The sequence below is a fragment of the Pygocentrus nattereri genome, chromosome 6, assembly GCF_015220715.1.
Source record: "Pygocentrus nattereri isolate fPygNat1 chromosome 6, fPygNat1.pri, whole genome shotgun sequence".
NCBI classification, from domain to species: domain Eukaryota; kingdom Metazoa; phylum Chordata; class Actinopteri; order Characiformes; family Serrasalmidae; genus Pygocentrus; species Pygocentrus nattereri.
The window spans coordinates 22740530-22884708 of NC_051216.1; the positions used below are offsets into that span (position 1 = coordinate 22740530).

Sequence of the window (144179 nt, forward strand, 5' to 3'; positions counted from 1 at the left end):
CCATGCTGTGATAGGCTAATCTGTGAAGCAGACAGATGAGTGAATGTGTGCTGGGTCCCTACAGCAGTGTTGCTCTGTGAGCTACCTTATGAACTAGGCTGTGTGATACTAATGAGTTAACTATCAAAAATGAGTTAACTATAATTGTTTATCATGCTAATTGCTTTGACTACATCATAGCTTTCTTTATACAGTGCTGTCTGGCTAGCCTTTTAATCATTAGACTCATGTAGTGTGTCTTAAATAATACCTTCACTGGCCTGTCTACATAAAGTTTTATATAGACATTAAACTGTTTGTAGTAAAATAAATCTTCCCTGAACAAAAGTAATGCATTTTATTTACATGATTCAAACACATATTTTACTCATGAATCGCCAGTATATTACAGCAACAGTTTTGTCTTTGTTTAATAAAATTTTACATCAACATGATGGATAGGTTTAGTTATGTACAGAGAAAAGACTATGCATCACATTTAGTCATTTTAATACAGTAGCACTTTTTTAGTTTTTTTTTTTTTTCTGTGCAGTGCACCACCCCAGTAAAGAAGTTTGTTTCAACTGCACATCACATTTTAACAGTTCCAGCTATGCCCTTGCATCAGACTGCTGTCCTCAGTAGTCTGAGAATGGAAAGGCATTTTATCTTTTAATCCATAATCTCTGATTTCAGAAGTTCAACAACTAAAAACATTATTAGTAATCAGGGAAGTGTAGTTCTTAAATGTACAAGTACAAATGGTTATGTAAAAAAAACTGAATATACACATGTAACAAGTACATATTTGCTGGGAAGAAGTAAATATGGGTATGTAATAAATAGAATACAATCATTTCAAAATGTACATCTTGCTTGTGAAAAGTCTAGTGGAAATCATTGCTTAAATAAAACAGTAAAAGTAATGACTTCTTATTAGTGCCATGAAAAGTTGCATTTTGATATTTTTGTGTCAATTCTTTCTTTTAATCAATAACAGCATTATTCACGTTTACTTTAAATTTCAAATATCAAAAAAACATGGCCATCTTGGTTGATACAGTTTCCAAACATTAATATTTTGTAGTGTCATGACAACAGTGCTGTCATCACCGAACTTTACCTATTCTAAGGCTTGTGCCTTATGGTGATACAACACACAACCAACACTGCAGCACTCCACTATAAAGCACGCCTTCTGAACTAAGACAGCTGAGACGTACAAAGATGAGAAAACGCAGTAACCTTAAAAAACCTAAACACAATCACTGTACACAAACGTGTAGTGCCAGAGTGGGTGTAGAAAATGCTTATGGTCCTTGTATGTCTTACCTTTTGACGACTCAATGCACTGAAATGACGTTAGACGATTTCTTTGACCAGGGGTGGAGCTATGAAAAGGAGGCAGAGCTTGGTGAAGATCTTGATGATTTTGACTGGTCGAAATACAATGACAGCACTCACAGAAAACAAATCAGACTTACTCACCTTTAAAAAATCTCCATAATAAATATGCTTCCCCATTTGATTGGATAGGTCAGTGATCAGTAGCTCCGCCTCTGGTTAAGTGCTGCAGCTTTTAATGATGCTGCTCAGGCGATCATTCAGCGCTCTTTGTGTCTGTCATACCGTATGTGGGTCTGTATTTGTGCCTCATCTTGTAACTTCTCTTGTACTTTTCTGTTCATGATAACAATCTGTAACGGCGCTCTTCCCAGTGCTAATTGTTTAAAGGTTCTTCTCTCAGACATTTACCACAAAGTCTTTATGCTTTAACAGGAGACCTGTCAGACCCTCACATGCTGTGAGTGAAATTGTATTTGAATCCCAGTAAATCTTTCCATAGTAAAAGTCCCTCTGTTCTGGAGCGAGCCATGCTTCACGGCAGAATCAATATCTGTGGAAGTGGCTGTGCTTGTTTTGTTGATGAGTCTCATTTTACTAATTTGACAGCAGTGAAGATGAAAATGTGTAAAATAATCAGTAGTAGGAGTGAGGACACCACGGCTCATTTGCAGTGGATATAAATAGGCTGATTTATTTTATTTTATTTTTTATTGGCTGATCATTTTGCATGCGTGTGTGAGAGAGAGCAGAAAACAGACAATGTCTGTGAGAGACAGACTCTGGCACCAGTCCAAGCCGCCCTCGCCAATATCACCATCAGCATTTGATTAAAGGAGTCATGCACAAAACGGGCTGTCAGTATTTATCAGGAGCCTAATGCAGCAGGCAGTCCCAGGAGTGCAGAACACATCAGCACATCAGGCCTTCAGGGACTGGAGCCAGGACTATATATCATCAGCCTACAGCCAGAACAGTGAGGAGACTAAGCTACAGGCATACAGCGCTGTGACCACACGAGGGCGCTGGAGAGACAGTGGAGAAACACGAGTAAGAAAAGCTATAACGGTGTGTGATGGGCCATTTTACATTTTCCAGACCCGTGTTAAGCCTAAACCTTGATTAAACGGAATTTTAATGACAAATTATCATTGACACAGCAGTTTAGTCCAAGACTAGGCTTCAGCCATGTCAGGGAAACCAGCCATTTATGTTCAAAAGTAGCCACTCTGCCTAGTTTGTGAATACATTTGTGAGCAGGTGTCTACAAACTTTTAGACTTTTGTATTTATAGAGGTGCGTTTAGTGAGTCTGGGGCCCTGGGCAAGACACAGTAATGAGGCCCCTGAATGCACATTTTCATTATTTCATAACATTTCTGTGGGTTTGTGTGCCCAGAACAGTCATAAGTCATTTCAACATGACCATATTCTAACCTCTCTTCATCCCTTAGAATTAAACAATTTGGTGACAATTTCTTTGTATTTTTTATTTCCTTTTTTTAATTTCCAGTTTTATTCTTCTTTGACTTTCCCATTTATCCTGTATATTGTATCTAATGAGAAATACCTGCTGATAGGTGGTTTCTGACTTTTGAGCAGTAGTGTGTCATGAAAGAAGGGAGAAGCAGTCCAGTTCATGAATTCATAATAGGAAAAAAGGAATGGATTGATGAGAAAAATGCTAAAAAGGGTTTGAACAATAAACAATGTATGCATATGCCAAGACACCACCACCAGAACCCATTGACTGAGCTGTAGAACAGAGCACCAAAAAAGCAAAATTTGAAAAAACATCTGGCCTTTCCATTTTTTTTATGTGCATTGCTTTATAATGTGCATGCCTATGGTATGCTGAGTGAATAAGTGCATGTGTGTGCGTGCGTGTGTGTGTGTGTGTATGTGCGCGTGCAGCGTAGATTCAGACAGCAGGTACTTAGTCTGCTACCCATTTCACAGAGAAAGAGAGAGAAAGAGAAAGGGGGGCGGGGGGGGGAGATGGCAGAGGTAAGCTTTTTATTCCCAAAGTCTAGTCTAGGTTTAATAATGCTTGTAATTGAAATTGATGCAGAAATGGAGGCTCTGCTTAGGCTGGGCAGCTAATGTGAATTAAGTGTGACTTCTTTTGGCTGTGTGTCAGAGACTTCATAAAGCACTAACTGAACACACTCAGTCATTTTAAATGGAACTCTCCAAGGTACCACAAAGCCTGAATAGCTAAATGCATACAATGCAACTCTATAACAATAACATAACAAAAGCCTATGTCATTGTGAGGCTGTATTGTTCCACAATACAGAAACCTTTAATTTAAGAAACGTTTTTCATATTTTTTCTGTGTCTGTTAGGCTGTTGCACAGAATAATGCCCTTTATATAATAGCAGACAGGAAACAGTCTGGCCCAGTCTCGTCTGGGTGGTCAGTGGACTGTGTCTGTGCCTCAGCGCAGAGTAATAGTGGTATTAAAGGCTAGAACAGATTCTACTGTTCACACTGCCTCTCTTTGTTTTCATTATCTTTCAATTACCTCCCCAGGCCTGAGACACCTGCCTCCCAATTAACTCCATAATTATGCATCAATTTAATTAAGCTCAACAATGTTATCACCACTAATGCTTTAGATGTTACCTATAACTACCCACTTGCTTAATGGGTAAAACAGCAAACAACATTTATATCTTACAGCAATCCTACACATGTTCAGGGTAGACCACTATGAAAATTAATCCACGAATGTAAACACATTTTTCCAAAATTTGCCTAATTAAATGGTTAAAATGTAAACAAAAATGCTTTGTTCAAGAGAAACAGTGTCAGAACTGTTCACAGTAGTGGCAAAAGGAACCAGACGTTCAAGTGTTTAATTCTCCTTTACATACTCAAAAAACATTTAAACATTGACATTATCACAAATGAGAGGCTGAACAGACTAAAGAGAGAACAGAAGATTCATATATAATTACAAAACTCTTCAGTGGTCAAACACTGTGTTATCTCACATCTTCCCTTTCGTAAAGCATAGACTTAACAATACGCTAAAATTTTAATCCAGAGAATTTAATATATACACTGCATATGCAGGTACATTAAATTAATCAGTTCAAAAATATTAGAAATGTTGAAACTTTGCTAACACGCATAGACACACATACTTTCTTCTCCTGTATTAAAAATAAAATGCATTCAGCCAGGGCAGGGCCTGAAATTGGCTTCCCATGAGCTCTTACGGTGAGTCTGAAAGAGAGCAAGGTCTGATGACTTTTATGATAAATATCTTTAAAAGAGTGAATAATGAATGCAGCTTCGTCTCACTGAGGGGGCTGAGAAAGCTCGGCGCCGCGATGATCACCCTGTAAAACTCCCTCTCTGGGCTATTAATTTGAGAAATGGGGAATGACAGTGGAGATAGAGGCGGCCGAGGCTGGATTTGAGAAAAGATCAGGGTTTTTTAGAATAGGAAATAGTCTTGGGGCAAAAGGAAAGCTACTGTCATTCAAAGCACATGGATGTAGAGAAAGATCTGCCCCAAATTGGCTATTTTAGAGCAGCTAATGGATCATTTTGTGTTTGGTGAGATTGATTCAGTTGGACTTGTGAGCATCAAAGACCACAGCTGCATTCCAGCATCACATCACTTCATGGCTGGCCTCACAGATAATCTGCGTTAAATGTGCTGTAACGTAGAAAATCTATGGTCCATGATGTCTAATGATTGATGCTGAAATGGTTATTGCTCTTTGTCTGTGCAAATGAGTGATTTCCATTCAGATACTCTTTGATTTCTGTTCCTCATGGTTGGCCAAATCCATCATGGGGCTGTGACCTCATGAGACCTCTGTGCGCCTCTCCAAAGAAAATGTAAATGATAAATAGTAACATGCACTCAGTGCCTTACAATAGAGACATGTACACTATTGTGCTCTTAAAAAGGTGCCAGAAGGGGTTCTTTGGGGTGAAACCTAAATAACCTTTTAGCAGATGGTTCTTGTAAATGAGCTGCATTATGAGTATGAGTGAATAATTTCCACATAAAGTAAACATTCTATATGAACCATATGTCCAAGCCAAGAACCTGTGAGGAACTTTTTGTTTTTAAGAGTGTATTTCACTGCCACTTCATGAGCTATGAAATATCACTGGTGCTTTTAATGGCTGTAATTTACTATATTATAAGTTATATATTTGAAGAATGCAGCAGAATTAAGTTACAGTGCAGCAGCTACAAAGCCAGATGCTGAACAGAATCTCAGTAACATCATCTACTGTTATTATTCATACATGGGTGAGAGGTAATGTCCCAGATTCATTCAAAGGATAAAGCAGTAGTCTAGAGGGAATAAACCACACCTGCACAAAGACCCATATTATCTCATCACTCAATGCCAATAAAACAGAGGAGACGGGTAGACTGAAAGCTGAGTGTTTTATTCGTAGTATTTATATGACAGCAGTCCTACACAAGTTCACTTGATGTCACTGTAGATTAAATTGCCTGTATTATCTGACAGACCATTCTCATATATGGGGCTGTATTTTCACAACATTTTATGCTGTCCATAAATACATAATCTCTGTCACTGCTTACACTATGTAGGCATGTCTGAACACCCTTTTTTGTTGAGAATCCAGGACTAGATTCCCATCACAGACCAAGCCCAGTCTCAGATTACAATAATTACAATTAGAATTTAGTCCAAAAACCATGCTGAAAGAAGTGCTGCTTTGAATATACATGATTCAAATGTGTCCATCGAATTGAAACATATCAGTTCACATTAATTAAATATCTTAAATCAACATCATTTCTGTCTTTTGGCAAGAACTGTGTTGATGTAACACATTTTGTTTATGTGTAACCCACTGATATGTTTGAGTCATGAATTCAAAGCACTTTTTTCAGTGTACTGTTTTTCTGTGACTTGAAAAAGCCGTTCTTAGGTTGCTAAAACATCAATAAAAATCCTCGCTGAATATTAATAAAATATACTACACTCATATTTTAAGAGAGTCTTTTGTGCTTTTCTTACCAAGTACCAGCAATAAAAGCTAGAACTTAGCCACCTCTTTTCACTGGACTTCTTTTAACTTGACTAGAACTACACGATTACTTCTAACATTCATTGTGTATGTATAATAATAGTGACAATCACAGCTACACCACACTGATTGCACTGCAGTTATATTGAATGTGCTCATTGATATCTTATATCTCATTGATACGTTACACATTGATCACTTAATCTAAGCCATTGTGTAGTACAGATTAAAGTGACGGATAAATAAACACCACTTCGTTCCATGTCTTTGGTCAATGAATACATTGAAATCTCTAACACATTGGTTAAAACACTCGTAATCGCAATATCCTCTCAAAATACAAATAAGGATCCCTTACAAATGGAGGAAACGACATCTTTCACACAATTAATCTCTTTGTATAAATAAAATCTTAATAAATATTTCTATGTACCTGGTAATCACTATTTCAACATTTCTTACTGTAAAACTATGTAATATGTTTGTCACAAAGGACATATAACAATAATATACACAATCTACATAAAGGTTCTAAAAACACAGCAATTGAATACAGTTCCTGTTATGATAATGATGAATGCATTATTCCCCATTCATTTATAACACAGGAGAACAGCTAAGATATGCGCCTTTGTAATAACACTGACAACACTGAGAACCAACAGTTAATTGATTTTGATAAACCACATAGTATTATTAAAATATATACTAGTGCAGAAGACTCTGTAGTCATATCTAGTTAAATGTTATTACGAGTGAAAGATCTTGTACATAACAGATAGACACATTAAGAGAGTAGAATGATGATATCTTCTCCTGCAGTCGCTGTACTCCCAGAACACAAGACCTCATAGTGCTTCACCCTCACTAGCAGCTCCACCATGGTACATTTATCGTCCATTTGGAAAACTTAAAAATTTTACCCCTACCCTACCTCTACCTGCTGCATCTGTAGTGAATGGTCAATTACCATTGAGAAACACTTCTGATAACATTCTGTTCACAGCTATTGTCCATAGTAATTGAATGTATACTACAGATACTATAGCTTGAAAAAAACAGAAGTGTTCCTTTAATGTATACAGTAGAATGTTGTATTGGTATCAACTCTTATTTTCCAATTAGTGCTGTAGTTTGTCAGTTCTAAGGGGTGTTATGAAGAATATCATGCCTCACTTGAGTCCATGGTGGACCAGTAGCCTAATCAGAATGAAGGTGAAATTGTATGAGTGCTGCTAGAACGTTTGCTAACACTATGTTGAATTGTTTAAGATTCCTCAGGGGCATCTATCCAGGCATGTGGACACTGACCACTGCTTCAGAGACAGCTGGTGTCTGTGTGCTCTTTATAAATCCTGGCCCAGTCGTTCGATCTCATCGATCAGGAAGTCGATGTCTGACCTGGTGGCAGCTGGATTTGAAATGACCATCCTGAAGAAGTTGACTTTGTCACCTTGAGGCTGGTAGCCCACCATTGTCGTCCCACACTCCATCATCATGGCTTTGATTTTGGGGGCCACCTGAAAGTGGGGGAAAAATCATTCCTCTGCAATCACAACACACTAGGCAATCATTTACTCACATGGTTTTCTTGACTTCAAGGCCATGCTATTTTTCTGCATTGATGCATGAGCTTGTGTTAAAAAATCATTCAAACTAAATCATTGGTCCCTTTGCTATAAAGGCAGTCTATTGAAGCTGGCGGTACTTTACCTTATGGAGCCTCTGTCTCTTCTCCTCCCTGTCTGGCATGTCACGCAGGCTTGGAGGAATGTACCAGAAGCACACATTAGTGTGCTGAGGCTGCGAGAGGGAAAAGGAACAATATAAACAATGATCAGACACATCCCATTGTTATGAAAGCTGTACAGTAGTTGGTTATATTGTTAATATGAGAGACTCCTACTTAGAAAGAAAACTATAACTCCTACTATAGAACAGATGCATAATTGTCTGAACCTGTTTCAGAGGGGAATGGTAATGAAGATGAGATCACAGACCTGCCCCTGGAAAACCATCTCATAGCCTTCTCTGTTCTTGATCTTATTATAGAGATACTCTGAAAGCTCCAAACACCGGTCTATATGCTTCTCGAATCCACTGGTACCCTGTGGAGGACATTCGGCTTCAACAAATCTTATTAAATGTTTAAAAGTTATTATGATGATGATGATGCTTATTATAATTACTGTCACTGTTCTAATAATAATAATAATTATTATTATTGTTATATTCCAGTGCAAATATTTGGTATTAATATGATGTTCACTCCATTTGAAAAAAAAGTTTCAGCTAAGATTTTCATTCATTCATTAATTCATTTGTTCATTCATTTGTTCATTTGTTCATTTGTGTGCAGCACCTTTGCCTTCCACATGAGCCAGAATTTGAAGATATCCACATGCCGGCCGCACTGTATGGCCTTGTCTCCAGTATCATAGGTGACATCATACTGTTTATCAGGCTGGAAAAGGTAGCCAGCGCACATAGAATTGCAGCCCTGCAGAAGACCCTGTACACACACACACACACACACACACACGCAGACATACACACATACACATACACAATGAAACCATCAGAGTGCCAGATACTCACATATGTCAGTGCAGGCAGAGAGAGAGAGAGAGAGAGAGAGAGAGAGAAAGAGACCAGGATGGGGAGAATCGTTAATGATACGCTTCAGTGAGCACATACCCTCTATCCGCCTTTTCTTTTACCCTTTTGTTCTTTTCATCTCTCTTTCACTTCGCTACTCAGACACTTTCTTATACATATACAGTCTTTTAAGTGCTCTTTCTCTGTTTCTCTTTCTTTCTTTCTTTCTCTTTCTCTCTCTCTCTCTCTCTCTCTCTCTCTCTCTCTCTTTACATTGTCTTTGACTCACCTTTTCTCGAACCAGAATGGCAGAGCACTGTAGTGGAACGCCCATCATCTTGTGAGGATTCCATGTGACAGAGTTTGCCCTACAGAAATAACACTGCAGAATGAGAAGAGCCTCAGAAATGTTTGTGAATGTGTGTGTGTGTGTGTGTGTGTGTGTGTGTGTGTGTGTGTGTGTGTGTGTGTGTGTGTGTGTGTAATATATAAAGATAAAATGTACCTCTCAACGCCGTTCAGCTTGTGTCTGTGCTTTCTAGACATCAACAGACCACCTCCCCATGCTCCCTGCAGACATACAAAACCATTTTTTTAAATACGATCTTCTTATTGAGTAAAACCTATTAAAAACCTTCTTATTAACACTTACAAACATCAGTGGGCACTTACATCCACATGGAGCCACATGTTGTATTTTTCACAGATGTCTGCAATCTCGTTGATGGGGTCAAAAGCTCCATAAACTGTGGAGCCAGCTGTAGCATTCACAAACAGTGGAACACACCCCTGAAAAAGAATAGAGATGGATGAGCTGTCAGTCTGGATGGATTATAACCACTGACTAAAGCAGATAAAGGAAATAAAACCAAGAACCAGACTACCTGAATCACTTAGATTTAGCATGTCATGTAGAGACTATATGGTATTTTAACTACACATATTACAAGACATATTACATTCATCCTTTGATATTATTTTTATTTAACTAGATCACAAGATTGAAACCCTATACTGGATACCAAAAGGCTTCTTAATATAGTTACATATTAGTTATCAACTAAACATGCAATGTCAGATGTGATGACAATAGTTTTGTAGCAATAAGTTAGACCACACATGACATGCAGTGTTTAAAGTTTGGTGTCATTGTTTAGATATAATAAAAAATAATTTACATGAGCTACAAAGCTGTAAAGGCCTTGAGTTGGACGTCTTTTCTAAGAAAAGACTCACCTTCTGTTTGGCATCAATCACCTTGGCCTCCAGATCAGCAGGGATGACTCTACCTCTGATAAAGGAGACGGACATGTAACACAGACACCCTCACACATACACACACACACAGCCACACACACACACACACCAGGCGCTTACAGAAGTTCACAACACAGACAGAGAATTGCCTTACCTCTCATCTGTTTTCAGCAGAATCAGGTTTTCTGTCCCAAAGCCAAGAACTGCACTGGCTTTCTTTATGGAGTAGTGACTCTGTTAAAGGATGATGAAAAAAACTATGTGGAAGACATTCTTCACAGTAAAGAACAGATACAGAAAAATGTATTACTGTGCTAAAGTCAGAGAAACTCATTTCTTTCACTTAATTAACAGTCAAAATGGCTATTTATTTTTAGATCTTTCTGAAGAGATGAAATATATGATTTTGTAATATAAGAGGGGGAAAAAAGCATGCAAGACCCTGTGGGCCACCAGAACTATCACAATCAGATCAACAATACTAATGTTTCTGTCCAGCTTCCACTATGAGAAGATAACCTAACACCATGGATCTAAAAAGGTGTATAGCTGTCAAGAAGCCCTTACTGAGATAAGGAACTAGGGACTACAAAAAAAAAAGACAGGAGGAAGCTGCCGGCATTCTCAGAACAATGGACTCACCAGAGTCCAGACCTCCACATCACTACATTTTTTGGGATTACTTTGATCGTGTAAAGCAAAAAAATTCCACCAAATTCTAAGACTGAACTTTGCAAGTATGTAAAAATATCCCTGCAGATATTTTAGCAGAACTGACAGCAAGTCTCCTGAAATGATTGGAAACTGTAATGCAGAGTGAACACTGTGAAAACTTTTGAGGCTTCCATGTAATTTTTGACTAAATGTGTTCTGACTTTTTTTCCTGGCTTACTTTTGCACAGTACTGTAAATATAAAAAATATGAAGAGCAGCAATTTTCATTGTATTATATAGTAGCAAAAAACAATTATGCCTTAGCTTCTGGCCCTCTGATAGCAAGATTTGAATATATGAACAGTCAAATGCAAAACAAAATATTTATTTAACTAGCAGAAATAACCTTAATCTTCACTTTCAGTGAGACTGAGCATACATACATGCTCAGAAGTGAACAGCACCAGTCTGGGAGCTGCTGTCATGCCTTTGGTCTTCACCTCTGGGTAGTGCTTATACCGAGCTACCATCACACTGTACATGTTGGAGATTGCTCCTCCTGTGAGTGAAATGACAGGTATGAACACAATTGGCAACTTTAGGATCACACTACAGCAATTCCTGAGCTTTATAAAATATTGCATGATGACAGTGTTTACATTTACATTAGTATTTACATTCTTATACATTATGCTGCATGCAAAATCACTTAGCTCTTGGAGAGCTTGACTAACGTGTTATTCAACTGACCCACAGAGCTCTCTGAATTATTTTTGCCTTCATCTTCCCACATACACTATCTTTTCATTAGTGTTTGAGCTCACCTGGGGAGAATATGCCATCACCTTCTCCATTTGGCCAGCCTACGATCTCCCTCATCTTCTTTAGAGTCAGCTGTTCCATCAACACAAACACTGGAGCGATTTCATACGTGAACCTGTGGAAAAAGCAACAAATGCAATACATGCACACATACTTACTGCATATAAATGACCAACAAACAAAAACACTCATCATCAGCTGTCATCATCCAAATATAACATAATAATAATATATTGATATATGGTCGCACCTTCTTGAATGTAACCCATAATTAATCATATAAACATATTCTGACACAAAGTTCCCAGAGGAGGCATCTCCAGCACAGTTATGATGATCATTGACCAAAAGAAGTAATTAGGAACAATCAGAGGCTAATTAGTGAACGTGAATGGAAAGTGTCTGTTCAGACTTGGCTAATTGGCTTATTAATATAAATAGTCATGTGAAAGGAGATCATAGACCACATCCAAGTACGCAACCAGGCTTCAGATCATTTACTCATGTGTATACATGTCTTTATCCTATTATTTATTCTAGCAAACACCACTAGAGGATATACAGCAGGGTGTAAAAGATCACATCAAATTCTTTTTTTATTATTATTTGAACAAACAATAGAAAGTTTTAGAATTTTGAAAAAAAAAAGTTGTTACAAGTGACATGAAGAAGAAATGTCTTCATTTTGCATGTCTTGGTCACTGTTCCAATGTAAGCACATTTGTAATATGACCATGGTCAGTTTTTTAAGCTTATCTCTTCCATTGAAGCTCATATTCAGACGACTCTCAAGTGGTTTTGATCTTTTCATCAGTAGCTTTTTTACAAACACGTGTCATGTCAGCTTGAGTGTATGCTATCTTTAAAGCAAATGGAGGACACACCAAATACTACAAATATTAATATAAAAGTATTTTGTATTAAATTAGAAAAGAATATAAAATAAAATAATTTTCACTAGTGGTCACAGACTTTGAACCCCACTGTATTATTACCAAAAATAAAACAGTTTTCTATAACCTTTCTCCTCATTTTATTGCAGACTTAGTTCTCTGATACAACTGACAAGTCATTATGGACCTTATGAACTTTGTATGGTTGTCTACTCTTTAAATCACTAAAAGAAACAGAGGGCAGTCATTGTACCACAGCAGTAAATAGTGAAATAAATCAGCTGTGTATCTTTTATTGACCTTTAGATAGTTTGGGCACATGCCATAAAAAGACATAATAGAATGTCTGACCTTCAGAGGTCACTTGAACTGATATATTCACACCTTGCTGTTTGGGGTTTTTTTTTTTTGGATATAAAGTTTGCTGAAGATGGAAAGTATCATGGATTATTTTGATGAATCATTGTGTAGGACACCAGCATCCATGGCTTAACTTGTTTACATTGAAAAGACTGAAAATACTGCTTGGTGAATAGGAAAAGAGGTGGAAAGATTAATAAACACTCTAGTTTCTGATTGATAAGAACAGGCTTACTGTGATAGATAGATAGATAGATAGATAGATAGATAGATAGATAGATAGATAGATAGATAGATAGATAGATAGATAGATAGATAGATAGATAGATAGATAGATAGATAGATAGACAGACAGACAGACAGACAGACAGATAGATAGATAGATAGATAGATAGATAGATAGATAGATAGATAGATAGATAGATAGATAGATAGATAGATAGATAGATAGATAGATAGATACTTTATTGACCCCTAAGTGAATTTAGCAGCCAGTAGCAGTAACACAACACAGGACAGTAATAGTAATAAGGGTGTAAACAATATAACAGGAAGAATAAATATAAAAAGAACCTATCTACAGGCAGATATACAAACAGAAAGATACAACAACCTGGAATAATATCTATAACCTGAGATGAAAGACGTAGTGCAATAATAACTGTACAAGGAGGCACAGGTAACAGCATATAATGACCATATTAAATAAATAAATATGTGCAGATATTGGTACCAAAATAAAATGTCTAGTGTGGAGTTTACAGATGTGCCTGATGCCCAATAAGGTGTGCAAAATGTGCATTATGTGCAGCAAGGTGTGGTGTTTCTTTAAAATCTCAAGCTACTTCTAAAAACAATCATCTGATCAGCATAATGACTGACTCCGTATGTAAGTGCACACTGACTGAAACTGACGCCATATGTGAGAACATAAGGATGTAAATTAGCCTTGACCAATGAAGTGAAGCCTTGCGTCAGTAATTGTCCTGTCTGCAGGCTGTGTATCAAACCTCTGGGACATTTCACAGGCTACTTTAGAGACACAGTTGTTTTTATTTGTTACTATGGCAAAGGTTCCACTGTGTCAAAGGTGAATGCTGATGATGAATTGATTATAATAAAGATTGCACCCAGAGATCTGAATGAAGAAATGTTGTGATGGGTATGTTAAACAGAGTAACAAATGAAGCTGCTTCTTGACAATGTGACAAATAGGCTTTTTAAGCTATTGTTTGGGTGTTTCTTCTAGATAATGTTCCAATTACACCTTCTGCACTCCGTCAGGATGACAAATAAACCTGCAGGAATAAACGAAAATTAGAACTCACATATTAGTGTTTGCAGTGGAGGTGAGCCACTCGCCAGCCAAGCCAATGATGTCTAGCCCAGTTGATAGCTGGTTAAAAAACCTGGGGTGACCTGAAGAGAAAACAATATCCACAACAAAGCACATGAGCTTAATTGTTTCGGATTTCCAAGTGGAACTGAAAATATACTAGCGTAGTAAACTATAAGCTATGTGTATTTATGTTGCCCCTAAATTCTACAGGCTCCCCACTCTGATTGCTACATACATTGTATGTCCCAAAGTATCCAGACACTGCTTCTAATCAATGATTCAGCTACTTTAAGGTGCACCCATTGCACCTTAAATTCAATTTGCACAGCTTGTATGATCTGCACTCTTAAAAAAGATGGTTCTTCAAGGGTTCAAGGGTTCTTTAATGAAGAGAATGGGCCTCGTTCACTAATATCTTTCTAAGGTTTTAGGAAAAGTCATAAGAAACCATTTACATTAGATTCATGATGTGCTTTTAAACACATTTGTGCTCTTGAGTGTGTGTAGATTCTGTTCTCACCTAAGAATAAATCCCAAATAATAAAACATTGGTGAATGTCAGAATCTTTGTGAAAAATGCATTTTTTTAAAGAAATGTCTTCTTAGAAATGGCTGGTGATTGAGGCCTCCACATAGAAACATGAACACTCAAAGAACAATTTGCATGCTTAAATAGTTCTTTGCATGGTGAGATAGTACTTCAGACTGATGGAGAATATGCTGTATATGGTTCTATATAGAACTTTTTGGAATATTCCAAATGCCAACCTTGTAACAGTAGAAAATTTGATGCTATATAGAACCATATACAATGCATTCTCCAGCACCCATTTATCATGCAAAGAACCATTTAAGTATGTAAAAAGTTCTTGCTATACATAGTTGTGTCAGTTCTGTACAGAACCATTGTCTTTATTAAAGAACCCTTGAAGAACCATCTTTTTTAAAACTGTATGTGTAAACATTACCAATACGATGGTACATTCTAGAGCACCTATACATGAGCCTAAGGTGCCCATGCTCAGTTTCAAGCATCAGCTACAGGGCTAAAAAATGCAATTAAATCCTGACATGCTTCAAATTCTAATGTAAAGTCTTCCCCAAAATATTAGGACACATACTGTAATTTATATATTAGTTTCACCACAGTGACTGGATAATTGTTATCATAGTTAGTAATCGAATAACAGCTGTAGAGTTTAAAAGGTTACAAATGACAGCACAAATCAGTCACCAAACATTTGAATCTACATAATAAAATATCAGTCTCTCCATTTCTCTCACCTGTCCTGACACCATATTTCAGTGTGTCTCTACAGTCAACCAGGATCTGCTCCAGGCTCTCCGGCTGATCAGAAAGCTCCAAGTTGAAGCCCTCCATGCCCTCCAGCAGCTGGTGTGGATGGTGGAAGTCCAGCACTTTGGTGGATCTGTCAAATGTCTTGCGGACGTAGTTAGTGAGGATGTCCACCACCTCCAGCAGGAACTGAATAGTAGGCTCTTCACCATTCTTGGCAGGCAGTAAATCTTGAAGATTTGTGACACATAGGCCATATTTATTCAGAGCTGTTTAAATACTTAAGCACTCTTAATATCAGCCAAAGCTGCAGCTGACATGCTTTGAAACTGTAAACAACAGTGCAAATTCAGTGAACCAAAGTTAAGTAAATACATCCTATGCCAAATGATAGAATGAATAGATAATTAATAAAATATTCTGCTATTTAGACAATTGATAAAGCTCAGTATTACTCATGCTCCTGGGAACAAGGGCATGTGATTCACAGGAAACATAATATTTAAAAACACTGGGGTCTTAACTTAAAAATTATTGGTGAGTTTCCAGGCTGCCTTGATATCTTAGGACATCTTAGGTTATTTTAACTTTAAATAATAAGATGACATGGTATAAAATACAGATACTTCTATTTCTTTTACAGTGAGTTCTATTAATAAATATGGACTGAGATAAGACATTTATAATTAGGACATCACATCATGAAACCCCACCATTTAAATGACAATTTAATTAATATTTTAACTAAATATATTTTTGCTTCTACTACTACTGCAACCACTAATAATAATAATAATAATAATAATAATAATAATAATAACAACAACAAACATTTTCCTGGTTTGAACTGTATAAAAATGGTGATTGTAAACTTAAAAACCAACGTGCAAAATAAAACTGAAAATAAAGACTAAAAAAACATTAACAAATAATAATGTCGTTGTCTTTGTTGTGTAAATGAACTCTGGAGGTAAAGGCAGCGGAGTGGCTCACCCCTGGCGTACAGGTTGGAGAAGTCCGTCTCTGTGTGTCTGAAGCGCGACCCCCGCTCGTTGTCTCGGGTTAACAGGTTCTTCGGGGAGGGCTGCTCTGTAAAAGGGCCCACAATCCGACCCTTCTCGTCCACATTATTATTCTTCTGTAAAAATCCTGGATTGTTAGGAGAAGGAGAAGAAGACTGAAACTTGCTTCTTGCATGTCCAAACATCGCACATTTAACTGGTTCAGTTCCACAGTGTGCGCGCGCTTGTGTCCCGCGCTCTTTAAATCAAGAGGGGGTCCTTCGCTGTGTGAGAGGTCTTGGGACGGGTTGTCCCCGAGGAAGAACTGCCAAAATCCAGCCCGGGAGAAACAAACAGCGGCGTTTAGTGCGCGTTATTTTTCCCACCCGTATTCAGGCAGACCTCGCCTCCTCCGCTGTGATTGGCTGGAAGTGTCCTGTCTGCAGCGCCAGGATTGGCTAATAGGTCATACACCCCAGAAGTCCGCCTATCAACCAGTCCTGGCCAATCACATTAAGACAGGCGGGGCCTGTACGAAAACGGGTGGAGGAAAAATCACTGGCACTTCACAGCGATTGTAACGGCTCACAGGAGGAGTCGAGGCTGCATTTCTCCTTAAAACAGCGATTTTATTTCCGAAAACTAAAACACAGGCTTACGCTCCGCAGTCCGTTTCTGCTGGAAAGCGGTTTGATTTACGGGTTGATGCGCAGCTCCTTTAACGGAAGGATGAATTAAAGGCAATGCAAAAGGTTGAGTTACACTGGACTCGGAGCCGGAGCAGAAATCAGCACTGAGAGAGAAACCACTGCAGTGAAACTGTAGAGCGCAGTGAGTCTGCAAAGAAAACAAGTCCGCCTTGATTATTAACGATTTAACGATCACTCGTTTCATTTTATTCGCTATTCATTTATTCTCTATTCCTAGCCAAGCATAGCCAGAGTTAGAGCTAGAATTAGTTCAGACTTGCTGTGAAAAAAATCCATATTTTAAAAAAGAGTGTGCGCATATTTTTAAGTATTGAGCCATAAAGCTCCCGAGTGTAGTAAACATTTATCTTTTGTTGTTAATGCGTTCGTCGGTCAAACTGAAATAAAGCAGAGGGTCTCAGAGAGACTCTCGCACCGGATTTATCTGAAAGGGAATTGTCGGGCCATTTTCCCCCAACACTCACTGAAAGCCTTATCAGGTGAAGTGCAGAGCACTCTCTCACACACGGGCCGCGCTATCTCTTCCACACATACGGACACTCAACACATTTCTGTTGTTCATTCATCCTCCCGAGGGACGGCGGACTTATCGCCGCTAGACTAATGAAGGACTGCAGATTCCTCTGATCTATAACCCCAAGAGAGCGGCAGGTATAAACCAAACCACAGCTCCCCACACAGCCTGTTCAAACACACAGATTTAGAGAAACTGTGATCACTTAAAAACGAGCGACACCTTCACTTCAGTATGAACCACTAGGACACACATTAGCGTAGGACATTCACCGCTACATTTGTGATTTATGTTACTGGTAGAAATATAGTTATGGATTTAAAATACGCTTCATTATAAATTTAGACAAATTTACTGTTCAGAATCCTCCTTTAGCAGGTGGGGGCGCTACAGGATCACCCCCATCATCTAAACCCCTTCTATTAACCTGGACACATGCCATCTACTATATTTATTACGACAATAAAATGACACTGAACTTCTCAATCGTTTAAATGGTGAAAATATGTATAGCTCTAAAAACTACAGCTCATTTCAACTTGTGTATTTTTTTCACAGACAATTATATATATATAAAGTGAATATGTGAATAAAAGCTAAAAGTTGAATGTGAATATAAAAAGCTTTAGATTTAAAGAGCATGTGGACCCGAGAAATTTAAATATTTCAGATATACACATTATTAAGGGGTTTATCTAGATGTAAAACTGCAAAAGTAATTTGTGCATATTTTCTTTCAATATAAATCACTAGAAATATTTAAATAACAATACAGACCCAAATAAAAGGTACATTTGGGAATATTGAGCAGCTACCATCATCACACCACGCTGCCCTCTCAGAGCCGATGACGAACGCAGATTTCTATTTTATTGTCTCTCTGCATCTGTTTTTCTGTTTCCGCGCTAACCTGGTGTGTCACGTTTCGATTGTCGCGCTGCTCCTGATTTATTTTTGTTCTTCTAAACAATAAACAGTGATAAAAAAAACTCACCACAGATCTTCATGCCAAGTTTTCTCGTACATCCGTGAGCGACTCCACTCCAGTCATAGCCTTCAAAAGCAAATGAACAAACTCATGAGACCCAAATGTATTTTGTCTGTCTGTCTCTCTCTGTCTCTCTCTGTCTCTCTGTCTCTCTCTCTCTCTCTCTCTCTCTCTCTCTCTCCTTCTCTCTCTCGGCTTTAAACACAGTCTAGTCAAGAGCAGGACTAGGTACTTTTTTCTCAACCAATTTGCAATTAAATGAAACACTAAGTATTAGGAAGGGTGGAGGTGGAGGCGAATGTAAGAGCAGGTGAAATTACCCCCCCCTCCCTCCTCCTCCTTCCCTCTATACACACTCTGCACTTTGGCACACACTCGCACCGTTTACCAGCAGCAGAATTATCTCAGCGGCCGGACCCCACACTCACACTGCTCTCCACCAAATCACCTCCATTTCACCAAACAACACTCAGGGAATGTAAATCAGCCCTGACTCTGCTCCTCCTCTTCAGACCGACACAAAGCAGCACCATTTCACCTCATTCAGTCTTTCGTGGTATAAAAAAAAAAGAAAGAAAAATGGACCGGGTCAAAATCCAGCTGTCAGCCTGCTTAGCTTGACTGATTACATTACATAAAAATAAATTTTTACAAAGGCAGTTAAGCCCTGGAACATAGCACGAAGATATACTCTTAGAACTGTCTGCAGAGCGAAAATAATAGAGTTTATAACCTTTTTTCACAAATACATGTATGCATATTTTATTTCATAACAGAAATAAAAAGCAATTTTCTCATTTTTTTGCATCAGGGTTTTGGCCAGTAAACGTGGTCTTCTGCGAAGACGGTTTTTCAAAAAAATAACAAAAGACTGGACAGCTGCAAAAACACTAAGAGCTGTGATGAAACAAAGAGAGAAGTGGCTTTTTCTGAAGCGGTTAAACGTCTGTGATGGACTAGGCAGCTCAGGGCATTTTGTGAGGAGGTTCCCTCTGCCTGCTCCCTTCTCTGGGGCTGAAAAGCTATTAAACCCCCACAGCCTCAGAGCAATGTGCTGGAGCCAAAAGGCAGCCATTAGGACCTATTTAATATCTCTACAATTAGAGCTCCTCTTCACTTCATTACACAGCGCTGCAGACACACGCCCTTCTTCTCTTTCACTCAGAGGTAAGGAGGAGAAAAGGGCAATCTGGTAGACTAATAGGCAGAGACGAACCATGATGAATTTAAATATAGTACCGATAACAACAACAACAACAACAATAATAATAGTAATAATAATAATAATAACAATAATAATAATAATAGCCTAGTCTAGTGTATTATATGTGACTAATAATAATAATCTAATAACTACATGCTTGTACGCACATTAACAAAAATATCAGTAATTATTTCTGTGTATCAGTAAGTTTTCTGGGTAAAGTGTAATTAAAACATGACATGTTGAAATCGATAAAGACTGATTGGAGCTGCTGTGGCCGTCTGTCTTCTTTAATTGTCCACCAGTCCATGTTTTCAAAGGGCAGCTCGCAGAGTGACAGCCGCGCCGCTCTGGCTGGCTGGTGCGGGAGGTCTGCCGCGCGTGCACTGCAGCGGTGATTTGTTGGAGGTGAGACGAAGCGAAAAGCACCGTTTTACCCCCCACCCTCCCACCCCCAACCCCTACCCCCTCCCCCTCGCCCCCTCGCCCCCTCCAAATATCCCTAGCCCTCTAGCCCCACCTCTCTCCACCCCCGCCCCTTCTAATCCCCCCTCCCTCTCCACCCCCCACCCAGTAGACAAGATTAACGACGCTGGCCACAAAGCAAATAGCCGGAGTGAAATAGCGTTTTATCGGTGATGGACCTACTTGAGGAAGGTGGTCGTAAATTAGCCGTGTTGGGGTCCGGCTCGCCGGCGGAGGAGGAAGGTGCCCACGCCGCCATCACTCTAAAGACACACTGCCGGGGTCCCGTGTATGAGGAGCGCTGTCACTTCAGCCCGAACACAGCTCTTATTTTAACCAGCAGGATGAAAAGTCACATTCGCTGAAAGAGAGACGAGAGAGAGAGAGAGAGAAAGTTTAGCATCGAGTCTGCACTAAATATAGAGCACCACCGTTCTCCGCTCAAAACGCTAGAGGCACATTTACAAAGCTACATTATAAAGAAGCGGACAAAGCCTGAATAGTGCTTATAACGCACTACACATGCATACATACATATACATACATACGCAGACACACGTGTGCATACGCACAAATACACACACACACACACACACACACACACACACACACACACACATATATATATATCCATGCAGGTACAGCCAGGCTCCAGGACGGATGAAGTGACTGAATCTGTCACTGAGTCACAAATCTATTTTTACCACCTTACGCAAAAATGCGCCTCTTTATGACGAACTGGGTTTTATTTTCAGCAAAGAAAGCTCTAAACAATGCATATCGTCTTTTTATCATAGTCCTATAATCCCACCCTGCAGCGAGTATGTGATGGCATTTAAAAGTTTATTTTATGGGTGAGGAACGGAAGAAAGAGAAGCGCCAAGGCCGTTTTGCTACAGCTTAGTGGCGCAGCAAATCTTCAAGGCATCCCAGATATGACTGATTAAGTCCATTACGCACAGGTTATCAGCAATAAATAAAAGCGCGCGTAGCACAGACAGTCCTCAGGTGTGAACAGAGAAACGGATTAATATAAATAGTGAATATTCATGTCAGTAAAAAAAAAACGAATGGAAAACCAGCTTTCGATAAATGGTACAAAGTCAGAAAAACTGAAAATGAACCTGAGACTGGTTTGCCAAGTAAAATAGAAACAAACCAGCAAAGGCGTCTCTGGAGTGTCGCTTCAGAGCAGACATTGTTTTAAGGCACCTGTTAGAGCAAAGCTGAATGTGGTATTTGACAAATCAGGAGTAAAATGGTCCAAAGTTACCTTGCAGATGAGATCCAGCGGGTGAGCCACAGCAGAGACTGTCCAAAAAATCGCGAGGCAGCTCCAAATCTCGGTGCTGCGCCTTCACTCCAAAGCTAAGAGGCGCAAATACGGGCGGACTAAATCCCATCCACGGCGACCTTTGGCGAGCCACTGTTTGATGTGCTGATGTTCAGCGCGCGGACCGAGCGCGTGTTCATTAGCCGGTCACGGTGCTGGTGCTGCGTGCTCCTGTAGCGCATGTCGCGCTGCCCAAACGACGGAGTGGCTTTGTTTGCTGAAAGCTCATCTCACGGCTGCATGTCCGGGAGCGCAGATACACTTTTGGGGGGACGCGCCCGCAGCACTTTGCGTCTCGAATGAGAATCCGAGTCACGAACAAAGACTTCGGAAGTTTGACCCAATAGCAACACATTACGCTGAGGCACTTTGCGCGCGGAGGGAGAGGGAGGGGTTGGGAACAGTTCTGACCTTCATAATGCGAAGGACAACAGTGCATATAAGCTAACGAAAGATGATGGTCTATTACCGCTGATATATTGCTGTGTGAACAAATGAGAGTGTGGCTTAGTTTTAATATTAATCACAGACGGCCATCATACACTGCATAGTTCGTCTTGTTTAATGAGGGACAACATTGTCTTAAGGGAAACGACAGGCGTCTTTTAAGTCATTTACAGGCTTATATCCTGGATAAGAGCACACGTGAGAAATGTAGAAATGAATGCTTTAGAAGAAAAAGTCCACACGATGGCAGCAAGCAGTCGGTTTAATGAGCTCCAACTCACCTAGTGGTCTTTATTAACGCCATTTACGCTCGGTGGTAAAGCGCATTAGAGAACTGTCAGTGGCTGCTTTCTCATCTGAAACAGTATAATGCGAACATGAACAGTTCAGTGTCACACTGGAACATTTCGAATGAACTGGAATTGTCGACTGTGCAGAAAAAGGAAGGAATTACAAAATGATTGCTGCCTCAATACGCGCCTTCAGGTAGCCGCCTCATAAATGATATGAAATGTAGGCTAAATGGTGGGCACGCACTCTGGATTTGCCTGAATTTTGTGTACCTCCAGATCCATTTAGTTCCCTGTAGAGGGGCATTTCAGCACCTGGACAGCTCCTTCAGACACCCCTCAAATGCCAAAGAGCCTCTTTAGTACTCTTCAGGTGTATGGTCCCTGACTGACCTTACTGTCCTCTACTTCACTCACCCAAACATGGAATGCTGATGCAGTGACATGACAGGTAATTATTGGTGATTAGACACTCGATTAAAGGACGAGTATATCACCGACGTATTTCAAATGAATTAAGATGAATGCAGATTACGTATATATACATTTTTTAAAAATCAACATTTAATTAATTAACCATCATGTGTGAAAAAATCCCCGCGACCCTGAGGGAGAAGCGGCTTAGAAAATGTGTGTGTGTGTGCGTGTGTGTGTGTGTGTGCGTGTGTGTGAAAACATTTTCACGTTCTCACGAAAATAAATGACAGCACTTTTAACACCGTCGGACAAACTGAGAGATATCCAGGCGCCCTGCTCACGGTAGGAGTTCACGTTTGTGTAGTGGGTGGTTTCGTCATCGACACAGAGAACAAGTACAAAGAAGAGCATATTTTTGAACCCACAGATCCACAAACAACCGCTAGATGGCGGTGCAATACAGCAGCCTGTTGGAAAAGTCACATCTCCAAATTTACACAGGCGAGCTGTATCACAGCTGACATTGCTAGTGAGACATATGACCTTGCTTCTAGGGCTATGATTTCGTACACGGTGTACATTATAGGTGTTGTAATAACTTGCTGGTGATAGAATGACATTAAACCGATCTATCTACGTATCAATGTAAAACATTTCTGTGAGCATTCAGCCAGAAGATCATTAGTCAGGTCAGGTACTGATACTGGATGATTAGTTCTGGATCACTAACACCACTTCAGCTCATCCCAGGAGAATTCAGGGGTGCTCCATCACTCCCGTGAACGTATCTCCAGTGCTAGTCATCACTTGGCATGGGCCATGGTGATCTTAGGCTCATTGGCAACGCTTTACAATTGAGATTATACAAGTTGTGTGTGTACAACTGAACACTTGTGTCAGCAATGGCTGCACCTTAAAGTACCCGACTTAGAAGGGCATACTTTTGGGGTTGGAAAACCTCTGTTTATGTACGAAAAGTAAGTTGAGGAAAAGGACATTTCACATGAAGTCCTTCATTAGTAATACAATATAGTGCATTTCAAGCAGAATATTAATTTTAAGGGGTTCCAAAGTTTAAAGTATGTAGATGACTTTTTAGTTTCTGCTTGTTTTGGGGATTTACCATCAGTGTTGTTTCCAGTGAGTAAAATACTTTGTCTGTGATTTGACTTAATGAAGAACATTCCAAGCCTTGGCTCTGAAAAAGCACTTCAAAGTGAAATGCCATCCACTTTTTGAGGCATTGGTTGGATATGAAGTATTAAACTGGAATTCCATCATTTTTTAAACTTTTGATATGTAAATAAGTTATTCTGAGAGGTTTGATGTGAAATACATTGTAGAAAAACTTATCACCTTGAATGTCTTTACAGTGGTGGTGATAGAAACCATGGGTTGTGATGTCTAAAACTCACATATAGCTTTTTTATTTGCTATCCAAAACCACCAGTGAACATACACGTGTCTTCTGGTGTTTATATGTAAGGTTGGTAATTGTAAAATTGTGATCAATTTGAATATTGTCTTGGGGACTATTTTGCATTACATTGCCCTGCATGTATCTCTCTGCCTTGAATGTATTTAAGAAAATATGAGGCCAAAAACCTTTGTAAAATAGTCTCAGAACTATGTGTGTGAGAACATTTGGAGGCATTAAACTCTTTACAGTTTGTAACTTTAAGAATAAGTAAACATATTTTAAGTGATAATGCCCATATCATCCTTGATTCAGGGCCAACATAACATGCCAGTAACAAGATCTGACATCAGTACTTACTGGAGAAGTTGTTGATGAAACATAATCACCCATAACGAGTATAAAGCCCGAAACGTCTGGAATGGAGGCTGTTCTGGCACTGAGATCCAGAGCAATTATTCATCCTAGTACCAGATATCTTAAACACTGATGTGCAGCAAGACAGTTTGCAGAGAGCAGCTTGTCCAGGAGAATAAGAGCTATATACATACGTTTGACACTTCCAGTCAAAAGTTTGGAGACTTACGAAAGAGTACTCATACTTATGAAAGAGTTCTCCATATTTTTTTTTACTATTTTCCACATTTACAACAATAGTGAAGACAGCAAAACCAACCAAGAAACAAAACCTGGAATAATGCAGAGAGCAAAAAGTGTTAGATTATCAAACTATCTATTCTTTTAGGTTAGGTATTTTAGAGCATTAAACTCAGATGTCTGGTTCCTATCACATTTACTGTAAACAGTTCAGATTTCGTATGTTTCTCTAAAAAAAATCACATCAAACCACTTTAAATATATGTGTTTAAAATCTTCACAATTGGACTATTCAGGAATTTAGAATGTTTTGTTTCAACAAGCTGTATCCTACAGTTTATAGAGTATAGTATTTTAACGGTATTGTTTCACACACGTATGTCCTGGACGAAGTTATAAACCATCTAATACGCCACTTTCTTACACAATTTACTACAATTTACCTCAATAATTTTCTGTAGTGTTATCCAATCTGACGAGATTTCTCACTGTGAAAGTCAGAGCATGGCCATTTAAACGTGATCATTAGCAAAATGAAGATTATGTCCTGGTGACACACTGTGGAGCGAGTAGGCCTGTGACTAATCTAATAAAATGATGGTTTAAAAAAAAGAAAAAGAAAGCTGAAAAAAGTTTTGGATCATTTCATAACATAATTCAAAAGAAATTCATGTGGGTTCCATTCATGCTGCATATGCATCGATATCCCAAAGCAGTTTGGATAAAGACCTGTAAAAAAACATGAAAGAGATGGAAAAAACATCAAAGATACAGAAGGATGCAACACAATAAAAAGAGCAAATGTGTCAGTCTGATTCACTGCACACAGACACAGCACTCTCTAGTTTGTATATCCAAACTCTTGCTTGTGCCACAGATTACACATGAAAAGACGATAAGGCTGTGGGATCAGCACATGCTGAAAGCATAAACGCACACTGCCTTCAGGAGTAAGACCATGGAGAACTGATCTACATAGGAAAAGAAGATAAGTCCTTTACTCGGATGTGTATCTTGTAGCTGGGATGGGTCACTATTAGCTGTATGTCTGAAATGAAATGTAAAGATAGCAGTTGGACATAAAATCACCCCTTTGGCAAACATTAACCTAGTCAATAATTCAGCTTTGGTGGGATGTGCAGGGTAACTCTCATATGAATGTGTCAATCTTGAACTGACCAACTGCATTGATGCTGGTGATCTGATATTACACTGTGGGGGTTTGGAGGAAGAAGATTTGTGATTAGAAGAGCTAGGGAATGCATAGATTTGGTAATTAAGTATTAATAAATAATCACATGAAAGTTTGGGAAATTATTTGAGAGTTGCCGAGTCTCCGGAGGGGGTTTGATGAAGAGGATGATGATGATCAGTGAGGAAGAGTTGATCTTGATCTTTGACTTGGGACAAAGTCTTCTCTAAAATGGAACTAAATCATAGACAATGCCAGCTGTGCAATTCAACAGAACACATAAAACAAGTTTCGAACCAAATTAAGTAGCAGCAGGAATTTCTCAGCATATGCATATCTTAAAGACTGGAGGATTAGCCCACACAGTACTAAATAATTCATAATAATAACAAAACTCAGAATCAGACAGATTCCTCAAGCACCAAGCTGGTACACCAAGGTTACGTTAGTCATAGAACTGATGTTAACTTGTTATTAGAACTGACAAAATGTCTTCTTTTGGATGATTGTTCACAGAACTACAGAGGTATAGACCTGTACAGGACTGCCTTAGTGGCATGAATTGTCACTTACCATGGGGGGCGCTCTTGCAAGACAAATTACTCTATTACTACAATAAAGGCTGCAGTGTTTTCCTCAAATTGACACCAAAGAACCACTTTCACATAAATTTGAACACACATTTTGGCCACATCTTTAAAAGCTGTAAGTCACTCAGGTGATATAAATTTCACAGAATGCTACTTTATACAGTAATCTTTACCTTATTGCCAGCGATGTGTTACCACACAGTGGTGCTTTTATATTCACTTACTAGAAAAATCATTTCAGTGGTCCTGAACCAACCTGCAAACTGACATGAGTTCAGCCTTGAAGTAGCATAGAAAGTTCTCATTATACACTGACTATGTCAAGCAGAAGTTACTGACTGACACCTTTTATTTTCAAAATTCAAGGATCATAAAAGTGAACTCACTTGTTTATTCGTTACACAGCATGGTTGTGCTGGAGACACAGCCTGTTTGTTTATTTAATAAACATCTGCATCTAAATGTGAGAAATAATTGATCAACTGAATATAAGTGTAAATACAAATCTAAGTGGAAATCTTTTCTTCGTCTTGCACCCTCTGCATCATAGAGGCTCCAGCAGTGCTATATTTTAAGAAGGATGTATCAGTACATCTAAAGGAGCCGGAATGGTTCCTGGCATGGAAGTGTGGCTCTAGGGAAAAAAAGTTAGCTCCTATACAAAATTCATGTTATGTGAAGGTATTTCAAACTTTATAAAGATCCTTCACACTATTAAAAGTGCAAATCTGTGTATTGGTCCTGAATACTGAAGTGTGAAGAATATAGAATTATCATCCTACAAGTTAATGGTACATAGCATTGTGTATTTGTGATGAAGTATTGCAGCGCACAAGAGAACCTAAGTGAGTACATCTGTATAAAGCAAACATGCCATCTTTTTGATACCGATATGTTTTCATATCTGACAGTTCTTAGTGCTCTGCGACTGTACTTATGTTCATATCAATATATGATAGATTTACAAATATTTAACATTTAAAGTATAAGCATTTTATGTAATGTTCCCCAAGTCATTTTGTCATATTTTGCTTATTATTCAAGTTCCACTAATGACTAAATAGAATTTACATTAACATTCTGATACTATTTATAAACAAGGTCAAGTGTTCAAAATATTGACCTAATGGGTCAAATTTTAAACATCATGAAATATATTTCAGTCCCGTAAGTGCATTTTATGTTAAAAGGTTTCAGCAGTTAAATTACTTTTAACAATGTCAGTTATTCATTTAATCTACTTACACAATGCTTTAAAGCTTTGCTGTAAACTTGTCCAAAGTTCTACTGTCAGCAGTCAGGCAGCCACATCATAAAACAACAACCACATTAGAGACAGTAAAATCATAAATACCTAAACGCTAACTTGCGTGACATCCTAACAAACAAGGTTGCCTCAGTTTGACATCTACGCTTTTCAAAACAGTTTCCCCCATTGGTAGAAATAGGGGTTCTGTACAGGTGTATTTTTCGTTCTTCAAGGTACAAACAATGTATCCTCAAAGGTACAACAATGGTTTTAAGGTCCAATTGTGTTCCCTGAATGAAAAGTTTTCCCTCATTGAAAAGTACGTATTTGTACTTTTCATAATGTTTTAAAACAGAACAGTGAAATAAAAAGCCTGGAGACGAGACGGGGTGTGGAGTCAATACAACTTAGAAAACATGATTTCAATAGATTATAGTACAATTATGCTCCCTGACTAAAGGTACTGAGATGTACCTTTGAGGTTACCACCCCAGTGACAGTTCCACACCTTTTTTTCTGAGTTTATAGACGTAAGCGTAAACTATCCAAGCCAGTAAAGATTTCATTTATTTTTTCTCACTTTGTGTGAAATCCTACTCACCACCTGATTGGAAAACACCTACTACTCAACTTTTAAGTGGATGAACAAGTAATACTCTTTATTTTTCACACAGCAATTTATTTAACAGTTTGTTCTCAATAGCATGCTAAAACACCCCACAAGGAGCGAAAACTGACACTTTCCTTCAACAAAAGCTATTAAATATATATTTACAACAATGCGAGATCTTCCACCGAAGACAAAGATCTTAACACAAGTTCAAAACTTGTTAGTGGTTTGGGCTGCACAGGGATGTGAAAGGTTCTTCAGAGTCCCTATGAGAACTGAAACTGACTTGAAAATCATATTTACAAGTCCAGAAAAAGAACGAAAACGGTAACTTCCAAGGTGGCGCATCTCTTTGAGCCTCGGGAAGAAATCAACTCCTCAGTTTCTCAAGGAAGTTCCAGACGTCCGCATGACAGACCAGCCAGCGTGTGCTCGGCTCCATCAAGCTCGCTGTGTATTGCACTACAGTCTGCGGTCTCCGCGCTCTCCTTATAGGTGTCTCGTGTCCTCCCGTTTAACGTGGTGCTCGGCGGGCTTTTCGTGAGGTTTGCCCTTCTTGTTCTGATGCGTCTTTACGTGCTTGGCCAGGTGGTCGCTCCTCATGAACCTCTTGCAGCAGTCCGGACACACGAACCTCTTCTCGCCAGTGTGTGTCCTGAGGTGCCTCTGCAGCTCGTCCGAGCGCGTGAAGCTCTTGCCACAGAAGAGCCAGTTGCACACGAACGGCCTTTCGCCCGAGTGCCAGCGCAGGTGCGCCTTCAGGTGTGACGTTTTGCCGTAGACCTTGCCGCAGCCCGGGATGTGGCACACGTGCTGCTTCTTCTTGCCGGGCTCCTCGTTGGAGCCGCTGGAGGACTGGCAGTTGGGGCAGCGGCAGCGGCGGCAGCGGCGGGCCGTGGCCAGAGGGGATTTGGTGTGCAGGAGCGCAGCGATTTGGCTCTGGTACTGCGCAAAGTCCGTGTGCCCCAACACCAGGCTCCTCTGGATGGGGAAGCGGTGAGGCGCGAGCGACGACGGGTGGCTCACTGGGTTGCCCTGCTGGAGGCTCCACCAGGGGATGTCCTCCCCGGGGTTGGGGGACAGCTGCCTCTGCTGCTGGTGGACCAGGCCCGAGTGTCCCGCCACGAAGCCAGGCATGGCGGGCGGGATCGGGGTGGGCGCCGCGTACGTGACGGCGGGGACGTAGGTGGGCGGGCAGGTGGACTGCATGGAGCACGGCAGCATCTTGACCGGGGAGAAGTCGTACGGGTACGTGGGGTCGGCCGGTGGGGTCAGCGGCAGCTCATGGTGGGACGTGTAGGATCCCTGCAGGTGCGCCGTGAGCTGCGGTTTGGAGGATAGTCCGAACGAGGAGTTAGACGGGGGGTTCGCCTCGTTACTCCATGGGTGGAAAATCCGCGACGGGGACCCGAGCGTGGTTTCGTACGGGACTTGGAGGAACTCCGCCGGGTTGGAGCCGTGGTGGTGGCCGATCCGGTTACACGTAGCTGCTAAGAGTGCCAGAGGGGAATGCTTGCTGTTTTCCGGCGAGGAGTTCGGAGTACGGTCCTGGGTGGTCAAAAAAGAGGCATTTTTAAAAAGCTGCAAGCTCGACTGAGAGAGAGAGAGAGAGAGAGAGAGGGAGAGGAGTGAAGAGATGAATAAAAAAGTCTGAGGCGCAACTTCGCCACGAGGAGTCTCTGATTTAGTCAACGTTCACTTAAACTCACTTTTTAAGATGCTACACCTACAAACGAACATTTCTGTTTCTTTCTCATCTGACTTAAAAAAGTGCTCTCACAAACCGAAGATAAGCTGGATGCCTACATGAACACAAGTTCACGTGGATCTACAAGATCCATAGCGCACACTTTCTAAAAAAAGAGAGAAGAAAGACAAGAAAAGAAAATGAAGAACGATAAAGCACAAATCCCAACAATGTTTAAAAGTTCGCACGAACCTGCAGAAATGCCTGGAGAGTGTCGTTTCTCAGCACAGCCACTGCTGCCATGGCAAACTTTCTCCTTCCTCTCTTCCCCACAGTCTCAAACCAGAGGGTTTCAGAGCGCTGCTAAAATGACACAAAAAGCGTCTTCTCATGGAAAAGTGTAGCCTCGGCGCTTCCTCTCCTCAAGATATCCTTGGACTATCTGAGGACTGAAGGATCACTTCTTAGGATTTGATAAGGACTTTGGTGGGCCGCCAGCCAGTCAGGAGTAAGATTTATTACTTTGAAGTTTGCCGCTGCCCAATCATCAAAGAATAGCGGCTCTTTGAGAGGGGGAAGCAAATCCTTTGAATCCACAAAGCTCCTATGGTGTGTTTGTTGGTCTGGATAAAAGGGCTGATTATTAGGGGGGATGGGAAGGGTGGAGATAAAGGCGGGACAATTAATGAAGTAATCACTATGTGGGAAATGTATATACACAAATAATTGGATTTTCTTGATCAAAGACCCCTCGCCGCCTGGAGACCCCCGTATTGGATGCCGGAGTCACCCGATCCTCCTTTTTGTAATTAAGGATTTGTAGCGTGGCCCGTTGTGACAATGCCACCGTGTTATCTCGAGAGATCTCTTGGTAGGGGCGTGTTGGATGGCTTCACGAGGGGAGGCGAAAGAGACGGGATAATAGGATTCAACGCAAAGTTCATAATCGTCCTGGAACCTTTTCTGCCTTTGTTTCAGCTAAAACTAAACAAAAACATTGAAAAAAAATCATATTCAAAACACTAAGTTTAAAGAGCTTTAAAGAAACTTGAGTAACTCTATGAAGGCAGAAGAAATAATACATTCTTTAGGATGCCATGTATTACCAAAATAAAAGACAACACAAAACATTTGTCACAATAGGTAGCACAGTTCATTTTGACAGCTCTGGGCAGTCGATTACATTAAAAAAATTACCTCCACTGATATTCATTAAAGCAGGAAGGTAGCTCAGCATTCATGCTATCCTAACTGCAACTTACTCAAAACAAATGACAAATGATTCCTCAGTAGTTTACTTGTCAAGTGATTAAGGTGTCACAGTTGGTTAACTTGGCTAATTAAAGGTGTGGAAGTGACTCAAGCAGGATGATGTCTTATTTTGGCGTTTCCTGGGAGATTGTGTGAAGGAGGGAGGAGTTCCCATCTTTTGGAAAGTGGAAACACTTTTTCACTCCCTCCCTCTGCTCCGCCTAAAGCTCCTCAAGACTTTATCTATGTAGGCAACTCAACCTCAGTGGTCTTTAAGCACCATAACCTGTAAGACTGAGAGTGATCAGGGCAGGACTAATACACTTGGCTAAATAACAAATAAGAACAGTGGTAATCAGAGTTGGTAAAAGTAGGTAAAATGACTGGGAACCCATTTTTTCATATAGGCCTGTGTGAGGATCAGTGACGGATGCAATAAAAAACAGCACATATTTTTAGTTGGTCTTTCTACAAGAAGCAACATTGTCCCCCAGAAGTTTGCAGTTGCTGATTTTGAAGTGGATCGGTTGCTTTGAAGGGATTAGCACTCCTAGTCCTCTCCCACGGCTCTGCACACGGTCATGGGGCAGAGGGGGGTTCCTGCTGGGCCCAAAGGCTATCTCTGTTTTCCTACAACCCACAGAGGATTGTCATGGATGCCCAACATTTCAATTTATCAATTCTTTTTTTCACAATGTAAAATATATTAACAATCAGCTGTATGAGGCCAACACTCAACTCTATATGTTCAGCTGTGCATTGACTACTAGCTCTGATTTAAGTGTCGACACAAATAAGCCTTAAAGCCCACACAGATTGACTATTTGACCACTGAATATTAAGAGTGCTGTAATATTTATTAGTCTATTAATGTCTATGTAATGTGTAATTTTTTCTAATGAAAGTTTCACAGTCACAGACAGTGCTACAGAGGTTATCATAACAAAGCTAAACAAAGGAGTCTGTAGAGTGTGTTTCTAACCAAAATAATGAGTAGATTATGAAACTGAGGCGTCTTGAACAACTTTATTTCTCTCAAATGATATGGTACAAAACACAGCTGATGAAAAAAGTATTGTCAAATGTGTCAGTACAAAGGTGACTTCAGACAAGCAATTAACATTCACACTCATGTCCACTGCATATGAAAGATGAGGCTTCACTTATTACTTGAGAAAACTCACCATCTTCCACTGTGCTGCACTGGTTTGAAGTAATTGTGTGACTAAAGTTGGAAAATGAAAATTACAAATACAGGCATTCAGAGACCAGAATTCCCTTTTAAGCAAGGTCTCCCAGGTGTTGTACAATCTTTTCAGTGTTATAATGGTGAACCCAAACCAATGTTTATGTCCATACATACAACTCTCACAAAGTGGATTTATAAAGTGCAATATATTGTCCACAAATAGATCAAATGGACTGTGAGCAGTGAGTCTACGATGTCCAGCAAATCTGTAACAGTCATGAAATGACAGAAAACCAGTGAAAGATGAGAGATAACATGTAATAATAAGAGTCCACTTTTTACAACAGTTGGCAAGAAATTATGCTCAGTATTAAAAGTGGAAAGGCCTGCCACTCACATGAATTCAACCACAAAAATCTCAGAATCTACCTCAAGTTAAATTAACATCTTTATTATTCAAAATAAACTTCACATAATTAATAAATATATAAATTACAATGTCCCACCACAGAGTGTAATACATACACGTATTGGTAAGGAATTGAAGAAGGCAACCTGTGAAAGAGAGAGGGAGAGAGAGAGAATGAGAGAGGGTGGGAGGGAGAGAGGGAGGGAGAGAGGGAGGGAGAGAGGGGGGGAGGAAGGGGAGAGAGAGAGGGAGAGAGAGAGTGGGATGGAGAGAGGGAGGGAGAGAGGGAGGGAGGGGGAAGGAGAGAGGGAGGGAGGGAGAGCGAGAAATTGTCAGTACATTTGTCTTTATTAAATTACATGAAAAAAATCATTTTAATTGTTTAAAGCGGTCACGTTTACCGATTTAAGCTACTAAACTGTAACTTAGTAGATTAAAAAAAGTGCACTCATTGACATTTTTAGCTGTTTTATTTTGAGACTCTCTTAGACAGGTCAAAGTGAATAAACTGTCTAACTTTTCATGTTCTTTGGACAGACTGCAGAAAAAAGAAGAAAGAGAAAAAAAAATTGCTTCCACATCTGTCTCCCACACAAGAAAGGGAGCACGGGAAAGAGAGAGAAGGAGCAGGAAAGATAGAAAGAGAGAGAAATGAGAGAAGAGAGAGAAATGCTCGGGGCTACTGGGTACTTGAGCTGCTGTAATGGTGTCTCGTATGAGAAAACATCTGTGAATTTCCTCAGTGATCTACAACAAAGTCTAACTCAGAGCAGTCACTCAGCAAGCCTTTGAAGTCGCTGCCTGACAGAAAGCTGCCATTGTACTCAGCCTCCAATGTGCTGCAGCCCAACTCTGCACTCCCTGGTCTCTAACATTTTCCCCTGAAATCTGATACGGCTGCCTCTCTTCATGCTGCCAGGCAAAAGCAAAGGCTGCATGTTTAAAGGCCGAGCCCAGGCAGTGCGCAGACAGGCCGGGGGTCACAAGAGGAGGGAGAGGTCAACATTCAAACAGCGGCCCCAGCTCCGTGTGTGGCAACTTGGCCGTGGGCTGCTGGGGGCTGTCAGTGCAGGGTAATTGCTGAGGTCACATTCTGTTATTCTGCCTTCCTTAGGTTGTTCAGTTCTGAGTTACGCAAAACAGCAGCAGAACATGCGATTTTCAAATCTTTACATGTTATTTTTAGAATGATATTTAAATGCTGGTGCTATGGATCTCTGTCCTTGGGAAAAAGTGAGACTGACTTTGTTGCTGAATTAAATGTTTCATTTGGAATTCATAGTTTCTTCTAATTACTATTCACATTGTACATAAAAACTCACTTCAAGGACTCCCTACACTTTTAATACAAAACTATGCTAAATTGCTTTCTTTCAAATGAAAAATGAAATTACTCGTTGATACTCATTTTAGACCAAAATGAACTGCATAACAAAGTGACATATCAAACCCATGTATAAAAATATGAAAGAAAAGAAATCTGTTCTACTAGAAAGCCAAGGTTCAACACAACAGCTCTTTTCAATAGGCTTTTTGATACATTATACCTCTTAGACCCAACCACCCACCATGCTTTATGAACTTCATGTCTGCAAAAGCAAAAATGCTCAAATACACAATTGATCTTTACTTTTAACACACTGAATGCTAGACTTCTTATTCAGTAATTACTATGAGACTAACATGAAGAACTGAATTGTGGGCTTGCGTTTTACTGCAAAGTGTGGAAGAGAAGGCCACAAACTAACATGGGGGTAAAATGTAACACAGATGCTTTATATAGTTAAATAGGTTCCTGTAGAACCTCTTTTTAGTTATGTTCATGTATTCCCATAGCAATGTCATCTTTGAATTTTGACAGCAATCAGTCAGATATTTCTAAAGATTTGTGCGGAAGACTGCTTTTGTATCACAAAATGAACTTTTTCATCCTAAGTTTTTTTTCAGTTACTGAGTTGTTACTGTAATACAGTATTGTTTTAAAGCACGTAAACAACTCGCAGTGAGAGCTAGCCAGAACAAAGTACAGCCATTACACGGTCTGGTTAGTTTTACCACAGTAATAAAAGAAATGCATATTGCTTCTTATAAACTCAAAACAGTAACTTTTTGGGAGTTTTTCAAAAGTGTATTCCTCTTTGACTCAAAGCTTCATTTCACTCATTGTAATGCTAAATTTGTGCCCCCACTACTATTGGCTAAACTGTTTGCAGATGTTTAGTATTTTTTTACATTTAAGTTTACGTTTTGTAGAAAACATGAATAGCCTGCTTTTACAAAACTTTAATTTTGATCAAATATTTTGAAAAATATAATGGAAAAACTAAAATGTGTTAAGTTATGCACCAATCTCCAATACTAGTGCTTCTCCTAGAGATTTAGGAAGTTGACCATCACCCAAAAACTTTTACAATAAAGAAGCAGATTAATTTTTGATGAGTTATATCATCCACGCACTCTTGAAGACAACGAGCACAGAGAGAAGGTGCAGTGTGGAGCCGGATACAGCAGTCATGCAGGAGAGAGAGTTTGGAGGTGAATCTGGAGAGCTGGGTGTGTAGCTGGAGGAGTTTCTATCGGCTGCTCCTCCTGACTGTGAGGGACAGATTTGTCGCTTTGCCTCCCTGAATCTAAACAGGGCCTGAGCCGTCCTTGCTGCGCACACCCACCCCGCATTTACTCAATGGCAGCTGCTCACTCCATCTGGGAGGGCTTCAGCTAGGCCAAACAAAACAGGTTACACCTTTGGCCATGCCAAGTCCTGTAGCCTCCTTCAGTCCGTACAAACAACAGGGGCTAATCGCAATTTCACGCTCTGATTTTCTCCAGAGCTCCCTCCAACCCCCGCAGGCACAGAAATGTTAAATAAGCTCATTTTCAGAGGAGACGGGGTACATGCTCACCCATATGGTCATACAGCTTGGTACAGTAAAGTGGTGCTCTACTTCAACCTCAGACCAACAAGGCACCAAGAGCCTCTATTGCGTTTATATTCTCAGACACATCTCAGACATGACTGACATAGAGGGTATCCAGTTCAGCTAATCTCAAGCTGTGTTGCAGCATCAACTCCGTAATCACTTAGCTATTCCTTAAGAGAAGTGGAGTAGTGTTTGGGGCATAGCCCACACAAACTCTTCAGGGGTCTTACTTTTTATCCCTTTTTGTATTCGCTCAGTGGTCATGCAAATGTGGGTAATTCAGTGGTACATAGAAAGCCCTCAACAAATTGCAGGTGTTAGGAAGCCGAAACAAAGGCCACTACAACCCCTAATGGCATCTCCCATCATTAGCAACTCTTTGATGTGCATACTCCACACTCTCTTTTATCTCCTTCCCCTTCTCTCTCTCTTTCTTTCTCTCTTCATTAATGCAGTCTATAGGGAGGGTACTTTGACACAGAGCCCCCCCTGCACATCTGACATCTGTTTGGCTGTTACGCCTGTCCCTCACTCAGGCATCAATCATTACACAAGGTTAAGAGCATCACAGCCTTAATCTGCCGATATCCTAAACTACCTGTTCGTTCAGCGCCAAAGAGAGACAGCAGGGACGCACTGCTAAGATGACTCGCGCTCAAGCTTGCGCTTTAATTCAAAGCTTTTGCGTACCTCTGTGATTATACTGCATGGTGTTTGCACGGAGCTTTGTAGAGAACGTTTAACAGCAACTCCACACATGTATGTATGTGTGCGTGTGTATGTGTGTGCGTGTGCGTATCAATAGCAGGTTACCTGCTTTACATCTCAGCAGGTCTGAAAGAGAAGCTTTAGAAACACTGCTATTCAAACTCTCTCTTTGAACTCTGGAGGATATAGAGGCAGGACAATGCAAGTCTATTTGTGTTCATCCTTTGAAGTCTGCCCTCACTATTAATATGAGACAGAGTATCCTGTCTGACAATAAATACTTTTCTACCTTCCACTGAAGGATTATGCCTCTGAAATATCTGAAAGGTGGTGCTGCTTTTGGTGCAACGTAGAAAAAGAGAAGAAACACAGTTTAGAACAAACAGCTAAAATGGAAGGAATAACTTCAGTGGTGCACAACATGAACCACATTAAAAGAATCTGTCTGCAGCTCCAGATGCGCACAGCTCTTTAATGAGAAGAAAACAAAGGGCAATCATGCTTTTATGGAGAGGTATTAAAGTAAGCAGGTGCAAGACCTACTCAGTTTACTTAATTCGGGCCTTTATAGCAAGATTCAGGCCTGCAAAGCTATACAATCACTTCTTGCTAGAGGAACATAAGGCAATTTTGCCTGACACTGTAAAGGTACGATGGTGCATGAAGTGGTCTTATGGTCTACATTATGAGTTATATAAAGTAGTGTCATGCTCAACTAATTTGCAAGTCTGTGATTGCTTTTCTAGGGTAGTGGTTACCCAGGACCCATGGCAACAAGAGGAGGAAATTAGTGAAAGAAAAACTCCACCAAGGCACGGCACTTCAGTGGTTTTTCACTGAGACAAAAAAAAAACTTGAGAGCTTTTTCCAAATTGATTTCCATGCCAAAGCAGGGCCAAAATAATCTGGGGAGCAAGATCTCCGTTAACGGATTCCATGTAGTTTAAAGAGACACTCGCGGCTGTTGGAGTGACCTATTTCAGACCGAGTGCTTCTGAGGGATGAGATGTTCTCAGACAGGGAATAATGCACAAGGAATATTCTAATTACCTCTCGATCCAGAGAGACCAGAGCAACACTGGACACAGTGGGCAGCAATTATAATTGGGGCTTCAGAAATGCATGCGAGCACATGCGCGCGCACACACACACACGCACACAGAATACTACACTGTTTTACTAGAAGCACTATAGTGTTGTGCAATTATTTCAGTGTCAAGGTTTTGATCTTGAATCCTGTCATTTTGTTTAAATAAAGATATTCATTAGGAACTGAGATGGAAAAAGGAGAAACTAATTAGCACAATTATTGTGGAAGGTGTTACACAAATGGCTGTTGGTCACTCTTTAACAAACATTTGTTTAATTCAGAAGCAAATTAACATAACAATTAGGTCAAGTTTACTGCACCATTAACAGAAGATGACAACATCTGAACAAATGTTACCTTTATAGCACTACTAAACTTTTATAGCACAAATGAGACTTCACTCTCAAACTGTATAGCTGGCAAACCTTTCTATGAAGGGAGAATAGCATGAGAGAGAGACAGCAAAGAGAGCGAGAGCATAAGCGCACTCTCAGTCCCATCACCCTTCCTATAAAGATCAAAATCTTTGCCTGGGCCCTGGGGTGTCAACAAAAGGAGATGAAGTAAATGATATGCAAATTGAAAAAACAGCGCCACAAATCTACATGCCAACACAGCTTTGCCCTACACATCTGAACAGGAAAAAAAACACATGTTTCTGCTGATTTTTCACAGAACACTTTCTTTCTTCTTCTCTTCCCACTACCACCATAGCACCGTTTCATCAGGGGAGGTGTCTGCATACAGCTGATGATGAAGGAGGAAGTTTTTGGATTTTTTGAAATGTGCCACAATCATAACAGCCTTATCTCTGCTTAGGAGCTTTCTGTGTGCCTCTCTCTTGCAGAGGGGGATCAAGAGAAAGGAAGCTGGTTATCTGACTCCTCAAGGAGGCCATGATTTAATGATTTTATCGTTATTAGTTTTTGATAAGCTACATTTAATGAAAGAAGAATATCAGAAATCTAAATTACAGAATAGACATTGTAAGTCGTCCTGAACTTTCTAAGTGGATGGGAGGCTTTGAAATGGAGATATGGGCCGACTCGATAAGGGCACGCACATACAGTCCCAGAGGGAAGCATGGGAGGTCCTCTCACTGTGAAGCTCCTGCTCTCTGCTCTACATTCACTGCTTCTCTCTGCTATGGTCATTAAGACTGTCCCATACGGCCCAAAAAAAACAACCTTACTGTTAAAGTGACCACAAAAAATGTCTTTGCAGTTTTCTGTATAGGTCTGTGTGTCTCCACTAGTGTGCAAGGAAGAAGTATAGCATAGTTAATGTATTAAAATTGTGCACATACTGCATGTAAATCCTGGTGAAAAGGTTTTGCCGATTTTCCGAGTTAAAATAAGTTAACACGACCTCTACAGGGAGCTCCTTTGAATAAGGTATTCTTCTACTTTATTACGATGATTTATATTCACTTATATTATATTCACTGCTAACTAAGATAACATATTATCATTTCAGTCAGTCTACCATTCACTGTCTGTCTGTGTATCGGCATGAAAAAAGAATGAGAAAACAAAGCTGGAAACAGAGTCATGTTAAAGCCAATTCCTCTGGACTCTGATGACTCTGTAACAAAAACATCTCTGATGTTCTTCATGAGTCTGGAATCCCCCTGCACCACAGGACACATACTAAATCTCCTATCAAATGTGCATTGTCATTAACTTCTCTGTTTATTTCTTCAACATCTGTACCATTTGTCATGTATATCAAAGCAAAATGCGTTTGTTGTCCTACCAACTCAAAAAACTGCAAGCACACACACACACACACACAGACAGACAGAGAGAGAGAGAGAGAGAGAGAGAGAGACAGAGAGAGAGAGCAACAGTCAGAGTTTAATTTGTTCTGTTCCAGGCTCTAGTGTGTTGGTCTTCACTGTAGTAGAGTAAAACTGTTCCTACATGAAGCAGCTGATATGGCTGTTGGGCTGACTAAGCACTCTAATAGAAAAAAAATGGCATGCTTTTTTTTTTTTGGTTGAAGCACTTTAATTCTGTCTGAACACAAACTACTAAACAAAATCAGCATAGTGCTGGGGAGAAAGGATTATATATATATGCATACATATACATATTATATGTCATATATGTCATATATGATTTTATATATATATATATATATATATATATATATATATATATATATATACACATATGCATATATACACACTATACATGAGCCACAACATTAAGACCACCTTCTTGTTTCTACACTTGATCAGTTTCATTCACCATACCTTGTAGTTCTACAGTTACAGACTGCAGCCCATCTGTTTCTAACATACTTTGTTAGCCCCCTTTCACCCTGTTCTTCATTGGTCAAGAGCCCCCACAGGACCACCACAGAGCAGGTATTATTTGGGTGGTGGATCGAATGACTGCAGCAATGCAGCAACACTAACATGGTGGTGTGTTAGTGTGTGTTGTGCTTGTCTGAGCGGATCAGACACAACAGTGCTGCTGGAGTTTTCAAACTCACTGTCTACTATATTAGGACAATGGCCACAGAACGCTGTTGGCCGGATATTTTTGGTTGTTGGAGTATCTCAGTCCAGCAGTGACACTGAGATGTTTAAAAGCTCCAACCCTAAAGCCCTGCTGTGTCTATTCCACTTGCACCAGCACAACACACACTACCACATTGTCACCATATCGGTGTCAGTGCAGTACTAAGAATAATCTACTACTAAAATAATACCTGCTCCATGGTGGTCTTGTGGGGGTTCTGCCCATTGAAGAACAGGGTAAAAGGGGGCTAACAAAGTAGGCAGAGAAACAGATGCACTACAGTCTGTAATTGTTGAACTACAAAGTGCATCTATATGGTAAGAGGAGCTGATAGAACAGACAACAGATGTAAAGAAAGGAAGTGGTTCATATACATATACGACGGCCTTTGGACAGGCCAAGAAGGCTAATAGGAGCTGATGTATTTGGTTGATACAGAATAAAATGTCTGTTTATTCATACTGTATATTAAGCACTTCCAGATGTTTCTGAAATAATGTCAAATATGTTATTTCTTCACATTCTGTTGATAATTTTAGTTAAGTTTGGAATGTTTGCTTCACTCTAACATAAAAAGGTTTTGGTTTTTTATCTAATTCTAACATAAAAAATGTTCTGTTGTTTATTCACCTGTAACCAAAACTTTTGGTTGTGGTTGTTTATCTTATTCTAACAATATAGGTTGGTTTCCTGGTCTTGGACTAGACTGCAGTACCATGGGTGACTCACCACTGGAAATTCATTTTAGCACAGGATTAAGGTTAATCAAGATCTGTAAAACTGGCCTAAGAGTCTTCTGATGGTAATCTAATTCTAATATTAAGATTTTCCTGATTGCTAGTTAGTACCATAGGTAAGATTATTTCCAATAATTAAATTATTAAATAGATAAATAGATTTAACAGATAAACATTTAATTACAAAAGTAATTAGCTGAGTTAAATATTTTAAATTACTAAATCACTTAATGTGATTAGTAAATTCATCACTTCAGTTGACTGCGTTGCATTCCATGAACTGAAAAGGAAATGACCAGTGATCTAATAATAGTGCATGTACAGAACAGCAGAAGAAAGAGTGGGGTGTATGTGTGTGTGTGGTGTGTGTGAGTGAGTGAGTGAGTGAGTGAGTGAGTGAGTGAGTGAGTGAGTGAGTGAGTGAGTGAGTGAGAGAGAGAGGGAGAGAAACAGACAGAGAGAGAGAGAGAGAGAGAGGGAGAGTTGTGTGAACCCCTCACCTGCTGTGAGTTCAGCTGAGGCTCAGACTGACTGTGTGCTGTGCTCTCAGCTCTGACTGACCAACGCTCCTCTGGACAGTGGTGAAGCTGGAGCAGGACCAGGACGAGGGGGAGGAGGAGGTGGAGAGGATGAGAAATCTTCCTCAGGGATAGACTCCACAGCGGACAGCAATTTGTAATACTCATCCTCTCCATCAAGGAGTTTGATCTGCCTGAGATTAGAAATTTCAGCAAAAGAAATACAGAAAAGCATGAAAAAGGAAAAAAGAAGGAAAAAGAGGGTAATGGAAGAGACGAAGGGAAAGGATGAAAAGGAGAAAAGTAAGGTTTAGTTGAGAAAGGCATAGTAAGATGGTACAGGAGAGAAGGGAGTTAAAGAGAAACAAAACAAGGAAGATAAGGGTTAGATGGCTCTCTCACAGGAACGTTACTTTTTATTTTCCTCTGGGGAGAAAGAGCGAGTAAATGTTAATCCTTTAAATGGAAGCACTGATAGCCAGCAAGAAAATGTGTGTGTGTGTGGATGAGAGTGAGAGCAAGAGAGAGCGAGAGAGCGAGAGAGCGAGAGAGAGAGAGAGAGAGAGAGAGAGAGAGAGCGAGAGAGCGAGAGAGAGAGAGAGCGAGAGAGAGAGAGCGAGAGAGCGAGTGAGAGAGAGAGAGAGAGAGAGAGAGAGAGAGAGAGAGAGAGAGAGAGAGAGAGAGCGAGAGCAAGAGAGAGAGCGAGAGAGAGAGAGAGAGAGAGAGAGAGAGAGAGAGCACGACAGAGCAGCCTTAATACTCATCCAGTTAAACCAACCTGGCACACTGAAACAGGCTTTAGTTCAGAGATAGAGAGAGGAAGAGTGAAGGAGAGAAAGAGAGAAGGGTCACATACTGTATCTCGCAATTAGAATTTGCATTCATGTACAGTTTTTCTTCCGTCCCAAGAATAATAGAAAAGCGAGAGCTATTTAAAAGCCTCTTATTTTGAGCTCTGAATTTACATTAGCAGAAAACAAAATCCGTCTCTGGATCCCTCACTTCCACAAAGGGCCTGTTCTGTTTAGATATGGGGGTGAGGAGAAAGTAGGAAAGGCAGCTATTTACCCAAGTTTTCTGGGCTTCCTCTTGCTCCCCTGGTAATCTAGAGTTCTCTGTAGAGAGAGCACACACACAAATGCGCGCACGCACACACACACACACACACACACACACACACACACACACACACACACAAGCATGGAGTCAGAGAGTCAGAAAAGACGAGCAAACGAACTAACGCGAGAGAGAATCATTAATTTTTAATTCAAAGTGATTTTGTGTTGAATGCGAGCAGATGCTGATAATATCAGAAGTCACAGCATAATTTTTTTTGATCAAAGAGGGCTGGGGTGAGCCTGATGAAGCATGCATCTTGCTCGGCTTTGATAAACCACATCAATTATTCACCGTGAAGGCAGACATCCTCACATGAAAGCAACAGATAAAGAGCAGAAGCCCATGCTGGAGACAACAGACGAGGAGCGTGGGGGTGGGGGTGGTGGGGGGAGGCCGGGGCGGCTCGGGGGTCTGGCACAGGTACCTTTAATTGTATTATCATCTGGAAACAAAGTCGGACAAAGGGCTTTATTCGGGCTTTGAACTCACATTGAGCTGGTTGTAGTAAAGACTGTCCTCCGGGCTGTTCAGGAGCTTGGGCTGCTGGCCTCGACGCCGAGGGGCACGCTGCAGCACCTTCACTGCTGGACCTGAAGGAGAAACACACACACGCACAGAGATCAGCGACACACTGCCGAGAGTGACACGTCTCCCACTGCGCTCCCCCTCAGAAATCGCATTAAAACAGCATTGCAACAACAGCAGACAAACACAACATTAATGCACAACATGTTCACACATACACACATCCCAGCACACAGCCAAACCACTTTTATGAAGCCCATTGTAGAGCAAGACATTCGAACGACTCACTTCATACACTGGCTGTCTAAAAGTACTTCTCTAACAATGTTTTTGTAATAATCGTTGTAATACACATTTTAAAAAATTAAGGCAAACAGAAAATTAACAACTATAAATGTTTTTCATCAAGTCTTCATGTAGTCCATTTTGTCACATGAAGCTGAAGACCACTAGTCAGGCCATCATTTCCAAGGGATGACAGTTCAATGATTGCATGAAAAAATTACAAATTAACTTAACACCTTGGCCAGCTTTTCTTTTAGGTTTCAAAAAGTCATTTTGTCAAGGACAGGCTAGAATTTGCTGTCAGAAAGCTAACACATGCATATTCAGTTTTTGCAGATGTACTACAAATAGTTTAGTGTGTTTAGGAGAACTTCATGATTTTTACAGTGACTCACGGCCCAATTACAGGCATGTTGATCGGGATAAATTTAGTCAAGTTGAAAAAACATAAACGTGCAAAATTGCTGCTGTACTGCGGCCTTTAAAATTATGTAATTACATAAACATAAATTTCTCTTTTTTAAAGTGAAAGAAATATGTCATAACAGGGGTTACATGAAGCTGTCTCATGTGGCTCCTGGGCTAGTAGCTTGAGATCCCTTATCTAAAGACACAGCTACCCACATATCCTTTGCCATTAAGCATAAGTTCTCCATTTTTTTCAAGAGATATTCCTGAGGAGATTAGACCTAAGATAATGAAGAGGGGAAGTCAAAAGAAAAAATCAGAAAAAACTACAAAAACTAGAGTTCAAAAAATGACCTAAAAGATATAAAGAAAACCAGCTAGGCCACCAAAACTCTCACCATTAGATAAACAGTATTTAAAGCTTTCATCTTTGAGACTTCCAGTCTTGGTTGTGGTCTGAAAAGAATCTACACGTGTTTTGCTTCATCCATCCATTGTGAGAAGACAACTCAAGACTATAAGCTTGAAAGGAAGTGTAGTTGTCAAGAATCATCAGTGAATCTATTCAGCTGTCGAGGCTTCTGCTTAATTTTTTCTGATGCTAAAAAAATAAACACCTTTTACATAATGGCAGTTTAAAGTGGAAATTAAATAAATGAAGTGTGATCTCTGACTTTTACACATTACTTTATAGATATCAGGGTAATACTTTTTGACTGCTTGTGTATATTGAAAGCAGTGGAACTAAAACATAGTAAAACTAAAATTAAGCACAACTCACAATCCCACAATACAAAACACAGAGCAGGGTTACAACACACCTTCAAACACTGTCCAAAAAACTATGTAAAACCTATAAGTATTTTGGTTATTGTTCATCTACTAGTATTTCAGAAGATATACTGTGTAGCAATTATCGCCAAACTGAAGGCTAAACACATATTGCTGACCTTGACTATCAAAGGCACCGAAACATTCCATACAGTGTAATATTAATAGCACTTTTTCTATCCACAGTCCTGTTTAAACAATATTCACTGTGCACATTTGCCAAGATCTATTCAAACATGCAGCATGCACTTATTACAACATGTCTATGATTCTATGATCTGACAGTTGAGAATTCTGTGGGTTTACAATTATTGCAGATCAAATAACTTGTCAGCGAAGCTGTGAAACTCGCTCCCCATCTCATGTTCACTTTTAACACTTCTGATCCACAAAAGCAGCCAGCTAAAAATCCGGGACACCTTTACAAGGAAGCATGTATATTTAATGCCTGTTCCTGTTTCATCTCAGAGCCTACGCTTCAGCACAGACAGGCCTCTTCTGCTCATCATCTTTCCGGATCCTTCCGCCAAAGCACTGTTCAGTAACTCATAGTTACAGCGGAACTCGACGGAGTGCTAACTTTGAAAAGGCATCGTCACATCTCAATCCTGCTTATACTTCAAAGGTAGGAGGTTTCTCTCTCTCTCTCTCTCTGACTTTTTTCAGTGTAATTTCACTCTACATGGATTTTACTTACTCATGTTCTAGAGGAGTGGGAAGAGAGTTATGTATCCATATTCATGCAGTTATAATGGCTGGCCTGCATGTAATCAGGGCAATGATTTGAACCAGAGCATAATTAAGCAAATGTTCTACAACTCTTTCAGTCAAGTTTTCTAAAAGTTGAAAGCTTACAGTGTGTAGGCTGTGAATACGAGAGGAAACTCTAAACTTACCTTAAATACTAGGGGGGTAACAATGCACATGAAATGGCATGCATTATGGTTTTTGCACCATGCCAATATAGTTTCCATGGCGAAGTACTGCAGCAACTGGTGAAACAATAATTCTTTTCTTTTCAATAATTCTATTTAGGTCTTCACAGAAGGCGCAATGTTTTCTGGGAGCTAGAGAAAACTAAAATTTTTGAATTTAAGATTTTTTTTATCATTATCATATAATACTTTGTAAGTATTATGAGAGAATGGGAGATAAAATTGCAGACTTCTGCACCTGTACTAAAGTGATGTCAGTAGTGGGATATGGCCACACATCTGTAATTTTAGTTAATTTTTTAATACATTATATTTCCAAACGTATTCAATCACCCAACTAAATCATTGAATTCAGGTGTTCCAATCACTTCCACAACCACAGGTGTATAAAAACCAAGCACCTAGGCATGCAGACTTCTTCTACAAACATTTGTGAAAGAATGGGTCGCTCTCAGGAGCTCAGTGAATTCCAGCGTCACATAGGATGATAGGCTATCACGTGTGCAGTCATGAAATTTTATCATTACTAAATATTACACAGTCAACAGTCAGCGATATAACAAAGTGGAAGCGATTGGGAATGACAGCAACTCAGGCACAAAGTGGTAGGCCAGTGGGTGCTGAGGCACACAGTGCACAGAAGTTGCCAACTTTCTGTAATTGTTACAGACCTCCCAACTTCATGTGGCCTTCAAATTAGCTCAAGAACAGCGCAGAGAGCTTCAAGGAATGGGTTTCCATGGGCAAGCAGCTGCATCCAAGCCTTACATCACCAAGTGCAACAAAGCATCGCATGCAGTGGTGTAAAGTGCTATCACTGGACTCTAGAGCAGTGGAGACGTGTTTTCTGGAGTGATGAATCATGCTTCTCCGTCTGGCAATCCGATGGACGAGTCTGTGTTTGGTGGTTGCCAGGAGAACGGTACTTGTCTGACTGCAATGTGCCAAGTGTAAAGTTTGGCACAAAACACTAAAAAACACTAAACACTAAACTCGCTCATCCTGTCTTTATGGACCTTGCTTTATGCATTGGTGCGCAGTCATGTTGGAACAGGAAAGGGCCGTCAACATACTGTTCCCACAAAGCTGGAAGCATGAAATTGTCCAAAATCGTCCCAAAATCTCTGCTGAAGCATTAAGAGCTCATTTCACTAGACCTAACGGGCTAAGCCCAACTGAAAAACACCCCCACCACCATAATCCCCCTCCACCAAACTTTACACTTGGCACAATGAGGTCAGACAAGTACCATTCTCCTGGCAGCCACCAAACCCAGACTCATCCATCAAATTGCCAGACAGAGAAGCATGATTTCTCACTCCAGAGACATCACTCCAGTCCAGTGGCGGCGCTTTACACCACTGCATTTGACGCTTTGCACTGCGCTTGGTGATGTAAGGCTTGGATGCAGTTGCTCGGCCATGGAAACCTGTTACATGAAGCTCTCTACACACTGTTCTTGAGCTAATCTGAAGGCCACATGAAGTTTGGAGGTCTGTAGAGATTGACTCTGCAGAAAGTTGGTGACCTCTGCACACTATATGCCTTAGCATCTGCTGATCCCGCTCTGTCATTTTACATGGCCTACCTCTTCGTGGCTGAGTTTTATTAATATGACATTTACTGACATTTATTAAAATCAAAATATCATGTTCTTAAAAAAACAGCACAGAGATAAACAAATCAACCACAAAGGAGGGACTGTAAGGAGGAGAAACACTCTGTTAACAAGGTTTGAAAGACAAACTTTGAATTTCCCTTGATATTACATCAAAGTAGAAAATCTAATGTAATCACGTCTGGCAGCCTTGAACACTTCAGTTAGGGCCAATCTGATCCATTTTCCAAAACACAAATCTGCATATTCCCTCGCAGTGATTATAAAATGGAGATTATTCTACACTGTGAGGAACAATGAAACACTTATCCCTCCCAGCAAGAGCCCTCTAAAACCCACAAAATCGAACAAGCCTCATGTTACCCCAAATCTAGATGATAGTTTACCATTCAACTGTACTCGTGTACTGGCAAAATCTTTTGTGAGAGTAGACTTATTCTATATTGTTATCGTTAATCAAGTGGAATTTCACTTACTTCCAATTAATTAACCCTTAAAAGTCACAGTTATCACTGGAACAAAAACAAAACCAAAGCTAAACTTCAAAATTATTATTTCACACTTGCAGCTCATTAAAACAAGCAGAGAAATTCTATTGTAAGTGCTGCTTTTGGGGCTCCTGTCTAACCACTGGCTCTAGCATTAGAAGATCAATGGCTGGGAGTCCAAGAGAGTAATTGGACTCACTCTGTCTAGCAGGGCAGGGAAGCCATTTCTCTCCTCTAGCCAGTGCATGCACCTGTTAGAAGCTGTACAAAATAAGCAAACAAAATTGTCCAACAAGGGTGTTGAGCTGTACATGTATGCGGTGCTGCTTCATGTGCCTTGGAGGAAGCATGTGTTAGCCCTCAACCTCCTAGCTTGGTAGCATTGTATGATGGAGTAAATATGTATGGTAAATATATGGTAAATAAATTTGGGAGAAATTTGGGTTAAAAAAAAGAAATGAAAGTGTAGATTCTAACCTTTCAATCCATACCATGTTTGTGTTTGTATGCAGAAGAGGAATTTGAATTTGTTGAAAAGTTACCATTGTGCATACTGTCTTGCTTGTGTGAAAAATCTTTTGTACTTTGTTTCTTTTTTCCATAAAAGTAGACATAAAGACATCAGAAGTGTTGACATAAAGAGTGGTTGATACAGAATATAAAATAAATGTAATTTTTTATTTACGTAACCATTTCATTAATTATGCAATCTCACTGCATTAATATAGCCAGATGACAGTAATAACTGCTGACTTTTAAGGGTTGAGGTGAGACTCTTAAACTGTATCTGAAACACTTCATAAATGTATGGCTGTAAAAATCAGTATAGAGGCGGCGGACAGGTAATGTTGAAAGAGGACACTGCAAGCTGTAGGGCAGAGATGGAGAGCGTGAATGAGAGAAGAGGAGGAGCAGGAGGGAGGGACGGAGGGAGGGAAACAGCTTGAGAGGGTGGGGGTGGTACACTCTCTCTGTAGTGGAGAGCTGACAGACACACACACACACACACACACACACACACACACACACACACACACACACACACACACACACACACTTCCACTTGTAGCTTTCAGATCAGCCTTTAAACAGCTCAACCCACGGCTACTTCAGTGATCTGGTGGTCTAAAGAGGGTCAGTCTCCTAAGACAGACCAACACTGCGTCTTGCTTCACTGTTTGGACGTCAACACAATTTGACACTGGCTGCATTCATAATAACAAGGATTACCATAATATGAAGTACAGAGGCAGGTGAAAAGTCTTATGTTCTGCAGCTTTACTATAGATTAAACTTTCTACAGAACTTAATTAGTAAGACTTCAGCTTTCAGTAACACTTCAGGGCATTGTGCAGAAAGCTGCATTTCATGACACCTATGTTAGCTCATTATGATAACTGACATGCATTAAACCTAGATAAGCATTTATAAAGGCTCATTCTTATTAGTGTTGTCTGTCATAAAGGTAGCTTTTTGTGCACAACACATAAGTATTACCATAATATGCAGTATAGAGGCAGCTGACTTTGTAACTTGCATTAAAGCAAATGTAACCTTTCTGACAATGTCTACTGGTATAAATGTTTATTAATGTTTATGTGGGTCTATGTCAGTTGTCATGAAGAGCAGATGCAGGTGTTGCAAAGCCTTATGAAGACTGCTCTACAGTAGTGTTGCCAAAGATAATAACTACGCTTAACAAGATGGATTTAACAACATGGCCGAAAGCTGATGTTATTAAGTGATACTTTTTTAATCCCACAAATTGGGAAATTCCACCTCTGCATTTAACCCATCCGTGAAGTGAAACACCACATACACATTAGTGAATATACACACACACACACACTAGGGGGCAGTGTGCACACTTGCCCAGAGCAGTGGGCAGCCCTATCCACGGCGACCGGGGAGCAATTGGGGATTAGGTGTCTTGCTCAAGGACACCTCAGTTATGTGCTGTCGGCACTGGGGATTGAACCGGCAACCAGGGCAAGTTCCCTAAACTCCAACCCACAACTGCCCCAATTATGTTTATGTTATGTTTAGTTCTTTTGAAAGCATCTTACATATTATAGTATAGTTTGGAGTTAATGTTATTATGTATTTCTGTTTTATGTGATGAAGACCATAATGGAAATCCTTTTTTTATTGTATATGAATCTTCTGTAATTTCAGTGTGCTTAATGGCTGCTGTGCAGTGTTATATGCATTTTGATCATCAAATTAAATCAAATCAGTGCTGTCTTCTTATAGAATACAAAACTATCACTATATCACTATAACATAAATCACACTAATATAAAAAAATTAAGTCTGTAACTTTAACAATGTGTAAATATACTTTATATGTGATAATGCCCATAGCATTCTTAGTTCAGAGCCAACTTTACCTGCCAATGACAAGATCTGACATCACTATTTGCTGGAAAAGTTGTTGATGAAACTTAATTACCCATAACGAGTACAAAGCCCGAAACGTCTGGAAAGAGGCTGTTCTGGCACTGAAGTACAGAGCAATTATTTATCCTAGTGAACAGATATCTTAAACACTGACCAGTTTGCAGACAGAAGCTTGTCCAGGAGAGAGAGGAGAGCTATTTGCATACACCTGAGACTTCCAGTCAAATGTTTGGACACACCTACTTAAGAATGAGTTCTCAATATTTTTACTGTTTTCTATATTTGGAATAATAGTGAAGACATCAAAACCATGAAACAACACACATGTAGAGATAAAAAAAAAAAAAGTCTTACAGACTCAAACTATCTACTATTTTAGATTCTTATAGAAATGAGACCCCTGTAGCCTTACATAGTTGGCATTTACAAGGTGCCACCAGAGATTATTTTTCAACAGAACTGAAAAAGATACGCAAACTGAGACTCAGTTGTTACAAAACCACTTTTTGAATTTAACTTCACTTTGAATCTAAATTAAATATTTTTATTTTGGAAATAATGTCATATGTAGACAACAACTTTTTCATTCATAGTGTTCTATTTATATTGGTCTGAGGACACATATCTTTTGCATCTAAATGTAAGCTTTAGATGAAAACAAGTTAAGTGTGTCCAAACTTTTGACTATTAGTGCATGAAACATGAAATTCAAACACTTTCAATGAGAGTTGTGAATAATAATTTTATAAAGGCTTGTATTCATGTATACTATTACAATCCAAAAAACAGAAGGTACTCTGAGTCTGGATGTGTGTGTATGTCTATGTGTTTGTGTGTGTCTCTCTTACTGGTTGGTAACTAATAACTGGCAAAGAGCAATACAGACACCCAACAATCATTTATTAATGTGCTATTGATTCACCTAACAGACACAGAGAAAGAAAAAACTACGGAAAAATAGAATAAAACTCTGGAGAATTGAGCTTGTTATTCAAGCAGCAGCCTTGAATATTATAAATGTTTGTATCTGGTAGATAAAAAGGCTGAGAATTCTTTTTAAAGATAGGTAGCGCTTTCATATTTCAAAGAGAGGTTTTTCATGCTATGATTCTAGACGCAACTCTTAAATACCACTTCTTAAATCCCTTGGAAATCTGAACGCTCCTCAGAAACTACATAAAAGAGATGCTAAAAGGGGTTTTTAGCACGTAAACGAGGGAGGCATATCGATTCCCATTCCGTGATCACGTGTTGTGATCACCTGATGTGTCCCGGGCCGGGGGAGGCCGCTGGGGTCTTTGTTTGTTCAGATGGAGGAGCTGAAGAACCAAAAGGCATCGAGGATTATAAGGAAAAATCATCAGCACACATGCTTTGATGTCTAAATGAGGCATGTGCAGACCAGACCAGAGACTGTTCCTCCATGGCACACACACACACACACATAATCAGACCATGGACTCTCTGGCACACAAAACTACTGGATACGCGCACAAACACACACACACACACACACACACACACAGACACACACACACCCTGATCTGTTTAGTACACACACCACCTCAACACTGTGGAGCAGACACAGCTGGAGAGCTGAGAAGACTTCCAGATCATTTTGTGAGTTACAAGCAATGCGTTCATTTGAGGCACACTTACTTACACTAACCCCTGATATCTCATATCACCTAATGCAGGAACAGGGGTGGCACATCCAGAAAGACATGGTTCAAACACAGGCCAGTAATAACATGTATTTAAGTTTCAGCTTTTAGACCACTAAAGCAAAACCATTTGCATCACACAAATTAGTTTAACGATGAGCTTAGTAGTTACTATATACACCTCCTCTAAAGTGTTGTGGAAACCAACTGAACCACATACAAAGCACAAAGAAGATCAAAACATGACCTGGCTAGAAAAGTTTGTTAATTGCTAATGTTACTTTTTTAGGTGAAGACAACACTAAATATTGTGTGCTGCGGTTTTCTTTTCCCCTCTGATTATGAAGCAATCTGAAGCTGACTCAAACTTTCAGCTTCCAACACAAAGCCTGACACTAAATTCACAGCTCTAGTTCAGAGAGACTGTATGATGCTGCTATTAGGACAGTTGGCCAAAAACTGCTGTGTAAGAAAGTGTTTTGAGACATATTCGTTTGCAACAAGGAAACATAAAAAAAATGAACAAGCTATAGCTAAAGTAATTCAGTTATACTCAGTTCAATTGTAAAGACATAAACTTACAAACTTATAAACTTGTTTTCTTCTATGTTTGACAGTTTTCCTTTAGATTGCAAAAGTTTCCATGTTTCCATGGCAGTATGTTTAATGATTGGAGCTGAGCTCAGAGTTTATCATTTGTCACTGAGCTATTCCATTATTTCTTACTAATTGAGATATAACAGATTGGTGGTGCAACTGAATTTAGTAAAATAATGCAACTAACTAGTGCTAAATGAGGACTAGGTAAATTTTTGCCAGTCCATACCAACAGTGGACACACAAACTTAACTGAAAGATCCAAACAAATGAACTCATATTTGGCTTATGCTTCCCTTTGTGCATTTTAAAATCTTTCACTAACATATCTCACTTCACTCACTGAAAGTAATGGGAAGACTTAGAGTTCACAAGCTCAGTCTGTATCCTTTAGTTACACAGTATGACAATGATTTCTATATTCTAGTATCAGACACTACATTTCCAAAAGTGCTTGAGTGACATCCCATTCTTAATCCATAGGGTTTAATATGATGTTGGCCCACCCTTCGCAGCTATAACAGCTTCAGTTCTTCTTTGACCATTCTTCCAGAAGTGCATTTGTGAGGTCAGACACTGATGTGAGTCTCCGCTTTAATTCATTCCAAAGGTGTTCTGTCGGGTTGAGGTCAGGACTCTATGCAAGCCAGTCAAGTTTTTCCACACCAAACTTGCTCATCCATGTCTTTATGGACCTTGCCTTGTGCACTGATGCACAGTCATGTTGGAACAGGAGGGGGCCATCCCCAAACTGTTCCCACAAAGTTGGGAGCATGAAATTGTCCAAATCTCTTATTGTCCAAATTAAGAGTTCCTTTCACTGGAATTAAGGGTCCGAGCCCAACTCCTGAAAAACATCCCTACACCATAATCCCCTCTCCACCAAACTTTACACTTGGCACAATGCAGTCAGACAAGCGCCGTTCTCCTGGCAACCGCCAAGCCCAGACTCGTCCATCAGACTGCCAGACTGAGAAGCACGTCACTCCAGAGAACATGTCCAGTGATGGTGCTTTACAACGATGCTTTGCATTGTGGTTGGTGATGTAAGGCTTGGATGCAGCTGCTCAGCCATGGAAACCTGTTCTACACATTGTTCTTAAGCTAATCTGAAGGCCACATGAAGTTTGGAGGTCTAGCGATTGACTCTGCAGAAAGTTGGTGACCTCTGTGCACTATGCACCTCAGCATCCGCTGACCCTGCTCTGTCATTTTACCTGGCCTACCACTTCATGGCTGAGTTCCTGTCATTCCCAATCGCTTCCACTTTGTTATAATACCACTGACGGTTGACTGTGGAATATTTAGTAGTGAGGAAGTTTCACAACTGGACTCCTATAATTATCACTACCACACTGGAATTCACTGAGGTCCTGAGAGTGACCCATTCTTTCACTAATGTTTGTAGAAGCAGTCTGCATGCCTAGGTGCTTGGTTTTATACACTTGTGGCCATGGAAGTGATTGTAACACCTGAATTCAATTATTTGGATGGGTGACTGAATACTTTTGGCAATATAGTGCATCAGTTATCACTAGGTTGCCGATAGTGTGACCACTGTTCAGCATTCAGTTTATTCTCTGTTCTCAATTTGTAGAAATTTGTATTGATATTATTTTTTAAACCAATAAGTCAGAAGAAGCAGCGTGTTACTGTGATTTTACCAGTTATTCAGTGCTCTTAGGCATGATGAGAGTTCTCAGACTTTTAATTGTTGGTCCATGAGAGCAACATTTTAGTGACCTGGTGCTTTAATATGGAATTTGTTTGTTGTAAGACCATATTTTAAATATTCGGAACACGACTAACCAATCAGCCAATTTAAGGACTGAAACTATTTGTTTTAAAATATGTACTTTCAACATTCAGACAATAGATTTTTATCCCTTGTTTTGTTTTCACATTAAAGAGGTTGCGCCTTCCTTCAAAATTAAATCAACTTTTAATTGCCATTTTTTTATCATCAAGTTTTGATTAATAATCATCTAACTATTAAATATATTAGGAATATTTCTGGAACTCCACTGGGGTCTTAAGAAACAAAGAAGCAGCTACACATAGTTATAGTGTTACTTGAATAAGTGCCATCACTCTTAGGGTTAATGGTTAAGGATTAGACTCAGTGGAGTAGTCCAAGTCTAGAGCTTAAATCCAGTTTCTGATCCTGCATTTTGTAATGACTGGCAGTTGACTGACTTGTTGATGTAACTGATTGACAACTTATACTGTCATACCTACCAGTAACTTCACAATACTAGACTGGAAAATGGATTCAAGGTCTGGATTTGAAGACCTCTGTTGAAGAGGGTTGAATGCAGGGAGGGAGCGAGGGGGAAGAGGGGCATGGGGCGGGTGGATTGCCTCATCAATCGATGTCACAGCAGGGCTTGCTCATTCAAACATATGCTACATGTGTACACACTATTCAATTGCTGCTGTGCTTAAATGAAAAGCTGACAGGTTGAAGAGGCAAGTCAATCGTAACTGCCTGCAAAACCGATCATGCTCAAGATGTACCAGCAGAACCAGGCATTAAAAAAAAATCTCCTTCTAGCCTAAAAGAGACGACACAGGATATATCTTGAATTCTTTATATCTTGAAGACTAACTTTTTAAGACATTCCAAAGACGACCGGCTGAGAAGAACATCAAGTTAACTACTCGTACTGACATTAAGAGGATTAAAAAAAGTTGCGTCCAACTTTTCCTCCAAATTTCCATGAGTGGGCTGAGCACTCCTGTCCGTCCAAACCTCACCTAGTGCGTGACTGTCTGAGGAGTGGCCTGTTTTGAAGAACAGAAACACACGAGGTATTAGATATTACAGACAGATGATGAAGACAGGTAGAGCAAGAGAGAATGAAAGTGACAGACAGAGACCGTGTGTGTGTGTGTGTGTGTGTGTGTGTGTGTGTGTGTGTGTGTGTGTGTGTGTGTGTGTGAGAGAGAGAGAGAGAAAGGGGTGGAGTGGAAAAAGAGAGAGGGAGGGCCTTTTGTCTACAGAACACAAAGTGGGTGTGTCAGCTGTCTGAGGGCTGTCAGAAGGAGATCCAGATGTGTGTTAAAGATGATGCTGTGTGCCATGATGAGACATGATATCACTGTAGCAAACTAAACCTGCTAACACACACAGCCTGTTGTTGTAGATACAGCACACTTGGTCTGTGCGCCTGACTTTTATATAGAGCAGTTGTAGATTTACTACTTTACAACATTCAGCCAGTGAATTCAAGTCCACTGTCCAATAATATAATAATGCTTATTCTTAATATTAGGCAGTTGCAAAGCATTAACACCTCAGTGTAGCGCAGAATAGCTTCATTGGCATAAGACGTTTCAAAATTAACTATTAGATGCTACAGTTAACCTTGACAATAACAACATTTTTAACTACTTCTTATGTCATCATTTCAATATTTCTCACTTATAGCCCACTGAAACAAGTAATAAAAAAATGCATATTATGAACTTGTTTCTACTTTGAAATTATTGTTGTGCATATTTTGATAATTTTATACATTAAAACAAATCAGAAAAAGTCAGAAGTGCAGATTTAAATCTGTCAATTCAGAAGGTACATCAGCTGTAAATGTAATTTATTACAAAACAACACATTGAAAGATGTAATTGTATAATTACTTTTAAAATAATGCATGATCTTAAGTAATTAAATAGTATAGGCAAAATGAAAGTAAGTTTGTGAGTAAATATCTATAGTAGGAAGAGTTGGATCCATTATGCACATGTTTACAACCAATTTCAGAACAGATTAAGCCAATGTACTGACATTTTTGCTGTCAGCAGTCTGGTATACACACTCTAGAAATGTATCAACATACAGCACCCTGCAAAAGTCAGAGCCCACCCTTCATCTTTCAACATCCAGAAAAAAAACACAGAAAACACACGTACAGAGAAGTACACAGAAGCTTCAACAACTATATCATTTTAAATCGTCCAGTATTTGAAGTGTCAGCTTCCATTTTTTTTTCAGGAGACTTGCTTTCATTATTTCAAAGAAATGTGAGGGGATGTTTTTCCACATCTTCAAATTTCCATCTTTTTTACAATCTAAAAACAGATTCATGTCTGGACTATGAAAACACCAGCAGCTTTTTTATTTGATTTGCAAATTTGTATTTAATTTCCTTTATTAAGTAACTTATAGCATTATCTTCCCACAGTGGAAGGATGGACAGAAACACCTATCAATTTCTTGCAAGCTTGATTTTCTCCTCTCTCTCAAAGAGGAAAGCCTTAAATACTGTCTATCTGATGGTGACAGTTCCCAGTCCTGCACAGTTGTTAGGCGTCCCATTTTCTATCATTTAATTTTTTTTTTTAAGTTTTGGAAACTCCTACCTTTCCATTTATTTTCCTTTGACTTCCTTATGCAAATAAATTAACATTTACTATTTAATCTCTTCAGAAATATATCTTGAGAAATGAACAACTTGATGGGTGGTCTCTCATTTTTGCACATTGCAGTGGTATTGACTTTGAACCACTTGCACAAGCATTACATTACAAGCTAAAGCGTACATCGTGTACACAGCACATAAAAAAGCCCATGAACATTTTTAAAAAGAGAAGGCCAGTAAAATTAGGATGACATTTTTCAAAATACTTGTATTCTCTGTCTGATTCTCAGCCCTATTATACATTTAAAGTACATATTCTGATGTTTGTTTCACAGCAAGCCTGCAGGTGTAAACCTATTATAAGTCCAGTCTAATAAACAAACTCCATTCCTACTTTTATACTGTCACTCTATGCAGTGTGAAGTTATAAGTACAGGGAACATAAAATGCAGCCGCAAAGCTCTGTCTCTGTACCTTTCATGAGTACCAAAGAGTCGTTTCTTATCATCTTTCTCTTCACACACTTCATAGGAGCAGGTTAGTTTCTTCTGTCTCAGACTCTCCCTCTCTTTGCCATAATTGCCCTCTCTGCCTTTTTTTATCACCGTCTCACTCCTGACATGTATGTTTACCACAAGCATAATCTTCAAAAAGCGTGTTAACATAAGGAGCTCAGCTTTCATAACCCATAAAGCCTGATCCTGTTTACTACAGAGAGACAGACACAGAGAGAGAGAGAGAGGTGTGAGCGAGGGCGAGTGAAAGCTCTGATCGTATCTCCGACAGTTTCTCAGCATTTATCTGTGTGTGAGTGTTTACGTGCTTCACAGCGTAAAGCGTTAATAAGGTCTTAATATAGAGGATTAGAAGAAAAGTGTGTGTGCTCAGGTGGTTTGTGTGCACTGCTGCTGAGCTGATCAACTCTATGTTTAAATTCCCAGCAGGAGGACACAACAACTGCAACTCAGATGCAAAACAGAGTAAAGAAGACAGTGATGCTTTAAAGGGCCAACATGGAAGAATATTTTTTCTTCACTCTTTTTTAAGCTTGATGTGGTATGTAAATACTGATAAACTTTCAAATTGTACTGTTCAGTCCCCTGTTCATAGTTTTTAACTATAAACTAATCTGCAAAATCAGCCTTTTTTGAATTCAGTCTTTTTTTTGATGTCACAAAAGTAATACATTTGCATATATTGGTCTATTCACATTAAAGGTATTAGCAGTGTTTCAGCCTTGACTACTGTTTCAATGAAGCAACATACAGGGCAACCAATCAGAAGACAGATCATTTTGTTTGTTGTTGATTTGTAATTTTAAAGAGTCATTTGGTCTGAAAAAGGCACATTATAATTAACCGTATTATTGTTTATCTTATGGAAGACATTGGGGATTAATCAAAGTTTTCATTTTTGCTCAGTAAAGCCCAAACTTGACATTTTTATTAAACAGTTTATTCACTATGTATTAAGCTTTATCCGTTATGACATGGATTAGTACATATCTATTTTTTTGTGTCTTCACTTTATTAGGTGTAGTGACATTCACTTTGTTAAGATCTTGTTATGCTAATGCAAATTACTGAACATGTATTATATTCTAAATTCACTTCTTATAAATAAAAAGGTCAGCATTTGATACCTGTTTGATTTCTAAGTACTTGTTAGCAGCAACAATCACGCCTAGCTAGTAGCCAACAAAAAGGCAAAGATAAAGATTTAAGATGAACATTGATGATTTGGAGACGAATGGACTTATTTGCATTTGTAAGCACTCCAGCTGGTTTCCTGATACATTTAATCTGCAACAAACTGTCAAACACTAAACAGTCATGAAGCTGATGTTATATTGTCATTTGAATTTTCCCAGGAAAATGTGAAAAAGAAGCTGGCAGATGATCAGCTACCTTCAGCCTTGTAAAAATGTTAAGAGACATTTAACAAGAGACTCTTCTAGTTTTGGAAAAGTTTCCTGCTGGAGATGTGAGAAACCTGGCTGTAGCTGAGCTAAAGCTTATAGCAAAGCAAAGTAAGTGTGTTTTCATTAATATTAAATTTGTTAGCCTATACTAGCACATTAGCACATACCGAGACATATTTACAGCCAAGATGGTAAAATAGGCATAAAATGTTGTGACTCCCAAGATGGTTTGATTTTTGTTGAATGGACAAAATGTCTCTTCTTAACATTTGGGTAGCGACCCCTACTTTAGAGCTAATAAGAGTTTAAATAATTCACTAACAATTTAAGATGTATTCTATATTCTTAAGCACAGTTTTTGTTATCACTAATTAGATGGTACAACATTTTTTGTTATGAGTAGTTCCATTTAATTACAAATTTAATACCCAGTAATTCATAATTTCGTGGCCAAAAAGACTGAACACTTCACTAAAATGTCAGTACTGTGTTCTATAAAAGAGTTCAGTGGCTAAAACTGCACTTCAGAATATGGATCTTGAAATATCAATGACATAAAATTTTGATTAGTTCTTAAGTAAAGAACTACAATAAAAACAATAAACTTGACAATACATAGAACCTAGGAAAGTATAGGCTACCAGTTATACACTAATTGAAAGTGAATTTGATGATGCTAAATGATGACACGGTCTCAACAAGTTTATTGGGCATTATTGCAACAAATAATGCAGTTATGTGATTTTCACATTGGACCTTAAGTTATGCAGTAATACAGATAATAATGAATAAATTTTAATAAATAATGAATAAACAATTTAATAATTTAAAGCGTCAAATTTGGCTTTATTGAACAAATGAGAAAACTTTAATAAACTGTCAACAGGGTACAGTAACAGTAAATGAATAAAAACTGTTTCTGAGACATAAAACTGTGTAAAATAGTGTGTAAATGTGTGTCTGTGTTAAATTTTTATTACAAAGGGTCCTCTGCAGGTAACTGGCCAAAGCATTGGCCCCCAACTATGAGACAAAGAAAGAATCAGATTTGTGTTAAATGGCAGGTCTTGTGTTAAATGTCAAATTTGCTCTTTCTCTCTAACTCACTCTCTCTTACTCTCTCTCCTTCTCTTTTCGCATTCACACACACACACACACACACACACACACACACACACACACACACACACACACACACACACACACAGCTGGGCAGAGATCTGAGGGTCTGAGGCACTTTGTCTATCAAACATTAGTAAAGTGGTTCCGGGTCTCGACGCAGCTTTCTGGCCCTGACCTAAAGCAGATTTAATCTGATGAGGTTACAGAGGGATTTGGTGTGGGTTTGTGTGTGTGTGTGTGTGTGTATGTGTGTGTGTGTGTGTGTGTGTGTGTGTGTGTGTGTGTGTGTGTGTTTGTGTGTGTGTGTGAGAGAGAGAAAGAAAGAGAGTGAGAGAGAGAGTCTTGTAGAGAGCGTGTCTATGTCTGCGTATATCTCCGGGGGCGACAGCAGCAGGATGAGAGGCAGGAAGAGAGCTGAGCTCCAGACATCTGGCTCTGCCTGCTCCCTGGACTCTCTCTCACTCACTCTCTCTCTCACACACACACACAAACAGATACACTATGATGTGCTCCGATCAAAGCCTGCCTGCCACCACACATACTCACACACAAGCATTTCCACTACATCCACACGGAGAGCCCAGAGTTGCAGAGCTGGGAGCAGCAGTGCTGGGAACAGTATCAGTCTGGGCTGGAAAACTGCAGGCTAGCTACCTGACTGTTCTGTGTGTTCTCCTAACAGGCAGAGTTTAAGCAGCAGTCAAGCCTACAGCTCCTCTATTTGGCTCAGTGTTGATGTGTGTGTGAGTTTGGATTTGGGGTATTGCACTGTGTTCATCAAACAGCTCAGGCACTGGAAAAGCCCATGGGTCTATAAATGAAGGCCTCAAGTTCTGATCTATCTCTCTATCTTCCTTTTTTTAATCAGTTTATTGTACTTTATTACCATCACCACTTTGCATATAATATTGCTAAGGCAAGCACAATCTCCCTCTTGCTCTGTGGAGCAGAGTGTATTATTCATGGTCTGCTGGTTCAGGAGTTTAAACTGACCACTAAGCTATCTTCATCCACAGAACTAAACGTGGGCAATGTGATATGGTATGTACTTATTATTGTGAAAAGGTATATCACAATATGATTTATGTACAGAATGTGTAGTACAAAGATATTTAAGGTTGTACCTCATCATCTTTGTCTTTTTATACACCGCAACACATTCCGCAACACATTCCAAAAACATTGGGATGGGGAATTTTAAGTCTAGGAACTTAAACAGGTGATTCAGTCATGCTTGAGTATAAAAGGAGCATCCAGGAAAAGATCCAGGATAGCCTAGACTTTTATGAGCAAGGATGAATTGAGGTTTGCTATTCAGCCAAAAAAATGTGTCAGCAAATAATCCAACAGTTAAGAACAATGTTTCTTAACAGGCCATTGCTAGAACGGGTGATTTCACCCTCTATGGTGTGGCTGATAAATACCACTCATTGCTTAATCTACAAATGCAAGTCAAGACTGTACAGCGATAGCCATATATCAAGAATGCCCAGAAAACTGACTTCTCTGGATTCAAGTTTGAAATGGATTGATACACAATGAAAACATATATTGTGGTCTCACAATTCAGCATTTTTGGTTGTTCATGGAAATAATGGATGTCACGTTTTCCAAATCAAAGAAAGAAAAGACCGCCCAGACTGTTACGGGGGTAAAGTTCAAAAGTCAGGATCTATCGTTGTATGGGAGTTTATAAGTGTCAAAGGCATGAGTAATTTGTACATATGTGAAGGCATCATTATCACAAAGATATATACACATTTTGAAGTAACATATCGCTGTTGTCGAAAGAAAACCTTGTATCTCCAAAATGGTAACTTTACATGAGAAGGAAAAAACCTACTTTACTTTTAATGGAAGTCAATGGAACCAGAATTTTTCCCAAGTCACTTTGGGCTGTTTCTTTTGGTCCATTCATCATGAAATTCACACACAATATAAAGGGCGACAGGCATTTTCAAACTGTGTCACAAACTGAAAAATGACAAAAATGGAGATACAAGGTTTTCTTCTGACAGCAGTAATATGTTTTTTTTCTAGATAACATCTTTTCTAAACATCCATGCTTATTTCAACATGGTGACGGCAAAGCACATTCTGCAAGTTTTACAACAGCATGGCTGTGTAATCAGCTAGTGTGGGTGTTACACAGGTTTGCCTATAGAACAGAATGGCCTTCGAAAATTTGAAAAGTGTCTCACACAGCTACAGTTAAGGAAAAGTGATGTAAAAGTGATAGACATGATCCTGTCCTAAAGTTTTGGAAAGTGCTGCAAGCATCAAATTTCGAATGACCTTATATTTTAAAAAGATTAATACATTGAAACATCAATTATTAAATATTGTGGTTTTGTACTGCTTCCAATACAGGTCAAACAGAATTCACTCATCATTGCTTTCGGTTTTTATTTAGAAGCTTTTCATGACTGTTTTTGAAATTGAGGTTTGTAGTTCATGGCTAGTGTTACTTTTGGAACAATAAACAACGGTATGTATTATGAAAAACATCAAATATAGAAACTAAAACCACTGCATGAACTGCATCAATTTTCCTCTTGTTTCTCCTGAAATACTTGCTGTGCAAATGTTGATTGAAAAAAAAATTAGCGTTAAAATATTTTGGTAGTTCATGTCCTTTCAATTGTATTCACAAGCCTCATAAAATGGATCGTCCCATTAAAGAGACACTTTCAAGTACCATGATGTGAAACATCACCCACCATAACACAGACCAAAGGTCAACACAAGCCTATAGTTTATCATCACTTAGATCACCTTTCTTCATAATGTCAATGAAGCACTATTCATGAATAAATTCTGTACTACACCCAACTATTGTCTCAGAAATCATAAAGGCTGCAAAGACAGAAATAGAGCGAGAGATAGAGAGAACATGTCAAACGCGTGAGAGATGAGTGGGGTCACCTGCTCTCCCTCCTACAGAATTAGGCGCTATCTAACCCAGGCGTGCTGTGGCGAGCTGACAGTAATCCTGCGCCCACTGCAGTGCCATGGCTGTGTTACATTATCATAGCTAATCCCATAATCCTCACTATGCTGCTAATCTCAATCCCACCCCCTCTCTCCCCTCACTCACTAATCATACTAATGATGGACCCCCATCTCCCCTGGCGACCGTCACTAGGCGACATAACTTGCCCCCCTCCCAACTTTAAAGTCTCACGCACCCCACCCGACTATACACGCAAAGACACCCGCACACACACACTCATACAAGCCTCCCAGGAAGCACTCATTAATGGGATTCATAGCCGAGGGCAAAACACAAACTAAACATATGTTCAGCAAATCAGTGTGTGTGTGAGGGTGTGTGTGTCAGTGTCACCATAACTATGTGGGTCTCTTTGAGCCACACAAGGGCTGAGTGGGGTGAAAGCCTTGGTATGCAGGGTTCCTGGTGGCTTTGAAGTGATTGGTGCCCTTTCTAACGCTACAAAGACCAACCCAGGCTATTAACAGCAGGCCTACAGTGACATGACACGGCCCGTATTTATGGTTAAGCAAGGTGAAAGGAGACACAGAGAGAGAGAGAGAGAGAGAGAGAGAGAGAGAGAGAGAGCTAAGAATGATGGATAGGGGCAGTACGGTTTTAAAGAGAGCCACTTGGAGTTAAACAGAGGGATTCGGCTTCTATGAGTAGGTGATTACCTAGGGATCTAACGATAGACTCAGTTCAGAATTATGATCATGATACTGAGCTCATGATTCGATATTCTCAGAGTATGCTAAACAAAATTTAAGTAAAATTATGTCTGTATCCATGTCATTGCTCAAACTATTAATGAGACTAGAGCCCTAGCCTGGATTTGGGATTATGTTGTATGACACTCAAATTTTGGTATAAATTCAATTCATGCTGCACTGTTAGAAATAAAGATTTCTGAACAGGTACATTTTTCATTTGTCAAGGTACAAACAATGTAAATGTTCACTCAAAAGTCCTACAGTGGTTTTAAGGTCCAGTTGTGTCCCCTAAATACGTTTTCTTCCCCTGGAAAAGTATGTATTTATACCTTTTTCATAACCTAAAACAGAACAATAAAACAAGTAAAAGGCCTAGAGATGAGACAGAGTGTATGGAGTCAGTACAATTTAGAAAATATAATTTCAATCGATTATGGTAAAGTTATGTTCCCTGACTAAAAGTACTGAGATGCACCACCCCAGTGAGAGTTTCATACCTTTATTTCTGAGAGAGTGGGAGTATGATGTATGATGCTGGTATGGAGTGGATATGCTTATATTCAATAATAATACACACCAAGACTTTCTCTCTCACAAGTAATGTTGTGAATGAAGACACTATGAAACACCTTTACTACATTTCAGTCAAACAAGTTGCAGTTTTCACCAAAGATTTTTAGATGTTGAGTGGCTCTGGTTTACAAGCTCTCACTGTCTGCTGTAACATTGTGATCTCATTGTTTATTTGACATTTATACAGCTGTGTAACATGTGGATGTGGGGTAATGTCATTTTATTCAAATTTAGCAATTTTTACAGACTGCACGTTCCCGTGTCAGGAAAGATTCTGCTGCCTTTCACAAACTGTAAAACAGAATGTACAAATACACCCCAGGCTACATAAATCCTGGATAAACTGATTTGTTTCTTAAAGCAGTTTTTATTTATGATCTCTAAGCTCAAATCAAACCTATATTTGTTATCTTTCTTTAAATGTATGATTCCAAACATTAAAACGTAAAATAACAGAACAAAGGTTTAGTGTTATGCTGTGATATTCACTGTTGTCTGCAAATTCCTAAACTATTGACAATTCAGAATTGACTTCCAGTGACTCAAGAGTTGTATTCCAAAGACTAAGCACTTGACTCAGAATCAAACCCCAGTGACTCAAGACTAGAGTCAGAAAACCTAGTTACTTGAGACTTGGACCCCAGGCCTTATGACTGAGCACCTCTGGTGCATTGTCATCTCTGTGACCTGTCTGTGTAGTGTATAGCTCTATGTATGTAAGTGTGCTTGTGTGCCTGCTGGAGCTTAGGGGTGTGTGTACCTCTAGATGCCCTTCCTGAGTCCCTCTGTTTTTGTGTGTGTGGAAAAGCTCACCTTGTTTGCGATGTACAGCTCTGTCTCTGTGCCCGCTCGTCTTCACCACAGACATGTCAGCAGAGCTTTTCTCTTTACTGTCAACTTCTCTCTGTCTGTCACCACTGATGGAAGCAACCTTAAAAAGAGTGACAGAGATACACACACATGCAGCGTCAAAAGAAAACACAGCCAGAATGGCAACAAAACAAATAAAAAAACAGCAACAGACTTAGTACATTCACTAATTTAATTTACTTAGAATTCACTGTTCTGGCACAGATATTTATTAGCGCCCATTAGCAGTGTGTTTTGCGATGGTAATTGCTAATGCACAGGCACCAGACCTCTTCCTCTTCCTCTCTCTCTCTCTCTCTTTCTGTCTCTCTGTCTCTCCCTCTACCTCTGTGAGTAGGGGCTCTGTCGCACTAGCTTAATTGTAATGCTGGAAATAACGGCAGCGGTTCTCTCAGACTTCCGCACATATTTAATTTTATCTTTGAATAAAAGAGCTATAGGAAAGTATTAATCTGCTTAACATTTCTAAGTACATCCTCCAAAGGATTTTGCTTTTTTAATCTTACATATGCTGAGCAGAGTTACTGGCAAAAACTGTACGTTTTCTTCATCTCATCCTTTCAACATCAAATGGTGAGCAGCAAAAATTGGATCAGACTTCAAAGCCAGGCGATGTGCTCCAAGTCACAGAGTGGCTCCTCTATTTCACATATTGAATTCGAGCAGGATATCAAAGTGCTAGCAAAGAACCTCAGGTCTTTACTAAAAAAGGGCTCTAACATCTGTAGAGAGAGAAGCGCAAAGACAAATCACCTCAGGGAGAAGCTAGCATTTACTCTCCACCGTGGATTTCCAGCCTTTTGATTCACTCTTTCCCTGTACCTCCCTTTCTCTCTCTCTCTCTCTCTCTGCTGAGATTGGAGTTCAGAATGAGTGAGCTTTCCCTCTTTTGTCTCAAGGACACATACGTCTCATAAAAAAAAAAAAAAAAAAAAGACAGCACTTCTTAGAGAAGCTTTGCGGTTCAGTGTTATATGCAGATTGGTGACTACTGAACACTAACACACTGTTCATGAAACACATTATCATATTCAATAAAGTATTCATTTCTGACCTCTTTAAGGATTTGATAGTCAGAGTCTGTTCTTTGTGGTGTGTCTTCCCTGAGGAGAAAATAAAAATATATTAATTACGCCATAAACCACAAACACCATATGTAGCTTACGTAATAACATACATCACTACTCAAGCGGCTGCACAAAGATACAGTCTAAGATCTGCAAATGACCACGCAGTGAAATCAACTTAAGCACACATCATATCAGCAATAGACAGAGGGAAAAGATTGTTTTTCTGAAAAACAGAAAAATAAGTTTACTCATCAGCATGTAGGCTAGCTAACGAATCTTCCAGAAGGAAAATGGGCAGTTCATGTCAAAATAAATCTATATGGATCCTCTCCAGAAATGATTAAACAGAATAGCAAAGTTTGAGGTTTGAAGTTTCACCACTGAGAATTAGGATGTAAACAAGCCTGCAAAAAATCCCTCCAGAAAAACCACACGCACACACATGCACACACAAGTACACACCCCAATGCCTCTAAAGTTTGGATCAAGAAAACAGTATTAAAATGAGTCAATGTTTTATTATCTCATATAATAACAAAGTTCAACAGGTATAACTGCTATAATACATCATAATGTGACAGTTTAACAGTATAATATGACATATAATATACTGTAAACATAGTTTAATATCACGGTATCACAGGTATAATGGGGAGAGTATAATATCTAGGGCTGTCAAAATTATTACACACCCACCTGATTGCAATTATTTAAGCTGACTGCAGTTATTTTCCACAGTTATTAGCTTTCACAATAATTTGAGAATAATGCGAAAAATGCACGGATATGAGAGAAAGCAGAAAATGTATTTCTTTAGACACATCATGAGTCTCACAACAGTCTGACTGGTGCTATAACACCTTGAGAGGGCAGCGAGCAAGTGATGTTGGTTTGAGCTTGAACTGTGTCTGTTGTCAGTTGGGAGCTACTAAGTGTTGACAATGAAATTGCTGATTCCAATTATTAACATAATAATTCAATAAAATATCAGATAAAATTTCATGACTGTGATAAGCCTAATAATGTCCTAATATCACATTAAATTGTACCACATTTGCAGTGTGCGGAAGCAAAACACAGTTGTATGCAAGAGTTTGGGCGCCCCAGCCAAATTACAGTTTAGTCCATTTTAAAGTAAAAATAAGTAGCATGTTCACTCTCTTCTATAGAGAAAATGCACATTTTAATGCATATTTGCTGTTTATTTGCAAAATTTAACAACTTGGGTAACAAATAAAACAAATAATGTGCAAAATGTATGGCACATTTTAAGCTTCATATAAAATTTTTCTAATGTGTTAAAAAATGAGCAAATAAATACAAATTATGCAATACATTTGCAGAAAAATGCCATATTTAAGTATGTCCTCTAAAAGGTATATGCTAACTTTAATTTCACTTACATGTAACTTGACCAGGGGTGCCAAAACTTTTGCATCTGTCAGTAACTGCCTAACAGTTGCCTAAGGTATAAAATGATACATTGTGTATGAATTTTTGAGTCATCAACAGTGCTGATTTAGTCCTAAAAACTCCCAGAATACTGTAGTTTCATATGGCCACCTCTAAATCACAAACAGATTATTCAAAGATAATTGGAATGATCAGCAGATTAGGATGGAGGATTTCTGAGCAGTGTTAAATGTGTTAAGTGTTAGTGTTAAATGTAATGTCTGAGAACACTGTAATGACAGGAGGAGAGGTTCAGTGGAGGTGGAGACCATTTGTTCAAACAATACACACACCCCCACACAGCTGCTTACTGTCTGTTCTTCTGTTAGCCACATAGTTTCTTAATGACTAGAATCAGTTCTTCAGTACACACACACACACACACACACACACACACACACACACACTTTTATACATCTGGCTCCACTACAGACTCTACTTTCTGTATTGTGGAGAGAGTTTAGTGTTACCGTGCTGGTAAGATATTTATTAGACTTACTAGAAGTAGGGGGAGAACGATGGGAAAAAAGATGAGGGTAGAGAGGTGGGAGTGAAGGACGGGAATAATGAAAAGAAGAGGGAGAACAGTGTCAGAAAGCTTTGCTTGTGATTAATATGCCAAGCTCTGTTCTCCTTGTCTGTGGTTGGTGTGAGTGAGAGGCATGTGAGTGTGGATGAATGTAAACAGTGCAGTGAGAGTAGCTCAGTAGGGAAGCACCACAGGCACGCAAACACTGACCTGCAGAAGGCTTTCATGTGTTTAACTACAGCCTAGCCAAACACACATACACACATACACTGACCTGAATGGAGCTTTCATGTCTTTAACTACAGCCTGGCCAAGAGAACACAACAGAGAACACACGCACATGCAGATATCTACAAAATCTCAGAGCGGCTCTAAGACCCCCACTGTGAGGAACAAACACATATACTTAAAGCAAGGACGAGCAAGGGAGTAACAAATACAGGCAGGCAGACATATATTACAGTCCAAGAGAAGCTATTGGACGTACCAGGCTGAGGATGGCGAAGATGAAGACGGCTGTCGGGCGTGGCGATAATCTTGACGGACTCTGTGCCCTCTGTACGCTGAAACACAGACATTTCAACACCATGAGCCATTCACTTACAGTCAGATATCACCTTTTAGGTCAAAGAGCACAATAAGCTTGAGGAAAAAAGCAAGAAACATACATTTAACAGAAAATTACACGAAATCCTTCAACACTAAATATAATGCCAAATCTATCTGTATTTAATTTGTGCATTCTCTACTTTTTTTTTACTTTTGCATCCTGCTGACACTTTAACTCTTCCATCCTTCAAGCATTAAAAATAGCAAGCTGCAGCTGTGTCCTCCCAACAAAAGTTGTTCCTAAAGGGGGCGCTGACATTATGTTCCCCTTCAAACATTTGCACAAGCAACTGCACAAACTCACCTCAGATGCCTTTCTAATTTCTTTCTCATGTGCATCTAAAATGGCTGAAGGCAATATTTCTGAGGAGATTACATATATGATAATTCACTTGCATAAGAAGGGAGAAGTGAAAATAAAAAAGTGAAAAAAGGAGTTTCCAAAACCGGGCTTTAAAAAAAAATAACTAAGGACTAATAACTAATAAGTAAATTTGTAAAATGGCTTTATTGGATTGTGAGAAGCAAAAAATGCAACCAAGTTAAGTAGAAAATATCTCTGCAGATTTCTTTGTGAAAGAAACTGCAGGGTTGGACACTTTAAATACTGAAAATTTTGAGATTAGTTGTTGAGGTTTCTGTGTAATTTCTGTTAAATATCTGATCCTGCACTTTTGTCTTGGCACAGAAAATTAATAACTTAATACTTATACTTAATGGCCATTGATAGGAAATTAAATACAAGAATGGTGGTCTCTGACTTTTGCACAGTACTGTATACAGAATGCAGTTTTAGATTTTATTTGCTGGATTTTTGACATAAAACATCTGCCTTTTAGATGTTCTTGTTCCATCCAGGCAAACCATCTGACTCTAACTTGGAAGATGTTTTTGACATAAAAAAATACACAAAGCACTTGTGAATAGTTGCAATAAAAAGTATGATCAAGTATCAGTGATTGCTTAGCAAGTAATTAGCGCTTTATGACTTACAAATTAACTGCACAAAATAACAACCCAAAACTGAATACACATGAAAGCAGAGCAGTTGGACTAAAAATGCAGAAACATTCATGAATTCCAGTTTAAATATGATTCACCAATTAAAGCTTCATTTTCTAATCAGTACACAAGTGAGAACAGCCCAGTGACCAGGAGTTACAGAGCCCAGAGAGAGAGAGAGAGAGAGAGAGAGAGAGAGAGAGAGAGAGAGAGAGCAGAGACAGAGAGACACAGAAAAAAGAAAAAATATAAAAAGAAATAGGAAGATGGAAAAACAAAAAGAGAGAAAAAAGATTGAGAAAGCAGAGACACAAAAAAAAGAGAAGTGGAGAGATAGAAAGACAAAGAAGGTCAACAAAAAAGAGATTAAGTGAGAAAGAGCAGAGACAGAAAAAGAGAAGTTGAGAGAAAGACAAAGAAAGTCAACAAAAAGAAAGAGATTAAGTGAGAAAGAACAGAGACAGAGAAACAGAAAGAGATAAACAGATAGACAAGAGGAAAGAAAGAGAAATTGAAAGAGAAAGCAAAAGGAGAGGAATAAAGAGAGAGAGAAAGAAAGAAAGAAAGAAAGAAAGAAAGAAAGAAAGAAAGAAAGAAAGAAAGAGAGGGAGGAAGAGACAGAGAGACAGAGCGAGGGAGGAAGAGACAGAGAGAGGGAGAGAGAGAATAAAGGAGTAAATGTTTGGGTTTGGTGGTTAATCTGAGATCTTCTATGCAAGTGATGTTGTCTCTCTGAATGTGAAAGGCCTGTGTTTATATTAAACCTGCTAATGCAGCTCAACTCAAAGAGCCGCATTCAACTATGTGAACGTGCTGGAGTGATATAGCAGGAGGTCCAAAGGCATAGACTTATCACAGAAATCTCCCAGCACCCCTAAGAAGACAAACACACACTCACACACACGCTCCCACACAGTGGGACCAGGGCTCAACTTGAGGGGATTCAAGAAGATGCAACAAAATGAAAAACAATTTTTTAAATTGCGATTGCCCTTTCAGTTCTCTTTGGATTAATGCTGTTATAGGAATGTTTAACAAAAACTGTGAAAAGTCTGTTTACACTTCACTCCAAATAAAGAAACAGTCATTCTAATCTCAGTACAGGTTACTGGACAAAAAAGTAAGTTTGGCTATGGTTTAAGACATGTTGCATAACAATATTTTCTTAAGATTTACAAACAAGTTAGATCAGACAAAGTGCATCAGGAATACAGTTCTGGCACTTTTTTTTATTCAATGTTTGCAAAAAAACATTGTAAAAATATATGTAAACTGTAAAAAAAAAAAAAAAAAAGCTTATGATACATGCAGTACTGAAGATGTCCAAAGCATGTCGTCACAGTAAGGTTAATACATTCTCAGGTTACCTCTCACTCTCAGACCCAGTGAGCTAAAGCACACTTTTCACACCCTGAAAGATCTGTTTATCTGGGCTGTTTACAAGCAGCTTTAATAGTGGACATATGTGGAGCTGAAAAAAAGTGACAGAGGAGAGAAAAGTGTAAAACAAAAAAAAAAAAGGAGAGAAAAAGGAGAGAGAGATGGGGTGGTAGCCCTTGTGCCAAAAAGGGGGCGAGCAGCACTTGAAGAGAGGGCAAGCAGAACAATGGCATCTCTCCTCCCTCTCCCACCCTCACACTCTCTCTCTCTCTCTCTCTCTCTCTCTCCTGCCTCCCCCTGGTACCCTGCTACCACCCTCTCCCTCCCTTCTTTGCTCCTCACGTCCTCAAAGGAGGAGGGGAGCAAGGGAGGGGGCGCCCGAGAAGGTTAATATGCCTGCTTTGATCTCTGCCAGGCCACAGTGAGTAAGAATTCATTTACATTTCAGATGAAAAGGTTGACAGTATAAAAAGGCATCTTGTTTCTGGTATGTGAGAGGGCTGTAATAGGCCGGGAATTTGAGAGAGGAAGTGGCAAGGAAACAGAAGGGGGATAAACCCCCACCTCCTCCACCGCTAACCCCCTCCTCCTCTCCTCCTCTCCTCTCTTCCACTGCCTGCACTGGGAAAGAGATGAAAGGAAAGAAAGGATCTCAATATGCACTGTTCTACTGAAACATGGGGACCAAATGCTGCGGCCCAAACTTTCAAACTTTTTTCTCCCTACGCATTATTAATTCATCAACTCCTCTTCATGGGCTTATTTGTCAAAAATAAAAACAGCATAGTTTGAAGAATCTCAAAGCAGAAGTGTAGAGGAAAGCAGATCATTCATCTGTAGCCTTTCTAGGAAAAAGAGGGTGAGCTGCTGTGAGCTTTCTGCTGGAGCAGTGCTCACTCAGAGTGAGGTCAGTACCTGACTGAATCCGCACTGCTGCCTTCTCCCGCTCCTGCTTGATTTGCTTTAGATTCTGACGAGCCACGTAACCTCTCCAGGCTGCAGAAAGACAGAGACAGAAAGAGAGAGAGAGAGAGAGAGAGAGAGAGAGAGAGAGAGAGAGAGAGAGAGAGAGAGAGAGAGAGAGAGAGAGAGAGAGAAAATATGAGAGAAGGGACAGGGGACAGAAAAGACAGAGAGATATGGAAGGAAAGAAAGAAAGAAAGAAAGAAAGAAAGAAAGAAAGAAAGAAAGAAAGAAAGAAAGAAAGAAAGAAAGAAAGAAAGAAAGAAAGAAAGATCTTTGTAATTCTTAATTTTTTATAATATTCATTCTAATGTTCCCCTAACAATTCCTTATCCTCTATTCTTAAAAATCCTTCAGGTAACACTATTTTGAGAGTCTGCTGTAGATGCTTTATTGATGTTCAGCTCATCTTTAATCAATATTCAAATAAATATCTATTAAACGTAACTTTAAGCTGAATTAACACACACTATTAAATCTCCCTCCAACCTTAACTTTCACCCTAAACCCAAAACTAAAACTAACCCTAACCCTGTTGATAACTCAGTTTTACCAGAACGTCATGTCAACAGTTTGAACAGCTGTAGATTATTTAAAGGACACTATGAAAATAAAGTGGTACAAACATTTGTTATTGACCAAATGAAAGAAAAACACGTCACTAAGAAGAACATGTAACTCTTCGCCTATAATTGAATGTGTGTTAAATTCTTCATAGCACTTTTCAGGACTTTTTATTAATTTGGGATAAATCCGTATCAGATCATGTCACTGTAGTTGTTTTGTACCTGACTGGATGATTATTGCTCCGTGGTTGCGTTTCCCTTTCTCTCTGCGGTATCTCCTTGCCCCCAGCCATCCTTTAGTGTAGGCCTGCAACACCACCACTCGAGCCATCACCTCTCTCAACAACAGATTCAGCTGCTCCACGTGGTAGTACTTCAGAAACACCTGTCTCACACACACACACACGCACAAACACACACACAAAGTACACATTCGTGTGCAAACAGACGGTACCTTCACTCACCTCACAGAAACACACAATGATTGCAATCAAGGGGTTTATAGGGGAATAGCACTCTTTGAACTTCTTATTTCATTTTTTTTTCAAAGCTGCAGATGCCAACCATCTGGTCAATTAGACTCATAGATAACAACCTCTCTCTGCTCAGGGATTTAGCTCTTCAGAGAGAGAGAGAGAGAGAGAGAGAGAGAGAGAGAGAGAGGGAGAGAGGGAGAGAGGGAGAGAGAGAGAGAGAGAGAGAGAGAGAGGGAGAGAGGGAGAGAGAGGGAGAGAGGGAGAGAGGGAGAGAGAGGGGGGGAGAGGGGGGGGAGAAAAAGAGAGAGAGAGAGAGAGAGGGAGAGAGGGAGAGAGGAAGATTGAGAGTGAGAGAGACAGAGGGATAGAGAGAGGGAGAGAGAGAGGTGAGATAAAATGAAAGACAGTAAGAATGAAAGACAGAGCGAGGGAATCAAAGAGTGGAGTTTGTTTTGTATGCAATGGATGGGGTGGGAAAAACAGTCCTGTGTGGTGTGAAACAGGTATTTCATCACTCTGCTGCCTGTCTAAAGGAGTGCAAGGTGTGCAGTGAATGATGACTGTACCTTGGTCTTGCCCAGAACCCAGTTGTTTAGTTTGGCTCTCTGAAGGATAGCCACTGTATTTTCCATACTGCTCTCTGGCATCTGATGAGCACGGAAAGCCAGATAATAGTACCTGAGGAGAGCATTAAAAACGTTTAAACAGATGTCCTAATGATGTTTACTTTTGGGGGAGAGGTGTGAACATATTAGGAGTGAATATATTGAAATTATTATTAATGTATTTCAGTTTCATGCTGTCTTTGTTATAAAAAGGACTTTAAGCTTCAATGACTTTAATGACAGCAACAGTAACCAGAAAGAAACTTAGCAACAGGAATAAAAGTCATCAAGCAACAAACAGAGCACTTTGGTTAGCTTTTGTAATTAAAGAGGACTCCCACTGATGTCTCCAGCATTCTGCATATTTAAATCAGTAAGATATAAACAGTCATTCAGAGTGGTTTGAGGTGAAAAGCTGCAGTCTAGAAAAACCTACTAGTTAGAATAGTTCACAGAGGAGATAATAGGAGTGAGACACCTGAAGTGTTTAAACACTTGTGCTACCACACAAAGCTAGTGTACGAAATTGTTACAAATACAACGCCTGATACATAATATTATTACATAATATTACATACTTTTATAATATATTAATGGTAAAGACATACATGCAGCATATTGCAAGGCAGAGTAGTACCCAGAGAAAATGGATCTTTCAGATGTATCATAATTTTACTATTACCAGCATTACATAAAAAAACTCCTCCGTGTGTAGGTTCACTGGGGATTTTGGATAGTAAAACACGTCTGTATTATAAACATCGCAATCACAAGTTGGTAAACATCTCTGCAACGCACCATTCCACTTCAAACCTTGATGAATGACTTATGATCTCAATTATTTAATTATGCAGAAATTTTGAGAAAGCTGAATTTTCCTTTAACTAATGAAACACTTGAAAAAACAAGAGGATAAAAAAGCCGATGTAATGTGATCACTTTGCACTAATGCCGTCTTGTCTTGTAACACAATGAGCAGATGACATAACTTCATAAAAAGGGAAGTGATTAGAGTAGCCAATTGTCTTTGAAAAATATGCTCTGAATATATTTTAGTGATAATGCTGTTAAGAAAATGAAATTGTAATTACAAATAATACAATAACTCAAAAATTGAGTCTGACAGACCTCACATCAGACTGGTATTTTTGCTGTAGTAGTGTCACAGCAGCAAGCAGCAAGCCAAACTGTTCTTTGCAGTTTCACAGCTGTTTTCTGACTGTTCTATTATGGTTTTACCTTTGTGTTGTGAACTATAATGTTTTGGGGCCAGTGACTGAATGCCCTGCCGTAGTCAGAGCCTATGCTGAGAATGTTTAACTTCAGTTCATTGGAAATAAAATATTGTGCATAGGAAAATGCAGTAAAAATGTTCTAACTATATAAAAGACATACAATAAAACAAGAACATGTTCTGCACCCTTTGTTTAGTTATATGTGGGACAAATAACTTTCTGTTTCAGGCAAACTGAGTGTAGATTTCAGCTGCAAATCACAGAAGTTATCAGTTGTGAGTAGTCTTAGTAGGTGCCTTCACTCATAAACATTGGCCCTCTTTCTTGGCTGTGCCAGGTGCCCCACACTCATTCTTTTAGAAACACCACCAGCAGCAGAAGCAGGACCTAAGGGTCTTTGTTTAGAAACATCAAGGCTCATGAAGGGCCCAGTTGATCCTGGGTGTTCACTCGCATTGCGGAGGAAGATAACAACTATTGTGTTTCCAGGAGGAAAAGTCTCTTTGATTCACCACTACCCACTGCCTTTCATATTAATTCTTGTTGATACCTGTTATCTCTTTGATGATGAATACAAAGAGGACTCCTCCATGGCTTCCCAGAGAGAAGGCTTTGATAAGGTCATACACATTTAAACCAGTTTGTAGCAGCGGAGTATATCCGGGCTGTTCATCCACAGCCGTGGTTGAGGTATTACCAAACTAACTAAATACAGACTCAGTGGTCACAAAGCACGGAGGTGCCATGACAGCCAGAGAAATTAGATAATGAGGACAGTTCTCAGATCTAAAAGATGACAAGAAAAAGTATCAAGAGCGCCTGGAGTTTGTTGTGTCCCTTTTGGAGGAGACTGAATCTGTGTGAGATGCTTATGTAAAAGAGATGACCTACATGTCAATTTTCTCTTTGCGCTGAAAGATGAAGACGGGGGAGGGAAGAGAAAGACAGAGAGAGAGGAAAAAAGAGAAAGAAAGAAAAAAGAACGAGAGAGAAACCTCCAAAAAGTCCATTTTTTCCTCTTTCACAAAAAAAAAAAAAAAAACTGGTCCACCCAATCAAAGTAGCCCTACACTGTTAATTAAAGGAACAGAATCTATTTTCACCATGTTTCTATTCTCAGGAGGTTAACATTCAATTACCAATGAAATAATCTGCTTTCATTACTAAAACTCGGTTAAATCAACCTACAACGTAGCCTCTCTAGCCTTCACAAAAGACCAAACCAAGTGAAAAGGACCTTTCAATCTTTCAGTAATGAAAAACAATTACACTATTTGTACAGTCTTTAAGCATCTCTCAGGACTAGAAGAGCTAATGGCCTGGGGGTCTCAGTGGCTGTCACAAGTTCTGACTAATTACATTTCAGTTTATATTCCACCAATCTAGTTTTGGAGCTTTCTAGGAGTAGGGTCTTTTTCAAGGCATAACTGATTAAATGCAGAGTTCTTGGACAGAGTCTGCTTTCAGTATTAAACAGTGCATTTTGGAAGATCCATTGTGCCAATTTCTGTCTAAACAAAAATACCTTCAAAAGTTGTTTCAAATTTGCATATTTGCATTTGTATTTCTGTTTGCATGTATTTGTAAAGGAAGATGTTATGTAGTGGGGTAAAGCTGCATCTGTTCTTTGTCTAGTTCCCCACGGCTGTCAGAAATAGAACTTAGGAAAAGGCTAATAAATTACTGGATGCTCTTATTTACATCCTGCTATGAATCTTTTCCACTGTGCCTCTGTCCTCATTCACTAACTATGCTCCTCTGAATCTTGTCATCTTTCTCTCAGGGAGTAGTGCTTTCCTGTTAATAACTACACATTAGTAAATCTGTCCCACTTATTCTCCCTAATTAACAAGCCGTGTTTTGTGTGATGTGGCTTGTTCTACAAGTGCTCCTGAGTGACAGCAACAGTGGTTCTGTGTTTCTTCACTCAAGTGCTGCTCTCCTACCTGTTAACAAACTCGCTGAAGGTGATGCGATGGGAGTAGCCCTGCCGTCGGATGTTGACTGTCTCCAGGATGCCTGTGTATCGGAGCTGTACCAGTACACGATCTTTAGAAAAACGTAGGGCCTGCCGGTCATCATTGGGTTTAATGCAGCGCACAAAGTGAGGAGTGCCCACTACCATCTTAGACAGCAGATCCATCAGAGAATACTGGCACAAACACAGAGACAGAGCACGCACTTCAGAAAAGACTCGCATCAGTCAGCTAGAGAGGCTAGGGATGGTACAGACAGTTAACATCTTGAACCTTAGGCTTATTATTTACAAATTATACAGTAAGTAATTAGATTATTTTAAAAATTGAAAATATTAAGATCATTCAGTGCATTCTATGAATTACTTGAAAACTAATCTACTCTTTAAAGCACATGTGAAGCTCCAACCTGATTTAGCTCATCAGCTAATTAGCAAGGCATACTTCTTTGCAGTGCTTTGGCCCAGAAGGCCCCCAGTTTGACATGTCTGCTTTAGAGTGATGACATTAATAATAAGTAGTTTCAATTGATTTTTTTTAAAGAAAAAAAAATCTCAATAATGGTTCCTGTGACCATTAAAGAAATCATAGTCATTAAGTTTCTCTACAATTTACCATTGCATATCAAACCGCTCTAAATGACTTTATTTATATGAACCACTGAATTATACAGATGTTGTGAAACATCAGTGGTATTACCCCTCAAAGTACTTTCTTCTTAAATATCTTAAGGCATTTAGCAGTTCAGTGTATCTATAGTCTTGAAGTTACATGAAACACCAAATGGAGTTTGAAACCCTGGATACTCACACGGAAGTAGGAGGCTACAGTCTGTCTTCTCATGTTGGTTGTCTCCTCTGGGTGTCTCATCATCTCCATAGTGTCAACCTAAAACAATTACAACACACTTTAGTGTTAGTCCACCTTACTAACACACACACACACACACATACACATACATACATACATACATATATATATATATATATATATATATATATATATATATATATATATATATATTAGTGTGTATATATATACATATATATATATATATGCACCAAGTATTCAGACTCTTTTCTATTTGTTATTTAATATACTTAGTATATATACTCAGTGCATATATCCACCTCAGTTTTTTTACTTTTTACTTATAAATATGAACAAGATGAAAGTATTCACCAGCATAAGCAAACATATGCTTAAAAACAAAACCAACATTTTACCAAAATTGGTAGGTTACAAAAATATAAATGTCACAACATGTTCTCAGACTAATGATAAAGAAGATAAGAGAGAAGCCAGCAGCCACTAGAAAAGCATAGCAAAATGACCTGAAAGCAGCAGGAACAGTTACACAGTGAACAATAAGCAAGAACCACAATCACCCCATTCCTACTCCCCACACAAACTGCTACTGCTAAAAAGAAGCATTCACATTTACACACGAGCATTTAGTCAAATCAGAACTATTTTGAAGCAATAACTCTTTGGCAATAATTCAGCTTGTCACTTTTAGAGAAAGAAGAGAGTTGGGAACCAGCACAGGTTCCTTGATATGGGGCTGCTTCTTTGAAAACAGAACCTGAACTTCAGTTTCATTGGCCAAGAAACTGAATTTGGGGAGATGGATTTTTTTTAAAGACAATGACTGCAAACATACAGCCAAAGAATGAAGAATTTTGATATTGCGAGTTTATATGAAGGACTCGTGAACCTTCGTTTTGCCAAGAAGAATAGGCTAAAACTGACCCACAGTGCCACAAAAAGCTAATTACTTCTACTATAGACATCTCAAACCTATAACTGCCAGTAATGGCTTTGCAATGTAATCAAATTATTGATTTGTTTTTCTCTCTCGATTGTGTTTTATTGTTGTTTTTTCTTAATTATCATGTTTCTGCTTATGAATACATAGGTTTGTGCATATTTATAAATAGTATTTCAAAAGACATTATGCCTGTATAAGCTAGAAGTGGATATATGCACTGGAGGTTTATTAAAGACCCAGGGAACCTAAACCTGTGGGGTTTTTTTTTCTACTCAGGTTAACTCTGTTTTTGTAGGCAAACAGCGAATGTGCTAAGTATACCTTTTAAATAATGCTCCAATGACCAATAAATGATGGCTGATATATTTCACCATATTTCTCTCCTCTAGATGTAAACTGGGCAATCTTAATCTTGGGCAACACTTCCGTAAGCATTCAATTTAACAATCACAAGGCTGAGATCATGGAGTTTGCATGTTCTCCCCGTGTCTGTGTGGGTTTCCTCCGGGTTCTCCGGTTTCCTCCCACAGTCCAAAGACATGCAGTCAGGCCGATTGGACATGCTAAATTGTCCCTAGTTGTGAGTGACTGTCTGTGTCTGTCTGTCTGCCCTGCGATGGACTGGCAACCTGTCCAGGGTGTTTCCTGCCTTTCGCCCGAAGACTGCTGGGATAGGCTCCAGCACCCCCCGTGACCCTGACGGAGGAGCGGCTTAGAAAATGGATGGATGGATGGAAGGCTGAGATCTCTTGCCTCGTCCACACAAAAACAGTTTTAAATTCAGAGGAACTTAGCAAGCTAAAGCTACCCTAGCATAACCAATAGCTAGCAAGTTTGACTGCTTGTCTGTAGCTTTCTGTCACCTGGTCATGTTTATCCATTCATGGACATTGCTTGTTTGTTTATTCTGTCATTCACGTGTAGCTTCATCCATCCATTTGTTCATCTGTCTGCTATTTTTTTTTTTTAGACAGAGAGCTGTCAATAAAATTGCTCATTAGCCATGACCAAATAGTTCTCGGATAGGCCTGCTCAATGATTTTAAGCTGTGTTTTATCATATTTATTTCTTATCCAACTTTGCTAGATGTTTATTATAACATTGAAGTTTAGTACTGTACAAACATTTTTTATATTTTACTCTGTGTTTCTGGGACTTCAAGTAATGGAAGTGTCTGAATACCTTTCCTGAATACATTTCCTTTCACTACAACATGCAGTCTAAATATGTAAACTAGTCTCTCAGACTGTGTTGACTTGCTGAAAGACCCCATTTATCCACAATAAAAGAGCACTTGCACAAATGCTACTGCACAGATGGAAAAATGCTAATTGACTGAAATAGATGCTATTATTTGCATGCATTCAAACCCACTCAACTCCAATATCAGAAGTGCAATTCCATGTACTGTATAAGGATGTGTTTAACACATGGCTAAATCTTTTGCCCCTTAGGAATTGTAAATGCACTATAACTGGATGATACTTCCCATTAAAACAGGATTATGATAATGGTTGATTTCATTGTCTGTGCCTTGCAAGAAAATAAACACTTAAATCAACATCGTGCAGAATTGGTACAAGTGTTATAAGGTGGCATTAATACTTCAGGGTCCTTTCAGTAATGAACCTCGTCACCGCAAATGAACTGCTGCTTTTCAACACTGTTTTAACAAGGACACAATGTGATCTACTTAATAGCCATCTTCTCTCCTGGACTCATCAAATTTAACGACCTGATAAATATTTTATTGCGAGTCTATACAGCAAAGTGCATATCTTAATACCTCATTTCTTCTGAGTATGGGGAGAAAGGTATGCCCAGAATTTTTTCACTGGCCCTACATTCTGTAATTGGGGGTTCTGACAGCTGGCCATGTCCAATGTGTCTCAAAGAGAAACTTCGGAGATAGTCTTATTTCTGTTTGAAGGTTTTAACAAGACCTCGCTATCTACATCTTTCCCTCTTCTGGCCTTGCAAGTAACTTTCTCTGAAGCTTCTTATTTTTTACTGTAGCTGTTTTTAAAGTTCGACAACAAAATTAAACAAGTTCTAATAAATGATGGTGACAGTGCAACATGATCAGATAAGAAAAAATAAGAACCAAAGAACCAAACCTGAGGAAGGCAAAATAAATGGCAAGAATTTAAGAACCATCATAAAAACATATACTAAATTAATGTGTTGACCCAACTCTACTCAACTGGCTAAAATCTCTATCACAAGATATCTCTATTACAATAGCTCAGTCTAACAGTAGACTACAGACAAACAACCTAAACAGGCTTGAATCTACAATAAAAAAGAACCTGACACATTTAGCAGAAAGTGATCTGTAGGATTCAGGGAGCGCTGAATGGTTACATGTTCTTACCTTTAGCAGGTATTTAAGAGACTGAAAGTAGAGAGAGTCATTTTGAAATACAGAGGTAGAGAGAACAGAGAGAGGTCAGCAGATACAAGCTGCATTCCGATACAGAGCTGAAATAACAAAGGCTGTACATGGTGATGTTTAGCATTAGAAATACAGCAACCTGAGCTGAGAAAAGAACGAATTACAGACTGTTACTGAATCAGAAGGAGGAGTTACACTTTATTTTGAAGGCCATTGTAGATACTTTGCACATGCACTGAATAAAACATGCGTTCAATTTAATTAATTGAAATATGTCCATAATTTCCACATAAATAAAACATATTACATTAACATAATTACTACAAATATTCAGCAAACTCACAAAAGTGTGTTGATGCAATAGATTTTATTTTTACTATGGCCATGATACCTGCTTTAATCAAGTAAATTCAATGTACCACTTTTTTAGTGTGCTATTTCTCTTTATTTTAACAAACCTAAAACTAACACTTTAATCTCAATCTTAGCCTCAACCAAAAGCTAAACTAAATTTGTTTATTGATGTCCAATTACAGCATTTGTTTATTTTTATGTAATAAAAATGATAATTATTGAAATATAAACTCTATAGGAGAAACACTTATGGAATTTCATTGTGCCTTAGTATAAAGAAAAATATGACGGAGAAGCGGCTTAGAAAATGGGCTATTCTGTTTTCCATCCTCTCTTTATCCTGTATAATAAATATCCTGTTTCTGTTAATGTGCCTTTAAGACTGATGCAAGATAAATGAGCTCTGTTCAGACTGGCTGCCCTGTATTGTGTCTCATTCAAAAAAAAATGAGACTCCATAAAACTTCAATATGAATGAGCAGGGTTAAACTATTGTAGGCTGAATAGGTAGACAGATGTAAATAAACGGATTCTCACTACTCATAAACAATGAAATGGTCTGTTTGTTGCAGCTTTGACTGGGGAGTGAACTGTATGTCTTGTCATAAAGAGCAAGTGAAACCTGGTTTTCTGTAAAATGGGCCCTTTAAGCCCGACCTTAATGCTTTTGATACTAAAAAATAAACTAGACAGTTTGCTAACAATTTGATAATTTACATCCATTATAAATAAAGTGTGACAAATTTAGGGAAAAACAAAAGTGATTAAGTTACTTGCAGTGCAAGGAAAGAATTAGAGGATATGGATTGGTATCACTACAGAAACAAAAGGTTTGTAAAAGTGGCCAGTAATGCAAATGTCAATTTGCAAGATGTATGTAGCTGATTGCCGAGTTGAGGACATACCTTGCTGCGCCCAGTACTAAGCTGGGGTGGTAGAGATCGGGAAGCTGCAGTGACTCTGGCTCTGGAGGTGGCCAGATTACCTGGCAAACAAAATGTACACAATTTATTATTAGCTTATCTTAAAGCATCACTTATAAAGTAGAATTTTTAGATGTGAAGCACCTCATGGGCCTGACATAGACCTGTAACTCATTCACTTACTCTCATTTAGCAGGCTGAAGCTATTAGCACTCAAATATTTTTTAGAGTACCCTAAGCAGTGATTCACAACAGTGTCCTTATTAATAAACAGCTATTTGAAATCTTGTAACTACACTGTTTTTTTTTTAATACACTTTTAGTGTATTTTTTAGTCTTTATACTGAGTGAATGTTTCATGATGAATTGGCCAAGATAAAAGGTCCAAATTGATGTGAAATAGAACGTCATATGAACATACATTAAATTTAAGAACACCCTTTTCTTCTCTTATAAAGTTATCGTTTCGAATATGTTATGACAGTGACAATAAACAACAAATACTGTTAAGGCCCAGGTTATGTTTTTAATGTCAACCAGTATAAAACAGTAGTGACCTATACCAGAACAAATAAATAAATATGCTGACTGTGCTGACATTTTGACCTCCTAAAGCATCTTCCTCTCTCACACACCAGAGACTTCTGATATCCCCCGCCACACACACACACACACACAAGACACTGTTCAATGGAAGATGGAGTCCCACTGTAGCATATGCAGTGCAGTCTGAGCGTTTCAAAAGTTTCTGCACAAGATGTCCAAATGTTTTCTCTGGCTGTGTCTTCAGAGGCTAAACTCTGATTAATGGCACTGAAAGCAGCCTTTGAAGCAGGATTGGTGACATCAAAGTGCTAATCCATGGGTGGCAGGAGTTTTATAATGAGTGGGAAGCATTTTAACACATTTCAAAGGCTCCGCTGCATGAATAAACAATGGCAGCACAGATGTGCCACACACCTTTAGAAAAATACCCACCACAGAAATGGAAAGCAGCACTAAACCCAAGCCACAGCATGTGTGTATATGTGTGTGTACAGTGTAGAGGAATCTGGGGCAGTGAAACTTGTGCACTTCCTCTGGTTCAGTCTTGGCAGATGTCAGTTTATGAAGGGTCACAGATTTAGAAGCACCAAAAACAAGAAGATGGCAAATGATCAGCACAGACAAATGTTTAGCTCTTCTGTCTTTAATGATATGTAGCTTTCTCTGCTTCTCCTTAGTGAGATCTTACTGTACCATTTGCTTCTCTCTTTCTCTGTCTCTCTTTCTAAATTATACAAACTGCTATTTGCATCTCTTGATGTGTATGACCACCAGAAGCATACTTGATACCTGTCCTTCATTTATGTCTATACAGTATTCCCTATATTGCTCCTTTTCTCTGGGACTTTCTGGAGAACTGTACTGAAAACAGCATCTGATACAAAGTCCAGGGCCACTACTCTTAATACAAGGAGTAATAATAATACATGACCATGCTGCCATGCAAGTAAGTAAACAGTTTAATAGAAAGAAAAAAGCTTATTAGCTAATTAAAGCCTTTGAGAAACTTCACAGGTTTGCATGCTTGAAATAACTATTCAATCATAACATCTCTGAACACTGTTGATATTTTAAAGTTTAGGTGTATAACCAGTCTCTGCTTTGCAGAGGATTCTCCAGCCGTAGAGGCCAACTATATTGTATTAATTTCTATTTTCTCCACTCTAACAATATTGAATCATAATGTGACCTACTATTATGAGCTGAATCAGTTGTGTAAGAGGAGGGAACATATGAAACATGATGCTAGCACAGAGGCAACATAAAATTCCATTCATTCTCAAATCAAGATTGATGCTGGCATCGGGTTTCGTGACATCTGAACATGTTCCAGAATTAAATCTGCTTTTGTAATCCTCAGAATCTGGTGGTGTGTGGAACGTTTTACTTGTAGTGAAGGAGATGTGTTTGCAAGCTTCATGTTTAACTAATGCCAAAAGACCAAATCAGAGAAACGATTATATACCCAAACAGCAAAACAGGGAAGGAAGATGTACTGCATATTCAGTGCCCCTTAGAACAAGGTGTGCATGGCAAAAGAGGAGAGAGGCCCTGAGAAATTACTTGAATATATTTGTTATTATAACTAAAACAAGCAATTTACACATTTTAAAATGAGCCACTTGACACAATTTAAAAGAAACTAATAACTGATGGGACCTTTAAGATCAGACAATGTGAGGTGAATGATCTTCACTGATCTTGCTGAACAAGTTTTGCATTGTCCACAGCAGGAATGATTGAGCCTAATTTGCACTGGATTAATTCATTGATATCAGATCTAACTATAGCTCAGGAATCCTGCAGTGTTGGCCAATAGGTTTAGTGGCAAAAACCAATGGTATGTGTGTCACATCTCTCTCTTCTCTTGCTCAAAACACTGTTTCAAAACTCATAACAGCAGAAGAACCATCCCAGCATGTGACAGACAGACACACACATATGCATATGACAAAACGTTCGTGTAGACTATGAAATTAAAACATTATGAAATGAATATACTTTGTATATTGAAACAAGATTAGAACAAGATTATTTACCAGTGTAGATAATGATAATAAACCTTGAATATCAGCTGATACAGACACGGATCTAATATTTTCTCCTTAAAAGCTACTAAGCATTTAAAATGAGCTATTTTTGATTGAAGATTAGCATCTTAAAGTAGGCTATTATATATAAACTACTCAAACACTCTACTGCCCACAGGATGAAATGTATAGCTTACAATATGATGCGTGCTATTTCAGGCTAGATTTGACACAAACTGGACTGGATTAATTCTGTTTATTTACCTTTGACATCTAATCTAGCATTTTCTGTGGCCGATATTGGCTGATATGAACGTCCATCAATACTGTTGTGCTATAGATCTGTCTAACAGAGCACAAATCACTTGATTAAAGCCTTGTAAAGTAAGGCTTTTACTATTGATTACTTTATAATAGTAACAATATCAATTGAATAATCTACCAATTACTTTAACAATTGATCAAATATCAATTTATAAAGAACTTTAAAAAGCACAGGCCTAAACAAACAAACAAATAAATAAATGTATCTCTCACACTTTGCTTCTTACTGATACAGAAGGTATGAGCATTTAAAACATGCACTAGTCAGTATGCAAATCAGCAATTAATCATTTCTGATTCATGGCAAAATAAAGTTTAAATCAGGATATATATAATTTAAAGCAAGTGAGTTCAGTTGATTAATCACGCCAGTCCTAAAGTAGAAGTATCCGTCACTTGATGCTGTATTGACTAGTTTCCCAAATGTATGCTTCAAAAAGCACTGGATCAGATAAGCTAGCTGCAATGAAGGTAGGTGGAGAAACACATGTAGGTCAGCGCTGTGTTTTTCACACCCCAGAGAGACACTAATGAGTCTCAGGTAATGTTAATGCTGACCAGGATTCAGTCAATAAAGCACTGAGAGCCCCTACACTAGTCAGCTATTCTTACTCAGTTTACATGAATGTTCTCTCCATCATTCACTACTATGTTGAGCTCACTTGTCCTTTCTCTCTCGTCACCCATGTTAACATCACCATCTCGCAGCATCAACCGTAAATCAACACTTCCCTCTGTAATGCCTTCTGCACTGTTTATCTCTCTCTCTCGATGTTAACTCAAACCTCAGTCTCTCTGGTTAATGGATGCCTTGATTGGAAACTAAATAAATGAAAATGAAAAGATCTCTGATCCCAACACAGCACTGTTTGTTGAAGTAATTTATATTTTTCTGTGTCAGTGTGTACAGTGTAGATTTCTCGAATGACTCCAAATGAATGATGATATTGGGATCCAAACTAAGACATGCTTTTTTTCACTTTACCAGATCAACTACATAGTCTTAATGTGATATTCTTTGAATACACATGAAGTGAAAAGACAAAGAAAAAGTGTGGCCAGCATATTTCTACAGAGAGGTTAGGAAGCCAGGACATTTGTGCATGCATGCGTGCTTTCCTTATTGGGTCAGTCTGTCTTTTAAGGCACAGGCCTGTGAAAGAAGATGACACCCATCATCTCTGCTTCACGTGTGCTGCTTCTGGCAAAAGCTGCCAACATACACACAGAATGAGTGAGAGTGTGTGTGTGAGAGAGAGAGAGAGAGAGAGAGAGAGAGAGAAAGAAAGAAAGAAAGAAAGAAAGAAAGAAAGAAAGAAAAAAGTCCTTCCCTGGCATCTGTGCATTCACTTTGAAAATTAAGCCCAGCAAGATTCCTATAGAAAAAAAAAAACTCAAGCTGGCACTTGTATTGGGTTTCTATTGACAAGAATAGTCAATGTGCCCTGGATTAAAAAGCAATCCCTGGTTCAATATGACACCTCTCCACTCTCTTTCATCAGAGGCTGTGCGAGCCTTGTACTTCAGAAGCCCAGGATCGAGCTGTCGACATGGGGGACAATCAAAGTTGTCAGACAGCAGCCTTTACAAGCCGACTTCTGCTGAGGAGAGCTGCTAGATATCACTCTTTTCTCCCTCTCTCTTACTGTAGCATGCTTTCTCTCATACTTTCACTCATGGTCTCTATCACTCTCGAGCCCCCCCTCCTCGTTTTTTAAATAAATATGATCTATTCTTGAAACTCAACTCAGCAACCAGGCAAATGAGATTGTTCCACCGCCTCCCCTTCTCCCTCCCCACCCCCATCGCCGAGCATCAGTGCCCCGCGCTCAGACTAGTCCAGAGGCAGTTTGAACATGGTGTTTTTCTGTCAGGGAGGATCCATCAGAGGAGCGCACGCTGTAATGGGCTTTGGGTGCCTGACACAGCCTCGCTTTATCAGGAGATGTTCTGGCAGTCGACGACAGTGTGACTGCTTCTCCGTATCGCAGCAGAAAAGCCGCAAAAGAATCTGCCGACCTGGTATGAACACGAGATTGAGGTTAAATGTTTACTTAGCACCATGTGGTGAAGGTCTTATCTGAGTGGTCTAAGCTCACATGGACATCTGTAATCATTAGGGGCTGAATTTATAATTCGTCATTCATCTGAGGGTGAGAGCGCTGGCCTAGGCTTAGATTTTTAAGATTCCAAACTACAAAGACACTAAGTGGATTCAGACTTAAGATCTGAGATAGTTTGTGAATATGGCTATGGAAGTAAGCCACTATCAAAAGAGGACATACTAGAAATGCAGGGTAATACTTGGGTAATATTTGAAGGCCACTGACATAAGTACTTTATTATACATGCATTACATTTGAAAGGAATAACATGAACTTTCATGAACAGCTTATGCCAATATTAGCAAGATGACATTTGACGTAAATGACACTGAACTGATAAAGGCCCTTAAACTAAAGATGCGGATGTGTTGTCATTACATTTAGACTAAATAATGCAGATGGCAAAGACCTTTAGATCACCATATTCTTTATCAGTTGAATGAAAATGACCTCAAACTAAAGGAAGAAAGCAAAATTTGAAGACATATGCATGAAAATGATCACTTTCAGGACATCAAAGTCTTCCTCAAAACTGATATATGGTAATCTTAACTAGGCAGCTGCCCTAAAAGTTCAGTTACATGAGAATGATCCTGCATAACAGTTTTGTATATTGAAAAAATGTCCATCACTTCAAATTAAGGCTTCTTATGTTAATATTATATCACTCATAAAACATATTTAAATGTCATATGTCAATACTCCAGTATTCCTTTTTAAATATGTTATTTAGTGCTTATGTATGTGTTCTGAAGTCCCTATGTAGGTAGCCTTCAAATAATGCTGAACACAGAGAACAATATGATCGCAAAGTTAGGGACAGAAGCACCAAAAGCTCTCTCACTCAAGTTCTTTTAAACTGGTCTCAAACACACACACACACACAAATTGTAGTTACACTGAGCTTTAGGCAATTAACTGTGTACTTATACTTCATATGCTTGTGTCAATATGCAAACATAATCCAAATATGAAACATGACCATGTGTAAGACATGCTAAAGGTCTTCATCTACATCTAAAGGTCTTCTGCCTCACAGATCTCTACCACAGCACTACTCTCAACAGTATGCTCTCTATTATCTATTGATCACAATTTCTTAAAAAATTACCAGAACAGCATATTTTTCCATTCTAACACATACATGTCTAATGCAAAGCCACACAGAGGCCTTTCTAAGGAACATATACATCCTGCATGTCCGCAGGCCTGGAGAGCAGGCCCCACAAAATCTTTAAGAACAGGGCCAATCCAAACACTCTGATTCCCATCATCCACGGATGTGCTCTGGCTTTTAGGGGAATTTGTCCATGCAAATATAACCCATTTCCTCTGACAAAGCTGCACCACATGGCCAAGCCGCAGACCCCCAGACCCAAAGGATGGTAGAATGGGTGCCTCACACAAGAACAGTTTTACATTATATTTTACAGTTTAAAAAAACCTCATCAGATTTTGCATAATTCAGATTCAACAGGTACATAAAATGACACAAATGCCACAAGTAAGTGGAAGAGAAAGACAATCAAATACAAGAGTAAATTAGAATAGGGACTCTTTAAGGCTGACACTTCTATATATCCCAAAGATGCTCCTCTCTCTGAGAGGAGCTGAGCTGAGGAAGGCACCTCATGTGTATCCAACAAGTCCTCAATTTCTCCAACCAAGTTTGTAATAATTTCTTGGGTTGTAGCATCTACTAAACTTAATAAATAGACTTCAAAGATCTCTTCAGTTTTGGCAGGTTTACTAGCCACATTTACTAATGTAGGGAACCGGCCTTGTGACCGGAAGGTCGCCGGTTTGATCCCTAGAGCTGACAGTACATGACTGAGGTGTCCTTGAGCAAGGCTCCTAACCCCCAACTGCTCCCCTTGCCCACCGCTCCGGGCAAGTGTGCTCACTGCCCCCTAGTGCGTGTGTGCTGACTAGTGTGTATGTGGTGTTTCACTTCATGGACAGGTTAAATGCAGAGGTGAAATTTCCTAATAACGGTCACTTATTATTATTATTGTAGTTATAGTAGTAGTGCACTTTATAGTTTTATAGTATATTACAGTATACATAGTGCATTTATCAAATGTGTCATTTTATTTCTACATGGATCACTACAAAACACACTTCAGACTTTTAACTGACTTGGACATTAGACCAAAACTGTGAGTGATAATTTGTTTTATTTATGTTTAAATGATCAAACATAAAAATAAATGATTGAACACACTAGCACACACTGCTTTAAGCAGCTGTACGCACAAAAAAAATCTCATTTTTCATTGAAACACAAGTTTACTTAATTGCAGTGATATTCTTAATGTTACACAATGACATTTACCTGAAAACAATGGGATCTAACTGCTCACCATGTGGCCATGAGGGGCAGTGATGCAGTCTGCTTCCTTCTCCACAATGCAGGGGTGTGTCTAAAATAAGGCCCCTACTACAAAATAAAAGTCTATGGCTGACCAAAACCACATGCTATTACACTATTTATAATATATTAATAAAAAGCTATTCTAATGGTGGTTTGTGGTTTTACATATAGCTGTTGAATTTCAGTCGTGACACTAAAACTTGGGGCAACATTTTCTTAATAAACTCATGATGAATTTGAATCTTTCAGCTTCAAGAAATCAAAACGATCTTTTCAAAACAACACTGAAAAAAAAAAAAGCATTATTTTCATAAGTTGAAATTTTTGGATTTAGGACAGCCACCTCCTAAAAGAAAGCACCCTAAAATTATTATTTATATATTTATCTTATTACTATCTTGGTTAATGGGTTTCAAAAGATCTGAACTAGTCCTCGTAAGTATCTGTAAGTAAGGCCTGAATAGTTAGGTTTTAAAATAATGCAGTATAGCCATTTCCCAGCAAAAGGTAGTCCTGAGCTTACAATCTCTCTTACCTCCACATTCTTGTATGACAACAAGCACCATTAAAATCAAAACATCACAGAAAATCAATCCTGACACACCGTGAACAGCCCTTGCTGATCCAGTATAGTCATCAAGGCTGCCCCCTAGTGGTATGATGCACCCCACAAGCGCCTGTGAGCGATGCACATCAAAACACCACCAGGGACAAATAGATTTTTATCAGATGCTGCAGATAGCTGTAATTTCACAGATAACAGGGAAATCTACAAAATGGAGTAAAAATATATGCAAATTAAATTCCCTTCACATTTCAGCCTGAAGATCAAAATGTTCATCTTGCCAGTATTTGTAACTTGAAAGGAAGATGCTGTTTTCACTGGTTTATCTTAGTATAAAGAGTCAGACAGCTGTGATGAGCAGAAATAAGTAGAAGAGTGGACAGCATAAAAACCAACCACCCACACATTAAAGCAGTGGAGGAGCTCAGCAGCTGCAGCTAAAGAGAAGACTCTGAAGACACTGTGCAAAATAAATAAAAAAATAATAATTACAGCCACACCTCACTTATTACACAATGAGAGGCTGCTGAAAATGTAATAATTACAAAAAGGGTGGGCTTACCTGAACAAAGTAACAAAGAGCATTTTCAAGCTTAAAACACATCCATACACTGCACAAACATACAGTACAGTGCAAAAGTCAAAGACCACCATTCATTTCTTTAATTTCCAGCCAATATGGCGATTAAGTACGAGATATTCCTAATCCCAAAAACGTAAAGAAAATTGAGCTCCTAATGACTGTGGAAAACCTGGAAGAACACCAAAACTTCTACTATGAGATAAATAGTACTTAAACCTTTCATCTTTGAGAGATCAAACAGACAGGACTGACCACCCCAGAGTCTGGACCTCAACATTACTGAATGTCTTTGGAATTCCTTGGATTATGAGAACTGACTTCTAAGATTGAATTTTGAAGGTGTGGAAAAACGTCCCTGCAGATTTCTTTGAAAAACTACAAGTCTCTAGGAAAGAAAGACTGGAAGCAGTAATAAAAATCTAATTATAATCACACACTCCAGAAGAGCATATGTGAGCTAAAACACTGATGTTGGCTGAACTCTTAAGTGAGTTCAATACAGGATAGGCACTATGAGCTTCAGCCCTTGGCAGCCCCACTTTGTGAGTTTGCATGTTCTACCGCTTCATGACTAAGCTGTTGTTGCATCTAGGTGCTTCCATTTCACAATAATAGCACTTACAGTTGACAGGGGCAGATCTAGTAACACAGATATTTCACAAACTAACTTGTGGCAGAGATGGCATCCTGTAACAATGCCACATTTAAAGTCACTGAGTTTTTCAGTACAACCCAGTTCTACTGTCAATGTTTGTCTATTAAAACTGCAAGGCTATGTGCATAATTTTACCCACCTGTTATCAGATGTTGTGGCTGAGACACCTGAACTCAATAATTAGGAGACGTGTCCCGTTACTTCTGTCTATATATATATATATATATATATATATATATATATATATATATATAAACATCTACAGGTAGACATTGAGGCTTCTGTGTGGTGAATTACTGACTAATATGTGTTTAATTAAATGAGTGAAAGGTGTTTCTGCACAGTACTGTACATAAGAATGCATGAGTGAAGCAATGTGGAGAGTACTCCCACCCATACACCCACATATAGTTTTCCACATACACATGCAGACTACACCCAGGCTTTTCCTCTCTCTCCACTAAATGGGAGGAAAACAACTGCCTTGTTAGTAGAGGCCAACCTTGTTCAGTCTTTTTAAATCATTCTTCGGCTTTCCTTCTTAGTGCTTTCAATTCTCCTTTAAGAACACACACTAGTGGGTATCTCAAAGGAGTGGGAAGCCAAATAATGGCTTATCTATAGAGGTGTGTGAAACACATATCTCGTAATTAACCACTCTGCCCCCATTCTCCTCACTAAGTCTAGTGGCCGAGGCCTGCCTGCCTACCTACTGCCTGGCTTTCTTAAGCACCTCACTGGCAGCACAATGAGCAGGGAAGAGGAGTTGCATGTGCTTTTATAAGAGCTCTAAATAGCGATGTCTCATCCTCTGCATATTTGAGAACCTTATCGCAGGAATATCCCAAACGCGCTTCCCAATCGTGAGAGATAGCGGCAAAACAGCAGGAAAGCGAGAGGGACAGCTTAGCGAAAATAAAAACAGATCCTCCTATTCTTCCATCCTTATATTCTACCATCCTTCTATTCCTCCACCCAGAGATCAGCCACGCAAGAGATAAAGGAGGAGAAAGATTTGTACTGAAATACAAAAGGAAGAGGAAGACACATAAAGAGACAGAGAGGGAGAGAAAGAGCAAGGCAAAGAGAGAAAGAGAAAGAGAGAGTGGGGGCTCAAACAGGCAAGGTGCTATGTACTTAACAGCCCATACCAAGGCACTCACACTTCCACACATCATTAAAATGTTATAATGTTCTATAAAAGTGCTGCCCTAAGAGTGACCCTTACCACTGCTGCAGCAACTGGGACTCACCTCAACTTGTGAATAATGACACTTTCCAATGATCTGTCCTGATCCTAAATATTCACACACAAACATTCAGGCAACCAAGACATGTTTACAATTACCCAAATGTATGACCTCTTCAAAGCTGACCCTTAAATGATCAATGACACTGCTGACCCCTGAGGAGTGATAGAGAGGTACTAGGGTCAGTAACTGTGGTGGTTATACTAACACACTGAAAAAAGTATGCTTTGAATTTACATGATTCAAATGTGTTAAATGATTACAAATGTGCTATATCAACATTATGTGCTGCAACACTATTCTAGCCAAAGGAAGAATGACAGTAAATTTGCAACCTATTTTTATTCACATGAAACCATATGACTTTAAATCATGCAGATTCAAAGCACTGTTTTTCTTAACACTCTATTCACTTTGTATGGAAGCCCTTCCCTCCAAGCTGAGGAGAAAAAAAAAAGACTGTTTGTTCTGAAGGCAGTATATCAAATTTTTGACTTGTATCAAAATAATGATTTAATTTCTCAAAATATTAACTTTTCATTCCACAAATAATGACTTACATTGCCAAAATATTACACTGAAATACTCACTTACTGTGCCACTATGTGTTATTTTCTTAAATATTTGAATTTCAATATAATCTAAGTTTTTAAATAAAAAAGTCAGTTATTATTTTGGGGATAACAAGTCATTATGAGATGTGTCAAAATTTTGAGAAAGTCACTATTTCCCTCTACTTGCCATTAATGTTTTTTTCATGTCTTTGAGTCCTGTGCTGCTGAGTTAAAAACCTCACCTCACCTAGGACATTAAAATTAGATGATGACCCTTCGGAAACATGTTTGACCAAGGGATGACTTTTGGCTTTACTGAACCTGAAGACAGTAATGAGTTTTGAGAAAATGGGTAAAGTGTGACTTCTGACACCATGCACACTTATACATAACAGTTGTCATGACACTGACTTGTAACTATGGGTCATACCTGTTTTGGTGAGGGGACTGGAGAAGAGCTGCTGAAGGAGTTTGTTTTCTGACGTTCTTAAAACCACCACAATGTCAGCTGGGAGAGTGTCTCTGTTCTTCTCCAGAAAACCATTAACATCATACAACACCTTTAAGAGAAAGCCCATCATGAATTAGTACTGGTAATGATTTGAGAAAAAGCAATGAATCTGGAGAACACAATGGATAGAAGTTTGAATGAGAAAAACATAAGCATACATGAATCCCTTGAGACCTCAAGCCCAAGATGTGGGGTGGAACATTAAGAAATCATAAATTTTATTATTAACACAGCAATTTTAATGCAATTCTACATTATGCATGTTTTCTTAACATGTTTTTTAAAAAAATCACCCCAGCAGGCTCAAAGTTTTGTTACACACTTCTGTAACCTAAGAATAGCACAGCCAGTTTGCACTGAAGTCCCTGTAGTTACTGGATACTAAGCCTCGTATTTTAATTGGGGTTAACCCAATAACATATAGCCTGGAAACAGGCAGCCTAGCACACTACCATTACCATTCAAGCCCAAAGCCTGAAAAAACTGACAATTTATAGAAATTTACAGAAAATGATCACATTTAAATCATAATTGCAGTATTAGTTAAAATCACAATTAGATATTTTGCCCAAATCTCTTACCCCTAAATAGTGGACACTGATGATTTAGGAACATGTTATGTGATCACACTATAATATATGCTAATAAGTGTTAATTCAGTATTAATAGACCTTTTGTAAAATCAATTCTTTTTTGGCAAGTAAATGCTTAATTACTACCGCTTGAACATGTTAATGACAATCAGAAACAAGAAAAAATTGCATTGCTTTCTGTCAATAATACCTCACTAACAAAAAATGATTCATTATTTTGTATAACGTTTTGTAAAGAAGACTTTCCTCTTGTCTTACAAACAGTGTTGCATGTTGAGCATTAACAGATTTATAATATGTTGTTACCATGATGTATAGCAGCTAGTGTAAAAACAACACAGATCTGAGCCTGTAGAAATAAGGACATGCTGAATTTCTGAAACAGAAATAAGCCACTGAAAACTGAGGTGAAATTTTAGTTCATGGAGTATAAATGCTAGTTAAGAGACATTAAAGTAGAAATCTGTAAAGTATTAGCAACGCATTTAATTAAATACAAAAACAAGTAGTGATATGTAACTTGAGATATCACTTTAAATGACATCACTGTCAGCATTAGTTTTTGGGTTTCTTGCAGCAAATTGTCTGGAAACAGGAGAAATATGAGTGAAATTTGACCCTGAGAGAATCCTGGATGAAGATATGAAAACTGGAAAACTGTGGGGGCTGGCAAGTGTGACATAAGATTAAAGGGTCTATATCTTTGGAGGGATGGGGGCAAAGCGGAAATGTGCAAATTGAACTGAAAGTCTGAAATAATATGTAAACAATGTCAAAGTACCAAAAAAATATCATTTACTATCCATATATCCACGTCTTCTACTTAACAGCAGTTTAGCTCTGCCCATTCATAATCCAGTTCTAGGCAGTGTTTCAGCTCAAATAGCTTTTTGAATGAGCCACAATACAGGACACACAGTCAGAACTGAGCTTATTCATCTGATATCAGAAAAAAAGCCTGTTTAATTGTAAATTATAAGAAGAAGCTGGAAAATGACGATGTGAAATTGATTATGACCAGTTTTGGTACATAAGACTATACAAATGTTACAGAAAAAAAATGAAAAAGAAAAGTGTAGGATATATGTCCTTTAAACCCATGGCAGATATGTGATCCGTCCACACTGTGTGTTACCTTTCCAGCATAATGCTGAATTCCAAAGGATAACTCCACTCGCTTTGGTCTCCAGAAGTACTTGTACCGCAAATTGTCCTCAAACTTGTCTAGAAAAGAAGAGAACGTATTAAATAAGTGGCTGAAGTAGAGAATAAGTAAATAGCTGATTTAAATGCCCCATCTCTGATTATTAAAGTATCAGTTAGAATGAAAGTTACTTAACGGTACACACATATCACTACAGAGAGGGTTACAACTAAAGACACCAATTTAAAAGCTATGTTTGCTGCAGCGTGTTACCAACGAGTGTCTGGTCAGTAGCCTGAGGGAAGCGGCTCTCCTCGTCCAGCAAGGAGAGCAGCCCCATGGGCTTCTGTAGGAACATGTCCAAGATGGGCCTGTTGTCTTCATATTCCACCAGACTGGCATCTACACCCTCACTCTGATATTCTATCTGAGAAACACACACACGCACACACAATGTTAGCTGTCAGGTATTTGTACCTTAATACTAGAGCTATGTGTGAAAGGAAATCATTCACCTCAAAGGCTTCATTCACTCTATTTCACATTACGTGGAAGGCTGACAATTTCACAATATAAAGAAGGTATAACGTTCAAATAAATTTCATGACAGGGTATAGCTTTACTCAAGCAAAGCAAACATATCGCTACAGTGCACTCTTATACAGCAGAATAGCTGGGAAAAAAGTTATTTGAAATCAAACAAAAATGTGATTCACTAAATAGAGGGGTCGACTCACAGAGGGACTAATGTCATACCATTGCAAGAAGATTATGCAAACAAATATATTTCTTTCAACATAATCTTCTGGAGACGAGTCGTGACTGGCGGCTTTAACCCACCCTCATGTTTTAATCAGCACGGTGGAATAGCGGTGCTGTGTGTTTATCATTAAGGAGGAGCAGTGTGTGTTAAATCTCATTCCCATTCAGCTCTATAATGAAGCTCACTAATGCTGCTGTTAGTAATGAGGGAAATTATGCACCCGGCCTGCCAGGCCAAATGCTTACACAAACCCACCCGCCCGAGCATGAATATAGACACGAGAGCAACACACACACACACACACACACACACACACACACACACACACACACACACACACACACACAAACACACACACACACACAAACACAAACACACACACACACACAGACCTCCCTAATGGACAACATGATAAGAAAAAACAAATGGCACTCAATAAATATGGCATTAGCAAACACTAACTGATTTACTGGACTATTTTGGGGGACGCTTTCAGTGCAGTGTTTTTATTAATTTGAAAATTACTTACTTGCAGCATTTTTTTTACTAAATGCAATTTAATTATTAGACTTAGGTCAGGTAGAACTCAGTTTGATAAGAGAACTGCACTGTATATTCTCATTTATATTTACTTTTCACAAAACTTACATATGAACAAGATTTTTATTACTTTTCAGATGAATATCTCTATATTTCAATTGTGATGAAGGTATTGTAGCCTCTGGCCAGTGAAGGACAGCAAGAAAGAATGAGAGAGAATGAGAAAGAATGAGAGAGAATGAGAGAGAAGGGGGGAGAGAGAGACAGAGACAGAGAGAGAGAGAGAGAGAGAGAGAGAGAGAGAGATGGAGAGAGGGGGAGAGGGAGAAAGAGAGAGAGAGAGAAAGAGGCAGGGAGAAAAATAGAGAGAAAGAAAGAGAATGAGAGAAAGAGAGAGAAAGGGAGAGAGAGAGAGGGAGAGAGAAGGGTGGAGAGAGGGAGAGAGAGAGGGAGAGAGAGGGAGAAAGAGAGTGAGGATGAGTGTGTGAGAGAGAAACAGACAGAAAGATAGCAGGAGTCTTGTAGTGAAATCAGGGCGGAGGAACAGAGCAGGATGGTTGTGTGCTGATTAGTGTTAATAAGAGTGTGGCAGAGCAATCTAAATCACTCTCCAATTACACAGCTTCATTACTGGTACAGCTCTCCACACAACACTAAACAGATTACAGTCACACAAACACAGTCTTCAATAAAGCACTGTGGAGCGACATGGCAGAAATCACTTTTATTGTGGAATGATAGAATTTCTGACTGGAATATTCCTTTTGTCAATATAGCTGTTGTCAGGAGTAAGCATGCAACCTATAAGCATCAACAATCAAGAAACTCTGCAACTTGGCATCTGTGGAAAAGTGAGGGTTAAACCTCTTGTTTAAGAAATACAAAAAAACAGTTAAAAATTTAAGTCTCAGGGAACAGAGTGTAAAATATTAAAAAATGTTTGTATGATACTAAAATGTTACATTAACATCCAGCAAAGTAAGTTAGTAAGCAAATAAGCAAACAAGATGAATGCAGTTGCGATTGCCTACACAACAGAATGCAATTAATCATGATTAATTATTATTGTCATTTGACAGCTCCAATATCTAACAAGTAAGCTACCCTAAGTATATATTTCCTTAAGCCGAGCCTGCTGGGCTGATCTAATGTATGTACGACTATGAGAAACAATCCTGTATTCTGGGCATGAAGTGTCTCACCTGTTCGAGGGCGAAGATATGTTGGTTAAAATAGAACTGGATCTGTTCATTGGCGATGTTTATGCACAGCTGCTCAAACGAGTTCTTCTTAAAGTTCTCAAAACCAAAGATGTCCAGAATGCCCACGTTCATCCCACTCTCTGATGCACTTCAAAAAGAGAGCATGAACACAATATCCAACCATTAAGCCATGTAATGTCACCCTGTGTTAGAGTCCTCACCACTCTATAAATGCTATTTCATTTTACAGCCCCTCCTCAAAAAAAAACAACAGAAAATAAACAAAGCACAGTATAAAAAACATAATTTGCGCTGATGAGTAACTTAGTACTCAGATTGAACTAAAACACATAGACACTCTGATGTTGAACTATTCAGACAGTTTTCAAAGGTCACCTTCCTCCAGGGTTAACAGATTATTAGTGGCAATAATGTTGAAAACAGGGATGATTGGAGTGGAAATGGGTGTATTTGGATTTTGTGCAGTGGACTGGAAGGCATCAGAATCTCTGACAAGTCCAAACGTTGATATCTGAAGGGATTCTCTTGGATCAATGAACTGCCTTTTACTCTCTCTCTCTGAAGTCTTTTTAATCATCTGAATATTATTTTCTCAATGCAACTCCATATCAAAAATTTATAGAAACCTCTCTTTTTTCACTGCACTTTTCTTGTCTTGGCAATTAATATTCTGTGGTCTGTGCTGGCCGAGTTGGAGGTCACCTTTAAGACGGAGAGACTGTGCATACAAACTCAACACTGGGAAAGATCTGACGAGCCAGAAAGCAACATGAGGCAAACACAAAAACAGCAGTAATTCAACATAGCTGTACGTTTCTGAATAGTCAATTTATGCATGTTTGTATACGATTCAGAGAGAAAACTGTGATATAATGACATCTAACTTGGATCAATGATATTATGGGGTTATGAAACACATAATTTCCTGTATATGTATACATTTTAATTTTAGAAGCGCATACATTTTAAAGTTAAGAACACCACTCTTTTTATTGCATTCTGTACTCATAGCACTGGTCCAGCAACTCTGGTTTAAATGCTCTGCTTTATTTCAGAACAGAGGATCAGTTTATAAACAATGGTTATACCTATTATGTCAACCAGCAGAGAACAGTTGGTCAAACATATGTGACTTGGGCTGAGCTCCTTGTCTTAGACAATATGCTTTGTGTCAAGTTGTAATATAAATGGGGCTTGTCCTCTATCATGATTTTTGTTGGTTAGTGTCGCTTTGACTGTTTTTGGAGCTCACTTCGCAGCCTCTATTTGGGTCTTTGCATTAAGGTTTTGTTGACCCTTTTTGAGCTGCATTCTGTTTGGTTAGTGTCCTAGTTGAAGGTTTTTGTCAGTTTGTTGGATCTCCTAATGTAGAGCAGTTTACCTGCTATTATTATAAGATGTTAAACACTACTCAACCAGTGCTGTTCATGGCAGTGATAATAGTGAAGATTATATCTGTGTTGATGGAGTAAAGGGTGCTTCCCAGTGACATTTTTACATGCACTTAAGGATTTCTTCTCTCAAAACATTGTCTCTTATTCTATTCTTTCACACCGAAGACTCAACCAAAATCATAAATGCTAACCATACAGAAACTCAAGCTGTAACTATATGCAACCTAATTAATTCACAACGGTGTTATGAAAATGGGCTAAAGGTTGTACTGTGTTAGAAAAAACAAGATCAGGACAGTGAGTCTAAGGACCCTAACATTAATTTGTGCTAAACTGAGTCAAATGGGAAAAGTGACAGGGTGGTTAACAAAGTGTCCCCTGCATTATTATGTCTCTTTCTCACTTTTTTGAGAAAAGAGATGAGCTAATTCATACTGTTACTGGCATTGCAAATTCCAGTAAGCCTGCTTGAAGTTCATGTTTACTAGTTCCTAAACCAGGTGGCACAATACCTTCAGAGCTTGTACTGATTACAGGAAAGACAGTGCTTTAACCAAAATGATTTCTATTCTGTTCCACAGGATAAAGGACTATATTAATTGGTTGGATCTGCCAAGTATGCCAGTATTGAAGGGTTCTTGGCACGTTTTTGTCCTACAGACAGAGCTAAGGAGACTGCATTTATTACTCCTGAGGGCTTGTGGATGTATTCAGTGATGGCCTTTGGCATGAAAATGTTGTTTCTACATTCCAAAGTCTTGCGAAATCACACATAAAATCTGTTGTGTCTAATCGCTTGACCTAGAATAGCCTTACTGGCAACTTGTGTGTTGTGAGATTAAGCCACCATGACCTATTTGGGTAACATAGTAGGACAGGACACGTGAAAGTAGTGCAAGCTAAGACTGAAGCAATGATCAGAGTCCTCCCTACAAAATGAATGGAACTGCATTGTGTTTTTAGGGATGGTCAGCTACAACAGAGCCTGTAAAAATATGGCTGAAATAATAACTCCCTTAAGTGACCTTTTAAATTCTAAAACTTTTGTTTGGTCTGAATTATTAGTAGATAAACAACAGTGCTGCTGTAACTGTCATGTTTTTGTTGATTACTGTCCTATTGTGACATGATGTGATAGGCTGCAACTGTATGCTTGCTGAGCTGTGCTCAGTCAGCTCTTTCAGGGAGGACACCTTGAGAATTCATAACGTTTGTAGTTTTGTTGTTCCATTTATTTCAGTGAGCTTTTATGAACTTTGTCATTTGCGCACAGAAAGTAAAGAATTACTGGGCAGCATATGCAACACTAAATGCATATATTAAACTAAGCTTTGTGTTGCTTTTAGGTTGCAACACTTTATTTCATTGAGTCAAATAATCAGACAGAACTGAACTCAAATCTATGAATACTCAGTGGGCATTCTATAGATCTAAGGATAGATTACACACACACACACACACACACACACACACACACACATTTTCTAAGCCGCATCTCCCTCAGGGTCGCGGGGGGGTGCTGGAGCCTATCTCAGCGGTCACTGGGCAGAAGGCAGGATATACCCAGGTCGCCAGTCCATCGCAGGGCAGAGGATAGATTACATGCTTTTCAAATATAGGTGTGAAGTGGTTTGCTTCTAACTATAGAAATGACAGCTAAAACTAGGACTACACTAATAATGACTATAGGTCCATTATGGCATTCACTTACCAGATGTTGGTGTCAGACTGTAGTAGGGCATTGATGCGGTTCACTATCCAGCTGAAGAGACGGCCATAGAGTGCCTTAGACATGGCGTCTCTCACATCAGTAGCTTTGTCCACTGTGTTGGTGCGGATGATGGTCTCGCCACGTGTCACCACACAGTGAGAGGTCAGAGCCTCCTGCAGCTCCTCTGGTCCTATACACAGCAGAGCAGCCGCTGCATGTGCACAGAGTTAGAAAACAATGCATGTGTGAATGTATATGCTATACAGTATTTACTACATAATGCATGATGGAAGCAATTTGCAAAGACATACTGAACTCCTAATTCCAAACTTACCATTCTCTAAGGCCTCCGAGTTAGGCACTTCACTTTTATCAGTTTGATGCTGAGAGGTGATGGAAGTAAATTCAATATTGCCTGTATTTAAAATAGCTGCCAGGATTCTGTATACAGAATTCACCTCCTGTAAAAGTAAAATTGGATTTTAAATAAATGACTAAATGACAAAAATGGAACACAAATGGAAGCCACCATACTATACCTCTTCTGAGAAACCTATTATGCGGAAGCAGTCCTGGATGGCATCAAACTGCTCTTCGTATAATTTGCTGGAAACAATGTCCTGCATCACTTTACCATTTGCACTGTCAATGTACCTGGACAAAAATTATATGATCACTATCTGCTATACACTTGTGAGCACTAGGACTGCTACAAAATCGAAGTCTAATCAGAGTTTCAAACCTGGGAGCTGTTTTCTCTGGCAATCTGTATTTCTTGAGGCTTTCTTGGTGATACAGACCAGCATATATGTAATAGAATATGTGGAAGTTTTTCTCCCCTCTGCCAAAAAAGGATAAAGTAGAAAAGGGATCAAAAAATGGTTAAAATGAGCCTACATACCACTTTGTACTGCTAAAACCTACACTTAGGTGCATGCAATCAACCCCTGGCAGACCAGCTAGTAATGATTAATCATTTCTCACGTGGCCTGTTTGATGACTCTTGATTTCTCCAGGAGGTACTCAGAGATCTTAGCACCCATGACGGCACCTGTGGGTGTAAACTTCATCTCCAAGTATTTTCCAAAACGACTGGAGTTATCATTTATAGCCGTACATGCATTACCAAAAGCCTCCACCAGTGGGTTCACCTGCAGGATTTTCTCTCGAAGTGTTCGGTTATTTGCCTGCAATGACAGTGCAGCAGTACAATGAGTGTAAACATTTTAAATTCTATTAAATCTTCTATATAAGATCTTATTAATCATGTCATCCTCAATAATACTTTAAGTACAGTGCATAGATGTGGTAAACAGGCAATGAAGCATTGTGATCTGAATGTGATCATTCTACTGCATTTATTTATTATGTCCCAAAAAGTTACAATCAAGAAAGTTTGAGCACAACTTTTGTCCAAAATAAAGTTTTCAGGCTGTTAAAAAAATATTCTCCCTCAAAAATAAGGACTATTGTTTTTATTGTCTACAGTGATCAAAAGTAGTTTTGATACATCTCTATCATGATTTTTTTTCTTTAGAAATATATAATTTTTTAACACATTATGAAAACTATGCTATGCTGTATTCAAACATACCTTATTTTGCAGATAACTTATAAATTCACTACTTTGGGTACAATTGAAATTAAAAAAACTAGAAAATGAACACCTAACCCGCATTTTAAAGCCATATGATGTAAATTTCGGGGCTTTGGAGACATCGATGGTGGAAATGTGTAACTGCATGCAATGTGGGGAAGAACATTTTGTAACATCAGTTGTGCTTTGGACCCTTTCCAGGAGTAGATGTGTCTGGTGATTGTGAGTGCATACTGCTTGTGTTACACCAATATCAAAGAGTTATATTAATCTATTAAATATAGAATTTCTTGGAAAGAAAAGATTGCAGATGTAAAATCCTAAAATTAAGGGTGAAAAATGGACTGAAGTGGTGAAAATAGACAGGAACTTCAAAACCTGCAATGCTCAGGCCAATTCAACAAGCCTGGTTATGAATCATATAGTTCTATGGGACATCAAGCTGTTATCCAAAGAAGGGATGTGCAACAAAATATTACCATAAATAAAATACTAAATGCTAACCTACATGAATGAAAGAGACACTAACATTTCTACCATTGAGTACCTTTGCTTGTCTCAAGTTCTCAATTATCAGGGTCATTTTGAGTTTCATTTAATAAACCTGGTCAACACTGCTGCTTGTTATAAGTTTTCTGATGGATATGAATAAACACATTATAACGTTAGCTTGAAAAAAAAAAAATTACCCAAGACATAAACTGTAATCAGAAAGAGTCTCAAGTCTACTTTGGATCACTGTATATTGTAGTACTGTATACAATGACGCTTGTGTACTCAGTGTATTTTTAATAAATCAGATCAAATTGTGGTGAAATGTAATTTCATGTAATTTTCATGACATATTGAATTGTTGTTGAATTGTTGTACTAAAGAATAAAATCACTGAGAGATCAGTTTTACCAGTAAAAAAACAGATACAATAAAAACAATGGAACCTAGAATCAGTCATTCCCTTTTAAAAAAATAAAAGACATGACTGTAAGAAAGTACTGTCACTTGAATTACAAGTGCTGTTATACCTTTCCCAGAAATGTGAGATGCTGGACGATGAGATGAGCGCTCTCTGTTTTACCAGCCCCACTCTCCCCACTGATGATTATGCACTAAAACCACAGAAAGATAAGATGACACTCATTTTTATAACACTTTCAATTAATGTTGATTCAGATTATTCATTTCAGATTACTTTTGTTATCCATAGCACTGAGAAACTGGAATGTTGGCATATTACAACAGATGTTGATGTTGAAACAGGTGTGACTAGAAACCCTTCAGGTTGGTACCTGGTCCTTGCAGAAGGTCACCATGCCCTGGTAGGCTGCATCGGCAGTGGCAAAGATATGAGGAGGATTGTCTGAACGCTTTGCCCCATGGTACAGCTTTGAGAACTGTAGAAAACAGGCAGAAGAGAAACAAAACTTTAACATGCAGAACATAAGTGAAAATGTTACACACGCACACATTTTCAAAACCGTTTATCCTCCTGGGTCGCGGGGGGAGTGCTGGAATCTATCCCAGTGGTCACTAGGTGGAAGGTTGAACATGGGACAGTAATTAATTTAGTCACAAGGCACTATAATAATTTCTATTTCAAAGCACATTATAGCAAAAACTAACTAAGTATAGTTCCTTTCATATCGTATGTTTTAAAGTTCACTTGAGCAATTAAGAACACTTAAATTGTCATGACTTCCTTTTTCATTCAATTCTAAATATGAGGTAATTCATAAGCCAAATTCCCTCAGTCAGATGATATAGCAATGTTCCTGAAAATGCTGAAAAAAATGTTAAACAGTTAAAATGCCCTTTTACACAATCAGGGCAATCATTAAGGAGTGTAAAGAAGCTGAAGATCTTAAAAATCTGAAGAGGATGTATGTCTATATTGATCCCATGTACAGCAAGGAGGATGGTTCAGGTGGACAAAAAATCTCCCAAGATCACAAGATCACAGCTAGGGAACTGCAGACATTAATTAAGTCTTGGAATCAGTATGTCTCCCAAACTACAATCAGATATCACCTATACAGCCACAAGTTGTTTATGAAGGTTGTCAGAAAAAGTTTCCATTAGACCAGTAAACTTAAACCCCTACAGTTTGCCAGATGTTACTGGAACTTTCAGTGAGACAATGTTCTCTGGTCAGATGAGACATTACATCTTTTTGGCAAGAGACACCAGAGGGAAGTTTGATGTGGGCACAAAGATAGCCATGCAGGAAAGCATACACCCCCACTATGAAGTATGGTAGTGGATCTGTGATGATGTGGGTTGCCCTGGACAACTTGTCCAAATGTATGGCATCATGGACAGATGGTCTACTGACTGCAGAATCAAGGGCATCACAGCCCCCTGACCTACACCCCATAGGAAACCTGTGGGATGACCTGAAGAAGAGAATCTACAAGCATGGGCCTGGGAATCTGAATGATCTGGAGAGATTCTGCATAAAGAAATGGTCTCAGACTCCTCCTTGCCACGTGTTCTACAGTATCAATAACCATAGGGGAAGCCTCACCACTGTTAAGAAGACTCACCGGCAGTTGTGGGCTGGAGGTTAGGGAACCAGCCCTGTAACCAGAAAGTGGCTGGTTTGATCCCCTTGGCTGACAGTCCATGACAGAAGTGCCCTTGAGCAAGGCACCTATCCCCCAATTGCTCCCCAGATGCCGTGGATAGGGCTGCCCACTGCTCTGGGCAAGTGTGCTCACTGCCCCCTAGTGTGTGTGTGTTCACTAGTGTGCATGTATGTGGGTGATTCACTGCATGGCTGGGTTAAATGCAGAGGTATAATTTCACAGTATGCAAAACACAGTGACAAATGGTTGTTAATTCTAATTGTTTTTTTGCAAAAGGGAGGCTACACAAAGTAATGGGTGCCAACAATTGTGGCAGACATGAATTTGAGAGAAAAAAAATATATATCATGACAAGATAATTTTTTTTCCTTTCAATCTTTGTACTTTAAATAAAGGCAAGATTTTTGTTAATATTTTGAATGAAAGATCAAAAAGATAATAATAATAATAATAATAATAATAATAGGTATAGTATACAGGGTGACACTCCACACGGGGGTACAACCAGGGCAAGAGTCCTTGGACAAGATTCCTATCTACCTTTGCCTGCCTCTGTAAAATGATCAAATGATCAAATTTGATAAGAGCATCAGCCAAGTGCCTTAACTGAAATCTTTTTACAGCCTGTTTTGCTCATATTTACTGGGGTGCCAATATTTGTGTTGGGCACTTGAGCACAAAAAAAAACACAAAACAAAACAAAACAAAACCAACTCTGGCTGATTAGTCCCATTGTTTGTATGCATTTCTGGTATTACAGATTACAGTATTGTTAAATTTGCTGAAAGAAAGAAGACATTATGTAAACTAGCTGCAAGCTAACTGCTGTGTGTTTACTAAAATGTGCCAGACTGCACTGACCTGAGGTGAGTAAATGCTCAGACCCTGAAATGGGTTCAAAGCGATAAGGATGTCTCCAACATAGGTGTATATCTGCAGCTCCTCATATCGCTTCTGAAGATGCGTGATTATAGTTTCCTATATTGATAAATACCAAGACACAACAAATTACCCATAATATGCATTACAGTACTTTACAACAGTATAATTTTGTGCTAAACAGATTTGACTGGCGTCAATTGTGTAAGAAGGTAGTTCCTGAGGAGCTAAAAGGCAGATAGCATAAGTAGAACACACCTTCAACAAGACTAAGCAATGAATTAATATATGATACAGTATAAAATAACTAACCTCATCTAACACCTCCAGGTTCACCAGGTCATCATCAGGTGAGCTCTCAATAAGCATTGTTTTCCTTGTGTTGATCCTTTCATGCCTGTGAAAGATATAACAGAGTTTCAATTACAGAGTGCTTTCAGTGGATGAGAAATCCAGACTCGTATAAAGATTTCATACACAAAATTGAGTGGTTGACTGGAGAGTGGAGTTGTCTTTTGGGGCTTGTTGTCTATTACAGCAGATAGCTGTGGCACTTGATAGGACTTTGAACCTGTATTGTGTGTTATGACCTATGGAGCAAGGGTTAGCGGGGGACCAGCTGGTCCATTCACACACAGCACAAAGCCCTCAGGCCTGAGCTAGCACACTGTGAAGATGTGTTAGACTGGTGAGAGAGCGAGACAGAGAGAGAGAGACAGAGAAAGAGAGATAGAGAGAGATAGAGAGAGAGAGAGAGAGAGAGAGAGAGGTACAGACAAAAGGAAGTATACATAGGTTAGATTAAAGCCTAAGCAATATTTTTGTCCAAGTAGTGTCCAATATCACATCAAACGTATTTATCTATATCTTTCTATAAAGGTTAATTTTATTAACACACCTACTTTGAGGTGCACCCATTACTGACACAAGTATTAAACTGTGCACATACAGCTTGTATAATCTCCATAAAAAGCAATAAAATATGGTACCTTGGAGAAGCTGTACATGATGTCACCATGCTCAGTGCGAAGTGTCAGGAGGAGGGGTATTAAACCAATTAAACTGGACTTGTGATCTCTGGAGTGATTAATGAATACCTTTGGGATGAGTATAAGTGGTATTTTTGATATCATCCAACATCAGTACCTGACCTCACCAATGCTCTTGTGACTGATGAAATCAAATTCTCATAGATGTGCATACACATAGTTTAGCGTAATTTATGCATGTTTGGTGCACTGTGTCTCCACAAAGCTAAAATAACTAGCAAAGGAAGCAGTAAACAAATAAGCATCCTGCAAATTACAAGCCTAAATCATCCTGCACTTACCTCACATCAGGTTTTTAAATACATTTCAAATAGACTGCTAATGTACGTTGTGACACGAACTAGGATCGCGCAGAAGTTGATGTCATATTTCTGCTATGTGGAAATGCTCTTTATTAAAAAGCAAACCCAAAAGTCACATCAAAAATCAGCAGAACAGAGCAATGAACAAATGTCAAGGCATTTAGTATGACAGCAGTATGTAATACATGTCAGAGACCACTGAAGAAAGTCTATTTTTAGCATTTAGCCTACATCAACCTTGTAGCGCCACTACAAACGTCAGACACAAAAAAAGATCTTTGCTGAACAACTGCATTTGTGGTAGGGGTGCCACTGTGTCTGATAGTGATTTTCAGTGTCACTTTAAATGGAATCAAAAGAGCAAATATGGTACAGCCACTAACTGCCTTTCTTTGCTAACTGTCTAATGTGCAGCCTCATGTACAGTATATCTACTGTCCAGTCTAAAACTCACATTGTACTGGCCCCATCTTACTGCTCCAGATCCACTCACCGCATCCTTCTCCGGTGACGCCTTCTCTTCAGCTGCGAATGCACTCGGAGTCTACACTTTCGTCTACTCCGCATCACACCAGCGGCCTTCAAACCACACTGCAGCATTTGTGGCTGTGTGTGTGGTTTCCTCAGTCCTCTTTCATTCCCTCATTTCCTAATCTGATCTTTACCATCAGTAACTAAACTGGGAGAGCTGAGACTTTTCATGTGCAAGCTTATAATCTTATTAAGTCCTTTCACTGGCTGCCATCCTCTCTCTCTCTCTGTCTCTCTCTCTCTCTGTCTCTGTCTGTCTCTCTCTCTCTCTGTCTGTCTCTCTCTCTCTCTCTCGCTCTGTCTGTCTCTCTTTAAAATAAAGGCACAAAAATGGAACCGTTTTTGGTACCCTAAAGATGCTGGCATTGATTCTAAAAATGCTTTTTGGTAAATATATGATGACTTCATACTACTTCAAACCAGAGGTGTCATATATTTAAAGTAGAATGTTTGCATTGCCCTAAATGGCCACCCATAGAAAAGAAAAAGTCCTCTATATTTCTACACTTTCTTCTAGTCAACAATAAGATCAGATGTAAAGACAGGACAGGCTTTTGCTTAAGACTCCTCTTGAGTTTTAGTACAGATCTCAATAAAGTTACATGCTGTTCCCAGATTTGCCAAGATAATAACATTCATGTTTATCTGTAACTGAACTAAAGACAAGAACTCAACTATCTCATCCAAGACTGAGAGCTTTCTCTATTTTGATGCTGTGAGAAACTATCCTAATTTTTATCTGGGCAGAGCAGTGTCTCATATCCCCTTTTTGTCTAAATTATGAGAATCATCATCAAGCCACCTGAGCCATTTATGTCTGAGCTAAATATGTAAAATTAATCAGTGATCTAGTGAGAATAGCATGCTCACATAAGCAGTTCAGCTACAGTGTCATGTGGGGTCACTGCTTAAATCGCAGTATTAGTCTCAGCTTTGTTCACTCAACCCAAACTAAACCGTCAGTATCCTGAAATAAACACATCATCTTCGGCTACAGAACTAGCCTCAATCACAAATCACAGATACTGCATGTCTAAGGTACCCAGTACTTCACAGAACACCTATCATCTATACTAGTACTGTGTTGCAAAACAATACTGGTTTTAGTTTTAGGTAGTAGTAAATAACAAAAAATTGTTTGTAATGTATGCCATTTCTGGGTGCTTCAGATTGTTTTCACAGAACATTTGAAAATAAATAAAACTTAAATAAATAGTGTCCATTTCTGGAAATCTTGTTATTATGCAGTTAACCTTTGTAATACTGTACAAGGCTACATTTGATGGCATTTTAAGTCAACAAAACAGAACACACAGTCCAATTAAAGCAAGATATGTCAGGATTGTAAGGCCTCAATTTTACTTATTATCTGATACATTGAAACAGTGGGGTCCAAAAGTCTGAGACCACTACTAAAAATGCTTCTACTCTGCATTCTTTTATAATTGAACGCAAAGTTTTGCATTACAAATTGCATTATCAGCATAGAAATTTGAGAGAAAAGTAGAATCAATGAAATTTGAACATGAAGTTTTTAGTATTTGGTATGTCCCCTCTCTATTGCTTTAATGACAATGTGCACTCAAGCTGGCATAGACTCCACAAGTTTGTAGAAAAGCCTATGATGAGCAGATAAATGCACTTGAGAGTTGTCTTCAGAGGGAAAAAATGTGAGTAAATAAATTCCACTTACAGAGGAGCTGTTCTGTCAGAACAGAGGATATTTCATGTATACCACACTCCTTTTACGAGAACCAGTTAGTCATAACAGTTAGTCTCATTAATGTAAGTCGGTGTTCAAAATCACTCACATCACATTAGAGTCACACTGTGATGCTCCCCTATCACATCATATCCACACATTCACTGAATATAGGTATGAACACACTGGATTGGTTTAGTACGGGCATCCAGTGCAGCTCAAAAAAGAGCATTCTGCCCCCTGCTGGTTAAGAGAAATACAACACAGGTGAAGCTACATGCTTAACAGCACAGACATGCAGAAGTCTCACTGTATGGCAATGTCAAATGCATAATAAAGGCACAAGCTGCAGCACAATTTTAATAACTCACTACATAACTATCAGGCAGACTGCTGACAGGAATCCAGTATACACTGCTCTGTGATTCCAAATCAGTTGGTTTATGATATCTAGGACATAAGTAACAAGTTCCAATTATATTCATAACCCACAGCAGTTTTATAGGCCTTAGCTTGTCCTGAAAGTATAAAAGCTCTTTAACGCTTTGAAGTAACACTTCAGGGCATTTTTTGGCCCCTGACTGACTGCTGAGGGAAAAAAGCACATACTTGGTCCTGGTCCTGCAGCCAACATCCTGCTGGTCCCTTATGAGAACGGCGAGCTGTTTCTTGAGCGCAGTGTCTTTGCCATGAGCCTGCTTAATGAATGGATGTTCCAACAGATGGGTCACCGACGGACGTGCCTCAAAATCTTTTATCAAACACCTGCACAATGAGAGTGAGAGCAAAGACAGACATTATAAAAAAAAGGTATCACTATAAAAGTGTGTTAAGTCTTGAAACTAAACAAAAGAGGTCCTTTGCATATTTGAAGAAGCTTTGATTAGGTAAAAACAATTTTTAGGGTTGTGGTAAGTCACCTGAACATCCTCCTACGACCCGTCTCAAACCTAAAATGTAGCAGGTTAGTGGTTCACAGAAAAGCTGAGACACTCTCTCTACCATAGGAACCAATACAAACAGCCTTATCCTCCCTCCACAGCTCTGCTTTTGTAATGATAAAGGCAGCACTAGGTTCTGTTGGCTTACTGACCATCCTAGTGTCTGAAAGGACAACTTCCTGTCTGCATGCTCCGCACCAGATAACCTCACTCTCATTATCTCTCAGAGAATAGCTGTCATTTTTAGTATTATTACTTGCACAAATTACATTATACAACACATACTTTCTAATGTGACTTGTCTAATAGTGCATCCAATATTCACTATCATTCAGTATTACTTAGAACACAGAGTTTACTACAATTCATGTCTATGTATAGAACCACTGTGCATGCATTATGTATTACCATTCATGTCTATGTACAGTATTACTTGTTCTGCGGTATTCACTACCATTCATGTCAATATATAGCATGTTCTCCCCAGCTGCAGTATTCGCTACCATTTGTGTCTATGTAAAGTGCCATAGATTTTTCAAAATGTCTGCATAAGTCAAATTGTAAAATGTAAACAAACTCATTCACAGTGGTTTGATGTGAAATTCTCCATTCTAGAAAACCTTATCAAGTCATGCTTTTCCACAAGAGCAGTGCTATGAAGCAGACATGTGGAGCATTTCTACACTTCTAAAAGATACCTCACAGAAAACCTTTACATCAAATATTTTTTAGATTGGCATTATTTTACCATTATCAGCATTGCATATAAAATGCAAGAGACATATGTGGGTTCAGTAGTCAATTTGGGTAGTAAATAAAAGAATAGAAATAGTCATTTAAAAACTAAAGTAAAGAATAAAAAAGACTGACAATAATTTCACATCAAACCACTATTTTTTTTATTACATTGTTAACAGAAATGTTCGGAAACAGTTCTGCAGAAAGTTTGAAAATTGTGTGCCATTCCCCTTTAAGAGGACATAAATAGCAGGACAGTGGCAAATTATTTAGTCTAACATGTACATATGAATGCATAGAGACATATTAAGGACAATAGCTCCTTTGCAGAGCCAACAACTTTAGCATGTTCATTCTATTACACAGAAAAAGTCCAATGACAGTATAATATCTAAGACACATTTCAATAGGTAAGCACATGACAAACAACAGGTATCTTAAGGACACTATCCTAATCTACACTGAAATTCACCCTGTCTGCCTATCACCTCTGCCATTCTGAAGACAGTCGTTCTAGAAGCCATTAGAATCAGAACATTACAGCAAAGGTTTTGCCATTAGCGCTGTGCATGGCTGGGCTCCTAACAGCAGGGCCATGCTGATACGAAAGAGAAAGCAATTGCACTGCACAATTACGGACGCTGCTGATGCATTTATTAGCAAGAGAACAGCAGTATGCTTTCATTCAATTAGGAGAGGGAGGTGTCCAATAAACAGCCTGCACCACCTGATAACATTGTCTGCCCTCCTCTGACTAAAGCACCACTGTTTCACTCACACATTGTCTGGATTTATTCAAAAGAATTATTTCTGACCTGACAGTCCTCTAATCCCCATTTTTCAGTCATTTATGTCTTTAGATATTGAGGGTGCCATTTATAAAAAAGCCTCTTTGCAGTGTAAAATTGCATTTCATGTAACAGACCACAGCAGGCAGCTGTCGAGCAGTTCGCACAGTGAAGTATATGCTGGAATGCTTTTCCAGCCACTACTAAGCATTTTGCCTTTTTCTGCTGGTGCATGGTGGGATATGCTGAGAGTTCTTAATTCAATCAATTAACAACTTGCAGGAATTTTGTGTTATGCATACAAATAATACCTCTGGGTTTTATGTTTCGCTGGTGTTTTTTAAAGGGCCAATATCAAAATATTTGATGTGCTTTATTTGTTTTTTTAATGTTTGAGGTATGACGTGTGTGGGTTTACATACAAAGTCAGAAGCAAATCATAGAATAAAACATACTGTACTTTGTATCTTTAAGATTGATATGGAAATGATATCTTTTCTTATTCTAAAAGCAATCAGAACTGAAACACTCCTTATAACATCAAAGTGAACAGGCGAGATTAAAGCGCTGTAGGCTGAAAAGGTAGACATATTTAAACATGTTGGTTTTTGTGACATCACAAAAACAAGCCATTCAAACCAGGTTGTTTTGTTTATATTTGATTAGAGAATGAATTGAACACTTTGAAGCTGTAACATTATTTACATACTACATCAAACTCAAAGGACAATGCATTTTCAGTGATATGGCCTCTTTAATGGAGAACAAAAATGAGACATGTAAACACACTCCAGAGTATTGTGATATCTTAAAGGAAGCAAGAGAAAGCGCAATGGTTTTCTTAAGTTTGTTAGGGATCATAAACCTGGTAAGACAGCAATGAAAAGCCCAAATTGCAATACTACAAATTATTAACATGACCTAGTCTCAGCTTTTAATTAATCAGGACTGTCTGATAGACCTGCCTCACTGACAAATTCACAACTAACACAAATAAATGAGCCAATTTCGGACTCCTGCTGTGCACACAAGCCTTTTCTGAAGATTTTTAGTTCCAGCAGTAATATAATAATTGCAGTCTTTCAATTTCTTTGTCTCTCTCTCTCTATCACACACACACACACACACACCCACACACACGCATTATTCTCCACACACAGGCTCACAGTTATTGAATTTCTCCTTTTTATTTACTATTTTCCTCAATGGCAAACACTGGCTGGAATTAAACCATATATTTGGTGAGGTCACTGTGGTTGTAAGCTGGCAGTGCATATTTTGTACATACAGAGTCATATTTCCTATTGTCATGACTCAGAATGAAGAACAGTAAAACATTTCAACCATGGAAATGGCTTACATTATAACATTGCTTTATCAGCATACGGTGATATTAATAATAAAGGGTGACATCAATGAGCTCATACTACATGTGAAGGGACTACAAGAACAAAATGTACATTCAGTAAAAACCAGAGAGAATGTTTTTCCCTGTAAGATGTCTAAAATACTGTGCATGTGCACAGTAAATCTACATATTATTAAGCAACGCGCTCTATTCCTTTTATGCACATTAATGCTACTCAACAATTTATGAACATGTATGCAATATATTTATAGATTGGATAAATTTCCAAGACTTATATACACAATGGACACACTGTTGAATATTAAGAATTGTCCATAATTGGCCTTTTGTAACAGTGGATGACAAACCTACAAACCTAAACATTCGAAACACATCACAAGCTTAGTCTAGTGATCTCTAACACCACAAAAACAGAAAGCTACATAACAGCCATGGAGATAAGACAACAGTACTCACTGAGCAATGAAGTGGCTGAAACTTCTGCACCACTGATCCGGATGACGGAGTGTAGGAGATGGGTTTCTGTGTTCAAAACAAACAAAAGAATAAGGTCAGAACTGATTCAACATGAACACAATGAAGCTACAGTTTAGGGAATATATAGCATCTAGCTGAGATACTGTTCAAGACTTAAACCTAAAAGATACATTATGTGTCCAAAAGTTTGTAGACACATGCTCAAACAACGTTTCTTCTAAAATCATAGGAATTAATAGAGAGCTTGTCCCCCTGCAATAATGTTCTTCTGAGAACATTTTATACTAGATGTTACTAAATTGCTGCGAGGATCTGATTGCATTCAGCCTTCACAGGAGAATTAGTGAGGGCAGGCACTTATGATAGATGCTTAGCTCTGGATCACAAACACCACTCCAACTCATCCCAAAGGTATTGGACAGTGTTCCATCACTCCAGTTCCATTGCTCCATAACTTAAAATTGGGGGGGGGGGTGCTTTATAGCCCTCTAGATGATGCAGTGGCATTTAGTATGATGACCTTAGCCTCATGTGTCCTATTCCAATAGTAATGCCTTTCTGTGTATAAGCTGCGAATGCCCAACTGAATGCCTGTGTCAGCAATGGATTCACCTCAAAGTAGCTGAACTAGAAGGGATATCTGGATACTTTTAGACATATAATGTATCTCATTTTGGTTGTGCTATAGTGACACATTCTCCTTGATTATTAGTTAGTTTCACAGCAGGAATCACAGGGCGACCTACAGAAGAGCATGAGTGAGCATCAATGCCATGGCTTTCAGGCATTCTTCATCAGCTATGCAGACAAACCACTAGAGTTTTCTCTTTGAAAGTAAAGACAGCAGCATGTCCTACTGAATCCACCACCACATTGGCTGAATAGTCATTTTACATGGAATCATGCAGTGCATTTTCAAGTGTCAATCAGGATGTGACATAACTATATTATTATAATAAGAAAGCAGGGTACAGCTAGCTAGCATTTCACTTTACATATACAGACAGAATGAGAATTGCAGGCTTGTTGTTGAACAGTGATCAAATATTGGAGTCCAAAAAATATATTTTCATATAACTCATTAAGGTGCTGGTAACTAGCAGGAGAATGAGAAAGCAGAGGAGCAGCAGCAGCAGAGTATGTTAACTCAGACACGCTTACCTACCCTGCTAACTGTTCTCTTCCTTCCAATATTTAATATCTTAAATCTGGAAATATGTTTATATATTATTCAATGGCAATGGCCTAACATGTGATCCCAGAATTTTAGAAATTTATTGTGACATTATCTTTCTGTTTTCACTGTCTTTCAGTCATTTGTTGTCATGCACCTGTGCCTGACTTAGCTAGCTAGGACATCCAGTTTTCCCTCATTTTCTCTGCTCTCCTTACCCTGTTATCAGGTATAGTTTTGTGTCATTCAGAAATATTTTCTCTCTGATGTTCAAACAGCATAACCTTTTTTTGTTCTTCACCAGTGTCATCTCTCTCGGTCTCTGTTTCTCTCTCACTCTCTGTTTCTCTGTTCAGATGTCAATATAATCCAAAAATGTAGGTGTTCCAATCACTTCCATGGCCACAGGTGTATAAAACCAAGCACCTAGGCATGCAGACTGCTTTCCAAACGAGTGCTCAAATTCTCTCTCAATATATCCCAAAACAATTGTACTGTAACACTGTCAGATAATGAGACAGATGAGTCTGTCTATATTTTTTAGTAGCAATAGTCCAACAGTTTTCAATATACTGACACTATACCAACTCCAAAATATAGTCTTTTGATTTGACATATAATTTTTGTACAATCATCATTAAATGACAATTTCTTTACCCCATAGGTATAAATGGGGTGCAAACGTTTGTGCACTCAACTTGTGTCATGTTGGTGTAAGTCCATTAGCAACACCCTCCCTATAAGTCATATGAGAAACCACAGCAACCACCTAGCAACACCCTAGCAACTACCTGCAATACCACAGCAACCACATCAACATCTTTGCAACCACCTAAAAAAACAGTAACATTTCAGTAACACCTTAGCAACCACCCAGCAACTACGTATTTACTAATAACTCTGCATTTTCTTCAGGAAATATACTACTTTTTTAGCTCTTCTGTCCAATATTATGACCAATCATAGTTTGAGGGCAAAAATGTAGAATAAAGTTTGGCAGAAAGTAGCTAGCTAATGCATGTCTATCAAAATCTTCCACTTAGCAAAATAATGCTTTTTTACTCACATAGCAGCAATTTGTATTTAAACATCCGTTTGATTTTTACTGTAACGTAATTTCTAACCCTTGTGCTTAACACAGGCTTTCTCACCCATATGCTGATAAAACAAGCTCTTTTTCTGACACTACATTAATTACATTATTAAGTCCTTAATACTCACAGAGTTTTTGGTAGATCCAAATGAACTTCAATTAATAATACCTGAGGTATTTTGCATTCTCTATTTACTTAGTGAATAACATGCCTCAGGATGTAGACATTTGAAAGGGAGCTTCCTCTGATAAAATATTCCATGCTTATATTTTCATCTGGATTCACACTCAGCTAGCTGAGTAGAAAGATGCTAGAAGTAGATCAGTGAGTATTGAAGTAGTGGAGGCTGAATTTGGGTGCAGGCCAGGGCTGAGCCGGTCTGCTGGAAGATGACAAATGAGCCGAGGCTAAAAGTGTCTGTCAGGCGGCACCTGCCATGGTGAGGTCGAGTTATGAGAGCAAGTAATTCTCCTGTCAACAGCCTTGGCTTAGGTCCATTCATTAGGAGACAAACACCCACCCACCAGCAGGGCAAATAAGGTACTGGCCCTGCTGGACACCGCTATTCCATTCAAATTCCTTCAGAACGTGAAGACTTACATTTCAAGCCAGACTGATTATGACTACGTATTTGAGACACCGCTCTAAAGCAAAGCAAAGCAAAGCAAAGCAGACAAGAGCAAGAGCTAAAACGACAGAAGAAGTTCAAGCTCCCAAAAAACTTTCATCTGGGACAGACTGGCCCTCCATGACATATTACTAGATTCAATTTCATCATTTAATTGCTTAATTGCCAGGCGGATATCAAATCCTTTATTTTGCACCCTCCCTTTCCCCCCAGATATTCCTTTTATTCAGTAACTCTTAATCGCCATACTTTAGTGCTGATTGAAGTCTCAACCACGAGACAGAGTCCAAGGTGCAGTACAGGTTTAAGGACAGGCACACTACTTAAAAACACATCTCTTCTCTCTTTCATCATAAACTATCAGCGGGAACAAAGCAGCCAGGCACATAAACCAAACCCCTGTTAAGCACTGTTTTCTTTTTTTTTTCTCGCTGGTAATCTGTCATTCTCGGCTGCTCTAAGTCACTCCGTTCTTTGATAGAAATTCAGACAGACAGTCCTCTCTGAAGAGCAGATCAAAGGAAAATAACTGACTCCTTCAGTGCTAACTATAATGCGAGCCCGCAGCTACGCTCTCGCCTTGATGTTGAGGCAAGCTGCTTCTACATAACAAAGTGAAGGCAGCATGGCTGATGGCGCTGAGGAGCTCATTGTGCTGGGAAGAGTCTGCCACCATCTCTCCCCCTCACCATGTGTTTGTGAGGGCACAGAGACAGCATGTAAACAGCAGAGGTTTATTCTAATGGAGGTGCGGAGCAGCTAAACGCATGTCAGAGAGCACAGTGCCAAACGCACACGCTGTCAGCAACGGGCTCAGAACATCACTTAGTTACGCCTAGGATGACAAGCCGGAGACATATACACACACACATACACGCACATGCATGTGTGCACACACACAACACACACACACACAAATTTGTTTTCCTACTATAGCAGGTTATGCAACTGCCTTATGTATTGCTGAAGCTAAATAATGATACACCTACAACAAACTCGGCCCTCACCATAATCTCAGGAACTGAAGGGAAGACATATTGCCACTGATGGAAAAAATATTATATATCCATTTCTGTTATTTTTTTATATTTTGACATAAGTTGGAGATTGCCATTTACATTAGAGGCTTCATGAAGGACAGACCAATAGAAATGCTCCAAATCTGCTCTGAAAGTGGGTTACATGTTTGATCTTTCTGGAAAAACAAGATTTGGTCCAAAAAAGTGACAACATGCAATTTGGTCTTTTCACTTTGTCAAATAAAGTTTAGTTTTTGTATTTAAAAATACATCAAAATGTTTGTTTTTAAATTATTCTGGAGACATTTGGTCCCACAAAGAGTAAAGAACACACAGACGCACCCACACGCACCCACACCCACCCACCCATAATTATATAACAACCATGATTTTTACTACCATGTTATTATTGGGATATTGCCATTAGGGTTGAGTGTAGTTCATAAATGTTCAATAATGATGTATGATGTATAGATATGTGTGTGTGTGTGCGTGTATATGCGTGTGTGCGTGTGTATGTGTGCGTGTGTGTGCGTGTGTGTGTGCGTGTGTGTGTGTGTGCGTGTGTGTGGGCCTATTTCCTTTTATTCCTATGGATAAGTTTCGCAGACATGGATCAAGCCTAATCTTGGACTAACTTTAATGACAGTGGTGTTTCATCATTATCCCCTTTAGACTAAATGAGATTTTCTTAATGGTGAAACACCATGGAAACTAAGAATTTTCTAAGACTAAACCCTAAACCTAATGCTAACCTCAGCAGTCAAAAATAAATGAATAAATAAAGATTTGAATCCTTCAATTTACAATACACAGCTTTTAAAAAGCACTTTACAAAGTCAGGACCATTTCCTGGACCTGAACTCATATATTAGTTATATATAAGGCCTGTCACAATTATTATGTAATCACATGACCCGCTGATCGCAATGAATTTCCACAACCATTAGATTTCACAGTCATATTATGCTGCAACAAACAAAATAATTTAGTGCATTGGGTTGAGGCAAATACACATATATAAAACAAGGCAGTAAACACATTCATTGACACATCATGGAACTTATGAAAACAAAAAGCTTTAACATGCGCTGTTTATTTGTTATCTACACAGCAACCAAATAAACATGATCAGTGCTAGCTTTTTTACCACATATGTTGACAGAATGATTGTTTTTTTCTTATATTTTTACTCTCATGAAGAAAAGCTTTGATTATCTCAGTATATAACTGTGTAAAAGAAGACACTTGTGTAAGTGTGCACACACAACAGTGTTTTTACAACATTAGTTTGATAGGACAAATACTGTTAGCTAGTAAGTAAACATAAGTAGCACCTAAGACTGATAATCAGCCAGTTAGGCCACTTTAGGCTTGTATTTTAATAGTGGCAAATTGTTAACCGCAGTTATCTATATGACAATTAATTGTCAACTAGAATTTTAAGATTGTAGCAGCCATAATATTACCACTGTATTTCTCTAATTTTCAAGGTCAAGATATTGTTTTATAAAAATGTACATACACACAAATGTTTTCCTATTTTGTGAGGTATTCCTACTGGGATACTCCTACTGCATCACTGTAGTTACATACTGTTCTGCCTACAATAATCCTAAATCTAAATTTAACATCCACAACCAAAAGAAAAGCTTTTCTCTCATTCATTTTCTTAAAATATAAGCTGTATTTCCGAGGGTGGGGGGGGGGGTATCACAAGAACCAGACAAAAGCATCCACAACATCAGGTTATTTGTTTCCCATCATCTGGGGACATATGGTTCTCTCAGAGAGCTATATATGGCCACACTCACACATAGACATTCCCACAAGCAATCACATACATTCCCAGTTTTTATATTTAAGCTATTTCACTAACACACACACAGATAAGCATTAAAGCAATAGCATGCATGCACTCTCAGTATGACTGAAAGACACAAACAGAGTAAAGGTGCCTTTAGAAGCCCCTTTTTACTTAATAGTGTTTTGGGTATTATGAGTCATAGTGCTTTTACTGCTGGCATAATCAGTGACTTATTGTACATGATGATGGTTGCATTATAAGTGCCCTGCTGGCCTCAGACAGGCAAAAGACACACACAGATAGAGACTTCCCCTGCTCATCGCCCACTGGAAATTCACCTCATCCATCATAAAGAGGCCTGCCCACACACACACACACACACACACACTCTCTCTCTCTCTCTCTCTCTGTCAGTCTGCAAACTCAAGGTTGATGCATGCATAAAACATTTATATATAGACAATTACATAATAATTTGTTAAGCAGCCACAAAAAGCGCTTATAGACTTACAGTAAAACTGTCAGGCATAAAGACGACCGTGTTCATCAAGAAAAAGACACCCATCTTCAGCAAGGAATTGAAAAAACACATTAACTAAGTATTTAAGCTCATCAACCTTAAAAACACTATGGAAAACAATGACAGCAACGAGCTGGGGATAGAAAAAAAAGCCAAATAGACATACATACATGACTCAAACTGAAAATCTAACGGCATCCTGGGCTGTGCATGATAGATGGGCCAGCAGACATTTTGTCAATAGTAATCTGCCACATACAAAAGGCCCTGCAATTTTTCTGAACCACCAAGCAACTGTAGCAGCTCCTCAGCGATTATTTCTGAGAAAAGCAGTCAAAGTCACGGTTCAAACCTTGAGCAGCTCGCAGCTAAAAATAGATTTGAGGCTATTGCTCAGTGGGACAGCACAAACAAAAGGACTGTGTTCAGTTCTGTGCAGCTATTAGTGCTTGTATCAGTCCACCTAATGACTAACTAGTTAGCTAGCAATGATTAATCCTTGTAATTTTCTTCTGTTTTCTAGTATTATTGGTTGAATTAACATCTTTCAGTAATCACACCTTCTGTTTCAATATCTTATAATCCAAATATCTTTTTGGTTTTTTGGTTATTTATTATCTGGTACACTGTTTCTCTCTTATGGTTCTGGCCTTCCAATGTAAATGGATCATCTGTTCAACATGATTACAGTTGTTTTATCCTCATGAAGTACTTGGTAATTAGGTGATAAGTTTGGTCAGGTGTGCTGCAGCAGGTACAAATACTACAGTACACAGTACAAGAGTACTAGGACTGGAAACATTGGTCTAGTGCACTCCAGATATCTGACTAAAACTAGGGGTCAATATTACATTTTTATGGTTGGGTAGGTTATAGCATGGAGAGTGTAATTAACATTTAAATCCCCATCAGAAATATCACAGTATTGTCTCAGTTGGCAGTAATTAATTCTCCTGTTAACGGTTTTTACAGCTTTGGTCTTTAATTTGCCTCATTACTCTCATCTCCAATAACTTCGACTCTGGCATTGCATGATATATCAAAGGGGAAGCATTACGTTTATGTCTACCGACAACACAGAGAGGAAGGGATGAGGCACGTCCTTCAAAGCTGCATATTTCTGCCAGATATGAAGAGGCTATGCTTAGTGAGGAAGAAATGAAAATATGAATGCAAATAGGGCAAGAAAACCCTCCATGCTAGAACATGAGCTGCGAGCTCCACTTGGTGAGCAACTGATAAACATGTGGATTAGTTCCAGAATCCTTTACATCATAAACAACTCTGGCTTTGAAGCTTTGATGGCAAATATGCGCTGCTCTTGCAAGTTCTGGATGTACACTGTATGCACAAGTGCTTTCCTGCCACGTCTGTTAATGAGCACTCTCTCACACCTGGGGGGGGCAACCCTTATAAAAATGTTAGAAATCTATAGTAACGCTACAAGAATCAAAAAGTGAGTTTTACACTACTGCATAATACTTAGATAGTACTCCCAGAGCACTATACATACTATACCAGGGGTCGACAACTGTAAAATGTACATAAAGACCCATTTCATCAAAACAAAAATCAAACCGCATGGAAGCCACATTTTATTTTATGTCCATTTTATTGAGGTAACGTTTCACCTTCTTGGATGTAAATACTATGTCTCAGAATGTGCTGATGTCCTAGTATAGGCTAACTATGTAAATGAAAATTAACTTACTTTGCTCTGCTTTAATTTAACTCTTACTTTGCTCTGCTTTAATTTAACTCTTACTTTGCTCTGCTTTAATTTAGACGCTTTTCTCGCATCTTTCACAGGAAAATTATCCTCAGAAGTAGTTACTTGTAAAATGTTTCTTAACATCTTAACGACTTTTTATGAAGCTAAAGCCAGCTTCTCATTTCATTCTCGAATTTTCACATTCCACCTTAAATGTTGCAAAGTTTGGCTACATAGCTAAATTCTGGCACTTCAGGCAACGTGGTTGGTTAGTGTAGTGGTTAACACCTCTGCCTTCTACACTGTAGACTGGGGTTCAATCCCCACCTGGGCAAACACCCTACACTACACCAATAAGTGTCCTTGGGCAAGACTCCCAACACCGCCTTGGCCTACCTGTGTAAAATGATCAAACTGTAAGTCACTCTGGAGAAGAGCGTCAGCCAAATGCCATAAACATTAAACATAAACATTTAAGGTAGAACGTGAAAATTCGAACAAGAAGCTGGTGAACAAGAAGCTGACTTCAGCCTCATAACTTTTTAGTGTTGGACAGTTTCTTGTTGCAGATTAAACATATCAGGAAACCAGATAGAGGCTTATAGATGCAAATACTTCCATTCTTCTCCAAATTATCAATGTTTGCCTTAAATATTTCTCTTTGCTATTTCCTTAGTTACTAGCTAGGCAAGACTGTTGTCTGTGTTGCTGCGTGACCACCTGTCTGCTTGCCAACCTTTAGGGTTAAAGAGTGAATAAGCAGTTATACATTAACTTCAGTGTTTAAGACCATTTATTGTTAAAACTATGTTAGAACAACCTACAGAGCTTTACATCACTGCAAAAGAGGATTATTTAAATTTTACTTTACCTAAAAATCTAATACTGCTGTGGAGCCACAACAGGGAGCCATGTGTTGCTGATCCCTGTACTATGTACTATAATATAGTTATTATATACTCTAATCTATTACAGAGTAAGTAATATACTAAATTACAGCAATTATTTGAATTCATGAGAAGGTTATTATAGAAATCCTGTAGGATCCCCTGTAGTATTACTGTAGATGATTCTCATAAGGGAATGTCCAAAGCTGGGTAGTTACTTACATTTACATGGTTTTAAGTATTTTTCTCATGGATTTGTACTTCTATGAGTATGCATCTCTGGGTTTGTAGTCTGTTGAATGCAGCACGTGGACTGCTATGAGTTTGCTGACACCTTAATTTGGAGTTTTAGCATTTTGTTTCAGGCCACAACGTTTTCAAAATTATAGCACCTAACAAACTTCAGTTCCTCTGCTGCCAAATACTGGATGTACCAAGATGTTCCACAGTAGTTTTGAAGAATACTCAGTATGAGTGGTTATTTGACCTGATCACACATACTCAAGTTTTTTCTAGATTAATTTTACAACAACCTAAGTCATTATTCCATTTGAGTAATAACAGCTTTACTTTAATATGGGCTTAGGCAACTCTACCCACCTCTCCCAGTGTCTCACAGTGTCACTGGGGCATGCTAACCTGTACCAACCTGTGCCAGTACAGTGTGATCTTTGATGAAATGGCTAGCCTGACAGCCAAAACAACAAAGTCAACCAGTTCAGGGCTGCAGTGAACCAGAGAGGCCCATCTCATATTAGTATAAATGATTTCGGAGCTAGTTGTACAGTACAACATGGGATATTAATAGGGTGTCGATAACAAAGGCATTCGTTTTTAGATTATATTCAGCCAAACTGTAACCTTGTTTTGAACGGCTGTACACAGTCACAGATGTCCTTCATTATGAGCTGAACATCTCCCACTGACACACTGAAGTCTCCACACGCCCACTCATAATCTCAGCGTCGGAGGGCAGCCTGATGAGGGAGTGTGTGCTGCCGCCGACAGATGACATGTTAACAGAATCATTTCACGCTTCAGCGCGCACACACACACACTGATTTATTCACACTCCGCCTTGCTAAAGGTCCCTATTCTACTGATTTATGTGTCCCAGCCCATATATCTATTTTCATTTCAGTAAGAATGAAGAAAAGAGAAACAGGAAAGAGGAGAGAGGGACAGGGAGAGTAGCTAGTAGCATATCACCTTAAACAATGTTATGATGGTCTGAAGACCATTCATGGCTATAAAATCAATACAATACAAATCTTACACTGATGACCAGCAACAAATGGTATCATATAATTACCTTCTTCCTCTGAAGGAAAGTATTTGATTACCTGAAAGTATACACCTACAATTTAGATATAAACAGAGTTTAGCTCATTAAATTCTATGATTATTATTAATTTATTAATATTATCACTTCATCTAATTCAGTAACTACAATGAATTACTTGGTGTCTACTATAAATAATTCAATATCTACTATGAAATATTCATAACTATGCATTACTCAGTAACGACTATGAATTACTCTGTAACCATTATGAATTCTTCAGTAATCACTATGAATTACTCAGTAACTTCTATGAATTATTCAACAACCTACAAATTATTGTCACTACTATGAACTATTCATGAATTCAGCAGCTACAATGAATTGTTCAGTAACATCTTTGATTTACTCAGCAATTATGAGTAATGAGCTCTTAGATAACTACTATGAAATATTTAATAACTACTATGAGACTAATATGCCAGTTATAAAAGGACAGAACTGAAGTGCAAACCCACATATGGATATTCTGCACTCATGTTGCAGATTTCATAGTGTATGCAGACTAAATCAGAACACACATACACAGACAGTGATTAGCTCATCAGTGCTGGGTATACTGAAATCTTCAGGCTAACCAAGGCCACCAGGACATTTGCGGCAACATCAGCGATTTCATGAAGAATCCTTTTCAGAACTGCTGTTGTATCCTTAATGCCTGGCTGTGCACATGTTTTTTGCTGTTCTTCAGACCTAAGGCCTGTGTAACATTTGCAGCACACTAGCAGCTAACAGCCAGCCTCTCCTGTGGGCTTGGTGAGAGGCAGATAACATTGTGCTGGGAGCCAAAGTGTCAACCTCATCTCAATGAGAAAGGAGAAGGCTAATCACACATGCAAATTGCAATCAGAGGGCAAAGCCACACTGCATTGTGGGAGATAATGGTGTGATTGTACTGATGACAGAAGGTCAAACGCTTCCACCATCAAAGCACTCAAATAATCGTTAATCAGAATACCATGTCGGCACAGATTACCTGATTATGTTGGGGAAAAAAGCGTAAAAATGTCAAGCTGAATGTACTTCATTGAGATTTAATCATGGGATGCAAAAGTGGAAATTTGACAAGGAAAACCTTCAGTGTGGCAAAGAAGACAGCCAAGAAAAATCCAACACAGTGAAATCTTCTTTGGGGCTGAATGAGACATTTGAATAGCTTTCTTCAAAACAATTGTTCCTCATTATTATGAACAAGAACAGCTTTTATGATATCATGGCGCATTTTTGTGATAGACAGCAGTGTTTAACTCTCAGCACAGTGGAATACTCTGCTCTCCTCAGGGTGCATTATTCTTCTCAAAGCAGAGAGGGCAAGCTTGAGGAGAACAGGCCTGTCTATCTTCCTTTCTTTTCTATTTCTCTTCTAATATAAACATAGCTTTCAATCTACCACACTCTCTCTCTTTTTTTTTTCTATCTCTATATTCTCCTCAGTTTCCCTCTCTACACTTTTCTCTCTGTTTTTAGGATGTGTGCGTGGTGCCCTCTGGTGTCTCACCGTGGTATTTTGAACAGAGCTTTTACAGGATGCATCTCAGACAAAGGTGGATCTCCATCAGCCAGCTCTATAGCGGTGATACCCAGAGACCAGACATCACAGCGGGCATCGTATGAGTAGTCAAACTGCTGCTCACACGCTATCACCTGCAGACAAGCACAGAGATACACAGAACAGTTCCATAAACATACCTCCATTCATATCCTCAGGGTTTATACCTCAGTATAGTACTATGGTGAACTAAAGCTGTCCTACGTACTCAGCCTTAGTATACACAATGCATATTAACATAATTACAATATTTACTGTGTACTTGAGGCATTATGAAGTCTAATCCATGATTTATTACACCGAGATGATTTTACTTGACATAAGAAATATGATATATATGTAAATCATTACTGTTGGCATATTAACTGTGCAGTTTTTTCTTCTTTCAGGGTTTATGCCACTCTCCAGCGTGACCAATCATCAAACAGTAGAGCAGCTCCTTCAGACTGAATTCTAATTGGCCTGAAGGGCGAACCCCCTCTAGCCCAATCATCTCGCTTCAATTCAGAATAACACAAGACGGGGGAAACTGGCTCTCAGCTATTAACCTTCACGTGACCTCCAACACACTCACACATGGGAGACACACTTAAGAGGGCGCGCAGACAGACATGCACGTACACACACATGCACACACACACACACACACCCCAATGCCGAGCAAGAGTACGAACAGCAAGAACAGCAATGTTAGGTTACATACACACTTAATTAGAATTTACCTGGGGGAAAACACAAACATGCATACTTACATGTCCCCCCCCCCAAAAAAAAAAGAAATCATTGACTAGCAGAGAAGGGCGTTGGCTGGATAACCACTGTGTTGAAAATAGGTTTGCTAACTACTTTGCTATAAAATCTGATCATCTAAGCATTTGATCTATATTGCCAATTTGCTATAGTAAGATAAATAAAACCAAATCAAAGCTGAAAAAGTTCATATGTTACACAAAACATAACCAATACAGTTAAATGCTGTAAAAATAAATTTCATATTTCACATATTTTGCACTCAGCTCAGATATTATATATATATATATATATATATATATATATATATATATATATATATATATATATATATATATATATATATATATATGCACATACACACACACACACATTCAGAGGATTTCACTGCATTGTTTTCATGTGCTTTTGCCTTTGTACATTTTGCTGCTGATGTCTGATGTCTATCCTCACATGATTCACGTACGAGGCTCGATTCATCGTTTGACAAGACAAAAACTAATGCACACTGTACTGTCAACCACCCTCAGATTCATATTCGCCTGACACTGAATTTAAACAGGATAACCCACTTTATAAAATACATTAACAAACATATATGGCTGGACTATTCCAGGATGGGGCTGCAAGTGGACCTCTCTAAATCAATCCCCAAAAAATTAGTAGTTAGAATATTAGTAAAATTAGTTTTGCCATTAAAAGTTTGTTAGTGTGTTCTTGCGTTTGTGCGTGTAAATTAAATGTGGGTCGGCTATAGTGAGGTATTTTCATGAATGTAATGTTGTAGGTCCATAGTAACTGGCCCAAAACCCTACCAGCCCACCTGGAATTTTCTTGACACCCCCCATGAACCACTCCAGTACTGCAACAACGTATTTAATTCAAAATACAAAAATGATTGACTAGATCTTACCACCATCAATACTATTGAAAACTATGAATCCAATTATTTGTATTTACCACTTCATATACTGGACTAATTATGTGCACAATGTAATGCAACATGCAGTTGAAGGGTGTTTTTAAGTACTGGAGATATTCATGATGTGCTCAGAAAAGCTTAACATGACAATAATGTAACTTACCACGAGAATGATGCATATTCTCATGTCGCCCAGCCTTAATTCAGCCTTACTGCATTAAGCAATATACTAATCTAATGCTGATAATGAAAGGCAGCATTAAAAGTCCATCAGGAAATAGATTTTATTGTAGATATTACTATTGCTATATTGTAATAGCAGTATGGAAAATATGTGTATATGTAAACAGAAAAGAAATAGCACAGCAGAGAGAGAGAGAGAGAGAGAGAGAGAGAGACAGAGACAGAGACAGAGACAGAGAGAGAGAGAGAGAGAGAGAGAGAGAGAGAGAGAGAGAGAGAGAGAGACAGACCTCAGGAGCCATCCAAAAAGGCGTTCCCACAGAAGTGTTTCTGCGCAAGCGTGCGCTCGTCAGCTGAGCTGAAACACCTGGAACAGACATAGTCCACAATAAGGCTCATATTATGAAAATGAGATTCGACGGGAAAGTTGTGTCATACATTTAAATTTTTTTCCCCAACCTCCATTTAACCTTTGCATAAACCAACAACATGCCATAAAGACAATTAAAAAAATAATGAACTGCATTATATCAGCAGTTGTCACAGCTACTAATAACTTTTATGAAAGAATTAATATCATAAACAGCTACACAGATATTCGTATCTTTTAAAAGGTGGCACATAATTTGATATGGCACCAGGTCATGGCCCAATGAACCAGCAATGACTATTATAATCATTGCCACCGTTTGTAATGAAATGGAGCAGCTTTGTCTCCCTGCAGGGTTCCACTTCCCTCCTCACACAAAGAGAAAAACATGCCTCAGGCAAGCCAGAGTCATTTACCCCACATCCATCCCTCTCTCTATACACACAGTTTATATGCTAAATGCAGAATACCACTATTAAAATTAGCCATAACAGTTTAATCCTGTGTTAGGGTTGGCACTGCACATGCAGTAGGCAGTACAAAACCCAAGAGATTTCAAAGTCTTTGTTTAATTATGCAACACTTAATTTATCGATAAGCATCATAGAATTTTACATGAGCTGTCCATAATCACTGTGCTGGTTAATACAGGCTTATATGCTGTACAGCAGAACCCTCTGCAGGACTGCAGGGACTCCTATAGACATTCAGTCAGCCTGTCTGGGTGAACAGTAACACTATGCCTGAGGCTCCATAGCTGTCAGCACACAGTGAAACAGACACAGCCATTACCAAAGTCCACCAGCTTGACTCCTCCATCTGTGGTGAGCAGGATGTTGTTCCCCTTGACGTCACGATGGATGATTCTGTTGTTGTGCAGATGCTGCAGGCCCTAGAACGAAAGAGTGGAAATGTGGGGAAAAGAAGTATGGGTTATGACCATGCATGTTAAATAAATCAGAATCCTTATACCCTTAACGATTTTATTTGATTTGATATTGAAGGACTCACATTCTGCATTTATCTTGTAAATTATTTTGTTCTATGATATAGGACATCTGTGCGGTTTTTATGTAGCAAAATCATTAAAATGGCATCATTAAAATGTACTTCACTATTTTCCAAATTCTCTTGAACTCCTACTATTAAATATTCTTAAATTATTTGGAAATTCTGCCAAAAGTGTGGATTCAAAAAAAAAAAAAAATAGGGAAAACAAACATTCTTTACATGTCTGTCGTGTATTAAAATCAAAATAAAATAAAGGCAAAAATTCACATTCAATACAGAATGTATACTGAATATTTACACATGTCCTTATGTAACCAGATAATGACTAACAACAAACCGAATATTTACATTTAAGTAGTAGCAGTAAAACAGCAGTAAGTCACAGTGTCTAAGAATTACTTTCTATTTATTACTCAACAACTAATCTCAAGGGTTTTTGCTCTAACAACTATGAATTATTTAGTAGCTACTAATTTGTGAGTTATGTATGTAAGTTATAAGAGCAAGAAGTTGAAGTCCTTGCAGTTGTTAAGAGCACAGAATATTGCATTAAGTTGTAGTAGCCTCAAATTTAAATTAAATAAGGCTAAAAGGAAGTTTTATGGGCTAAAAGGATGGGTTTAAGGGTTATCAGTAGAAGCTGAAAGGTAGAAAGGTCTTTGAGCTTACATGGGCCTTATTAAACCTGAAAAGTTTTGCGAGCTGCTGGGCCAGAGAACAGTTTCATCTTGCTCTTCAGCTGCCTCATAATGCTTTCTTCTTGCTCTACAACAGCATCTGCCCTTCTAGCCTTTCCATTGTGATCCAAAATAAGCACTGTGCTCCTGGCAGACTGCTGAGCCAGCCCCCCTCCACTGTGCTGGCGTTGGAAGATTAGCTTAGCAGTGTATGTGTGTGTGTTTATGTCTTACCAATAGCGCACCACAGAGGACGTAAGAGATGACAGGCTCCTCCAGACGTTTCCCCCTCATCAGCAAACCCTTTATCAGGTCTGTTACTGAACCCCCATTACACAGCTGAGAGAGGCAGACAGAGAGAGACTTCCTGCTTCATGATTTATAACACACACGCACACATGTTATATATTCCCTGAAATCACAGACCATTAATTAATTAATTAATTAATGTCCATTTAATCGGGTTCACATATAGGCGAATTTAGAATTTTGTAGTTCTACAATTAGAGATTATAGGCCTGCATAAGTTTTAGCCCCTAATTATTATTATTATTATTATTATTATTATTAGAAATTCTCATCATTATAGAGTGGCTTGGTGCTGCTGAAGATTTTAAACATCCTGTAGCCAAAATCTGACCACTTATGAAGGGCTAATGGATCACAAACTGTGCAGCAGCAGACGAGCTATCATCTGTAACTTTATATCTACAAGGTGGACCAACAAGGTAGGAGTGTCTAAAAGAGTGGGCAGTGAGTGGACACAGTGTTTAAAAACTGCAGCACTGCCGTGTCTGATCCACTCATACCAGTGCAACACACACTAACACACTACCACCATTTCAGTGTCACTGCATTGCTGACAATGACCCACCACCCAAATAGTACCTGCTCTATGGTGGTCCTAAGGGGGTTGTAAACTTTGAAGAACAGGGTAAAAGGAAGCTAACAAATTATGCAGAGAAACAAATGGACGACAGTAAGTAGTCATACAACTACAAAGTGCACCAAGTGCCTTGTGGACTGAATAAAATGTGCAAAAGTTTGGGCACCGTGGTTTAGTGTTTATGTTATAAGTGAAATAAATGATTATTTCTTCTGGAGAGAATGGAGCATATATTGTGTTTGCACAGGCTACATTTCATGTTTCATTTTTGTCCCAAAATGTTAAACTGAAGTACAGTACAGTGAACAAACAGCAAATAAACAGTAATTGTGCATTAAAATTGTGTTTTCTGATGAGTATGTGAGAACTTATTCTCATTTGGAAAAATCAACAAAATGTAATTTGACCAGATCTTTTGCGTACAATTGTAGGAGTATATTTGAAAAACGGTTGCAGATGCTTTAATTTTTTGGACAGAGGGGAAAAAAAGAAAGAAAAAAGATGACTCACCTCCAGCACCAGCCACAGCTGTCCTCCAGAGAGCTCGTCAGCCTTGTAGAACATACCAAAAAACTTCACTACATTAGGATGGTTGGAGAGAGTGCGCAGGATGTTGTACTCTGCCTCAATCTCTTCATCGACATCCTGCAGAGAGATGCCAAAATGCACAATGAACCTTCATGCTCTTACGTTGGGGTTCATATGCAAGAATGATTAAAATTATACTTTGTCAGGGTGCACAGTAACTCAAATTATTTGCTAATAAATGGGAAATTTTATAGTGTTATATATCAATATTGGAACTACAGCAAAAATTTAGAGCATTATTTTTAACTCAAGCATATACTGACACTTGTACTCAGTAGTGGTGACCATAAACCATCTTTTAAACTTGCACAAACAAAAAGCATAGTGGATAACATCCCTCTCCCACACACAAGAGAACAGGGTGCGATTCCATAACAATGACTGTATAAATCAGTGGTCACCAACCCTGGACCAGAAGATAAGCGGTGTTCCAAGATGTCTAATGTCTTTTGAAGTTCTTGTTTGGCAGATGCAGCAGTGTTCAGCAACAGTGATGCAGCATGTGAGATTCAGCTTGGAAGAAAGCTCTGCTAGAAAGTGGATCTCCAGAAGGAGGGTTGGTGATCAGTGGTATATATAAAGTGCACCACTGGTGGTGCTACAGTAAGAGTCCTTATGAAAGACTCTCACTGTTACATTCACTGATATGAGTCAGTTTACATAAGAGTACTAAACAAAAAAAGCAAAATATTTATGTAAAAGAAGGTAAAAATACTTATAACTCTCTAAAAAATGTCTGATGTGTCTGTGCCATGGCTATTTAAAATTTGACTCATTTTAGAATTTTAATTTATACACACTGCACTTCATATGTGGATTTATTCCATACCGTGATGTACTTTCGTCAAAAAAATGGTGAGGAAGTGGAAAAGCAGGTGAAACATGACCTGTCTGGATATTATTGTACCTTTTTGGATTTTTGCTCCCCACCAGATAGTGAACAATAACATGATCAAACATGAGAAGATGTTTTAAAAGCGGGTAAAAACCACTATATTTTGATTGTGATGAATACAGGAAAACAAAACTTTTGTCTTTTAAATGGTTTCATATGATGAACCTGCTTCATATGAGCAGGGACATGAACTAACAAGTTCATTTTGATTTCAGATTGACTTTAAAATGCAAAACCAGTAAAAACTGGTGTTGGTCATAATAACGTGTTGGGTTTCATATCAGCCCAGAAATTCTTTATCAGTGCATCCCTAACATTTGGTTTGGATTACGAACAACCAGAAAAAAGAAAATTCACTCATAACTAAATTACTAACAAGCTATTATACTAATAATCATTTAGTTTTTCTATTTCAAAATGAAAATGCCATCATAAATATTATGAATTACATTCAAATAAACTATATCTCTCTGTACATGTGGGTTATGAATATGAATGTATGACTAATTGACTAGGCAGTATGTATGAAGGACTAAATGAGTGTGAGTGACTGAATCAGAGGTGCAATCAATAAGAGCAGCGTTCAGCAGATGTGGCTTCAGCTCCCTTGCATTGCAACAAGGGGTTATGGGGGTTTGGACAGAGCTATTGTACTGCTGGCACACATCACAGACACCCTCTAAACTCTTTACAGCACCTCAGCAGGGAACGAGAGCAAGAGAAAGAAAGATTGACAAGCGCAAGATTTAGTCGACAGCATGAAGGTAGTGACTAAATGCCATGGATACGAAGAACTCAGCAAGCAAAAAACGTCAGAATAGAAATACAGCATCTACTTACTGTGTTTGTGTGACTGGAATTCTGAGATAAGCCAGACAGAGCAGAGCAAAAAGCAAACAAAGCATTGAAGACTTTGTTTTCTGCCTTGGCTCTTCTATTGAAGACTTCGGTGGTGATTGCAAAGGCCTTAAATGTGGCGTGCTTGAAGTCTGAGCTCATTTTTCTACTCAAAGCAGCTTATCATTTGCGAAGCATAATAACTCACAATTACTTACTGAGTGTTAATAAAGAAGTTCTTTGGCTTCTCTGAACTGCATAAGTGAGTAAGACTTAGGGCAATAATAATCACAGCGCATGGATATCACAGTTTCCATGTCTTTACAGAAAGAAATGGATGAAGCCATCGTGGCTGTTCCCAAAATCTATCCAGTCTAACAAAGACTCACATTAATGGGATCCAGGATTTTCACAGCTGCTTGACTTCCATCCTTCTTGTTGATGACTCTGTACACCTTGCCATAGGTTCCCTTTCCAATGGTCTCCACAATGTCCCAGTCATCTGAGGGGTCAGCCAGTGCCTCCAGCCCAATCATGCTTGACTTGTAGGGATACAGTCCATACAGTGACCTCCTAAACACAGCGCACATACAAAAATCATACCACAAGTCCAGTCTGAGCACCACTCACTTTTCACACCAAGCTGTTCATAGCCGAGTCATTTTTTCATCAAATCCAGCCAGAACATAACATGCTGCAAGCTTTCAGACAAGCTCTATGAAATGAACCTTGCGTCTATAAAACAGTAACATATTTCAGCACATATTTCACATAATATTAAAGATGTTCAAGTGATATGGAAAAAAAACAATAGAGTTACAAGCATCTTCTTTATCTGTCATGATATGTGCCTGTAAACTCACAAAAACAGTCTAATGCTATGACTGCACATTACACTGTAAAATAAATCCACATGAAATCACAGTAATTTACTGGTAATAATGTTGTGGATTGATGGAGAATGTGCTGTAAAGGGTTCCATATAGAATCTTTTTGAAAATGGTTCTACATGGCACCAAAAAGTTATTTTATTGTTACAATGTCAATAGTTCTAACAACAAAAGAACTCTTTTTGGGGTTACATATAATCAAATACAGCATATTCTCTGCATGAAAAATCATTTCACCATGCAAAGTACCATTTAAGCATGAAATGGCTCTATATAGAGCTCATTGTTCTAAATAGAACCATTGCCTTTACTATTAACCCTTGAAGAACCATCTTTTTAAAGAGTGTAGTTAACTGAACCACAGAACAACAACATGGTTGGAATACCAAAGCATGTAAAATGCATTCAAATGTATCTTTAGGGTTGAAGTAATGTTTAAAAAATGTAACCACAGATTAACCACACAAAGAACACATACAAGCCAAATGAACAAAACAAAATGACAAAACTGCAAAGAATGCCGAGATGCTCCATCCTCCGCACTACAATACTCCGCAACCAGCTGCACAAGACTCCAAGTACTGGTAGCGTTCCCAATATGCATGGCAAATAACAGCTAATTACTGTAAAATCCAACATTTTAATTTCTTCTGCTTTTTAACCCAGAAATAACCATTCTTTATATCAATCTGCAGTATGTAAGGGATACAGCAGATTACTGCAGGTTTTCTGCCACAAATTTACATCAGTTCTTTAGTCTATGAATCCACTTACACAACCTCACTATTATGCAATATCATAAGACTAATGATAATGCACATGCACTAACCTACTCTCTTCCCCTCTCTTTCTCCCTCTGTAAAAAGACTGTGAGAGGACATGAAACACTCTGAGCCAGAGGCTGATGTCAACTCAGCCGCAGGCAGGAGCATATGGCTCAGATGACTGCTGAAGCTCTGTGGCTTTGTCTACCTCCCTCTGATTGCCAGCAGAGACACTTAACAGGCTTAAATCTAGAGCAAAATGCAAATAGTAACACAAACAACATACAGGTACTCACATGGAGAACAAGATCTTGCTATGACTCATTGCTTTCAATGGCAAAACACTCAAAATGAAAAAAAATTTCAGGTGATCATAGCAGGCAAAAAAAGCGAAACAAAGTTCGTCTCACAGGAGAGAAGAGCCAGTAAGGAGCAGAGACCTAGGGAAAACAGTAAGTGGACACGCAGAGCACTTTCCTGTCTCTGGGCACTAAGAAGTCCACAATCTGCTCAACACTATTGGATTTAGGGGAGATTAACTCTGCGATGTCGCGGGATCTGAGCACACTATTTATCACAGCCTGCAGGATGTACAAAACTTTTTCTTGATGCTGCCTCATAGCCACCACTTCAGAGCCACATCACTGCATTAAGCACAGAGACGGTTTGTGGCAGAGCCTATAGGGACTGGGGCCTGTCCTGTCACCAAGGTAATGACTAACGAAGCGCACTAAATGCCAAGTGGGACAGGGCCTCCACCAGAAGAGGGTCAGATTGGGTGCAGGAATTAGCTTTGCATGACTTGAGATGGTTAAAAAAAAAAATAATAATAATACTTTTCAAAACACAGCAGTGGTATCCTGACTGGGTCCCCCATGTCTTGATTGGACCCTGTATATTAATAAATAAATTAATTCATTCATTTGTTTATTTAATTTCACCAGAGCCCTTAAGATCCCAGTAACGCAATGGTCCACAACAACATATTTGAGGCATGTGACACAGGCTAGCCTCATTATGCCCCCAGGGTCTGGTAAAAAGTTTTTAATCACTTACATTTTTCTGATACATTTTCAGTTAATATTTTAAAAGGCTCATAAAAAAATCTCTTTATGGAAAAAAAGAGGTTGATGTACATGTGTAAACATTGATACATATATGGAAATTATAATGCAGTAATGTCATGAAAACAAAATCATTTCTATCCATTTGCAGCAGTTAAGCACCACACCACACAGACATAAGAATGTTTCTGAATAAGGCATAATACAGAGTAGCCAATCAGAAGAGAGTACATTTCCATATAGCAGTCTTGAGGACAATAACAAAATCTACTGGTTTAAAAAAAATTACATTCTTTTTGGTTTATGATAAACCAGTAATAACACACACACATTACGGGGGGGGGAAGACACAGATAACACAACCATAAACTTCACTATGAAATGATACCACAGCCCTTTGTGTACTTTCAGCTGATGCTTTAACACAGCCAGTTGCTTAGTTAGCCTAGGAAATGTTAGGTAGTTGCAAAGCTGCTAAATAAGCAACATGCTACTGGGGCAAACAATTTCAACAGCTTTATTTTGCATAGCTGTTTCTCAGTATCATATTTAAATCATTAGCAATGTAATGTTGTGCCTTTGAGCTAATGTGCACTGAATTGACATCATTAGACTGGCAGCCTCTTTAAACAGTTATGCAAACCAGCATGCTTTACAAATGTGGTAGCCCTACTAGCTGACCTGCAGTCAGGTTACACTGCTCAACATGACCAGACTGAAAGTGGTTTTCATCTCTTAATATTTTTCTGGTCACCCTTGAAGAAGGCTGACAAACTACAAATAGATACAACCACCCCAGCTTTTGTTCCAATAATTTATCCTACTCATCGTCAGGTCCTACTGAGTATGCGCATACTGTAAAATTCAGATGTTTCATTTAGTCTCATTGCCACAGGTGTAGTAAAGCTATAAATTAGCTGTAAAGTGCATTAGAAAGTATTTTGGCTATTTTCATACATTTTCAAATGTATTTGATAAATACTTTTACATAGATTTATTTTTCTATGTGTATTGTGCAGTATATAAAATATATTTGGTTAATATGGCAATATTTTCTGACATTCATTATAGTATGCAATGCATTTGGACTGGATTTTAAGTATATACAAATATATTTCCATACATTGTTTTCCAAATGGGAAAAATACTGTGGTTAACCATGACACACCATTGTGAAGAGTTCTGGCTACACCCATGAACAGTAATGCAGGTTCATAAAAACGCTACTCTCAACGATTAACTACACTAACTTAGCCCGCTTGAAACCACAGGGTAGACCACTAGTGTTTCCCTACACACAGTCAAAACACCATGTTACTTAAAACGAACATATTATGGGATAAGACGCTATCAGCCAGATGAGGACAAGGTTGAGGTTGTGTCCTTTACAGGCTAAGAATATCGTGTGGACCACTGGACTAATGTGACTGATCCTAGATCACACAACACACTCTGAGACTGTGATGACAACTATGCACATTTAACATTTCTCTCTCAGTTCTGTGGAGGAGTTCTAAGATGATGCTGCAAAAACATTTGAAGCTGCATTCTCAGATACATTTGATGTATGTGTGCAGTCATACATGACCCACCATTAGAGCTGCATTTATTTGGGTCTCAGGTTGAAGTGGAAAAGGTAAATGATGCTGGGTCAGTGAGGCCTTTGGGCCTGGCAGAGTTATAAATCGCAGTGGAGGGTGGACTGAGTAATGGCTGCTGTTTTGCAGCAGTGGATGGATATTTCATAGCACTCATTTATTTGCTGGGAGGGACATGCTAAGTGCGCTTGGACTTGTGACTGATGACTCAGATGGGTTCATTTTTAGCTGGAAACAAACATTTGCCATAACATAACTAGATATTGGATTACAACTATAAATAATAAAAGGCTCCCACGAGGAGAGGCTTGGAAATGTTGAAGTTTATACACTAACATACATACAATCATATGGATAGGCTCCAGAACCCCCCCGCGACCCTGACGGAGAAGTGGCTTAGAAAATGGATGGATGGATGGATGGATGGATGGATGGATGGATGGATGGATGGATGGATGGATGTTTTTGAGCAAATAAATGGGTATTGCCCAATTAGACTGCTTTTTCAAATAGAATTCTCTCAGGTGGCTAAAACTTTTCATAGTAGTGTAAATAAATACATGTTCAGAACATTGAGCTTGGTCACTGAGGCATCCCTGCCGGAGGGTCGCGTTGCTAGCAGCATTTGTATGACCACAGTGGCTGACATAATCTGATACACCCATATTAACTTTCACCCACTCCCCAGACAGCCCCACTCATGGCCTTATAAACTAGAACAACAATAACCTACTTATAGTTGAGCTAACAGTTCATTCATACATTCATTTGCTGAAACACTAAGCTACCAGAAGAATTTTCAAAGTAAAACTAACTTTTCCTAGAGTTTCCCCTCATTATTTAATGTCATACTGTGTACTCTGTAAAACTGAAACATTGTACTCATAAACAGTGAACAATCAATAACGGGAAAACCAAATGCAATATGTTAAATATGAAAGGAGGTCCCACACAAGCACATCAAAAAGTCTGAGTACATCACCCACCACAAAGAAAAGTCATAAAGAAATTTAATAAATATTACATTTTAATGAATAACTGATCTCTTTATTTTATTTTCTTATTCACTGTAATTGTGCAATTAAAAGAAAGGGAAAGGAAGACAACATACCTCGTGTGTCAGGTACCTTCTTAGCACGTTGCTGAAACGAATGTGTGTGTATCTAAGGTGCAAATGTATCCTGGTCTAAATCATGCTAATCAGCTTTCATGAATAGTTTATTAGGTTGTAATCTGCAATGTGATCTAGTTTTAAATATTCAAAAGCAAGATGTAGCCAGTCATAAAGCAGCTCAATATTAAACACTCGGGTTACTTAAACAGACACGGGTTTGTTTATATACAGTGGCAGGACGAGTGGTCATAAATGTCCACCCACCCATCCACACACACTCTCTACAGAGAACACATTTTTGTACATTTTAATACACAATTACTGTTTAATTGCTGAATTTTGGGGAAAAATAAAGCAAGGTGTATAAATGTTATTGCACATTTAATATTATAATAAATAGAAATTGTGCCCTAAAAAAGCATGTTCTCTGTGGACGATGTTTACTTATTTTCACTTAGAAAATGAACAAAGTGTAATTTGATCAACATGTATACGATTTTTCTCATTGTAATCCTTAACCTAACAGTAACCTTAATCTCAGTAACTAAACAATAATTGGTTTGCATTTGACATTTTAAACAATGTAAAATAATAAAGATAAAAATGCTAATAAAACTACTAATAATACTTATAACACTATGACCTTTATAATGACCTTTATAAATCAAAAACACACACACACACACACACACACACACACACACACACACACACACACACAGCGTTGTTTACAACATGTTGCTGGTAACATGCCATCATAAACAGCTATCACAAAAGAACTTTATGTTCATGTTCAACTCTAATTGTAAGTATTTCTCTCCGTGTGGAAAAGAAAACTACAGAAAACAAGTATAAAGTAGCATGTGGAATAAAGCATCACACTGACTAACAGTGAGATAAGCTGCATAGAACTCTTAGTTAAAAGCCCTTATTTGCAGATGTCATGTTAAGTCATCAGCAAAAAGCCATGAATCACGAATCAAGTTCTCTCTTACCAAACTAATAACTAAACACTTAGTCTCAGAATGATACATATCTAGGTTCCACTTTTCCCTCAGTCATTTCAGGTTAATTGCACAGGTGTCCTTCTAACTGCAAAGGCAAATCCATACCTGTAAGCCCTGACACACATGAACCCAGCACTGTTCTGTTACCACAGTAAACAGTCGGCATGTTGCTATGGTTTCAGAGCCATGGTGAGTATCTATGGAGAATGAAGAACAGGTGGAAAAGGACCAGGGTAAAAACAACAGTGCTGCCCAATATACTTCCCAAAACAGCTGTCATTCACTATTTCATACTCCACTTCTACTGTTCACTACATTCTCTCCCCACCTCATTGAGAGGTGACTGTGTGTGAAGCAAGATGATATCAGAGAGAGAGAGAGAGAGACAGCACGAGAGAGAGCTTACATTACTGTGTCAGTCTTACACTGCAATACTGATGATGACAACAGGGTGAGAACACATGAATAAAACAGGTGGGAATGCTTCATTCAGAGAGCGATAAAGAGGAAAATGAAGCTCAGGTCTGGCTCAACCACAACTGACCAGTCAGAGTCTGCAATGCTATTTAAATCTTGGTTCAATATACTCTATGCAAACTAACAAATGTCCACTATATAACTACAATCTATCCTTCTAAAAGGAAAAACATTCTTCAGCATAGATTCATGAAGCATTAAAAAAATACAAGCTTCTGACAACAAAGTATGTAATAGTATGAACCCATGGGGTCTTTAGAGGGAGACTCAGGGGCCCAGCACTCATTATGTGGCAAAGAGAGACAGGCAGAAGAAGTCTCAAGAGTGTGATTTAACAAAAAATCAGCCATACTTCTCAATACTGACTACTCAGCACACTTCCTGTCAGCAAGGCCTGGCTACACCACAGCAAAAACATCCAGTTCTCTCCTGAGTAATCCTGTTAGGGGGATGTGAGGGGAATTCGGGACTCTGCTCTGTCCCCCCCTGCTGTGATGTAATCAGATCCATGCCCTCTCTGTCTCTCTCTACAACCAGGTGCAGACCTTCTCACGCACACAGCTACAAATCAGCTCATCTTTAAATATATTGCTTAAAGTGCCTTTGAGAACAACTCATCCTACAATTAATCATTTATTATAGAAATATTTAAATAATTATAGCTCAGGTTACATTTAGACTGACATCCAATAAAGACAGTGGTGATTCAAATCAGTTTTCTTATGTTAGAAACAATATTATTCAATAAAATATGCTGGGCCTTTTTTGGTGGAGTGCAAAATAAGTTTCTTTGGTTATTTTCAAGTACAAAAATAAAAAGGGTGGCATGCTGTTTTTACCGTTTATATTGCATTACTGCCCAGTCTCCAATCATATTTGAGTATGTGGATCCATATTATTTAAAGGACCCATATCCTACAATTTTTAAATTCATTTTTACACAATTAATTTTCAACCTCTGCATCCACTACACTTAAACAGTCTTTCTTACTCTGACTTTAATAATTCCCAAATGAACTCTGTTCTGACTGGCAGTCCTATATAGTGCCAAACAGTCCAAGCTGAAACACTCATAATAACTTGCATGGGTGGGGCTATTCAGCTGTAGGCTGAATAGGTGGGTATATGCAAATGTGCTGGTTTTGTCACATCACAAAATCAGTGGATTAAAATGGGATACTTTTGCAGCTTGCTTTCTGCATATGGACAGTATGGACAGAGAAATGAATAAAACAATTTTGAAACAATGTTTACAAACTACATCCAACTCTTTTAACCAGAAAAGGGAAGTGAAATTCAATTTTGCATGATATGGGCCTTTAAAATAATAATTCTGATTCACGCACAGTAAAAAGTCTTTATTGTTTTAACTTAAACACGTAAGTAACCTGGCTGCCCTAATTTTTTTAGTTCATCCCCAGAAGTTGAGCTTCTACAACAAGAGTATTACAGTTAAATGATTATATACAATCAATAAAAATGTAAGTGTAAAGCAGCCAGTTTAACCTACTTTAAAACATTGCAGCATTTTTTACTGTACACAAATAAGATCAAATTAAATCCAATCATGGCATATTCTGATGTTTCATGATGCACTGAATCATTCTGTCATCAAATATTATGATTAAATCACTGCAAGGTCAGAGATTTATCACACTGTACAGGGCAGCTAATAACTGCAGTGCAGAGCTACTGTTTATTCTTCAGCTGTGCAACACATTAGTTCACAGTGAAGAATATCAGCCTCTGCTCTCCTCTCTCACCAGATCCTGCCATGAAGATGGTAAAACTCTTTGCCCTCAGAGGTAGCCAGCCCCCTGAGCGAGGAGGAAAAACAAAACATACACACACAGACAGACACACAAACATTACCAACACATGGATACACACAAGCGTCCCTCAGAGTTAGCCATAACCCTGAGTACAGGGTAGAAATATATCCTACACACATGCTCTCAGACAGATCACTGTGCACCCCGAACATAGAATAAAAAAACAAAACCCCCCCCCCCCACAAACAGACCTCTGAGGCAGCCCCCTTTCTCTCTGACACATCACTCCCGAAGCCCCACCCAATCACAATACACTTATACTCTCATAACCCAAATGCAGGCGCTCTACTCAGCACAGTGGCACTAGTTGCCGTCTAATTCTGCTCACGAGGGAAGCAGAAATGTTTGTATCAAGGAAGCTCATCAGTAGGGGGTGACCATCATTACAATATTTTATCATTACTGTGATAAATTATGTCTGAGTACTCTTTTCCCAGCATGTTGTGAAGAAACACTTAAAACACTGACCTGATTACATAAATAGCTTGGTGTAAAAAATTTTTTTCTGTTCAAACATCATGATATGCATTGTGTATATCCTTAACTACAGTGATATATTAAACCAAAAATGAACCAAAAATAGCCTTAACCACAGTGATATATTTTTGCCATATTGCCCATCCCCCTCTTTTCGGTTTGGACAACACTAGTGTCCTAAAATATTTAGCTAGTGAAAACGTGGCAGACTGAAAATAACTTCATTTCAAGTCAAATCATCTAATTATGATTTAGTGAAAATCACAATTGAAAGACCAACAAACACAATGAACTATTCATAAGGGTGTACAAACATTGATAATTAACATTTTTGATAACATTAATAATTTGGTATGCAAACTTAAATGAATACATACTGTTGGAATAAAAGGAAGAAGTTGAAAGATCTCAAATATCCATGAGATTTTTCTCAGGCTAGAAAAGGAATCTTCACAAAACTCCTTTTCTTCTAAGCATGTATGAACAGCCAGCAGTCTGTTTTCTGTGACATGGTGTAACTGACTCCTTACCCATTCTTCACTGCATCAACTCTCCCACTGCCATTTCCTGCAAAGAGAGGCAGAGGACATTTTAAACACATGCCCCAAACATCTGAACGCTACTGCAGACAGATACGACTGGCTTCAGGGCTCATTTGAGAGGCAAATCCCCTTCCTTACAGCAGCTATAAGCGGACAATTCTCTGAGGCTGTTACGTCTGATAAGCTGCAATACCTTAGAGGACAGCGAAGCATCCATCCACACACATACACTTTTCACTTCTTCCACCATTACACATCTGAAATTTGGTTAGGAGAGATGTTTATCAGAAACGGTACTTTTCACCAGAACACACTTACCTGCCATAGTCAAGTCCTACCATAGCCGAAGTGATTTTGAAGGCTTCCTAGGCTCAGCCTTAATAATTAACTGGAATTTGATAAGTGGCTGCCGTCTAAGAGGAAGTGCAACTCCCACTCGATTTGAATTCAGAGCACAGTGCAATACCAAACACAGTTTTACAGAACAAAACAATGAAGACACTTATCTTACATATAAAACACAACAACGATAATACTAATACAACCCAAATTCCAATGAAGTGGGACGTTGTGTAAAACAAATAAAAACAGAATACGATTATTTGCAAATCCTTTTCAACCTATATTCAATTGAATACACTACAAAGACAAGATATTTAATGTTCAAACAGATAAACTTTATTGGGTTTTTTGCAAATATTCACTCATTTTGAATTTAATGCCTGCAACACGTGTTACATCACCTTTCCTTTTAACAACACTCAATAAGCGTTTGGGAACTGAGGATACTAATTGTTGAAGCTTTGTAAGTAGAATTCTTTCCCATTCTTGCTTGATGTACAACTTCAGTTGCTCAACAGTCCGGGGTCTCCGTTGTCGTATTTTGCGCTTCATAAAGCGCCACACATTTTCAATGGGAGACAGGTCTGGACTGCAGGCGGGCCAGTTTAGTACCCGCACTCTTTTACTACGAAGCCACGCTGTTGTAACACGTGCAGAATGTGGTTTGGCATTGTCTTGCTGAAATAAGCTGGGAGGCCTGAAAAAGACGCTGCTTGGATGGCAGGATATGTTGCTCCAAAACCTGTATGTACCTTTCAGCATTAATGGTGCCTTCACAGATGTGCAATTTACCCATGCCATGGGCACTAACACACACCCCCACACCATCAGAGATGCTGGCTTTTGAACTTTGCACTGATAACAATCCAGACAGTCCTTTTCCTCTTTGGCCCGGAGAACACGACGTCCATGATTTCCAAAAACAATTTGAAATGTGGACTCGTCAGACCACAGGACACTTTTCCACTTTGCGTCAGTCCATCTCAGATGAGCTCAGGCCCAGAGAAGCTGGCGGCGTTTCTGGGTGTTGTT

General features: G+C 38.8%; 4 protein-coding genes across 4 annotated transcripts in view; all 4 read right to left on the reverse strand.

Moving 5' to 3' along the window:
* Positions 1-5727: 5727 nt before the first annotated feature.
* gad1a (glutamate decarboxylase 1a) lies at positions 5728-22148 on the reverse strand. Its single transcript, XM_017692399.2, has 17 exons — positions 21736-22148; positions 20646-20823; positions 18800-18859; positions 16574-16729; positions 15568-15810; positions 14273-14363; positions 11694-11806; positions 11313-11428; positions 10370-10449; positions 10195-10249; positions 9631-9747; positions 9464-9528; positions 9248-9326; positions 8723-8872; positions 8361-8468; positions 8074-8163; positions 5728-7880 (listed from the first exon to the last, which is right to left on the reverse strand). Exons 2-17 carry the CDS (start codon positions 20719-20721, stop codon positions 7707-7709), a joined length of 1773 nt encoding a protein of 590 aa, XP_017547888.1. The 5' UTR covers positions 20722-20823; positions 21736-22148; the 3' UTR covers positions 5728-7706.
* Positions 22149-27890: 5742 nt separating this feature from the next.
* Positions 27891-30992, reverse strand: sp5a (Sp5 transcription factor a). The gene is made up of 2 exons (XM_017692198.2): positions 30544-30992; positions 27891-30152 (listed from the first exon to the last, which is right to left on the reverse strand). The coding sequence occupies exons 1-2, from the start codon at positions 30592-30594 to the stop codon at positions 29094-29096; spliced, it is 1110 nt and encodes a 369-aa protein (XP_017547687.1). The 5' UTR covers positions 30595-30992; the 3' UTR covers positions 27891-29093.
* A 1561-nt stretch (positions 30993-32553) lies between these two features.
* On the reverse strand, positions 32554-108265 carry myo3b (myosin IIIB). Its single transcript, XM_037539610.1, has 30 exons — positions 108138-108265; positions 106606-106690; positions 106276-106392; positions 104119-104223; positions 103855-103938; positions 102220-102422; positions 101978-102076; positions 101775-101889; positions 101570-101696; positions 101236-101446; positions 98110-98257; positions 95878-96031; positions 95596-95684; positions 93787-93916; positions 82353-82432; positions 81073-81093; positions 77738-77815; positions 76898-77103; positions 73678-73789; positions 72858-73020; positions 72022-72102; positions 68603-68678; positions 66119-66167; positions 65008-65125; positions 43251-43351; positions 42711-42757; positions 42421-42438; positions 41625-41836; positions 33257-33286; positions 32554-32997 (listed from the first exon to the last, which is right to left on the reverse strand). The coding sequence occupies exons 1-28, from the start codon at positions 108242-108244 to the stop codon at positions 41671-41673; spliced, it is 3090 nt and encodes a 1029-aa protein (XP_037395507.1). The 5' UTR covers positions 108245-108265; the 3' UTR covers positions 32554-32997; positions 33257-33286; positions 41625-41670.
* A 17601-nt stretch (positions 108266-125866) lies between these two features.
* The window catches only part of LOC119263635 (myosin-IIIb-like), a 19946-nt gene continuing 1633 nt past the window's right edge, over positions 125867-144179 (reverse strand). Inside the window, exons 2-9 of the mRNA XM_037539611.1 lie at positions 142794-142830; positions 141718-141771; positions 133430-133613; positions 131231-131365; positions 130069-130173; positions 128939-129038; positions 128067-128143; positions 125867-126016 (exon numbers count right to left, since the gene is read on the reverse strand). Coding sequence (XP_037395508.1) covers positions 125867-126016; positions 128067-128143; positions 128939-129038; positions 130069-130173; positions 131231-131365; positions 133430-133613; positions 141718-141771; positions 142794-142830 — 842 coding nt within the window. The remainder of the gene's footprint in view (positions 126017-128066; positions 128144-128938; positions 129039-130068; positions 130174-131230; positions 131366-133429; positions 133614-141717; positions 141772-142793; positions 142831-144179) is intronic.

Coding starts and splice junctions, on each gene's coding strand:
- gad1a (XM_017692399.2), bottom strand. CDS start 20,721: ATGGCGGCGTGGGCACCTTCCTCCTCCGCCGGCGAGCCGGACCCCAAC. Junction 10,250..10,369: donor CTGCTGAAAACAGATGAGAG/GTAAGGCAATTC, acceptor CTCCTTTATCAG/AGGTAGAGTCATCCCTGCTG. Junction 8,873..9,247: donor CCATTCTGGTTCGAGAAAAG/GTGAGTCAAAGA, acceptor GTGTGTGTACAG/GGTCTTCTGCAGGGCTGCAA.
- myo3b (XM_037539610.1), bottom strand. CDS start 108,244: ATGCTGCAGTGTGGTTTGAAGGCCGCTGGTGTGATGCGGAGTAGACGA. Junction 102,423..103,854: donor ATCTCACATTTCTGGGAAAG/GTATAACAGCAC, acceptor CTGTCATTGCAG/GCAAATAACCGAACACTTCG. Junction 101,890..101,977: donor CCAGAGAAAACAGCTCCCAG/GTTTGAAACTCT, acceptor ATTTTTGTCCAG/GTACATTGACAGTGCAAATG.
- sp5a (XM_017692198.2), bottom strand. CDS start 30,594: ATGGCAGCAGTGGCTGTGCTGAGAAACGACACTCTCCAGGCATTTCTG. Junction 30,153..30,543: donor CTCTCCAGGCATTTCTGCAG/GTTCGTGCGAAC, acceptor TTGACCACCCAG/GACCGTACTCCGAACTCCTC.